The sequence below is a fragment of the Onychostruthus taczanowskii genome, unplaced genomic scaffold, assembly GCF_017590055.1.
Source record: "Onychostruthus taczanowskii isolate IOZ18803 unplaced genomic scaffold, ASM1759005v1 scaffold114, whole genome shotgun sequence".
Lineage (NCBI taxonomy): Eukaryota > Metazoa > Chordata > Aves > Passeriformes > Passeridae > Onychostruthus > Onychostruthus taczanowskii.
Genome location: NW_024498074.1, coordinates 233,837 through 355,732, shown reverse-complemented (window position 1 = coordinate 355,732; position 121,896 = coordinate 233,837). Strand labels below are relative to the sequence as shown.

The 121,896-nt window shown below is 50.0% G+C and overlaps 4 protein-coding genes across 8 annotated transcripts in view; 2 read left to right on the top strand and 2 right to left on the bottom strand.

Moving 5' to 3' along the window:
- Positions 1 to 9,466: 9,466 nt before the first annotated feature.
- SHROOM3 (shroom family member 3) lies at positions 9,467 to 86,447 on the top strand. 2 transcript variants are annotated; one of them, XM_041427453.1, is made up of 10 exons: positions 9,467 to 9,574; positions 60,829 to 60,957; positions 68,336 to 68,467; positions 70,533 to 73,737; positions 75,891 to 75,967; positions 78,732 to 79,604; positions 80,555 to 81,043; positions 81,797 to 81,947; positions 84,955 to 85,227; positions 85,753 to 86,447. In XM_041427453.1, exons 3-10 carry the CDS (start codon positions 68,409 to 68,411, stop codon positions 86,110 to 86,112), a joined length of 5,487 nt encoding a protein of 1,828 aa, XP_041283387.1. In that variant the 5' UTR covers positions 9,467 to 9,574; positions 60,829 to 60,957; positions 68,336 to 68,408; the 3' UTR covers positions 86,113 to 86,447. The 2 variants fall into 2 exon arrangements, with proteins under 2 accessions (XP_041283387.1, XP_041283386.1); XM_041427452.1 differs by having other exon boundaries at positions 80,552 to 81,043.
- Positions 86,448 to 93,690: 7,243 nt separating this feature from the next.
- LOC121348174 (16 kDa beta-galactoside-binding lectin) lies at positions 93,691 to 96,326 on the bottom strand. The gene is made up of 4 exons (XM_041427414.1): positions 96,273 to 96,326; positions 94,646 to 94,725; positions 94,353 to 94,524; positions 93,691 to 93,898 (listed from the first exon to the last, which is right to left on the bottom strand). The coding sequence occupies exons 1-4, from the start codon at positions 96,279 to 96,281 to the stop codon at positions 93,755 to 93,757; spliced, it is 405 nt and encodes a 134-aa protein (XP_041283348.1). The 5' UTR covers positions 96,282 to 96,326; the 3' UTR covers positions 93,691 to 93,754.
- Positions 96,327 to 108,831: 12,505 nt separating this feature from the next.
- SOWAHB (sosondowah ankyrin repeat domain family member B) lies at positions 108,832 to 110,687 on the bottom strand. The gene is made up of 2 exons (XM_041427328.1): positions 110,292 to 110,687; positions 108,832 to 110,142 (listed from the first exon to the last, which is right to left on the bottom strand). The coding sequence occupies exons 1-2, from the start codon at positions 110,685 to 110,687 to the stop codon at positions 108,832 to 108,834; spliced, it is 1,707 nt and encodes a 568-aa protein (XP_041283262.1).
- Positions 110,688 to 114,768: 4,081 nt separating this feature from the next.
- Positions 114,769 to 121,896, top strand: part of SEPTIN11 (septin 11) — a 43,971-nt gene continuing 36,843 nt past the window's right edge. For all 4 annotated transcript variants that reach the window (XM_041427439.1, XM_041427438.1, XM_041427437.1 and 1 more), the window contains exon 1: positions 114,769 to 114,882. In XM_041427439.1, coding sequence (XP_041283373.1) covers positions 114,856 to 114,882 — 27 coding nt within the window. In that variant the 5' untranslated portion in view covers positions 114,769 to 114,855. The remainder of the gene's footprint in view (positions 114,883 to 121,896) is intronic.

The following is a 121,896-nucleotide window of genomic DNA, read 5'->3' as shown; positions in this document are numbered from 1 at the left end:
GGAGAAGTGCATACCTAAATCCCTTCAGCAGCCATTGAATCCTGGCAAGAGCTCCAGTCGGTTCATCAAGCACAGCTCTGCTGCATGATCTGTTTTTATTTCCTCCCAGATACAGACTGTTTGGTGGTTAATGGTTTGTGTTACTGGGCTCAGAGAGGAAGAAGAACATGATAAAGAAGGGCAAAAGGTAAAAAGGCACATGATGGCATGATGAGGGAGAGGACAACCGCAGCAAACAGAGGAGAATTAAACCTGTGGAGACAATTGGGAAACCAGAAATAATGATGGAAGGACATCCAAGAGCACTTCCTCATGCTTGTAGGAGAGGGAACATTGCTGTGAGAGAGAATGCCCCAGTGCTGGGGATGTGGAATATTAAAGGTGAAGAGTCTGGATTGGCATCAGCACAGCATCACCTCAGTCAGAGCAGGGAGTGCAGCTCCAGAACTGCTGTGTGGTGCTTTCTGTGACCCTGGAAAAGTTACATAAACATGGCTCCTGTTTTTATTCCTCTCTCATTTAGGAACAATACTTCCTGCTGTCTCCCTGTGGTGTTGAAAGGCCAAATTAGCTAATGGAAGGAAAGTTCTTGAGGATGATTACTGCTGTTTTCATTGCTATCATTATTGCTATTTATAATAGGTATAATGGAAGTGTTAATATTGGGGAAGGGAAATAAGGGAAAGAGAAGTGGCAAACATCAAAAGCAGTAACTGGCCATGCTGGGACCAAGGATCTGTCTACAGGAGAGATAAGTACTACCTGTTCCAATAGCCAGAAAATCCCATAGCTTTAGATTCACCTAATTTATGGAATTACCTGATTGCAGGATTTTCTTGACGTTTCTGCTTTGAATCCATGTGAGCAATATGCCAAGGCAGGAAGTTCACTGCCTAATCATGTGATGAAAAAACCCTTTGGCAACTGCACTTTGAGAGCTGCTGATTGTCTCCTTTCTCCTCCACACTGATCCCAGGTGTGTACATCTCAGCCATGTTTTCTTACCTGGGAATATTTTCCAGTTACCCCAAAATGATACAATCCCAAACAAGTCTCCTGGCACTGGATCACCCTGTCAAGCCTCAGGGAGTTACAGCAATATAGGTCATAAAAGCAAATATAAAAGAAGTAATACAAAAGTCTGGGAAAACTAGTTAAGCATCCTGTAGAGAATATTGCCATTGGTGCCTTGATTCTACAACAGCCAGGAGATTAAAGCAGTGAATTTTTTTCCTTCTATGGCTGTTCCTGTGACGCTAGAGTTGGCTTTCCCAAACCTTGAACAGTTGTCCTTGGAGTAGGGAACAAATGCAATTTTGCAGACACATCTCCAACTGGTCAGCTTTCCTAGGTGATGAGGAGGGGACAGAAGGTACAGAATGTTGTGCAGTGACAGCAAATAATCTGCCAACAGCAAAAAGTAACAATGTGTTCCTAAACTGATCCCTTTGCACTCAGTGCCAAAGGAGGCATTTTTGAGGTGGGCCACTTGTTGCACCTTTAGCCTTTTTGTGAGTGAATGGTAGTCCGTGGCATCTCGCAGTTTTTGGGATACACTGCAACCACCAAGGGCTGTTTGGGGATGGTGTGTGTGCTCTGCACAAGTGCCTGTGGGAAGGATTAGGGAACAGCTAATGCCACTGACTGTATATTCTGAGATTCACAGGGCTCAGGCAGTCCCTGAACAGCACCATATCCCAGTTTTAATAATTACAGCTGTGTCCACAAGCCCATCTCCATTTTTGAGGGATACATACATGGTGCTGAGTGAGGAGCACTGAGTGCCACGGACTCCGATGTGAGGCAGTGTTGTCTCCCATGCTGGCTGGCCACAAGTTTGACAGCCTCTTGCCTAGGCTGTAATGGGCTCTCTGTCAAAATGTTGTAGGGACTGGGTTTTTAATTACGAAACCTTGTGAGAAATGTGAGGAAGGACTGTAACGCTGGGGGCAGGATGGCAAAGCAGGGTGAAAAAAAGGAATCCTTGGGTGTGTTTGGGGCAGAGCAGAAGACCTTTCCAGCAGACTCTTTGGCAAACAGCTATTTTTAACTCTCCCTTTGCAAAGCAAATATTAACTCTGAGCCATGTGCAGCCGCTGGCTTTGTGTGCTCTGGAGAGGGGCGAGCTGTATCAGCTACAACAGAGGAACAGAGAAGGAGTTCTTGCAGCCCCTTGAGCTGATATCGGCCGATAATCACCGCAGACCAAACAGGATCAAGTTAACGTGCTCCAGGCCCCAGTATTTGTGTCACCTGCTGCTGTACCCTCCGTGGCATGCTTGGAATGGATTGTTTGCAAAAACCAAGGCTCTCTGATTCCCAGGAGCGCGGGCAGGGTGTGTTCTGCGGGCTGGGATTGGAGCTGGAAGCGGGAAGCAGAGGAAGAACGGGACAAAGCGGTCCCTCAAAGGGCAAGCACTGCTCTGCCCCTGCACTGGCATCGCTGTTCTGCAGCTGACCCTGGTGTATCTCAGTCCTTCCTTGCCTTGCTGTGGGCTGTAAGCAACAGGAGGGAAAGGCATTGGTGATGGATTTATGCTGGCTGAGAGCCAGCTGGCTTTGCCCTGTCCTGCAGCTGCTCTTCTCCCTGCCCGGAGGTTCAGTCCATATGTCGCCCGTGTGTAGCTGAGAGCCGATTTTGGTGCTGCCTCTCTGCTTGATCATCACAGCATTTCCACGTCTGTTTTCCATCCCTCTGTTTGTCAAACGTGCCCGGTGATCCTGGAGGGCAGGAATTGTCCATGATGAGGTGTTTGTACCAAGGCTCTAAAAGCGGGACCTTACACGGCTCGAGGCGTTACCCACAGCAAACACAGATTAGTTCCTCCTCTGGTACATACAAAGAGGGGTGGAGAAAATGCATTGTTAGTTTTGCCTCTTGTTACAGAAAAGATCCTGGACGCTTCTTGAAGGCCTGAATCCAGGCTGCATCACAGGCCCATCTTTCTTTGTGCATTAGTTGAAAGAAGACTTGGTTTTCCCTGCCCCTTCCTCTTTTAAATGTAGAAATCTCTGTGGGAGCCTAACAGTTTTGTGCTTAAGAAGGTGGAAAATTATCTTAAGAGCTAAGCCTTCTTTCCTCCACTGGCTTAGGAATTTAGAGTCACCAAGAGGAGTCAGATGCAAACTCACCCAGGCATGTCTCCTTATCTCTTGGAGCCCAAGCCAGCAATCTGTTTTCCATTCACTTCTTGCCACTTTTTGTGAGGGGCTGGCTGCTGAGATTAACCTTGCTCCCAGGACAGGAAACAATCACAGGACAGGAAATGGAAAGGTGTGGAAGTGTTGGAGGCTGCAGGGCAGTCCTGGGAATGACCTTGAATCCTCACCACTTGTCAGTGGCTTGCATCCCTCCTGCAGGGATCCCACTGGCATATCTGCAGCTGGATTGCAGCTTTGGTGCCCACAGTCACCATCTGTACCATACCACTTGTGCTTTCATTCTGAAAATTTCAGTGTTCAGGCTGAGTGTGGGAGAAAACGCCTTCTTTTGCCTGTGCTAAAGAACAGATTTACTTCAAAGTATTGGAAAGCTTTCTGAGCACTGCTAGCCCTTCAAAACTGTGGGGTTTAACTTGCTCTTCCACTGAATCAAGTTCAGCCTCTCAAGGTGGAGTCATTCAATATGAACCTGGTATGATCACCTGGCATAAATTAGTCAGCACACCACTATGCTTTGTGCTTGGGAGCAGAAATGCGAGTGTAGAACAATGCAGAACACTATGAGAAAAAATGCTTTTCTTGCTTAGCATAAAACAATAACTAATTTGGAAACTTTCCTTAGCTTGGAGTAAATGGCAGTAGCTGAGTTCTCTCAAGATGCCTGTATGCACCAGGGATGGGGAAATCCAACAGAGACATGGCTCCAGGGGCAGACCTTTGACTTAACTATTTCTTGATTGAATTGTCTCAACTGCTCTGTCAGCTGACACAGAGTTTGGGCACAATGGGGAGGAATTTCTGTCTGCTGCATGTCACTGCCCCCCAGTTCTGACATGGCATCAAGGCTGAATGAGGGGAGCAGCACATCCTCCGGAGACATTCAGCTGCTCTGCAACTTTGTTTTTAGGTCTGAGAACCATCTCTGAACTCCACAGGGGATTAAAAATCCCCAACACAAAGCCCAAATCAATTCAACAATTCAGTGAGTTTTCTGAGCAAGCCAAAATATTTGTGCCCTGCTCTGCTCTGGGTGCAATGCACAAATGGTCTGGTGTGGCTCTGCTACCCCTCATAGTGGACAGGGAAATGAAACATCCCAGTTTTCCCAGTTTGAAGCTCCAGTCTGGGCTGTGAAAAGTGACTAAAACCTTGGCTGTTGAATTTGCAGTGAATAGAGTCAGATTTTCTGGTTTCCCCCTTTCCCTTGGATGACCTTGTGAAGAGATGAACCCCAGATTCAAAACAAACACATCTTACCACTGGAAAGAATGGAAATGGTTCCAGTAAAATACCTGAAAGCAAGAGGTCTAAAGCAGAGAACATTTTTCTGTAATGCTGATGGAATCCCTGGGAAAGTCAGGGACTCCTTGCATCAGAAGAAGCTTCCTCTCTCTCTGTTCCTTCATGGGGGAAAATTGCTTCCTCTTTCACCCTGTCAGCTCCTATAAAATCTTTTTCAGCAGCTCAGGAATTCTGAACAACCACCTCCAGCAGTTCATATGTGATGCTTCTCTTCCCATCATTATAATACCTGACATGAAAAGGGCAGTAGTTTGTCACTGCAATTGCTGCTGCTGCTGCTGTGCTAGCTTGCTGTTTTTTCCAGGGCATCTCCAGGTGTCCCCCAGGAACTGTCCTGACCTCCTGCATGGCTCTGCTCTCACCTGTGCAACTGCATACAGTGTGCACACACCTTTGCTGGATTGCTCCTCTTTTTTTTTTTTTTTTGTTGAGAAACTCAAGGAAGTAAGTTTGCAGCTTCAGAATCACACTTACCATTCATCATAGAAAGGACACAAAGATGGAATAATCCATCTTAAGAGCTGCAGAGAATTTGTTTTTACAAAAGCTCCTAGAAGAAAGGGAAGAGAGGGATAAATAAAGAAAACTTCTTTAAAATAACCAAGAAAGGCTCTCAGTCAGCCAGTGTTCTCTGAACCTACAGTAACCATAGTGAGCCAAACAAAAGGCAGCAGTAGTAAGTCTTATGTATCCTTGGTGATCCGCTTAAGCAACTTCTTGCTTTTACAGTAAGCCAAAAAAAAGGGGGAACACATGGGTTTGAAGTCTCCTGCAGGATCTATTGAGCGACAAGAAGCCTCCTCTAATGCAAGAAAATGGTCTGGAATGTTCATGCAAAGCAGGACCAGGGGTGGCCTTGGGGATTTTCAGCAAAGGGCAGTGGGCATGGAAGGCTTTACTGCAGAAAAGACAAGGGCAGGACTGGAGTTTGCTTCAGCCCAAGGAGACTATGGAGGCCTTTGGAAGTGGGTGCATTTTAGGAGAGACCAGCTTGGCAGGGAGCTCCTTGTCCTCCCCTTCCAAAAGAACCTGACAGAATTGGCTAAATGGGTTTGTGGTAAACAGGAGAAAGGAAGGGGTGTGTGGGACATGCTGGAATCACAGGAGTTTGGTGGGGTTTCACAAGAAGTAGGAACCATCCTGTCTGGAACACCCTCTGGAAAGGAATACTTTGCTGTTGCATGTTTCTAATCGTCATGGACTCTCCCCAGGGCCAGGGCCTGGGAGCTAGGGATTTGCAGAGACATCTGGAATAAGAGCCAAGATCATCATCACCACCCACAGAGCACTCACATGTTAATTAGACAGGACAGAGCAAGGCAGAACCATTGTGTCCATTCCCAGGTGGGAAACTGAGGCATGGAAAACAAGAGTCTATGCTATGACACGTTTTGCTATACAGATGCTCCTGCTGATTTCAAGGAGAAGGGGTTGTTCTTCCCTCCTGGCACTGCCTGGGCTCTGGTCACAGCACCTGTAGTAAGACCAGCCATTGAATCCAGCCCCAAAGGTTCAAAGCCACACTGATTTTTCAGGTATTCCTCCACCCCATACTTGCCAGAGTCACCTCTCATAACTTGACTTGGCAGAGCAGCTGACCTAATTCAGCCAAAAGGAAAAAAAAACTTCAGTCCCTGGCTGTCTCCCGCCAGCTCCTCCTGCTCCTGATGGATGAGTGACAATCACTGCACCCACAAGGTTGGCTGGCTGCATTTCACCTTGTTTTTCTCAGCTTAAATAAACCACAAGAGGCCTTGCTGGCTATTGATTGGCGCCTTGCACTAGATCCTGTAGCTTATGGCCATCACATTTTTGCCACAAGTGGTTACTGAGATCCACTGGGGATTTAGGGAACAGTGCAAAACTTGCCTCCCCATTTCCACTCCCTCTGGATCTGGTGCACAGGCTGGGCAGAGCAGGGAGCCACAGGCAGAAGTGGTCCCCCACCAGTGTTATTTGGCTGCTGTGGCCTGCATGGTGTGCACACATGTGGGCTCTGTGCACCCTCGTGCAGTGAAGCAGGTGTTCATTTAACCAGGTTTACCTGCATGCTGAGGTTTGTTTGCTTTGTTGATAATTGTTGCACTGTGATAGAGCTTTGTGTTTGTAGTGCAGCTCGTTTTGTTTGAATCGCTCGATCCTTCCCATGAAATATCACCACTCCTTAAACACAAATATTTTCAGAGGTGTGTGAAGATGAAGAATGGACATGGAGCATCTGAGCTTTGCTTTGGGAGACAAGGCCTTGTTTCTGGACTTGTGATGGAACCTTATGAGTCTTTTTGCCTTTTTTGCTTCTCTGAGCAGTAGTACTAAGTCACAGGCCCGTTGTGAATGTTTTCTTCCAGGAAATTTCAGGAATTTGTATCCAGGTAACCCCAGCTGGGTAGGTGAGAGATGAGAATGCTAACAGGCTAGTAACAGATGAGAGAACTGTGTCAACAATGAAATGGCAGTCCACATCTCCATTTATATTCTCTCTAAGTCAGTAATACAGGTTTGATGCTGCCATCAAAACCTTCCAAAGGCAGAATGTGGGTCTGGTTTTGGGTCTTGCTTGTGGACACTTTAAGTACATAGGAGGAAAACAATTCACTTTCAGCCTCTGGAGTAACATGCAGATGACTCTACTTGTACCAACAAGTGTTCTTTCAAGGCATCCTTTACTCTGGTACTGTGGCTGGCTGCTTGGCCTTGCAGGCTGCAGTTTAAGAGCTTTGCCCTTGGTGTAGGTATAAGCTGGAATGCACCAGGATTTGAAGAAAGATTTCTTTCAGAGCAGTTAATAACGTTATCAGCATTATCAGAAGTATTGCAGGGTTTAGTCTTCCCTGAAAGTGTTTGATTTCACATTCTTTAGAAAGGTGAATATGGAAGAATCCAAATGTCCATTTTCACTGCAAAAGGAGACAAAGGAAGGTCTAGCCCAGGTAGTTGCAAAGAGAACCTTAAAACAGTGCTCCTGTGAAGTGAAAAACCTCAAATATATAATTACAATTGGAATTGTTAGACGATAAAGCACAGATCATGATTCTGTTGATTTTTTTAGGTTAGGCACAAATTCATACAAATGCTTGTGATGAGTATCACAGCCTTTGAAGTAGCTGGTATTTGTTACAAAACATATTTTTCCAAGCAGGACTTTTCTCTGATGTATGTGCTGTAACATAAAGCACAAACATTAGCTCTGATGTATGTGCTGTAACATAAAGCACAAACAAACATTAAATCCCTTCTGTTCACTATATCACAAGTTAATCTAACCCCTAGTACCCCACTATTGTATTTCATTGAAATCATACCCACCTGTTCTGCTTTACAGCAGCAATAAACTGCAGCAATGCTGCATTTTTCGTTTGTTATTTATTTATACTGGCAGCAAGAGCTAATGTTTCATCTCTCACCCTTCCTGGTAATTGTGATACAAGGCTCTTTATGGGAAGGCTCATTCCTGTGGTTTTATCCATTCTTCAGAAGAAAAGAAAAAACTCATTCATCAGTGGAATGACTTCCTGGTAAAATGAATGACAATGATTTTTACCTCCCTTTGTAGGGGGCTTGGAGACTTTATTGGCTGATACTGGGGGAAGTCAGATTTTACATTTTAGAAGGTACCTGGGCTGGAATTCCTTGGTTAGGAGGAACAGACCAGCTTTGCCTGTGAGAAATCACCATTCAACACCAAAACTAATGCCCTGGTGAAAACCTGGGCAGTGTGTCTGCATGTGCTGAATTACATGTCTGGGGCATGGCTTAATTACACCCTGCTTGGCCTGACTTGAAATAAAAGCAACTTCCAGAAGTATACGTGCAATTCCACTGCTCTGAAAATCTCCCCCCTGCACAGAGCTGCCCTTCCTGCCTGGATCTGAGGCAGAACCACCCCAGCCTCATCTCTTTGTCTCAGCGGGATGTCTGGGGAGGTGAGTTCCTGAAGGAAGCGCTTCTACTCCTGCTGTGCCAGGAGATGTTCCACAGGAGTGTGGGTCCCGTGGCACCTGCTAACACAGGTCACAGCCTCTGTTGAGCAGGGACTGCTGGGTGCTTTGAATAGCAGATTTTGTGGTGGAAAGTTTCACAGTCAAAGTAATCATCAGTTGCACTTGGAGCTGGTGGCACTCCCGAGTCTCCTGGAACTCAGGATTTGCAGTGCCTAACCTGGCCCTCTGCTGTGCTAGTGTATGCCTTTGCAGAGAGAGTGCATTAGTGCACAAGGCTGCCATTCCAAGATCCTGGGCCAGATTTTCTTGTCCTCTGCTTTGTCACTGACTTCTTTCCAGGCTTGGTGGATTTCTGCTGGTGCACGGATGGGGAGTCACTACGCCGTGTACATGATGGACTGTACAAAGCAGAGGAAAGTGCCCTAGGACTCTGCTTCTAGCCTTGCCACTCCATAGCCTGGAGCAGACTGCTTACTTTGTATAAAATTCAAATAATCATCTGCTTTCTTTAAATCCCTAGCTGAAAAACCCTACAGAGATGCTGCACTTCATTAACTACCTACACCTGAGTGCTCCTGCTTTGCTGCTGGCCAGTAAGAAAGATGCTGTTGTTCATCAGGCATTTGGATCCAAAAGGGGAGCTTGAATTAAAATCACATCCAAGCTCTTCTAATCCTGGCTTTGCCCTTGGGCTGGTGCCTGGGTGCTCTTATCAAGAGGCATTCTGTGGCTGTTTTGCTGGAGTTCACTGCTTCCAAAATACCAAAGACTTTTCAGGCTTATTCTGAACGGTGCTTCTTGGCAGAGCTCATCTGGCTGCTGATTCCAAGCTCCCTTCTATATGAAATGTAGGTGTGGCAAGCACAGACCTTTGAGTGAGCTGGCTGGCAAAGGGTTTTTTTTAATCCAAGAGCAGAGTTTGGGGCTGGTAGATCAAGTCTTTGAACAGAAACACACGCTCAGCTCTGCGGGTGAAAGCCAAACATCTCACTGTCTCCCTTCTCTCCTGTGCAGATCGAAGAGGGAGGGAAGGCAGATTCCCTGCCTTCCAAGCTGCAGGCTGGTGATGAAGTGGTGAACATCAACGAGGTGGAGCTGAGCAGCTCCAGGAGAGAGGCCATCTCCCTGGTGAAAGGCTCCTACAAGAAGCTGAAGCTCGTCGTCCGCAGGTAGGCAAGAGCCACAATCATTCCCTGCCTTCCTCCTGCCCCTCAGGCCACCCAGCCATGCCCCTCACTTCTCTGAGCACAAGCCTTGTTTTGAGCACACAGGCATGAGCCCAAGGGCAAATGCTTGTTCTTTTCAGCCAATATTTCTAGGACTCCTTTGTCACTGATAAGTCCAAGCATGTGAAACGCCCATTTCTCTTGCACTGCTCCCCTGCCACATGACACTCCAGGATCTCTGTTCAGTGATGTACAGGCAGTCCCATCTTCCTGCCTTGTGCCTGGGGCTCCCTGCCAAAGGGTGACAGTTCTATACATAGCTCTGGCCTCATTTGCTGCGTGTTGTCACTGTTGCTGTGGCAGCAGAAAGATTTCCACTGGCCTCATCAAGATTTGGAGCTGTTTGGTGTTCTGCAGGTGAGTGATAGAGGATTTTGCATCAAAGATCAAAGAGTCTGGAATTTGTGGTTTTGGTTTTTTAAAACCTTAACAGAAATGCCACCTCTGTGTCTTTTGCTGTGGCCATGTCCAGTTTCTTTCTGTGCCAGTTAAGTGATAGCTGGTATCACTTTATGGAGTGCTCTGTCCTCAAGCTCCACACTTAGGCAAAAAGGAATCTGGGTAAAGATCAGCACAGTTGGGGAGCTGTCGTTACTCAAACAAAAGGTGTCACTAAATTTTGGGTCACTAAATTGGAACAACTGAGTAACAACTGAGTGGTGATGCCTGAGCTGGGCAGGTGTGACCAGCTCAGACACCCTCCTGCTCCCTGGGCTGCACTTTCTGCTTTTGCTGACTTTATTTGGTTGTTTAATTAAAACATCTTTAGGTAACCTCACAGCAAATTCTGAATATTCATATACAGAACTGTTACCTGGTTTGTGCACCCATTGGGAGAGGATTTGCAGAAGGAGTTTGTTGCAATTTGAGTGTTTTCCAAAAATACCCTTTGGATTTGGTTTTTACTTTAAGACATGTTGATTGTAATCCAAATGTACTGACTGAACAAAATGTTTAATTCAAGCTACCTTAACAAAACTGTGGAAACAGAACCCATTTGTTTTGCAATGCAATAATTTCTCTGCATTTTTTATATTCCCAAAACCTTTCCACCTTTTTTCCCCTCTTTAAAGAGTGTGCAAGGAGTTTTGATGTTTTTCTGGTTTGAATTACTATAGTGAACATGAAAAAAATTTGGTTGAGAGTCTTTCATGTCTTCATTCATCACCAATAGAAGGGTCAAGCACATTAACTTTTAGAGGTATTGCATTCACATACCACCCCCTTGCCAAGGTACTTTGAATCCTTTGTGCACATTTAAAGCTCAGTGATAATCCATAAATTTAGAACTGGAAAATTGCAATTAAGAGCTAGTAAGAGCCCAGCCTTCAGGTAATTTGACCCAGTCCCAGGTGACCCTGCAGTGCTGGGCATGAAGGCAGAGAGACTCAGGAAATGTGAGGTCCTGACTGGTCTGTGGGCAGTGGGTCACAAGTTTCTCTGAATTCACTCCATCACCAGAAGAGGCCAGGCTCAGCACACTGGCCAGGATAGAAGGAGAGATTTTGTCTCCAGTTCTAGAAGGCAAGAAGAGATAAAATAAGGATTCCAGAGGAGAATGGTGAGAAAAGAGGAAAGGGGTGCAGATTACCTTGAGCCCAGACAGAATGAGTTTAGCCATTAAGCCAGGTAAAGGCAGCACTAACCTTGCTTCCCACCTGGGGTCAGGTTTGGTTGGTTGGAGATTTGCAGTCTACATCACCTGAAAATGAAGTATTTTTGAAATGCTTGTGGTGCTGATTTTTGTAGATTTGCCATCATGATTGAATTGAAATGGATGAGGGTTGCTTGCTGCAAGTACCAGCAGTTTGAAAACTTCCTGACCTGTTTGTAACCTGAATTTTTCAGTGCTCTCAGTATTCACAGAAACTCTTCCTTATGGGGTGACACAAACTCCCACAGACATGGACTTTACTCCTTCCAAGTCATATACAAACAACAGCAAAATCTGCTCAGTGTATGTGGTTCTGGCTCTCTGCAGAGCATATTCCAGGTCAGCATGTTTTTGAAGGTTTAGCTGTTTGTTTTTCAGATGAAAACCTCACAAGTTCTCTGTAACTGTGTGGTGGTGACACCAACCATCACACCAGACAGAAAGCACACATTTTTTAAAATCAGATGTATTGTGCCATAGCCCACACAGCATACTCAGCCTGCTATTTAATCTTGGTTTTTATTTCAGGACAAAGGTAAGCTTTTAGTACTTAAAGGGTGACCTCTCTGTGTGTTACAAAAGTGGATGTTACAACACCTTGCAGCTCTGCAGACTGGCTGATGCAATGATGTGGTACTTCCCTCGGAATGTCACAACTGATGTGTCACCATCAGTCTTCATCAACTCGAGTTTGATTGATCAGTGTAATGGAGGTGGGAATAGTTTCAAAGAAGGGAATGTAAGTGCAAAACCAGGGAAAATTCAGGGCGAGAGAAAAGGCGAAAATAAATAGCGATAAGAAAATTATCTATCTCACATGACCAGCACCAGGGTATTTAGTAGGTGAGGACCACAGTCTGCCACATTCTCACTCCTGTGCAAATGTCCTGCTGTCCCCAGGGAGGAGCTTGCAGGAGGAGAGACACGAAGCTGTGAATTCCTACACTTTCTGCTTCCTTGCTCACAGCCTTGTAGTAGGGCAGAGGCAGAGAATGCCCTAATGAGCCCCAGCGTTCAGTAAATCCTGTGCCTATTCCCTAAGAGGATCTTTATTTGGGAGACAAAAGTTGAACAGTTTTCATGGATGCTCTCTAGCTGCGTTTTGTTTGTCTTGTCCGCAGCTCAGAAGCCCTCAGTGACAGCTTTCAAATGTTCAGTTTTCTCTGCTTCTTTAGCACAGCTACCCACACCTCCCTTGTTTCCAAGGCTATTCCCAAAGCCAGCTCCTGCCTCTCTGCCCTGTCCTCACTGGTTTTGCCCATTCATTTCCAGGACAATGGGCTCGGATATGTGTGTTTGCTCATTCCTGCACACCTCCATCGTGCTGAGGCCAGGACCAGCTGGAGCAGGAGCTGCTCTGCAGCCCAGGGAGTGACCCAGTGTGCCTGAATCACTGCTGGCGACAAACCTCTCTCCCCATGGGCATGAGAACAGCCAGTTTCATCAGGCCTGAGGAATGCACAGGCCGATGCTGGGGAGGTCCCTTTGCTCAGGGTTTTGCCCATTTGGAGCAGTCGGTGTGAATCACAGTGGGAAACTGGAGAGACCAGTTTGCTGGATTTTGAAGCGGGGAGGCTGGCCTACTATCCTCAGCAAACTGCCTTGAAGAGGTCTGGGTACTCAGTTGATCTTTAACCAGGTGCAGGAAAAGCTGTTTGAAAGCTACAGCTACAAAAGAATAAGACTTAGCTGGTTTTATTGTGAAATACATAATTTTTTCCAAACTTTTTTTTTTTCTGTTGCTCCCTCTCCAACTGCAATATCCAAGCAGAGCTGGATGCAATCACAAAAAGACCCTTTTCAGTGGTATCAGTCTGATCTAATTGTGTTGTGCATGCCTTCATCAGCTGAAGATAAGGCTCAAACCATGGGCAGAGCCTTGTGTGCTTCACAGCCCCTCCAGTGGCCTGGAGCACTTGCCAAAACCAGGCTTTTGCAGAGGTCAGCGGGCAGGAAGGGCATCACGCTGTTTACACGGCCGGACGTGCAGCGTGTCCCCAACTGCAGCAACGAGGGCAGCCAGGCGTGGTGGCACACGGGGCTGTGCCACCAAGGGGACCCTTGGGGACGAGTCCCACGTGGCCTTTCCAGCACAAACACCAGCCAAGCCTCCCACGGGCCACTCGGGCAGAGGGCACAGCAGGTGGCAGTCCTTCTTGTTGAGGGGACAGTGCGCTGAGGAGGGATCCAGCCTCAGGCTGGGTTAATTAATGCAAAGCTCTATTAATGTTTGCTGGTGGAACAGCAATGAAGAATGTTCTGCAGAGGTTTAACAGGGATTTAGGCCCTTGCTCTGCTCGTGCCAATGTGCAAGGGCCCTGCAGGTCTCTTCTAGGGTGTTTAGATTGGGATGTGATGGTGACACTTGTGTTTGCAGAGCCGGTGAGACTGGGCAAAGCAGGAATCTCAAACTAGCTGTGATTTACAGCAAAACTGCTTGCTCCAGGATGCACATGTGTGCTCTTAGCATGTGTCCAGTCATTCTGACACCAGCGACTGCAAGAAGCCTGTTCAAGTACTATTTATGTGGTATACACAATATTGTAGTGAAAATCACTATTCAAGGTGGTTGATTTTCTGTTTTCAGTGGTAGTGGTTTGTGTCTGCCTCAGGCTTAGCAGTGCCTGCAATTGTTTTCCTTCTCAAAGAGCCTCAGACTAAAAGTACAAGTCACACATCCTCCTTTTCCTGTTGTGCTAAAAAACTGTACAAAAAGGAAGGATTAAGCTTATCCTTGGCTATGACCACAATCTGCATGTTTGTTTTCACGCTTCCCTACAGATTCCCTGCATCACTTGGGTTATTTGGGTAATTCTCTTGGTGCATCCCTGGCCCTGGGCCCCCTTGCCTGAACGATGAGACTTGGGGGAGATGCTGGGAGTGAGAAGGTGCTGGGCTGCGTGGGCCTCCCGGGGCCAGGGCTGTGTTTTCAGACAGATCTGGTTCTAATCAACTCCTTTAAACACCTCAGTGGCAAGATCAGGAATGAAACCCAGACATCCTGAATGCTTGCACTTACTGTTCTGCTACGGAGCTGTTCCTGGTTTGGCAGCAAATTACTGTAGCTAAGGCTTCAGGAAAAACTACAGGAGAAAAGTGTTCCAGTCCACCTGATAAATGAGCCTATGGAGGTGTGGAAGGGCAGGAGGAAGATGTCAGCACAGCTGACATCTGCAGCTCAGAGCTGATTCAAGCCCATGGAAATTGGTGGAAAGATTCCCACAGACTCCAAAAGGCTTTGGCTTAGACCCTCACTGAGCAGTGATTTCCCTCATTGACCAGAAGAAAATGGGCTGTTCCTGGAGAGAGGGGAAGCTGCTGGCATTTTTACAAAAAGACAAGTGCCAACACAATTCTTCAAAGGAGTCTGTCCACTAATCCTTTCCTCTTATGACACTAATGTAATTTGGTGCCGTATTTGACAGCGTGCCAAAAAATTGCATCGAATAAATCCAAGTTTTGTGAATGAAATGAATGAGAATTGGAGCTGGCCCACACCCTGCAGGTGTGGCTGGGGTTTGTTCAGTGCTGATGACCGGGGGAATGGCAGAAAGGAAGGCTTCATGCACATGGAATGTTTAGGACTGACAGCTTGGAGGCCAAAGCTGGCATTCGAGGGCTGGCAGGGTGGTCTGTGCCTAGTGCTGGTGTCTGTTTGTTGTGAACTCCTCCTCGGCTTTCCAGAGTGCCCCTGCTCATGTCTCCTTGTGTCTCAGCTCTTTCAAAGTGCATCTTTTTATCATTAAAAAAAATGAGCCTTTGGTTGGGGTCTGCAGCTCCTCATGTAATGCCAGTGGGTGTGACCAGCCAAAGCCCACCAGCCTCACCCACTGTTTGGATGGCATTTCCAGGGCCTCTACACCTGTGCCCAGATAAGGAAAGGCCTTTAAATTTCCTTGTGTCTTGGATCAAACTGGTCAGTCTTTAGTATCTCAAGCATCAGTATTTTCATAGAGGAGTTTCCCATGCATTCCTCAAAATGTTTGCAGCTCCTGTCTCATTAGGAAGGGACAGGCAGCTGAGAGGTGAACAGAATTTAATTTTTAAATCACTGGCAAATCCTTACTGTCTAGGACTTAATTAGCTACAGCTCAGGAATGATAGGGTTTTAGTAAATGTAAGGGAGATCTAGATACAATTTTTCAATAAAAGATTTGAGGTCACTGATAGGAACAGTGGGCAAATGCCTTGGAAAGAAATAAATGCCAGCCACCAAGATGTGTTTTGGTCTCTGGGATGTTACAGACTGACCCAGGAACCCAGGAATTCCCAGCCACTGCTATTCCAATTAGCTGCTCCTCTCACCCTGTGCCTGTGGATTAGTTTGCCTTCTTCAGGCAATAGTCAGCCTGGGGCTGGATTTGTCAGCAAGTGACTCTGAAAAAGCTGGGAAATCTCTACAAAGCACTTTTTACAGCGGGAATCTCCTTTATTTGGAATTTCCCAAGGATTCAGTTGGAGCTGGATCAGATCACGACAGTATGAAAACTCAGACAAACAAGCATGTGTTCTCCCAGCACTCCCTGCATCCTTCACTGTCTGGGATGGTGTGGGGACGACCTTTATTCCACAGGGCAAATGCTTGGACTGAAAAGGGGTTCTGGTTACCTGTCCAGGTGCAGAGGGGTGCAGGGTGACACCTTCACTGGGCAGCTGCAGGGAAAGCTGAGAATAGCTGCATTTCATCATCCCCGTGCTGTAAAGGAGCTGCACTTGCATGGGAGCTGACTACAAATATAGATTTATAAGGGGTTTCTTGGTTGGGTGGCATCGATGTGGACAGATGTACATGTGTACACAGCCACAGCCAGGTTAAATATTTAGTTGCTCAGCTGCTGCTATAAAATCATTTCACAAAACCTTTTCCTTGCTTTTCCTGCTTGGTCCAAGGTTTCCTCTGAAAGGGAGGTGGGGTCAGGAGAGGTTAATGAACACTGATGTAATCCTACTGATATAAATTGTGTTTGGCTGGATTTACTTCAGCAAAACAGATGTTAGGGTGTAGTGATTACTGTAACTCCTTTACGTCTTTTATGAATGGGCTTGTACAGGTCATCCAAATCCCTTGGTATTGTTTCTCCCTTAGGGCTGCATCCATGGAATATCTCAGGCAAAAGAACAATGAAGAGCAGACACTGCACAGACAGTATCAAATGGTCTTTTATATGCACAACTCTTCCTGTGTGCAGCGCAGAGCAGCCTGACTAACTCACCCAAACACAGATGGACAAAGAATATAGAACGGTTTTTTTTTCCTAATCTCCCTTTCTTCAGCTTCCTGCCTGACTTTGGCATTAAAAGGGAGGCAGGGCTGATCTTCAGTGCATGTTTGTAAAACATTTTTAGGTGGGTTATACCTGCATAATAAACCATAACTTCTCCTTTTTTTCCTATTGAGAATGCATAAGGAAATGAAAATCAGAAATAGTTGTTAAAAAATACATGTTTCAGGAGCTGAAAAGAGACTGTTAGCTCAGAGTTGCCACTTAGGCTTTTGTGTTTACCCAGCTTTTAAAAATGATTACTATTGTCAGGTGAAATGTCAGGGGGTGAGTGGAGGCATTCAAGAAGGTGTGGAAGAGGATGATGTATTCCCTTTACCTGAAGTCAAGGGGACATTGGAGTAGAGAAAATGTGGTGAAAAATATGGGTGAGATAGTGAATATTTTGAATTTACAGCCGGCCTGGAAAAGAGAACTATTTAGGGTTAAATGGAAATGCAATTGTGTGTTCTGTTTGGCCTGAAATGAACCGTTTCGCTCCTGGTAGGAACAGCATGTCAATTTAATATATTTAATGTATATTTAATGTATGTTTCCAGCTTTCTCTTGGATGTTAAGGCAGCCTGGCTGGGTATAGAGCACCTGAACCTCCCTGTGCCAGTACTTCCTCAGTAGCAGGATGGGTCCAGTGGGTTGAGGGCCATGTGCTTTTCTGGGATTATTTCCATAAACTTCATCCTGTGCCCACAGCCTTCTCCTGTGGCATCTTTCTCAGCCCTGCAGCCGATTGCTGAGCCCCAACTTGGGGACCAGTGAGCAACAGGGAGCAACCTCCCTGCTGCACCTCTTCTCCGCCGTTTTCATCCCCCACCCTTGTCCTCAATTGCGATTTGAGGGGTGAACCTTGAGAGAAACAGCACATCGTTCCTGGCTGGCTGAAAACCCTTTTTTCTTGGATATAGTTCCTTTTCCCCTCTCTCCCCGCAAAGCCCAGCGTTAATCACAAGAAGGACCAAGCCCAAACCCGCGGGGAGCCGGGGCAGAGCTGACTGCCACTTTCACTCAGCACATTCCCCCTTTTCCTCACGCTCCCTGCTCCTGTCTGTCAGTCCTGCTGACGACTGCCGGGTAGGAGGGCAGTAACCCGAGCTGCCTGTGCCCTAGCGATCCTCCTGCGTGTTCCTGCGGGATTAGTGCCGAGGTGCCTGCGTGCACAGCACCTGGATCTGCAGCTCGCTGGCGCGGTTCCTCCGCGCCCATCGCGGCTCCGCTTCCCCGCTGCCGGCCCCGCGCTTCCCGAGGGCGGGATGCGCATCCCCGAGCCTGCCTCCAAAGGTAAGCGGCTTCACAACAGAGGGCGGGAGTATTATGGACCCGTTCTGGCCTAAACCTCACGGGCATCGTGGAGTTCAGAGCAAACGAGTGTGCATGCAGCGCCGGGGGGTATTTTTCCGCAGCAAACGGGGAGCCAGCGCTCAGGGTCTGCCGCTTTTGGGAGGCTGTTGGGCAATTTAAGCAAAGCTCTCAGGCTTCAGGCTAGAAAAGTGCTCACTTTTGGGTGAGGGGTGAACTTGGGAGAGCCTCCAGAGCTGTGCGGCATCCCCACCCTCGGTGTCCAAGGGGAATATCGGTGCCGTGCACTTGGGATGCTGAGTCTTCTGACTCACGTCCGTGCCACGATTTGTAGAGTGAAAATAGTTCCAGTTTTATAGTCTGGAAGAATCCACGCTCAAGTTCGTGGCGCTCTTCTTGGCCTTCACCTTTTATAAGCTGAGAGTTGTTTAAGGTGGGTGGCAAACCAGGCACATGTCGCTGGTGGACAGAGATGGACCAGCCCCACAATCTGGGATATGATCTTGTTCCATGAATATGTATGACAGCATTGCAGGGAGCAGAGAGAGAGTGGGAAAGAGGCTGGTTCATGAGAGATGGCAATTAGTACAGGTCCAGTGCTGGTAATCACTGTAGCTCCAGCTGGGCCAGCACAAATTTGCATTCTTTGGAGACCTGTATATTGTATACACACACATCCGCCCTTCCAGCTTGGTCATGAATCATAAAACTAAGTTCATTGAACTTGGATTTGATTTTGATTATTTTCTGACACATGAACTCCTTTAGTAAACCCATTAACTAATCTTTAAACTCATTAGCTGCTTCATTGCTATTAGGATATTTTTAGTTTGAAGTTTGTGTGGGGTTGTATTATCTTTGAGTATGGGCCAAAGCTTTAGCTGTGCACTTCAAGGGAAATTGTAACTGGTTTTTCATCTAAACTGTGGTGATCCAATGTGCTTAGGGAAAGTTGGCAGTGTTGGTTTAGTGCTGCTAGTGAAATACTGGGGCAAAACTAGTGGGCATGGGAGTATCCCTAAAGATTCCTGAGGCAGTGGAGATGACACGGATCCAGAGCATGAAGGAAGAGCTTGTTTTACAGCACAGATCCCACCACCCTGCTGCCTGGCCTGATGCCTACAGGGGTGAGCATGTTCCCAGGCTGCAGCAATGAGAGCAACCTCCCATCTGAAATTTGAAGAGATGCCTGAATTAAAGAGATTTGGTGGTCACCCCCTTCAAGCAAATTTAAAAAATTCATCTTGGGCTGATGCTACTCTGGTGTGCTACATTGTGTTAAAGTCTTTTGGATGCCTTCAAAGGGCTAAAGGCAATACCTCATAGAAACCCAAGGGGCTGAAGAATTACCAGATATTAGCATTTACCTCAGTTGCCAAAGCTTGGACGTTTCTTTCTGCCTTTCATAAATTACAGCCTGCAGGGACCATTTAGTAATAAATCGTAGCAACTTGGCTTTTAGAGGGCAACCCATGTACAGAGGCACTTCAGGTCTGTGCCAGCATCTCCTTTGTTCAATAAAAGTAACAGCAGGAATTTGATTAAAGACTGATAGAAAAGACAGGGAGGGAGAAACACAGCAAAGATTAAAGAAAGAAAGAGCCACCTGGAAACTTCATTCCTCCTTTATTTCTAACTTAAGCTCGTAAATACCAAATCTAAACCATTGTGTGTGTGAGAGGGAGGGAAAATTTCCTGCATGCCTGCACAGAACAGACTGCACATGCAGCCACCCGAACGACTTTTAGCAGGAGTCAGATTCTTTCCTCCAACTTAAGGCTTGCATTGGAAAGAAAATAAACTAGGAAATAACATTATCCCCCGGTGCTCTGGGAGGACGGCATTTGGGAGGGTCGGGCGAGTCCCATCCCTGGAGGAGAGTGGCGCTGGCTTTGGGCTGGGAGCAGGGAGAACATTTCCCAGGCTCGGAAATGGTGCCCTGCAGCTCGGCACAATGCGATGGCCAGCTGCACACGGCCAGCCCACAGCATCTGCCCCTTTGTCTCCATCATCCTCGCTGCGACACCCCCCCAGGAAAAGGAAAACCCGGTGACTCCAGCAGCCAAATGCAAATTAGCCCCGAAGGAGCCCCGTTCTGTGTGATCAGCAAGCGACGGGCAAATCGCATTCAAATTCCTCGCTGCAGAGCCAGCCCGGCTGTTGTTTGGGTGTAGGAGACCAGAACGCTGCCATGAAGTGTCCAAAGGGAGAGAGGGTGCATTTTCCTTAGCCCGGCTGTGCCCTGGGAGCTGGGAGAGCTTTGCTGGGAGTCGGAGGCGCGCTTTGGTTCCCAGGCGGGATTTGCAGAGCACAAAAGAGGAGGTCTGGGACCGTGAACTGTTCAGCCCTCAGCAAGGTTTTGCATGCTTTGGGCGCTCCTGCAGGTAATCTTGCCCTACTCCAGCCTAGGTGGAGCAGCAGGGCAGAGGTTCCTGTCCCTGAAGTCTTTGGCTGCTGCATTTGGAGTTGTCTGTACACTTGGACATCTCTGCTTCTTAAATCACGCTTTTCCCCACCTGCCGCTTCTCTTAGTCCATCTTTACATTGGTTTCTCTCTGCTCACTTCATCTGATGCTTCTCAGCTGTTTGTAACACCTGTTGGACCGTGAATCCTTTTTGGCCGTGGCCCTGGCTCTGATCTGTGTTCCCCTCAGGTGGTTGGGATGTGATGATGTCTTTGCAGCAAAGAGGATCTCTCTGCCTCGGTCCAGCCTTCCCCGCCTCAAACCCTTATCCTGAAGGCTGCTGCCTCCTCTCTCCCGGGAGCAGAAAAAAGCCCAGGTCTGGATCAGGTTCTTAGGTGCTGTTTTCTCCCTCCCAATCAGACCACTACAAGGACGCAGGAACACACAACGTCCACGACCGAACCTCCGGTCAGCAAACCACATTCCCCCAGTCAGTAAAACTCTCAAAGTACCGATATCCCGACAGGATTTGTCTTCCCGCTGCTTCTCCCATCCCGGCCCCGCACCTCGGGCAGAGCAGAGGGCGGCGCGGTGCGCCGGAATGCGGGGAATGCGAATGGCATGCTTGAGTGGACAGCTTCAGAGCCGGGCTCGGGGATGGCTCTCCTGCCATCTGTTGTGAACCCCGCGGGCCCATAGCAACAGCGGCTCAGGAATGGGGCTGCTGGTTTTTTTTTTTTGTTTCTGGGAAAGAAATTCTTCCCCAGCCTCTTCAGCGCTCCTGCGTGCGCGCACTCATGAATAAGCGGGAACGGGGATGGGATTCCTGCTCCAGAGTGATGCCTGCTGAAGGAGAAAGGGCCTTGTAGAGCTCAGCTTGTGTTTGGTTTGGGGAGGTGTTTCCCTTCCTGCGCTGGGACATGAGCCCATGTGTGTAATTTATTGTTAATTGCCAAAATTCCGTTCTATTCAAATCAAGTGTGAACGTGCGTTTGCCGTGAGGTCAGTAAAATCTCCAGTGGCTGTACAACCACTCGATCGTCCTCAATGAAACAGAGATCACTTCTGCCTTGTTATTACAAATACCGAGGTTATAACCGATGTAAATAATCCCAGTGGACTGATTTGTTGTGCCCATCATTTTCTTCTGACCCTGGAGCTTTTCTGTCCTGGCTGAGGGGTTTTGCTGCATCATGAAGTGGTGGGAGTGGATTCTCTGAGGCTACAGGTAGCTCAGCATCACTGCTGCTACTGAGACATGCCAACTTGTGCTCCAGGGAAGATTTTGCCACATAAGAACTCTGTCTCCTGTTCACCAGTGTGAGGTGGCATGCCATGGGGAAGGCTTAGTGCTGAAAGAGCCTTTATTCTGTCAGCAGGGGCAGGAACAGACTGTCTGTCAGTCTGTCTGAATGGTTTTACTCCTTCCTTTCCTCTGGAAATTCCCTTGTGAAATGCAGATTTCTCCCCATACCTTAACCTTTTTTTCCTGCTGTCAAGCAGCTGAGGCCTCATTCCTGCTGTTATTGTTCAACCTCTCGCTGTGACTCAGCAAAGTGGATTGTTTTTAAGTGTTTTAATTCCTTTAAGATGAGGACCTGTAAGTTGCGAATTTACATGAATGTTTCAAGAGGTTTGACGTGAGACATTCAGAAGTTAGGTGTATTTAACTCTCCCAAACCATGTATTGGTTTCTTTAGTATTCTTTTAGTATTTTATTTCTATGCCTAACGTAACCTTTTTTTCCTGCTGTCAAGCAGCTGAGGCCTCATTCCTGCTGTTATTGTTCAACCTCTCGCTGTGACTCAGCAAAGTGGATTGTTTTTAAGTGTTTTAATTCCTTTAAGATGAGGACCTGTAAGTTGCGAATTTACATGAATGTTTCAAGAGGTTTGACGTGAGACATTCAGAAGTTAGGTGTATTTAACTCTCCCAAACCATGTATTGGTTTCTTTAGTATTTTATTTCTATGCCTAACAGCATGCAACAAATACCAAAATTTGCAGAGAAGCCCCCGTGGACAAGAGGGAATCACAGAAGTGGCAGTTTTGTGGCCTTTGAAAGATGTCATGAAGAGGAGAGGGGAGGAAACCAAGGAGTTTTCCCCTCAGTGCTCAGGGCTGTGTTTGAAGCTGGGCACACAGCTACAGTGGCTTGATCACAGGGAGCAGGGTATAATTTCAGTGAAAGCTGATATGTACAAGGAGGAGGGATAAAACTCTCCCTATTACAGGTATTTATTATCACTTGACAGCTGTCAATTTGCAGGAGGGGATTTGCCTTCCTGTCAGCTCTCTGAGAACCAGGTATATTTGCCCAAGGTTGTGGGGAAGGATAGAAATCCTGCTTTCAAGCACGGGTATCATTTAACCATGATAAGAAGGCAGGTAAAGCATTTTTTCTGAAAGACGGCTGTGGAGAACAGGGGAGTCAAGTCTTTCTGGCCCTACCCAGATGGGAAAAAACAAGTCATTAAAATCTGATACCTACCTGCTTTTAATGAGAGAAATGTTGTTGGAAGAAATAATCTCAGTCCTATCACCACCGAACTATTTTCAGGAGCCATTAGCCTTTCACCTCCTCATATGTTTTATCTCTTACTTTTGATCTCATTCAGGGAAAACGGCAGTGCTGCTGCAACCAGAGATTTGGGCTTTAATCAGGAGCTTACTCAGTCATAGCCGTGCTCTTTGCAGCTGTCCTTCCCAGGAAATGATCCCCAAAAACCATGGGGAGTGGGGTGGGGAAAACAGCAATTAAAATCATGCACTTGGCATCTTTAGTCACGTTTAGTTCTTCACAGAGCCAGTACGGGTATTCTCACAGGTTCTGCAGTGCTCCCTTCCTCTTTAGCCTCTTCCCTCTCCCCAGGAACTCTTGCAGAGCTGCTGGGGACAGGTGCCTGTGTGCTGCCACCCTGAAAACTACAGGCACAAGGCAGTTTTGCTGGGTTTTTGCCTGGAAAAAGCAAAGAGCTAGAGCCAGCTGTGGAGGGATGCTCTGAGCTGCACCGAGCACTCACAAACTCTGGCTCCATTTAACTGTACCTCAGTGTCGCGTTGTGTCTTTGCTGTGCTCTCTACTTGAGAGCTGTTCTAATGTAGAATAAGATCCTTGATCCAGGCATGGATGCTCCCACAATCCCCCAGCTGGAAGGGAAAGAAGCCGAGTTGGTTTTGGTTTTGGTTTTGGACAGTGGGATCTGCAAAGGAAGGCTGTAGATGACCAAGGGCTGCTAAGGTTCAGTCTCATTCTCTCTCTCTTCAGTGTTTATCACGTTTTGTTCTTTGTACCATTCACAATAACATTTCAAAACAAAACCAGGAATGCAGGCTTGAGTCTGCTGAGACAAGTCTGTGTCTTCTTCCTCATCCTGCCCAGGAGCCCACTTCTCCCTATAAAACATTGCTGCTGTTATTGCTGTTCCTACACTGTAACACATCTCCAGAATCATCAATGTTCTTCAATATTTTCTGCCTCAGCTCCAGCATGTTGCACTGGATGATCTTTCATGTAGATTTTTTTTCCTTGCATCTGTTAAATTCATACTGGGATCCATTTTAATGCCAGCCCAATTTTATTTCAAAAGTTACCCATCATCAGTACATAAGGATAAACAGAAAAGAGTGAAATTATGAATGAGATATAACACATACACATTTATTTCCGTGCTGCTGGTCCATATTTATTTCTTCTCTTTATCTATGGATATCAAAAGCACCAAAAAAATGCCAGGAATGCCACGTCCCATTGAAGCTCTCCTGACAGGACATTCAGACCAACCCACAGCAACAGCTGTACTGCCTATTTATCCCGGAGCAGAAAATTGTACATGGCCCGGGACAATGGCCCACGTCACCGACCCACACGGGGGCCACGTCTCTGTCACGGTGGGAACAGTCCCTGCACTCCCCTGGGCTGTTTGTGTGCACAAGAATCATGCTTATCATATTGCTGTAACACAGCACTTTGCATCTGATTGAAGCAATGCTGGGGCTTTTGTTTGCCTCGAGAGGTCTAACCCGCAGACAAAGCCGCGGTCCAGCCCGAAGGTTATGAGACGTTACCAGACATTCATGTTCACACATACACGCTCCGTCAGAGGAATTTATGGCCATTACCATGTTCTCTAATGAGCACAAAATGAGACCATTACATATTCACATAATTAGTTTGACAGATTTTCATTTAAATATAAAAAGACTTCTAGTCTTCGGAGAACAAAAGGAGGGGTTTGTTTCCAGGGCGGTTTTTGACTGGAGCAGGAGGTTGGGAGTGACAACTGAGGGGGGACAATTTAGTGTGAATAATTCTCAGCTTTTGATTTCATGTTGCCATTTCTTTGCTGTTTCTCCAGTTCCCCTGGAGCACCTCAAGGAGAGTTTTGTGATGGGGCCTTTCAGGTACAGCCGGGAAAGCCCAAGTGTCATTTTTTGTTCTTGGATATTTGGGCATCAGAGAAAAAGATGTGGCTTTTTTTATTAATGTAGTTAGAGTGATTTTTCTTTGGAAAGGTTAGCAACAGCTCACCAGCTTGCTCTGCACTTTTTCCCATGCCTTTTTCACACCTCTTTTACCTGTGGTCACTTGTCCTTCAGGTTATTTATCTTTTTGTATTTCAAATGCACTGTTGGCATCCCTTCAGCTGTGGTTTTCCTGAATTGGTTGGGATATGCAGCGTCTTCAGGCATTCGTGGAGGAGCACTTGCTTAATTTCATGTCTGAGCTTTAGAGGCCACATGCTGGCCTGGTCATCTCAGCATGATGAACGCTACATGTGACACTTTCCAAGCAGGAACTCTTAAAAGTCAACATGAGGCGTCCTCCAAAGACCCATGCACATACCCAGTGTATCCAAACCCAAACTCCTCGGATTATGGTAGATTTGGATTGCTTTAGGCTTGGATGATACAGTAGTACAACTGAGCAGTGCCCTTAAACCATGTAAAGTTCCTTTGGTTCATAGCATGCTGTGACTGTGGGGCCACTCACCTTTGTGTAACCAGCCCGTGTCCTTATCGGAGCTGACAACGTTTGTTCCTACACAGGGCTTACATGCTGGGAGCCAGGACTAAGTGCACAGCTACTTTATTTACACATCCAAGTGCCTCTTGGATGATGCTGGTAAATTCCAGGACACTTGAGGCTCCCTGTGACATTTCAAAAAACAGCTTTTGTGAGAGAAGGTCTTGAGCAAAATCCACACGGGCTCGGTTGTGACACTTCCCAGCCCTCCCTTTAACCAGGGAAAGCTCAGGGCCCCCTTGTCCTTTGGTTTCCTGTGAATGTCCCACCCTGGGATGTGCCTGCCATACATTGTGCCCAGCTGAGAGTAGGGAAAATTATATTCACAGCTCACACACAGCCACACTGTGGAAATAGAGCTGTGAGCTTGTAGAAAGCACAAGGCATTTTGGCACTTCCACGTGCTAAATCCTCAGAAGGACCTTATGCTCATCACCTGAAACCCCCCCTGCCTTGTTCTTCCAGGACATTGCTGGGTAAAAAGTGACCTTTTAAAAAGTGACCAAGTGCAAATGTAGCACATATGTGTTTTGTTCAGGATCCAAGCACTTTTATTCCATGGTTTTTAGCTCTGTCTTCCTTGTCTGGCATAGACTTTTTAGAATGACGGCATGAAAAGGAGTTTGAGCTTAATGATGAATTAGTGCTATTGGAATTTGAACTGCTCTTGTTTTTCAAGTTATTCTTATCAGAGAGGCCTTGTTTCTGGAAGGGGAACAGCGGCGGCTCCGTTCAGTAAAGCTGACAAAGCAGGAAATGATCACCAGCCCTTCACAAAATCCTAACTGAACATTTACTTAGAGCCACAGTGGGAGAGACCCAGACCCATAAATCAACCCATTAAACCTTCAGACACGAGCTTTTCGAACCTCCCAGGCATTTCTTTTTTCCTGCTGCTCTTAAGAAGTCTTTTAAAGGCACAAGCTTCGTGATGTCATTAAGGACATGAGCAAGTGATGTTTCTCCAGGCCTGGAATCAAGGCAGTGGGCGACCTTACCCCTCCAGGAAGAAATCCCAGTGACTTCAGCCCTGGCTGTTTATACAAGCTGACACTGGGTTCCAGTTTATCAGGCAGGAGAGGTGGTCATGTCTGTGTAGAAAGGGTAAAATCTCCTGGATTGTTTTAAGAAGGTCTGTGCCGCCTTTTATGGCAGGGTGTGAAGGTTAAGCCTGGCCTGAGTGGGTGGCTGAGGGGAAGCAGCTATCCTGATCCATCCATCCAGAGCCAAGCTATCATCTTTTCACAGTCCAGCTCTGCACTGTGGAGGACAAGAGGCATTTTGGTGTGTCTGAAATTGAGTCTTTGAATAAGCCCTGTGTACAGTGTTAGTACGTGGGAGCACCACGTGCTCTGCAGAGACACAACAACCCTTCAGGGGAATGTTTAGGGGCAAAGAAAAATACAAACTCTCACCACTCAACATTTAAATTTGGGGGTAAGGCAGCTAGTATTATTCCTCACTGTTTAATCCCCATGAAGATTAAGGATAATTAATATCTGCTGTTAAAAAATCAACAGTATCCTTCTTTCCTCATAGACAACATTAAACTAAAGGCCTGTAGTTACATGTGTAAAGCCTGATTAGTAGGTGTGCAACTATTAGAGAGCCAGGATGCCTGGGTACCATTTGTGCCACATACTCATTGTGGGATGAGAGGCAAGATGTTTGCTGCTGTGAATTTCCATTTCTCTGTGCAGGAAGTACGTGTGACAGCCCTTCCTAAGGCCAGGGACATTGTGAGCCTTGATTGCCATGTGTGGTGCACTTCGCAAAATACCCTGCACCACTGAAGGTATGAAAAGGCAATTAAAAGAAAAACACAAGGTCTTTCTCTCTAATTTTCAGAGGAATGTCTTTGTACTTTTGGTTGCTGTAACCGCAGCCCGGATTTTCCTGCTGAGGAGATGGTGAGAACTGCTTCTTAGAAAAGAAAATATCACCTTCCTCAGCTGCAGTCACCCAAGAATGAGCCTTTGGTAGCTAAAAAGAGGAAAGATTCTTCACCATTCTCCCTCCCATCCAAGGCTTGGAAGATGGGGCTCTGCTCAGAGGCCCAGAGTATTCCTTCGTGTTCCTGCTTCACCTCTGCCTCAGTGACTGAGTGGTTATTCTCTCTCTGGGATGGGGCTGCCACCATGAGCACTACAAATGTGGCTCATCATTCCAGTGCCTCTGAAAGTATGGGTGATAGAGACCCCAGGTGCCTGCAGCTCTCCCTAAGTGGGAGAATATATAGGACACTCCTGTCATCCCAGTAGGTCCTAGGCTGAAAGTTTCCCTGCTTAACTTGAGCTGTCTGCTGGAAATCACTTTTAATTCCAGCATTTTGCTGTCTCTGAGGATTCTGCAGCGCTTCTGAGTGCAGTGCTCCCAGGGTTCCCCAGGAATAAAGAACACATGACAAAGAACCATAAAGGAGGTGCCATAAAGCAATTCTGCTGCAAAGGAGAGCCCAGGGAAACTCAGCGTTGTGCCGTGCTTCATATCTTTGCAGTTGAAGATAAATCATAAGCCAAGGGGCTGGAAGCTTTTACAGCTCCTGGTGTAGGAATGGGTGTGGATGGGTGTGGGCACATGTATGGCTTCAGAGTGGTACTGAGACAAAACCAGTGAGGAACAATGTGGAGTTGGGTTTTGCTCTGCAAATTGCCCATTTGTCTCTTGGGGTATTTTGTTCATTCTATAATTGACACACACAAGGCCAGCAAGTCACAAAAAGCAAGTTGCAGCTCAGTGGATGGAAGCAGGGAAGCAAGAGCCTCTTCCTCTCCCTGTGCTGTTTAGGAGGGCAGCAGGAAGTGCTGATTGACCCTGTGAGTGGTGGTGCAGCTTGAAGAGAGCTGAACAGCCAGAGCCTGGGCATCAGGAAGAATTTCTTCACTGGAAGGATTGTCAGGCATTGAAAAGGGCCACCCAGGGAAGTGGGGGCTCACCATCCCTGAAGTGTTCAAGGATGTGACACCCAGTGCTATGGATTAGTTGACAAGGAAGTGATCAGGCAAAGATTGCACTTGGTGGTCTTCCAGCCTAAATGATTCTGTGATGACATTGCTGCACAGCACATCCAGCCTGTGATGTGTGTGGGACATCAGGAAACCTTGCCAAGGGCTTCTGCCTCACTGGCAAGATCAAGCACTAGAGGAAAATAAAGGAAAAACAAAGGGACGGACTGGGAAATGCAGCAAAGTCCCAACAGAAGAAGTGGCTGATAAAGTCCCCCATGCATGTCTCAGCACAGTTTCCATGGCTAAGGGCTCTTGTCCTCCTTCTGCAGCACTGCATGGACACCTCCTCCCTCATGGCTGCAGTGGGACTGGTCAGACAGTGAGGATTGCTCGTGTGAGTAAAACCTGCAGGTCTGAGCTGCCTGCCGAGTGCTGCCCACACTCCTCTTTATTCTTCCCAGCACTGCTCTGAGGCATGGGCAGAGCACTGTTTTCCAGGGCCCTCAACCTTTTAGCAGCAAACAAAATGTTAATTTGAGCTGTGTCTTATGACCTTGTGACCCACGACATGCTCTGGGGTGAAAGGTGCTTTGTTCCTTGTCCCAGTTTTGTCAGAGCCTCTGAGGGACGGGCAGTCAGATAATGGACACTGGTCCAGCAGTGCCAGCTGGACTTGGCGCTAATGACCAGCCCCAAATTTCAGTTTTAGCAGGTGGCAGGCTGGAGCAACTCCTCTGAAATGTCCTAAATATGTTTTTACAAACGCCTTGGTCAACTTCATGAGCTGGTTCCTGCCCAGTGGGTGCTTTGGGTCAGGTCTAGTCCTGCAGTGCTGAAGTGAGGGGATTAAGACCAAACACTTTACTAAGTGATCAGTGCCCTGCAGGGAAGTGTGCTGGATGCAGGAAGCAGGACTCTGGCTTAGAATTATTGCTCATTGTTATCTGTGTGGTTGTATCTCATACAGACAGGGGGGTTACGAACCAGCAGTGCTTGCTGCCATAAAAGCAGAGCAAAATCCGAGGCAGGCCCTCAGTCAGCAGGAATCTCCAGGTATGGCATCAGGCATCAGCCCAGAGGGCATTAGGGGAATCTGCAGGAATGATTCAGCAAGTCACTGCTTCCTGCTGACAGAGTGCATTGCCTCTGAACATTTATTTCACTAGTGGCATTTCGTGCGACGCCGCTTCTGAAAAGTGACATTTTGCAAAGCGCGCTGCTGGGTGACAAACACCGGTAGCTCCGGTTCCGTGCTGGTCAGAGGTGGTGTCAATAACCCTTGCAGCCTTTCTCTGCAGTAGTCCAGATGTGGGAGATCCCATTGCACTCCCAGCTCTGCCCCTCACCTCCAGGGTGGCACCAGAGCTGTGCTTCACCTTTGCCTAAAGAAAAGGCCTAAGAGCTGAGCGTTGTTTTTTCATAGTTAAGGTGGATGTAAGAGAGTCTTGCTTTAATTTCAAAGTCATTCACATGTTTTCTGTCACGGAGCTTAACAGACAGACATCTTTCATCTGACTCACCCCTCTGTGGGGGGAGTGAATGAGAGTTTGTGACAAGTAGCTTTTTAAAAGAATGAATAAAGGGTTCCTAGTTACCATAAGCTGCCTAAGAATTCTGAAGGATCTTATCTTTTTAATGAAAATGACTCTGGTTTAAATCTGCCAGCTTGGAGTTCATGTTGTCACATTTCAGGTTCCTTACCAACCTTTGCTCTTAGGGGCTAGCATTCCAAGCTGGATTCGCTACAGATCAAATTTGCTTGTTGAGAAGATTTTTATTTTTCAGCATCACTGCCATTCCAGCTTCCCTCCAGGGAAATGCAGTGGAATAGCTGCTACTGGGATTGCTTGCTGGCAGTCACAGTTCATGCTCAAGGGAGGTGGTGTGTGGTGATGCTTCCATAAGGCAGGAATGAGTAAAGTTTACAACAGTTTTCCAGGAAAGGAATACACTGGTGGCCTTTAGGAAGATTTCACTGTGATCGTGCACAGCTGTGCTGCTCTTCCCAGTTCCTGAGCTCTGCCTCTGGTTCTTCTCCTTAGGCAGATACCCAACATTTTGCTAGTTCCTTCTTCTAGAGTAAGAGAAGTGAATGGGGCAGAGACTTGAAAGAGGATCTTTGAGAGCTGTCCCCACGTTACACCCCAGCATTAAAAAAAACTCAATAAAATGCCTTGTCTTGGCTGCTAGCCTGTATGTTTTAAGGTTAGGCCAAGCAGGATTCCTGATCAGGGCCTGATCTCTAAGAGTACTGATCACCTGCCTTTATCACCTGGCATGAGCACAGGACAGGAGGGTGGTGGGGACATCTCTTCCCTAAAAGAAGGGGCAGTATTTGTTCCCGAGGTCAAGGGACCAGCTTGCCTCTGCCAGATTGGAAGCACAACCTTTCCAACCAGTTTGTCAGCTCAATTGTTTAGCAACCTGCTTTGTTTATGCTATAAAACCTGGCTCCTCCGTTCAATGTGGAGTGCCAGAGGGCACAGGAACAACACAGTGAGCTGCTTTAAATCCTGTGCTTGAACTCCATCAGGCCATAGAGATGTAAAGAGATGGTTTCTCTCTAGCTGATAGATTTATTCTCAGTCACATTCCTGTGACCCCAGTGGAGGAAACAGCCTGAGCTAATGGGGCGGAATACAGCTCCTGGGATGTGGCTGGAATAGCCAGAGCTCCAGAGCCAAGACCCAAACACACCCTGCATCACTGGGGATTAAAGTCAGGCTGTCAGCAGGGCTTTAACTCCCTGCAGATCTTTCACCTGACATTGTCTCTAAACCCTTTTGGGCTCTAACAGAAACAAAGGTGAGTTAGAGGGAGATTTTCCTTGAAACCTGAGCTACAGGGTTTTGAAGTTTCGGCAGCGCTCACCTTGAAGCATCCTGTGGTGTGTCCCCAGCAGTTCAGTGAGCTGCTCCAGGCCTGGAGGTTGGGAGATTTCCTTTATTCACAAGTACTGATGTAGCCAAAGGCAAGCCAAAAATTCATGATTTAGGCTTCAGCCTAGCTCTGGCCCATCCCAAAGTCTGGCAATCGCTGCCCTTGTGGTTTCACCGCCTTTATGTCTTACTGGGGGTGTTTGCTGGGCTGCTCAAGCAAAAGGGCTCGTGGGAATATGACTCACCAAAAGAAGTGGTTCCCAAATTACCCAGTGCCAAATATTCTGGTTTGATCCAGCAAAGCTTTTCAGGTCATGATCAGCTTTAAGAGCGTGAGCAGTTGCACTGAAATGCTCTGGATTACCCTGGTGCTGGTGTGGGGACAGCGGGTGCAGCCTTGCAGGATCAAGCCCTTGGATATAGGGGCCAGAGGCCAAGTGCTGGAGGAAGGGAGAGGGGTCACTGCCAGCAGTCCTGTCACAGAGTAGCACCCTGGAATTTAGGGCAAAAGCACATTGGACTTTTTTGTTTAATGCCAATCTGGCCTGCAGTCCTCAAATTGTGTAAGCCAAGATCAACAAAGGAAGCTAAAACCTCTTAACACTGGTTTCTCTTCGTTGCTGACAGCGATGTCAGGCACAAAATCAAATTCTTTCTGGGTGTCAGGTAAGTCAAAGACTGCAGAGTGCCCCAGAAGGGGATTCTTGGGGATTTATGTTCCATCAGCAAGACAAATGATAATTAAAGCCTGAATATTTCTGCTAAGCTGGGAAACAAAAAAGAACCCTCTTAATTCCTTAAATTCCTCATGCCAGGCTGTAAAATATATTCCATTCATGCCCGTGTCTTGCTGCTTGTTCTCTCTGTGTGTCTTTCTTTCGCATTCAGCCACCTGTTTGTAAGCAGTGTCCTGCAGGTTCTCAGGGCGCTTTCCTGCCCGCTCTGCCTGCCCTTGGACGTGCTGCTTTGACACTGAGGCCTCCTTGTCTACGGGAGACAGTCCATCAGAGCTCCCTGGCCTGCCCCACTCCCATAACTTCATTCTTGGAAAGTTTCTGAGTTTCCCGGGCGATAAAACACGGGCAACGTTTGCTCCGACCTGAATCGCATTGAGCCCTGTTTTGTTAGGAAGGTTAGTCAGGGTGGGTGGTGGGGCATGAGAATTCCCAGTGATGGCAATTCCTGACAAGTGTCAGGAAGTCGCTGCCTGCACCTTTCACGCTGCAGGATTGTTTTGATTAGTTTTTTTTAGTGCGTGTGACAAGCTGAGGGGGAGAGACGCCAGCAGAACAAATCGGCGCGTTACAAGATTGTCTGCCACGGCTTGGCCACAGCTCTCACCAAAAAGGGGGAAAAAAAAGGGGGAAAGGAAAAAAAAAATCCAAGCCCCAGCTCTGTATATACAGCAGCTATCAAACTGTCACAGATCACCACTGCTACAGCTGGGGTTAAAATAATATAATAGCGGAGTGTTTGCTGGGCTTGTAAAAACCTCCTGGCATTCACTGGAGACCAAACTCATGAATCAAGAGGACAGTGTTTAAAACTGTTAAAAAAACTATCAAATGACAAAAAACCCCACACGGTAAATAGCTCTGGAATGTTGTGGGTTGACTGCGGGATTTTTTTTTTCTTTGCTCTGCATTATTTATCCCCTTAAAATTAATACCGTCTGCATGATGGGTGGCTTGGGGCTTAGAGAGACTTACAGAGCAAGTTCACTACCAGTTCTCAATTACTGTGGAGTCTGATTCTGTTCTCATTTACTCTGCAGTACGTGGGAAATGATTGTGTTCCCCTTGATACACTCTGTGCAGGGCATAATAAAACCTTGAGTGTCTGGCCTTTGCAAAGAGAGACCTAGGCCACGCTAAATACTCTCAGTCAGTTTATTTAGGTTTTACTGCATTTCTGGTGGTGATGACATGCTGCATCTCTGCTCCCAGCCCAGTTCACAAGACCAGCATCACTTCTGGCAGAAATGAAAAAGCTTCAGGTTTGAACTTTGGAAATATTCAGCCACATGTCCAAGCTTTAATAAAAAAGCCCAACACCATTTCCCCCCCGAGGGGTGTTGCCTGGCCAAGCCTGGTAACTGAGCAACCTGCACAGGACACTGTGCTGTCAATTCCCAGATCCATGGCAGAGGTTGGGTGGCGCTGGCTTTCCTCCTGAAAATAAATAATAGTTTTCTGCTCAAAACAAAGAATTTACTTTTTAGCTTGAAATTTCATTTCCTCTTAGGAGCATGAAGGATTAGGAACAGGATCATTTAGCAGTCAGACACCCATCATACACACTGACTTGTCTTTTCCTGAACCTTCCCAGCACATTGGCAGCTCCTGCCAGCATGGCTGAAGGTCATTCTGCAGCACCCGTGCCATGAGGAAACAGGAAGGTCATAGCTGATACTGTGCCAAATTAACAGACAGGGTTTTAATTCAACACCAGTTCTGGATGAACACTTGCATAAGGAATCCCAGGCCTGCTTTAAGCAAGGCCCCTGGGCATGCACTTCAGGCTAACCCAAGCACAAGTGCTGCCTTGTGTTGTGTCTTGGAAGTGATGAATGCCGAGGTGCATTAATGCCCCCTTCCCAGAAATCATGTTGCCTTCAAAGAATGGGAATTTTACTGTGCTGGAAGGAGCTGGAATGTTAGATGGGAACCTTTGTGCCCTTCCATAACATGAAGGGAAGGGAAAATGCAGTTTTTTATCTGAGTAAACTACTTTACTGTGCTGGAAGGAGCTGGAATGTTAGATGGGAACCTTTGTGCCCTTCCATAATGTGAAGGGAAAATGCAGTTTTTTTATCTGAGTAAACTACCTTGCATGTAGGTTCACTGAGTGAAGAGTTGTATTATAAGGATGTTGATTTCTCTTTAGCAATGGTGAGACCCTATCCAGCAAAGCATCTTGTGAAGTATTAACAAGGTCCTGGTTGGCATCCATGGGGATTTTATTCCAGGCTGTAGCTGCTTTTAGCATTAGCAGCTCTGGAGATGTATCTGGGGAGGAGGGAGAAACCATACCAGGCTAATTTGAGAGAGCAGCTGGCTACCTGGCAGTCTAGGGACCACATGTAATTAAAACCATTCCTGTCTCCAGCACAAAGCCTATAGATCTGTCCTGGCTGTCTGTAATTAGAGATGTGGAGTGAATATATTGGTTTGGGAGTGGGATTATCTGTACTTTCCTTGTTTCTGGTCCTCCTGTTTTATGGTGACACGTTCTCTGGGACATGTGGAGGAGTTCAGCATCCAGAGTGATCCTGGCGGGAGCAGGTTGAAGATCCAAGAGGGAGCACTGCCCTGCTGCATGTGTACCCTGTAAAGAAAGCATGCTGCATTTCAGCACATGGTTAACAAAGCTGGAGGTGCCCTGATCTCCTGCTACTGATAGAGTGAGGAAACACAGCCTCCTTGCATGGGGATGGCAAAATGACCATAAATTTAGCAGACACAAACTGTACCAGGGCAGTGGAGCTGAGCCTGTGATGTGCCTTCATTTTGCTTAACCCTGTTTGCCATCCCAGCCCTGACTCACAAGCTTTTCATCAAAAGCTATCCTTATCTTTTTTCCTGCTTTTCCAAAACTGTGTGAATGGCCAAGAAGGACTCTTTGAAGTCAGTGGGGGCTGCAAACTGCTCTGTGCTTTGGTAACTCAGAACCTGAATTTAGGCACCTGCTTTTAAAAGATCTTTATCTATAAATTCAGCAGTGCTTCAGCCTCAGTGTCCGTATGGCAGGTCAAGTAATTCCTGCTTCCTCCAGGATCAGAAATGCCTTTGTTAACTTAATGTGGATGGGCACAAACTGAGGCATTTCCTTCAGAATATAATAAGGTATGAAATCCTTTTAATCAATGTTTTAATGTAGTCTCTATGAGACAAATAGTGGTTAATTTGATAGGATGGCAATAAATGTGCACAGAAAGCTTATCCTGTGTGATTCTGTTAGGTGACCTTTTCTCTAAGGATTCCCTTGTCTGCCTTTCTTTGTGGTTTCTCTCATTTCTTTTGGCATTTCCTTACTAATTTCATCCTACTGCTCCTTTTTCATCCCTTTCTCCCTGGGGCAGAGGAGAAGCAGCAGCAGAGGAGGAGAGGGATGCGTGTGACAGCAGCTTTTCCCCAGCCAGCCCTGCAGTACCACTCCACACCAGGGAGCACAGGGCTTTCCCAGGACTGGTTCTGGTTGCTGGAGGAGGGAAGGCAGTGTCTGAAGAAGCAGTGTCTGAGCCAGGAGACATCAGGCTGTTACCCAACCACGGGTAACCTCATGGAAGGGCTGGGCTGAGAGCATGCCTAGGTGTGGCTGTGAAACTGGCAGTAAAATCTGTTTCTGAGCTCTCCTCTTGGGTGTTGGGGATCACACAGGGAGCTGATCGAAACCAGCAGTGAAGGGACAGCCACTGGCATTGCCTTGGCTTCCTTTTGTTGCCATTTCCCAAGGAGCTGTGACTCCACTGTGACACTGGAATGGGAGCTTTTACAGTTCTAAGATCATTTCAGGCTCTGGACAAAGTGTCAGATGAGGTTTGGCTAAGCCATCAATCCTTTGTGCAAGCTGGTGTGTTTGAGCTTGGACGACTCAGGATCACTAAAACACAGGGTCCTGCCTTAACCTCAGAGCGGTGGCAGTGCTTTTTTGGGGGGTAACACGAAGGCACCATCTCCTTCCTGCATCCCTTCTGCTGTTGCTGCCCTGCTTTAGTCACCTGGCTCTGCTCTGCTCCTCTCATCAGCTCGGTGCCTGCAGCGAGGGCAATCCCAAAGCCGTGGCTGGCTGGCTGCTGGCGAGCTCCTCTCTGTCATTAAAGCAGGCAGCCTGTTAAAAGGGTGAGCGGGGCTGGCTGCTCTGCTTCCCTCCGTGCCCCTGGCCTGGCTCCCCGTGCCCGGCACCGGCAGCAGCTGCCCATGCAGCCCCACCTGCACGCCCTCAGGAAGCTCCTGGCCCTCTGGAGCGCATCCCAACGGTGCGTACCCGGCTCCGCGGCGTCGGGGACGTGGCTGTGGCACTGCACGCCCCACCTGGGCACCGGCAAGCCTTCTGCTTCCTCACCTGCTGGAAAACTTCAGCTCCCTTGGGTGGCAGCGCTGCTTGCTTTGTCTGCCTGCTTTGGTGAGGGATGGGACGCTCGGAGACTCGGTGAGCTGGGACGCTGCACTTGGCTGTCACCTCTGGTTCTCTTTGGTGCTGTTTCCTTGTTTTTTTAGATGTGAATGGTGGGCACAGCTGGATCTGTAGTGCTGACACAACCAGCTGGGCACAGGAGGTGGCATTCAGTGCCAGCCTGCCCCAGCCTGGGCGTGTTGCTCTGTGTTGTGCTCTGTGTGCACTCCATACTGTGGGAATGTGTCTTTCTGATGTCCAGATGATGACAAGCTGATCAGAACAGCATCATATCACCTGGGAGGTTAATCACAGGTGGCACTGTGTTGCTCCTGCCTTTGTGTGCTCGCTCACCATCCCAATCAAGTGTGTGGTATTTGCTCCTTTTCTGCTGGTGTGTTTGTCCAGAGGTGGGGGTGAGATTCAGGAGTTAGCTGAAGTACAAAACACTGCAGGGAGATCTGTTTTCCAGACCTAACTCTGAGTTTTCAATCCTTTCGATCCAATTCTAGAAAACAACTTCTTAGCCTTCGCATGGGTGCATAATTATCTGTGGTGGTGCTGAGGATTTTCACCCACCAGGAGTTAGGGCCTAATGATACCAGGTGTGCAGCAGCCTTGTTTTAGAGCAACAGAGTATGTTATAATTTAAACTTGACCTTATGAAATTACAGGACGCCTTCCTTTTCTGCCAGGGCACTGTGCCTGCCAGTGGCACCATACTTAGTGCAAATTGCTCTGGGGTTTTGGCAGGGTGGCCTCTCTCCTTTAGAGCAGAGTGAGGGCACAGGCTTGTTTTCAGCCATTAAATGATGCCTCTTTCAGAGCTCTGTTGTCACGTAGTCTTGAGTTACCGTGCAATTCCTGAAAGCACCACTGTTGAAGTGATTACTTTCCTTGCAAACCAAATATCTGGGAATTAAGATATAGCTGGCTTGGCTTTTCAAAAGTACTTCCTATCCATGACAATCCCAAGGAAATTATTGTGAGCTTTAGTTTAGACATACTTGTACCAAGGCATTTTTACTTAGATGTCTAAGATGTTAGTTTTTACCTGTTTTACCCAGCTCTGGGTTATGTCATTCTGTACCACTCAGAAAGTCAAGTGTTTTTCTTTTGCTGTTTACTCGATAAGGTTTAAGTGCAAATTCCTCGACTTGGCCTCTTCCAATGTAAATAAACCAGAATTTGTTTTAGTGATGGAAGTTAACAAGGGTTTAATTGACGTCAGCACAGGGTGAGCAACATCATGGTACCACAGCATCAGATCAATGTAAATAAACCAGAATTTGTTTTAGTGATGGAAGTTAACAAGGGTTTAATTGACGTCAGCACAGGGTGAGGTACCACAGCATCAGAGTTAGGATGTGGAGTGGCTCCCTGGGCTTTTCCCTGTGCCACAGCTGAGGATACCAGGTGGGAAATGGCCAGTTCCAAAAGTGCCATTGCAAAACCTCTGGAAAACACAGATGGAACTGCTGCATGGAAGCAGGCAGAAAGGTTTTTTTGAGACCAGTTGACTTGCAGATAGTGACTTCATTCCTACAGGGGAAGCAAAACTTTATCCAGCCGTACAAGGGAGTTCAGGCACCTGAACATTTAGTCGGCAGGTTTTGAAAGTTAAAAAAAAGCAAAGGTTAGTGTGAATGTGCCTTTACACACGTGGTATAGGTGCAGCTGTCACTGCAGGAAGGGGTTGGTGAGGTGTCTCTTTGAGGACTAATGACAGGGCAGAGCAGAGCTTTACCACAGGCTCCTTCCTGCCTGCTGCAAATTCGGCAGCTCACAGGCTGCTGGGTCTTGGGAGAGACTTCAGCAAGCTCAGCCTGTTCTGAGATAGGGCTCGGAGATCTTCCTGAGGGATCTGATAGGATAGCAAGTGAATTTCTCTCATCGGCCCCTTGACAATGTCTCAGACCGAGTTCCTCGCTTGGTGGGAGCGGTCTGGTGCAGTGGTTCTGTTCCGGTGCTAAACACTTGGCATTTGAGGTTCCTGGTTTGGCTTTATTGCTTTGCATGGTTCCTGCTTGCTAAACAGCATGTGCAGGAAATGGAATTACTCTTCTTACCAACACTTTGGAATAAGTGCACTTATCCCAAGCGTATTTTACATCCAAATACATGAAATTTAGACCAGCCTCAGGCATTTTCTTTCCCAGTTGATCAAATAATATTCTTCCTTCCAGGAAACAAATTCCAGTTGCCTTGAGTTCTTGTCACAGAGGCAGCGTCCATGTACATGAGGGACAGTTCTGACTGAGGACAGTTTGACAGAACTAGACCAGGATCAGAAACTTCAGACTCCTCATACTTTTGAATAGTTTTTCTTCATTTTCCCTCACAGCATTCAAAACTTCTATCTCTACTTTTGAGCCTGGTTTTCTGTGCTCTGGTGACCCTGCCTGTCTCTCCTGGTTTCCCTGAGCTCTGTCAGTAATTCAGTGTAAACAGCAATTCTCAAGTGACAGCAGCTCTCATGAGCTGTTGAGCTGCTGCCTGGCACACGGGAATGCAACCAAAACCTCCACTTGTTTCTCAAACCTTTATCAACCCATTAAAGCAGGAGCGAGCACTGACCTAGAAATGCGGCAGCTGCAGCTCTGGCCGTGGCTGAAGAGCCTCTTGGTGACCTACTTTGTCCCAGCCTGGAGCATCCTGCTGCTCAAGGGTGGGTCCTTCCCAGGAAAATCATCAACAAATGCCTCTCGCTGCTGAGGTTTCAGGGCAGGCTGCGGCTGAAGGGGTTAAACAGCTTAGGAACCTTCCTGAAGCCCTCCTCTTTTCCACCCAGCTGTTAGCCTGACCTTATCTCTGTAGTTACAGTGGGATACCTTGGACATGCACTTAGGAAGCCCCTGAGGGAATTGCCTAGTGTAACCAGCACAGTCCAGGTCAGAGAACAGCTCTCCTGGAACTTTATTTTGGTTTAATCATCTTTCTTCGCTTTCCCATTTTGGTTTGTGCAGAGCAACAGTGACATCCATTGGCTTATTAGGTGAATCCAAAGTCCTTTACACACACCATGTGTTTACTCAAGGTGGAGGGCTGGACCAGAGTGTGTCTGAGAGATTATAAAATACTGAATTCTCTGAATGATTGTTAGCACTGCAGAACCAACCCAGGTAGGGAAAAGTTAGAGCAAATTTGTTTCAGCTCGTTCACTCATGATAATATCTAAAATGTAAATTGCTACAATAAAAGACTGTTCTGTTTTAAAACTTCATCCTTTATTGAAGACAAGAGAGCTTAGAAAAAGAAGAAAATCAGTAGAAGTTGTGGGGGAGGAACTGACAGGCAAAGGGTTGTAAAAAAGCCCAGTGAATGTCCACAGCACCTCAGAGGGATTTTCCCTTTATTTAGAGTTTAATTTCGAATGGGAGAGCCCATGAAACATTCCCAGCTGGTGCTCAGTGTACTGGGGAATTTCAGACTGCCCTTTGTGGATATGTGCACAGCAGAGAGGAGGGGAAATTCATGAGGAAGCTTTGCCTCCTATCCCTCCAGACTCCAACATGCTGGAGATGCTTTCATCCAGTTTATGTGATTTTAGCCCTTAGAGTCTCTCTGCTTCATCTTCATATCCCATTGCTAGCCTTTGGCTGGCTCACAGCTTGAAAATGTTTCTTCTTGGTATTTCAGACACTGACACCTCAGTCTAGCCAGAAGTGTCCCTTTGGAGACCCTCTCTTCTCCCTGCCTGTCTTTGGGGACTTTCTTGGTACATTCCTTACTTTCCCTCCTCCCCGTGAAGTGCTCCCATGCCTTTCCATGGCTGCAGCTAATTCCTGGGCACTGTTGCTGAGAAAGGAGCACATAATTTATTTATTTTTTTATCTCTCCTAGTCATTCTCTGGCTGATCTCTCTCTCACAGCTGCTTTGCAGGTTAGCTCCACACAGCACTTGGGTTTGCAGGGCCCGACCTTCCCAAGCCATTACCAAACGCTGGAATTCCCCTGGCTGTTGACTTTTTGGTGCCTGTTGAGCTCCTTTTGTCATTCCTGCAGTATGTGGTTTCACGGGGAGTGGCTGGCCGCCGGCTCGGGTTCCTTTGGCTATCCCGTGTATACATTTTCCACGATCAGAGAGCGAGGCCGGCGGATAAAATCCCGCTGTTTGCGGATAACAACGGATAACGTTGCTGTGCTAACGGACATCTGCGTGGCAGATATGAAAACAGCCCCATTCATACCCTCCTGTCGTGGTGCTGGGTCTTGCAGCTGCTTTGAAATTTGAGGTGAGCTGGTGCTCCATCGCATAAGGCACCGGCTTTCCCACAGCAACACTGGATTTACCCAGCCCTGGTCAGCCTAGCAGGAGGGTCAGCACTGCCTTCCTGCAAAGCTCCCAGCATCCTGGGTGAAGTTACAGGGAAGGAGGTTGCTCGTGTCTGCCTTGTCTGCAGGTTTCCAAAGATGGAAGGGAAAACACTGTATTTGCACTCCAGAGCAGACTGTTCTTACCCATACACTAGGGATAATTCGGCAAAACACCACAAACATCCAAATTCCTTTTGGTGAGGAGTAAGCCAAAAAGGTGGGCTTTTTTTTCCAGAGAAAATACTGACATTTCAGTGAAACCCAGAATGCCCCCAAAGTGCAGTTGCGTGTCCAGAGGTGTTGGGGGGATAGAATATATGAAAATAAAGATAGTGCAGAAAGTAATCTTACTCCTAAGGAGTTGCGGCTGGGTCAATTACCAAAGATTAGGAACAGGCCTGACTTTAACAGGCCACAGCTGTGGCCAGTGAGAAGCAGAGTGCTGTAAAAGAGTGGCTTGGCTGGTTGGGAAAGGAAATGGAGTCAGTTGGCTACTGTGAAGAAGAAAGAGTGCTCTGAGGAGCTGCCCATGAAACCACACCAAGGCACCTGGCAGCTACTCTGAGACTTGCCCAGGTGTCTGAGGTGGCACAATGTGGCCCATTTCTCTGCCCTGCCTGGGTTACGGTGGGGCCGAGTCCCTGCCTGGGGCTTTCTTTGCTTTCCTATGGCAAAGGAGAACAGCTCCCAGTGTTTCCTTCCTCTCACACGCTGGAACTGTTTGCACATTTAGGGCAAGTAATGCTTTATTACTGTTTACATGAAAGGAGGAAGGCAAAATAAATTAAAAAAAAAGGAGAGTGAGAACATCTTGTGAACCTGCTGTTCTCAGATCTCTCCGATAAGGACAGTTCCAAGTGCGTGAGAAGTTTCCTACTCCAAGATTTATTTACTTCTGAAAGAAAAGCCACCTTCATCTCATTATTTTATTTTCAATACAGGTTTTAATTTGGTGAGAAAATATCTTCCCCTTAAAGAACCTATTCTGCCTCATTAACTCCTATAAAAAGCACCCCCCCCAAGCTTGAAATGTTTAAAGAAGCATAAATTAAGGCTAAGTTTGTTGTTTGCCGCTTTAATCAACAAACAACCTTAAAAAGGACTCACAAAAAGTTCTGTACACCAAATTTATTAGTGAGCAGGAAAACAGGCCCTCAGCTGCAGCCTCCTCCCCTTCCCAGCCCCCTGGGTTTGAATTGGGGTGGGTTTTTGGAGTGACTGGTTTTGTTTACAGTGTCTTATTCTCTTGGGCAGGTTGTTGCGGTCCCATGGATCTCTGTTAGACTTTTGTGATGCAGCTGAACTGAAGTGACTTGAGACAGTCTGTTAATTAGGTCTTCAAAGCCTTCTCCCTTTTTTCTTCACTGTACAAATGTCTTTTTTTCCCTAAATCTTTTTGTCGGTAGCTCAGAAGGAAAAGAGAATTTTTTCACTGCCAGAGAAAACTGCCGTTCTCTCTGCCTTTCTTTCACCTCTCCGGGATGTTGGAGGAAAAGTGGGTTCACATCTATTTTCTGCACTTTTCCTCTCCTTGGAATGTTTAAGAAGCCTTCTACTATTTCCTCTTTATGCTATCACCATGATGTGTTTCTCCTTTAGGGTTATCTCCACACACAGAGAGGTGCTCACAGTGACTGCAGTACCAAGAACTGAGGGAAAACTTAGGGGCAGAGTCTAGACAGTTTCAGTGCAGAGGACAGGATATTAGGAATTATCTTCCCTGAGTTGGCACATGTGAATATGTGATTTCTTTCCAAATTCCCTTTAGAATTTCCTCATAACAGTGAGCTTCCATAGAAACCTCTTGCATCCAGACTCAGTTCAATCTTAAACTGATTTTTCATTGCGTTTATTTGGGTGAAGCCTTCATGAGGAAATTTAATAATGGATTTTATTCATTGCTGCAGGATTTGGACTTCCTCATTTCTTAATTTTTTTTCACAGCTATCTTAAGTTCAGTCTGAGATATGCAGTGTAAGAGAGATCCAATAAAAATCCTTTTTGTTCACTGGAAAAAATGGCCTTGACCCACTAGAGAGCGATTTGATATTTATCTGAAAACCTCCTCACCTTCCAGGAGTTAATTTGACTTGGAGATGAGCCAAGACAGGGACTTTCTCTAAACTTCTCCCAGCTTTAAAGGCATGGATTCAAAGAGTCCTGGCTCTGAACAACTCACGGTTCAAGTTTTCCAAACCAAAAGGCGACTGGGCACGTTTTGGAAAACCGGAGCCTCCCTGGGAGTTCTGTTCCCCCATGATTGATGGCCCTGGCTCCAGCCCCTCTGTGCTCTCACTCTTCATGGTCTGTGGGTAGGTCAGCTCTGCAAACACTCCTCAGAGGAAACCATCCTTCTTTCAATGCAGCCCATGGTTGATGTCAAAACCCAATTTCCTCTGTGCATCCCACGCCTTCCCTTCCTCCCCCAGCAGATGTGACAAGGGTCTCGCATTTCACACCAGCTGCCTGAGAAAATGCAGGAATGGCCCTACTGAGCTGCAGCCTGGCATCTGCAGTGCTCAGCAAGCCAGGGGCACGAGGAGCAGCCACAGGACAGGCTCCTTTGGGGCTGTTTCACGCCGTCTTTCCATCCTTCAAATAAGAGCTTTTCCCCATCTCTGTGACCCAGCCATATCCCAGCTCATGTTGCCAGAAACAAGAGGCTGGGAAAACAGGCAAGTGTGGGATGAGGGGGAGCACAGGGATCCAGGGCCACTCTCCCAGAGCCAGCACTGTGGGCATGTGGTGCTCCTCCCCCTCATGGCTTTATTTCACCAGGAAGAAGGAACCTTCCTTGGTTATCCCATGCCCCCAGGAGCACACTGTTCACTGGGCATGGCAGTGCCAGGGAACTGGGCAGCTGGAGAGCAGGAACACTGCAGGAGTTCTTGTGGTGACTAGAAAAAAGCAAAAGCAAAAGGACTCCTGGATGAACGCCTGGTTCCCCAGAGCAGAGCTGTTCCTGTCATCTCTGGGAAGGGATGGGATGTGGATGTGCAAATCCTAGGGCGTCTTCACCTACTCCCAAAGGCAAACAAAGGCAGTGCCATCACGGTGGTGTGTGCACAGAGTTTTTAGGCTCTCTGTCCTCGTTGCAGCCCAGCTGGCAGGCTCTGGACCTGATGGCAGCAGTGTGTGTGCTGCCTGTTGGCTGTGACGTGGGAGCTGAAGTGAAACTACCTGCATGCTTTTCATCCAGGTGGGAAAGGGCAGGGAGATGGGCAAGGACCTTCCTGACACCAACTCATATTTGTCTGTGCTATAATTCACTCTGCTTCCTGCAACTGGGAAACACAGGTCAGGAATGCATCTGGGCACTGCAGGGTCCAGCTCTGATTTCTTCAGGTGTTCTGTAAGTCCAGCCATTTTCAAAGCAGTGAGAACAGCAGCAGGACAGAGGAAAATTTACAAAGACCCATGATTGTTGAGGGAGATTATATGGCCTCTGCTCTTGAGCTTAGGTAGAATTAAACTGCCATCGGAAGCAAACACCAAGTAAGGAACCAAAATCCTGGAAAAAAAAAATAATAAAAGGAAACAGCCCTCTGAGTCCTCCCCCTGGTTCTTACCCCTTGCAGGATATGATATTTGATACTGGTGTCACAAGAGTCACCCGGTGGAGAAATCCTGCTTAGTTACAGACATTCTTTCATTTTTTTGTATGGAAGGGCTTTTCTTTCCAGAATAAGCACTGAAGGGCACGCAGGCTGGTCCAGGTGGAAAGAGTTCTGGAGGTAGTTCAGTGAGAGCTGAGCTGTGCTGTCCCATACAGGACATGCCATCTGGGGCTGCTCCACCTGAACAGGGAACAAACGCTTTTCTCTTGAAGCAGGATCAGGAGGGAATTGCACAAAGGCCAAGGTGTGACCGGGATGGGTTTGGCTGTGTAGGGCCAGTGAGGCATTCCAGCCAGGACACTGGCAGGAGGTGAGCTGTGGACACTGAGCACCTCTGCCATCAGCCAGAGCTGCCTGCAGCAGCTCAGCTCCGCCGTGTGGGTGTTTGACCCACGCCCCATCAGTCTGGAAGGGAGGCCGTGCTCGCTGCTCCGGGGCAGCACGGATTGTGCGGAAGGTTTCGTTCTGTCAGCAGTATGAGCTTGTTGTGATCCCTCCCAGTGAATTCCCACTTGGATTAGCTGCCTGTCATCCGCCTCAAGGCGAGTCCCTGTGCTATCCTAAGTGCTGTCATGCTTCAGTAAATAGTCCAAGGTTATGGGGAGCCTCAGGTTTATGCTACGGTGGTAATGTTTTTGTTGTTGTTTTTATCGCAGAAGGACGAGCGTTCATGGGTTTTTATGATTGCGTCCCAAAGCTGGACTTTGTTTCATTGCCTGGTAACTTCTGTGACCCTGTTTGCCACTCGGTATCTTGCCAAATGGCAGCCCAAGATGCAAAGTACACTTCAAGTGTTTAAAATATCAATAAAACCATCTGGAGTCATGTCACGGAGCAAATTATCGTGGGTCCTAATGGAATGATCCCGAGCAGGTGACATAGACTGCACATGCTGCTGTGGGAATATACAGTGTTCCGTGTAGCTTTCCAGCCAGGGAGGGCAGAAATCATTCCTTTGGGAGAGGTGATAGCAAAAGCCATGCCTCCAGTGGGTGACATCTGCACAGAGGGGCTCTGCTGGCAGCAGGGTCACCCTGGCTGGTGGCTACAGATGTCAGCTCTTGAGCTGGGTGATGGGTGTGCTCGGCTTGGATCAGAAAGGGCCTCTTGCTGTGAAAGGGGACAGGAAGGCAGGCACCACCACCTGAGTCATCCTTATTCCCAGGCTGTTTAATCCTGCTTCCCAAACCTGCCCTTTTGTGTCACGAGGCAGTGATCTGGAGCTGTTGAAGTGATTAACCCATCCTGATGACGCATCCCCTTAGACACGTGCACGGGAGGGGTCTGCTGTTGTCCCCGGTGGAAATCCAGGTGTGAGAACTCAAAGCCACGGCAGGACAGGTGTGTGACAGCACCCAGATTTTATACAGACAAAATATCCTCCCTAGGAAGCACAAGTGAAAAAAAAAACAGGAAACAGCCCTTAATCTGCTGAGAGAGGTGCTGCCTCATGATGGGTTTCATCATGGACTCAGAAGTAATACTCACTGCCTTTGTAACCTCACCTCTGGGTTTTTTTCTGCATCTCCCGAGCTGGTTTATCACCATGATTTCTGCAGCTGATGAAGTATTAAACATTTCAGGCTGCTGATTATGAGTGTGCAGGTAGGGAGAGAGACATCAACATGAAAAGTAAGAGTGACTGAGCAGAATTTCACCTGACACAGATGCACCTGTTCAATATTTTACTTCAAATTAGACCAAGAGGAACCATCTTAATCCAGGTCGTAATTGAGTTACATATAAACAGAAGTAAAATTATCTATGGAACATGTTGTGATAGCTTAACAGTGGGTGAACAAATGGCTTCAGGGAGGCCAGTGCCTCTTGTGAAGAGCATGTTGGGAGTGGGATTCTTTGCTGCTCACAATAAGATCACATCCTTTTCCCTCACTCTATAAAATATCAGTCTCTTTCTAGTTAAAACAGGGATATCTTTGGGTGACGTTTGGCTATTCCTGGATAAAAGATCCATTATGGGCCAGATACATTGTGAAGAGCAACTTTTCCAGCACCTCCTTCAGTCACCTCTCTGGGTTCCAAAGGTATTTATTTTCCCACTTGCCATCTTCATTCTGCACCGCTCTCTGATGCTACCAGCAGCTTGCAGAGGAGTTTGAGTTCAGGGGTTGTTACAGGGGCAGGTGCTGTATTTGCATCCCTGTGCAAATCCAGGGTCAACATGGAGCCAGCCCTTGGGAGGAAACAGCTCCCAGATAAAAAACCAGGAGGGTGCAGAGCAGAAAGGGAGAGGCAGGTGTTTGGCATCAAAAGGGCAGGAAGGAGGATGGCAAGTGGCAGGGTGGGAAAGCAGAAACTGATTCCATTTCGCCTGCAAAATCTGTCACCACTGGGAACGGGAAAATGAAATCCTGCAGTCCTCAGCCAGGATGGCTTCCACACCACCTGGCCACTTCAATTCCTAGGCACAAACCAGCTTGGCTCCGTAAGAGCACCGTGCTTGTTTCGTGCCAGCCAAAAGCAGGGCATTACAAGTACAAATTCTCACTTGAAACTTGAACTCCTTCCGTGTGTAACACAAGTCATTGTGTGACACAAATCATTGTGCAGCAGGAAGGGCTTTCTTTAGTCTTTCACAACAATACTAGAAATTGAAAGGCTTTATTTATCTTGTCAGCTTCCTCTGGGAGACAGTTCAGCTGCGTGTAGGTTTAAAATTAATTTAGTACAGCTCATTCGCTGGTTAAATCTCCTGTATGAAACGAACCTAGCAGGTGACAGAGGCGCTGTTAAAGCCACCACAGCAGTAACACGGCTTTCCTGTGGCCCGTGACAGCGGGCAGTCGGAAGCACCCGCAAAGGCCTCCGATTAATGGCAAGTTGCCACTGGACTTTTGCGGGGAGCGGGGAAGAAGAGCGGCAGGGCTTCGGCGGCAGCTCGGGCGGAGTTCGCGCAGGTGCCGCGGGGATGGAGCCGCGGCGGGATGCGGGAGCTTGCGGGGGGCTCCGGGCTGCAGCCGCCGTGCCCGGGGGGGCTCCGGCGGTGCGGGGCGGTGCCGGGGGCGGGCTGCCCGCCGCGGCACCTGCCGGGGGCGGCCGGAGGCGCCCTCGCCCGGCGCCAGGGTGAGCGCGGAGCCCAGGGGCACGGTGAGTGCGGCGGCTGCGGGAGCGCGGAGAGGGATGCGCGGGGAGCGGGGGTGCTGGACAGGGGGGATGGACGAGAGCCGGCGTCAAGGGGCTGCGGGGCAGGGGCGCTCCTTCTCCGAAGGCCGGGCAGGACGGGATAACAAAAGGCGGCAGTCCCGGCGGAGTCTCCCGGGGAAGGGCGCTCGCCTCCTCGCCTTCCAGCTGCTGTTTGTTCCTTCGGGCTTCTCGGCGCCTCTGGATGATGGGAAGAAGCGGTCGGGGAGGAAAATGTAGGGTGAGAGCCCGCCGTGCCGCGCTCCCCGCTGTCCGCTTGTGACACTCGTTACTCGAGGGGGTTTCCAGGTGGGATTTAAATGCCGTCCGGGACTGCATCATCCCCTGTCCTGCAGCTGGGCAAGAGCTGAGGGGTTTGAGGGTCCCTTTACTGCTCCTTCTCTGGGGACAGCTGCCGGGCATCACAGCAGCGGGAGGTTTCGTGTGCGCCCTCACTGTGATACGTGTTTTAGTAGGCAGTGTAGTGTTCCTGTAGCGAGTTCTGCTGGCAGGCACCTTGCAACGAGATACTGGGAAAGAAGCTGAGAAGTCTGGTTGGAGTGACCCACAGACTCCTTAAAATGGCTAGGGAGAGAATTGTATTCAAATGGAACACTATTAGCCAGCATTTTTCTTTGTAAATTTGGGAGGAATGTGTCCCACAGACCTCATCTGCCTTCATTCCAGCTTCTCCCCTACTTCTTCTGCTCACAAGGTCCAAAGGTCTGCTTTTCTCATTCCCTGCTTTTAAACGCTGATCTCTGTATGTTCTTCTGCCCAAAAAACCCAGCCTTAAATTTAGTTGGGTGGCACCAGCAGCACCCATTGGAACACGTTCATTTCTCCTCCCAGCATGAGCCCCCTTCAGCTCATTCAGCAGAGGGGTGAGGCTCAGCAGCTATCTGTGTTTGCTCAGCCGTGGGGGCCTGGCTCTGCTCCTCCTCAAGCAAGGTGCTTGACCAGATTTTCCTCGACACCAGCAGAAACAGCAGTAGGGAAAAATCAAGGCCTCAAAACTCCTTTGAGTAAGAGAGGTGAAGTCCAGGCCAGCCTACAGCTGGGAGAGGGAGGGCTGCTCTGCATGCCCATAATGTGGGGATTTAGAGGATTGAGAGCTTGTTGGCCCACATTAAATGGTGCTTGGCACCTCTGGCTCTTTAATCGAAGAGGGAAGTTCAGTTCGGCTGAAATCAGGATTACTGTAAATTTTAAGGAAAGTTCATTTAATAATCACAGAGGCTTATCTTCCAGAGGTCAGCAGGCCAGAGGTTTAACTGTACAGCATTGCTCAAAAGGCAATAAAGACATACAAGGCCAGCTGCAACCTATTTGGCATTGCTCTGCACAGAGGGCTGCTGCTGTGGCACGTGGGAGCCCTGCCTCTGGGAGATGGTTCTGCAGCAGCCAGAGGCCTCCACTAGTGCCCCTGTCTCCAGTAGGCCTGAACAGATTTTTTAATGAGAATAAAAGCAGGGTGATGTAGAGCCCTTCTCCGTGTACAGAGTATCCCAGGTCTTGGCAGCAATGGGTGAAAAGCTGGGCTCTAGCAGGAGGATGCAGCTGGCATCGGTGAGCAGATGGACTTGGGGAGGCTGCTGAGGGAAGAGCAGTGATGGGGAAAACATCCTTCCTGCCTTTGTTTAGTTAGGGTGGACCCTGCTTTAATGGTCAGCTCTCTGGGTGAGCAACCATCCTTCACTTGGTGTTTGCAGAGCAGCTGGCATGGCAGAGCCTGGTCCATCCCATCCCTGGGCTTCTTCACCCCAGCAGCAGTGTAAGTAAATAAATCAGGAGGATATGACATCAAACAGGGTGTTTTATAATGCCCTGTGTGATTCCCACTTGGCTAACATTTGTTCAGGCCCAGAATGACTGTGGCTGGCGCTGGCAAGCTGCTGGACTTCAGTGGGTGTGGGAGCAGGGCATGGCTCGTGGTCAGCAGGATCAGGCTGTAGCCACACTCAGGATCTCAAGTGCATCCTACTCAGGTGCTCCAGTCAGTAGAAACCATGTTTTAGGAGGTTGTTCCCAAGTTTAACTGGAATGGAAAGCTTGGCTACCCTTGATGGGCTGCATTGCTGCATGCTTGCCTCCGTTCAGATGAGAGCCACTTGCCTAATCCTTTACATTTGAGTTGCACCAGGGCTGGAATTAGTGGCAATGTCCTTGGGTTTAAAGAAGCGTGAGGAATGTCAGTCAGCAGTTGTTCGGAGGGAAGGGGATTGGGTGGGTTTTTCATGTAGCTGTAGCTGCTGTGTTGGCTCAGTTCTAGAGGTTGGGATCAGAAGGGTAAATTTATGCCTTTGAAAGAGGAATTTGATGGAAATGAAACCAGCCCACTTCACCCTGATTAGATTTCATCGTGTTGTGCCTTCAAAATGCCTTCAGCAGCCTGGCAACAAGGGCAGAGATTTGAGAAACATCCAAAAGTTAAAAGGACATGGTTCCTATGGATTATCAGCCCATCTGTAATTTTTAAAAAAATCTCATCTTTGCTATTCTTTCAGCAACTCAGAAAGTATTGAAGAAATGTATTCAGGGGGACAATAAAAATAGGCAGGCCAAGTGCTCTCCTGATCCCGTCTCGTGTGCTGCGGAGGGCACAGATTCCTCTGCAGTTCCAGGCAGGCTCCGGGCTGCAGACAGACTCCATTTCAGCCTAATTTAGGCAAAGTACGTGATGGTAACTGGTGGCCAGTACACTTATAGTGGGGACAGGGCCCCCGTGCACGATGGCTGCATCCTTGTCGTGTTACAGCAGCTTAAATTTCCCTGGGTAGATGGGAGCAAATATGTGCTATAGTAAGGCATAGCTCTGAAAACTCAGCTGCAGCCCTGATGGAAATATCAAGCCTGGAGTGGGTTTGTCAATACTGTGTTTTCCCATCCAGCCTAGGCAGAAGTAAGTGGCATATACATTCCTGTCCCCAGGGGCAGGAATGATCCGCAGGGACAAGGAGAAGCTGGGATATTTGAAGTGACTCTTGCAGCCGAGGAGTTTGCCTTGTGAAATCGTGGTTTGATTTGTTTGTCTTCCTGTGCAGACATTGTTTGCCTGGGAGCCCACTCACTCGGTGCTGGCTAGAGTGCTTAATTCCCTGCAGACCAGACCTCGGGATGGATGTGCTCTGTGTTGGGCAGGGAGTGGTTAAGCCAGGCCAGAGAGAGGTGTGTGTTGAGAGGTGGATTGAAAGGGAAAGGTTTTATGGGGCCCAGTGGCTCTGTTGTGAAGGATGCCAAACCTCCAGGCTGGGAACTGGGGGCTATCACTGTTGCAGCAAAAAGCAGCTTAGTTTCTAAATGACTACTGGGTTTTACTACCTTGTTTCTGTCAAAGGTTTGCAGGGGTGATGCTGATTAATGTCGTGTCCTTTCCCCAAGTCTGTCTATTCCCTTCCTCTTCCATCTCACCAGGCTCAGCCTGACACTGTTTATTAGGCCACTTGTCCCTGGTTTGTGAGGAACAAATATTGACACTGATGGCTGCTTAATAGGATTTGGGTTTGCTGCTTTCTCTCTGAATGAATTTGGCACTTGTGACTTGATTTGTGCTTGGGGGTGGCTCTGCCAAGGCTCCATTTTGGGAGATGATGGTGTCACCGTGTGTGCTGCATACCAGGAGAGGCTGGGAGTGGGGATAAGTATTGCTCCCCTTTTCCTGCTGCTATGCAGAGATCTCCAGGCTGGGACTCCAAATCACTGCATGTCCCCAGTGAAGGTGTGGCTTCCTTTGAGAGGGTGCTGCTCTTGCCACTGGGGAAGAAGAGTTTTTGATGTTTTGTTACCCTGTAACTGCTGTGAAGGCCTCAGATTCACATGGCAGGGATGTGGGTGCTCCTCTCCTGCTTCCTTAATGTGCTTGGGGGCGTCCATTCCAAGGAAATGCAACCCATGCTGTTTCACAGTGGTTTGGGTAGATTTTTGAGATGTGTCTGAAGTGAGGAAAGTCCCATTAATGATAGGCATTTAGGCTAAGTGGGTTTTTTTTGGGTTTCCCAAGAGCTGTGAAAGGTTTTGCATCTACAGAGCAGCACCTTCATGGTTCTGGAAACCCAGGAGGATCTGAGACTTTTCTCTGGAAGTCAAAGCCATGTGCTAAGCTGTAGTGGAATTTCTCTTGACTCTTGCTGGGAGTGGTTCACCTCAGTGGTACTGGAGAAGCCCCAGCCACATGTAGAGATTCCCACAGCCTCTGCAGGTCCTAATCCAGCCCTGCAGCTCTTGCAGAGAGCATCCCAACACCTAGCCTCAAATCTTGCTCTGAGACAAGGAATGATTCAGGATCAGCAGACTTGGGATCACCAGACCAAAACACAGTAGACAAGGGTGATGGGGAAGAGTTTTCCTGCTGGCAGGGCACATGGAAGAGGTCCCACACCCAGGGCTGTGTACAGGAAAGATGCTTGTGGTATCTTCTCAGCAGAAGGATGGCAGATGACCCCTAATGTTGCTAAAATAGCTCCCTGCTGGGGGGAGTGGAGTCAGGAAGGCAAGTTTCCCCTTTTGAGGGGTTTGTGTGAGAACAATGGGGATGCACAGAGGCATAGGACCAAGTGAGAGGGGCCAAGGATTCCTCCTTCATCCCATGTTCCTTGTCATGGTTGCAGCCCTCATCCTTTCCCAAGCTCATCTCTGCCAGACTGGCAGATGATCAAAATATTTGGAGTGACAAACAGATATTTATTAGCTTAGCAGCCAGCATTTCTGTCACTTGCCTTGGTCTCTCTCACTGAGCTGGCCAAGTCTTCATCTTCTTACTCAATCTATCATCACTTCTTACTTGGGCAAATCTCCTGCTGAAATCCCCAGGAAGTAAATGGAATGCTGTGTTGAGTAAGGTGCTCAGGAATTTGTCCAGGAAGAGGTTGGCGTGTGGGATGGAGGAGCAGCTCATAAGGAGTAGCTCATATTCTGGGGATTAGGTATTGCTACACTTTCAAAGGTGATTTAGACCTGTACACTCCACCCATCCAGTAACTGCAATTAAAATCTGGAATACCAGGAAGCACTGCAGATAATCAGGTTAGAGAGGGCTGAGAGACAGCTCAGCTGCTGCAGAACTGAGTCCTTGGTGCTGAATGTCCTCTGTGCCTGTGGCAAATGTGAGTACGAGGCTTTCTTCTGCCCCCTCTGAGGAGATGCTCAGATTGTCACTCCCATTAGTACAAATCACTGAGGACAGTTTTCAAAAAGCAGCTGAGCCACTGCTGCAGCACTTTGGCAACATCTGTATTTCCCCGGGAGAGCTGCTGGGCTAAAATTTCGGGGTGTGTTCCTTAAAGTGCAAAGTGTCACCAGTGCAGGCGAGGAAGAGAGATCCAGCTGTGCTGGCAGAAGAGATTAATGCCCCACTTGCTCATATTGCCAGAGACCTCATCCATCTGCCACTGGAACAGTTCCTGTAAGCACTCCCTTATAATCTTTAGCTTTAAACCATTTAAATTGTTGGGCTGAACTGACCTCATTTGGTTTGCATGGAACATATTAGGAGCTGCACCAGCAGATGCAGGCTGGTCCCAGCTCCAAGCTGCTGGCAGAAGAGTGTCCCAGAGAAGGCTGGGCTTGCCTTTCAGGTCTCAGGTCTGCAGCCTATGGCCAGGTCCCAGGTGGGACACATCTTCCTGACATTCAGATCCCCCTAGGATGGCCCTTTTATAGGTGGAAAACATCACTGTTCTGAAGGGTGAGTGTGAAAAGAGTAATTGTGGGGAAATACCTTCTGCTGATTGCATGTCTTGCTGTGAACAGAACTATTCTTTCAGCATGGACAACTTGTGGGCTTTTCCTATGGAATTATTTTAATTCCCAAATCCTAAAATGGAAACTAATGCTTATATTACATTACATGAGCATGGCTTTTCCTTCCACCTTTTGGCTGCTTGTCTTTGTAGGAGCTGCAGTTACATTTTTTGTTTCACTTACACTTGTCCTTTAGAGCCAGCTTGTGCTTGGTGTGTGTAATGTCAGAGAAGTCAAATGTTATAATTTATCAGAGGGACTTTAGATCCACACGGTTCAGTGTGGGGATACCCCAGAAGGTGTCAGGATGCTGATTTACCTGTGTGTGGTGGCCATGGCCCTTACAGGGACAGGTGTTTCAAAGACTCTCCAGCTTGCCTGAGCCCTGCTGTGCATCATCTTCCTCTCAGGCACCTCTGCCTGACAGATCTGATGCACAGAGAGGTAATCCCACTGTTTTATGGCCATCTCTGAAGGCTTGTTCCTCACAGCCTCCTGGTCCTGAACAGCCTGTGAGAAGTGGGGTGTTCTTATTCCCCAAACTGGTCCTGCAATGTCCCCAAAGGCATCTCTGAAAAACCTCACGAGATGCTCGGTAATGGTCAAGAGCAAGTTTATAGGACAGTCCTGTTAGTTGTGGGGTAGAAAAGAATGAAACTGTCATTTCTCTGTGGTTTTACTCCTGTCTTGACACAGTCAGTAGGTCGATGTGTTTTTGAGAGGGTTAAAGCTCTCTGAGCACGAGGTGCAGGTAGAGGTGGGGTGCAGGATGGATCACACACCACTTTTTTGACAGACCGGGACATTTCTCACCTCTCAAATGTCTCCTCCCGAGAAGGTGAGATCTCCCCTGAGCAGGCAGAGTGCTGCTCAAGTCAGTACTGCTTTGGAGTAATTTGCTTCCATTGAACTTGATCCCAGATTAGAACTTCAGGGAATGAAGCCCCAGCCCTAGGAAGACGTGGGCCAGAGCTGCACAGAGCACAGTTTTGGGAACAGGCTGTGTGGGTGGTACTGGGGCACAAAGAGCAAGCTGTGACAGAGTCTAACCATACACCACTAATACAAAAAGCCAGGAATTCACTAGGGATACAAGCTAAACCCTGAGCCTACAGGTTCTTCCTTCCAGCGGGGATCCAGGTGCTTTTGGCAGGGCAGCACAAGAAAGGACTCCGTGGGCTTCGGGGCTCCGTGCCCAGCTGCTCCAGGGCCAAGTGCTCATGCAAAGCAGGGAAGGCCCCCAGTTGAGAAAGCGTGGATTTAGGGTGCCTCTAAAAGGGTGGCAGTCTCTGGGTCGAGCTCTAGGCACAGTGGAATGCTTATTGTCAAAGCTAAAGACCAAAGGGAACTCTGCATATTGTGGGTCTAAATGCAGCTGGCACGAACCAAAAATGTGCATGTGAGTGCCTTTCTAAGTACCCAGTAATCCTCCAGGGCAAAACGGGGATTAGGGCTCTCTCCCAGACAAAGGAGGAGTTCATTTTCTCAAAGATCCCTTGGCCAGTGAAGTGAGGAACCCAAATGAATGCCAGGGCTCCTTTCAGCTCTCTGCTTGCAAACAGGTACGGCGATGGAGCAGCTGGTTTGTGTGGGGCTGTGCAAACACAGCAGGGCCAGACTGTGGGATTGAGGGCAGGTCAACTAAAACCCATCCAGTCCCAGAGGAAAGGGGAAGCCAGAAAAATGCTGGACAAGTAGGACTAGACAGTGTTGCACAGGGAAAAGAGGGTCTCCTTTCTCCAGACTTTTTTTCTCGGTGGACCTGAAGGTCAGCACTCATTGAGTTTGTTTAAGTTGGAGTTGGCTGAGTGAAGAGCCCTCTGAGAAGGAAAGCTGTGAGTCTGGATTAATTCCAGGTGACTTCTCAGCCTCTGTTTCTTTGCCCTGAAATTCTGCGTGCTCAGAATCTCCACGTAGGAGCCATAAGACTGAAAGTGATGTGTGCCTGAATGGTGGGATGTATCCATCTAAAATTCACCATCCTGTGATTTCTTTAATTTGCCTTCAAGCAATGGCCTGTGCAGGTAGAAAAACACAAACCCCTCTGCACTGTTCCTGGGAAAATTCTTCTTTTCCCTTTTGGGGATTGGTTTATGGCACAAAGATCAGCTCTAGTAATCCTGTTTTAGCAGGTATCAGGATGGATGTGCTTGTGATGTGTACAGAAAATGTGCATTAAGTAGTCCTGTTTCTTAGGAGCAGCAGCACTGTGAATGGGTATGGGTTTTGTGGTTGGATATTATTGTTTCTACTTGAGAACTTGGACCTTGCTGCAGATCTCAGGGAAGAATGCCTAATTTAGTCCCAAGATTCATGTGCTCAGTGAGCCTTACTGGGGTTTCAAACTCTGTCTTGCTCTGCTTATGATGAAAATGTGCTTCCAGGAGTTACATGGGTGGAGCCTGTTGTGTTTTGGATTCATGAACCAGCCTTGAATTCCTCATGTGCCTAATTAAGACTGCGGAGTTAAACCTGGTGGTTTCCCATCTCAGGTGACTCTCCTAAGTCACGAGGTGGAGGTTTTACCCAAGCACTGAGACTTTTTCTGCAAAGGTTTTACAGGTTATCAGTGTGAGAGGTTTCGGTGCAATTCATAAATATTTTGACTCTCCTAAGTCACGAGGTGGAGGTTTTACCCAAGCACTGAGACTTTTTCTGGCAAAGGTTTTACAGGTTATCAGTGTGAGAGGTTTTGGTGCAATTCATGATAAGTTTTGTCCACATCTTTCCTTCTGGTCTTGGTGTGGCTCGGGGGTCCTGTGAGCAGAATAACAAACACGTGCAAGTCTTGCTGCTACCAGGAGAGCACCTGGTATTGCTCTGACACAGGGGCACTTCCAGTGCAGCTCAAGGAGATTCTGGCAGCCTGACAGAGCTGTGGATTACAGGCTATTTCTGGGCCAGCCGCAGGAGGTAACAAAATAAGAAATACGTCAGCAATCCAGTCTTTTCACTTCAGGCAGAGCGGGAGGATCCTCCAAGCAGGACAGCCACAGCCAAGGTGGGTGCTTGGGATGGGTGTGGTGTCTCCCTGCTCTGCATCCCTCTCCTGACAGCACTGGGGAGACAGGAGGGCTTGTTCTTTGCCAGGAGATAGATGGGGACTGCCGTGGAGGTGCCGTTTGCATTCCCAGTTTGCATTCCCAAGGAGACGTCATTCCGGCTCGGCAGCTGCTGAGAGCTTGCCCGTGGGATGGGGATAGCCAGAGGTGAAGCTGCCCAGCTCTCCTTATGTCACTGGGCTGAGCTGGGGATCTCAGGCTGCCCTGTGACATTGTGTAACGTGGGGTGCTGTGAGGATAAACCAGCAGCATTAACCCTTCTGGCTCCTTGCTGCCTCTCAGAGCCCGCTTCACCTTTGTTGCTGCTTCTCTGTGGTTTTTGTGCCTGTGATGTGCTGTTGGCTGGGTCTGTAATGGATAGGGGTTTCCTCTCAGGTTCTGATTTAAAACAAAGGGAAGAATATCAGGAAATGCCTACAAATAGCTGTAAAAGTTGGAAGAAGAGTTCCTTCTCAGTTCCTATCTCAGTTTTAGAAGAATCATTGTGTGAGCAACTATGTTTCTAGGATGGCTTTTAATTCTGTCACTGGTTACAAATACTCCTGTTCATCCACATGATTTAAAAATGAGAATTTAATCTCCATCCTCTCTTCTAGAACAACACTGGATTTAGAGGTAACAAAATACTGAAAATTACTAAACCTGTTAACTTTTGGGGATTGGATCCTCTGGGACTCAGCTCATCTATTACTGTGGCAGCAAATCAGGTGTTGGTTTAAACTCAGCAATCATGGCTCCAAGAGGCTGAACCATTAAGAAATACCTATTCTGAAAAATTTAAAAGAAATTAAATAATTTTTATACATACTCCAGGTGCTGTTTATGGCTCATCTCAGGCATTTCCTAGACTCTTCCCTGGAACTACAGGCAGCTAAGCTAAGAGTACAGGATGGTATTGCAGCCAGAAGAACTATAACACTGTTGTCCTGGAGAAGAAATGCTATGAGCAGACAAAACTTCCAAAGTTGGTTTGTGCCCCCTCCCTGTGCAAAGTCTGTATCCTTTCTGGAAATTACAGCCAGGCTTGCACTGCATCATTTCCTCAGTGAGAGCAGTGATTTAGGCTGCTGCCATTACTCAGGGAGCTGTTGTTATGAAACGTGGAGTTTAATTAATTAAGAATATGATCTCTGCAGAGCCAGATAATTGCCGGGAGAGCTGCTGGGCAGAGGCACCCACCCACACTTTCTGCCCAGGCTGGCTTTAGAAAACCGATCTGTGTTGGAATGTGAAGGTTGTAAATAAGGATAAGGAAGACTGAAGGAAGTGAGGAGGAAGAGCCAGGAGCCCCAAAGGTTAAGATAAGTGCTGTGAAACGTTCCAAGCACGCAGGTAGCAGGAGGTCAGCATGGGAGGCAGATAAGGGAGCAGAGGAGCTCAGAGTCAGCCCTGCTCAGAGGCAAAGCATCTCCCTAAAACAGCAACCGAGTTCTGCAAGGACTGTGGCAGCTCAGGAGGCATCCAATGGCAGCAACTGGCAAACCAGTCTTATGGGGGGTTGATTAATATAAAATAAGGCCACCCATGTGTTCTTGAAGAGCTCTGAGGAAGGTGGTGAAAAGGAGGGAGAGTTTCACAGATGCCTGCTGTGGAAAGGCTGTGTGGGGAGAGATGGATGTGGGGTCAGGAGGTGCTGCCTTTCTTCTGGAGGGCACTGGAAACTGCTGAAGGAGGTTTTCCTTGAAAAAAGCCCTTAATTTCTAGCACTGTATTCTTTCACTGTCAAGCAAGCAGCAAGGAAAAAAATCCAAGCAGGCCGTATTTTTAGATGAGGGAAAAGCTGAGCAGAGTGTTCTCATGGACATGTGTGGTATTAAATACCAAAGGCACCATGGAAGCAGCAAGTATAAATAACAATTCATAATTAAACACGAACTTTGCAGAAAAGGAAAGATTTCAGAGGCAGCTGCCAGCCTCAGGTGGGAGGTAAAGGAGTTTTAAATAAACTGTGTGCTGGGTTTCCTGTCTCCCACTTGAGAGCTTTAGAAACAACACGATAACAAAAGGAACAACTGCAGGCCCCTCCTTGCCAGGCATACTTTTTAGCTATGGAATTGTGAGGCCCTTTTTGCAGCATCCCAAAATAAAATGCAGCCCCAGGCTTTAAGAGCATCCCATCGGGCTGGGTGCTGCCACAGGGAGCTGGAGCTTTCAGAGAAGGGCCACTCTAAGGAGAAGGTGTGAGGACAGCCAAGAGGAAAGGTAGGCCCTCAACAGCTTTGCACAAGAGTGGCTGTCTCCACGTTATGGTGGAAGAAGTGTTTTCACAGGGATTAACACCCTCCTGGTTGTTAGACTGAGCTGCCTTACTTAGGAATGCTATAGAAAAAGCAGCCAGGTGATAAGGCAGAAGGCTGCAAGGGCAGGACAGGTGCTGGCCTTGGGGTCCTTTTTGGGGGGGACAAAACAGCCCTGCAGCCCTGGCTGGCCTCAGCTCTTCCCCCTGCCCTGCTCTCACAGGGACCCCTGTGTGGGGGCTGTGCTTTGGCCCTGAGCTGGGTGTGCTTCCCATGTGGAAGGATCCTCATCTCTTGTGTTCCCCACTGGGCCTGATTAATGTTATTTCTGGAGCAGCTGATTAGTTTCCAGTGTCTTACTGAGCCTGCCATGCACCCCAGAGCTCTGCAATTACAGTTTTCTAAGAGGCTGGGGGAAAAACTCTGTTGCATTTCCTTGCTGCCCCCAACAGCACCTCCGGAGCCCATGGAGACACTAATTAAGGTGTCTTTGTCTCTGTGAGGTAAAGCCCAAAGTTATGCATGCTGGAAGCTCCTGGGAGGGGGAACACCCAAGCTGCTTATCCTCCCTTCCTCTGCTTGGGGCTGCCTCTGGAGGGTCAGGCTGTGCAGGTCCATGTGGAAGGGACTTCCTTGGAAAGCTCTGCTCACAGCAGAGTTCAGGGTCTGTGGTGTCTCTTGCTTTCTTAGCATCCTTCAAAAGCTGCTTTATCTTAAAAAAAAAAAGAGTCCAAGTGCTGAAAGATGACTAGGCTGTGGTGCCCGTGGAGCCGTAGGCACTTACTACTCCTTTATATCAGTTCCTCAGGCTCTTGGTGACTCTTTTCTTGGCCCAGGGGCCATTTCCCAGCCCTACATATTGTCACTGGCTCCCTCAGAAACAGCTGGCCAGATGGAAGGCGTGAGCAGCTTTGTCCACTGCAGATACCACTGTGGTGTGGTGTGGCCTGGCACGGCCAAACTCTGCTCACCAGGAAACAACAGGGAAGCACAGGGCTCTGTCCTCCAAACACTGAAGCTGTGAACATATTTTACTCACAGAATTGTAGATCTGTTTCTATGGATAAATTGTTTGCATGCAATCTTTTAGATCCTCAGCTGTCGCGGGCTTTCTGTCCTTTGCGTGTCTTGCAGTGAAATCTCCTCTGGAAATTGGTAATTTTTCGTGGTAAGCTTGGTGAGCTAAGAGAACTAAAGCATTTAAGGATATTGCCACTTCCAGGGCTGCAGGAAAGGAGATTGTGCTCCTGGTGTGCAGTCAGGCTGGAATGGGAGCAGGGAAGGGAAACCTTGAAGTTCAGTCAGAGACTTGACATCATCTCAGAGGACAGGGGCGGCGGAGACAATGCAGGATGGGATTTGGCACATGAAAAGAAAAGGAAGCCAAGGCTTCCTTTTTTGGGGTAAAAACTGGATGAAGATGAGCAGGGTGAGCAAAAAAAGGCCGTTCTGGAGCAGTCGCTTTCCCTGATCTAGGTGAAAGTGCTGCTGCGCTTCCCTGCTGCATCTCATCCGCAATGGGAGGCTTAACATTCCTGCCTGGCACGTGGGGGCGAGGGCAGGGAGTGGGGGAGGACCCAGCCGGACACAAAGACGGCCGGTCTCTCAGCGGAATGGCATCCGAGCCATCCCAGCCATCCAAAGCCCCGGCTGCCGGCATGTGGGCTCAGCGCACAATTGCAATTGCAGCTTATCCCGGGCCAGGCCTGCTTTTATTCAGCGTGGGGGTTCCTTGAGCGAGCCGAAATTTTAAATCCCTTCTGCGCTTCAGGGCTAAAAATTGGAGCGAGTGGGAATAGCGGAGCGGTCCAGCGGGAAGGAAGGAGCTGAAGTGATGGTTACGTTGTGGTTTTGTGACTTGGAGCCGGGTGAATATGTGTTTGCTGGCTTGGTGGGAATATCAGTAGAGGGGTAGGACAGGTTTCTCTTTCTCCCTCTCACAGTGTGGAGGTTCCTCTTGGCTTTTCTCTTGTGTGTTCAGAGCATTCCCTGAGCTCTCATAAGGTGGTTACGTGTGGAAAAAGCGTATCTCACAGCGGAACCCGTCAACTCCGCGCTTGGGGATTTAGTGTCCCCAAATGCAGCTGCAGGATGATGAGTTCTGTGAAATACAGAGCTGTGTTTCGTGTCAGGTACATGGAGACAATGTATCTGTGATTGTGATATGTGTAGAAATCGACCATGGGACAGTTACGGATTGCTGCTTGAATATTGGCCTAGTCAAGCTTCTCATTTATAACAGTACTGAGCTAATCTCACTCCTGTGTGCTGTGGGGTTGGGCATCTCCTCCAAAACACTCCTGAGGGACACTCACAGAGCCAAGCACTGCCCAGAGTGGAGAAAAACAAGGATACACATGACCCAATGCCCCTGCCTTGCCCTCTGGGTGTGTGCATTGCCCTCTTTCCTAAAATCCTGTTGGCTGAAAGGACTGAGGTATTTTGCCTGCTGGTGTTTACCTGTCCTTGCTCTCCTTTGGCAGGGACACCCATGCAGCACAGGGATGCGCAGAGCTGTCCCCCAGCCCGCTCAGCCAGGACTGTGTGACCACTGACTTCCAGCCCGGCAAAGCCACCTGGGCAGCAGGAGTCAAGTTACGGCTGAAGACCAGGTGAGAATGTGTTCGTGTGTGTCCCTGAAGCCTCTGCAAAGCCAGGGTGGAAAACACTTACTGCTTTGGCTGCCAGTGTGCCTGAGGGGCACTCACAGGCAAGGAGTGCTGAAATGTCTCCTCAGAGGCTTTTGTCAGTGCTGGTAAAGGTCACCAGAAATGCTGAACTCAAATATCCCCACAGAAGTGGTGTAAGTCTTCTCTGACTTCCCAGCTTCAGGTGCCTGGCATTCCAAAATCACCTGGCTTCTTCAGAGTCTGGGTGGTTTAGTGGGAGTTTGGCATTCATGACTCCTGAGTATCTGTCTGCATTGTAGAATGATTAAATGTCTTCAGAAGTCACTTTCCTGAGCTGCTCTGGGTTGGCTGATATTGTGGCTGAGCCTGACTCCTCTCCTTTGGCCATGCAGTTTAGGACTGAGTCCTACAGCATCTACTCAGGCAGAGCTTTTGCTGGCGTCAGGAGAGCCTCTTACACCAGTCAGCTGTAATCTGGGTGACCTCACAGATTTTTGTGTCTCAGTCTTCTGAGATTTGTACTGTGAAGTGGAAGCAGTGGCTTTTATTTGCAATATTGCATTTGGGTCAGACCTTGACTTATTAGAAGTCAGGAAGCTGTGCTGATTTCCTGGAGCTGTTGGAAATGTGGCCAGTGCCTGTGAGTGAGCAGTTGAGGAGAGAATTCCACACTGTGATCTTATCAGCAAGGATGCACCTCTGGAGCAACCTCCCTGACCTTAGTGGAGGTGCACCAGCTTCTGGCCACTGTAGGCAGTCATGGATGCTGCCCAGCCTTGGATAGAGCAGATTTTAGAGGCTGAAATATCTCCTCAGGCTGATTTTGTTGAGGAGAAGTTGATCTCTGACTGAGGAGTGGTACTCTGCATTTCCCCAGGTATGAGACCCACAGGGAATTTGGGAGAGGAGCTTCCCTACATCCACCACCTCCCTGTAACAATGAGTCATTCACCATATGCCCTCTGTAAATCCTTCTTGCCCAACAGTTTAGTAGCAGATCTTCACAGAAGCTCCAAATGTTAGCATTTCAGTTGGATAAATTTGCCTTTGGGTGCAGAGACAATGTTTAGCTTAACTTTTCTGGCGGCATTGGAAGCTGTGCCTGCACATCTCAGTTTGACCCGGGCTGGAACTTTAGTTACAGACAGGAAGCTTCTCTAATGTACAAGAATGTGCCTGTGGGAGAGTGTTTCAGACTCAGCAGCCTTTGCTTTGGCCCAGGCAGCGGGTGCAGTTCCCTGGCAGATTTAACTCACCCTATTACCCCCCAGCTGTGTGCAAGTACCTCCACACATCCTCCTGAAGGCCCTGCTGCTTCTGTCCCATTTATGGCTCTTCCACGAGCACTTGGATGTGGAGCCCACACTTGGATGTGGAGCCCACGAGGGTTGCCTGTGATTTGTAGCTCAGAGGAGAGCCCAGCTGCTGCCTGGAGCCTTGCCCTGCAGATCCCCTTGGTTACCTGCCGTGCCCGACTGTCCACGTTCCGTTTGGATAATGGGGCTCACGGGGCAGCGTTCCTGCTGCCAGCCACCCAGTTCCTCCTCAGCACTGAGCAAGGAGAGGAAAACACATTCCTTCCATTGTTTCCGAGTCTCTCCTGTTGCAAGTTGCTGTGTGTTGGGTATCGGGTGGTGAAAGAATCTAAGCTATGCTTGGGTTTCTGTCTTTTTAACTAATTTACTGACTGGAGAAGAATGAGAAAAAATTAATTGAATTGAGCCCGTGGGGCCGGTTCATCAGTCTGGATAAATCAGTGCAGCTCAGAAGAGCTGCAGGCAGGGAAGCCAGTGCAGGCTCTGGCTGCTAGGATTTTCCACCCTTGCTCTGGGAGAGATGATGTGAATCCCTGCAGAAGACAGGGAATAATAGGGTCCTCCTCAAAGGCTGTAAGTCAGTCAGCTGCTTCTTTTCCATGTCAGTTCTTTCCTCCTCTTTTTCCAGCAAAAGAAAAAATTACAGAAAGAAGAAAGTTGCAGAGAGTCTTTAACCCAGTGTTCCCCTGCTCTTCATTGTATGCATGGTCTAGGTACCAGGCTGAAGGCTCTCCTGGCTCCTCCATTTCTAAGATGCAGTCCTGTGGGAGCAGCAGAGATGAACTGTCTTGGTGGCAAGCACTACTTGAAATGGAGATCTGAAATTCTCCTCGTTTTGAAACTTAAATCAAACTTAGTCTGTTGCTTGATAATGCTATCTTCAAAACAGAAAGCTGTCAGAAGATCCCAGTAGGACAAAGTCCTTGAACCCAGTAATCAGGAAGAGGGAGGTTTGTATACATCACCTCTGTTCCTGTTGAAGCTTGTGTCTGGTTAGTGTCAGGGAATGCCAGTGGGACCCTTTCTTTGTGCAGGGAAAAGTCCTCAATCTAAATATTGCCTGTCAACCCCGTGCTGGGGTGAAGGGGAGGTGGAGCCGCAGCGCGCGGCCCGGCTGCGAGCCCCTCACTCTTTGTTTCCTTTGCTGGGCACTGGATAAACGCCTCTTCCTTGGATAAGACAGCGTGGGGGTTCCCAGAGATATGTGATAACACAGAGGTGTGACTTGCAGGACCAGTGATCATTAATTACAATGTTTGACTGTTCCTAAGTTCAGCGAAGGAGCGCCCGTTGCTCACAGCTGCCATCACCTCTGAGCGATCCCAGCACTTCCATCTGCACCCTGTGGCTGAGGGCACTTCAGCCAGTAGAAGAAAAATCTGTCTCTAGATCCATATACATGGTTGTCATCTCTGCTTCCACACAGGGATTCTCTTCCCAGTGGTATGGTGGGGAGTTTTTTTTCCAAAGAGTTCGTGATGGTAATGGTAGGAATTCTGAGCAGAAACTTCTGATTCCCTTCTTCCACATCCCAAAGAGACTTCAGGGAGATTGGTACCTGTCTCCCAGTTCCCAGATGGCACTCAGGCCATGGTCTGATGCAGCCCAGACATCTTCAGTGATGCTTATCAAAGGGGAAAAACAAATGGTGTCTGACGTGTCAGCTGGAAACACCACACAGGCACAGGAGCTGCAAAATGAACATTTTGTGGAAAAGCAGGTTGTGCTCTGGTGTGAAAATATTGGAAATATTGACACATTTCACCCAGGTGTTCTCAAGTGAAGGGTTTTTTGTGTGTTTTTTACTTAGGGAAAGTTTTCAGCTGAGCATTAAGGGGCGGGGGGTGTGGGCATGATTCTCCCTTTCCCCTGTAGATGAGGAGACTCTGTTGGCCAAGATCCATGGTGTGAAATAACATTTCATAGACTTCAGGTCTTTCTAATGAGTCTTCCTTCTTTTTAGTCAAAGCTGTGAAGGGACAGAGCTCACCCCAGAATTTACCAGAAGGGCTCAGTGAGGCTAAAAAGAGATTTAGTGAAAGACACACCAAGCTGATGCCATTCTGGTCCGACTCCTTTCTAATTAGCCTCGTCTGTTCTGCTTATTTTTAGAACCATGACTGAACCTTAATTAAGAGCGACGTTGCTTTGAGTAGATTGTGGCCTCGCTCTGTGGAAATCCTAATAGGCTTCTGAGTGCTTTACTTTTTCCTCCATCTCCTGCCTAATAGATGGGCAGACAGGCTGCAGCCACACGTTTGGATGTCTGGAAAAGATCTCCTCGTCATGCTCCCACTCCTTTAGCAGTGTCCATCTTGGAGACAGGTCTGTCCCGGTGAGAATTCAGATGGTTGTTCTGCTTTCTGTCGGTGCAGGTGCACACTCACCCTGGAAGGAGGGTACAGGTGAATTGCTGGAATCAGGATCTCTCCATGTACAAAGATCCTGCTGCTGCTTGCACAGGATATGGCTCATAGTGCCCCTGCCACGTGGGTTTTGTTAGGTTAGAATTATCACCAGCCTGAAATCTTGACTGCTGTGAGGATGACGTGGTAAGGATGGGCAGCTGCCCTCTTGGCTTTCTCTCTTGTGACTCAGTGCCTGGGATCAGATCCAGGAGGTACCAGCTTTGCACTTACATCCAAATCTTTCATTTCTCCTGCAGGAGGAGGGTCTGTGCTGCAGGGCCTCCATCCCTTCCCACCTCCCCACATGATGGGCTAGGCCATGGCTATTCCCTTCCAGCCATGCCTGTCCCTTCCAGCTCCAGCAGCCTCCCACACAGCCACCTGGCTGCAGGGCTGCTGGGGGAAGCACATCCACAGGGGCTGTGGTTGTGAGTGATGGCAGTGACCCTCTGGCCTTAGTTCTCTCCTCTCCTCTCCTCTCCTCTCCCCTCAGGTCATGGAGATGTGTCCTGGTGACCACTGCTCCTGCCTGCATCTGCAGGTGGATTCTGCTTTCCTTGAAAGGTTTTGCTGCCTTTATCTTCAGCATTCCTTGTGTTTGCTGAGGAAGGGTTTGGAGCTCGTGGGGACAGAGAGAAAATGACCACAAGGTCAGTGGTACTAGAAGCATTGTTCACAGTTCTCTCTTTTCAGCCACTTGGATGATGTTTCTGATGGGTGTGAGAGAATGGTGAAAACAACTCCCCAGGAGCGGTGTGGGAGTAGAAAAAGATCAATTTATTGGGGCACTGATGACCCTGAGTGGCTGGTTAATCAGCCACAACATCCCTCTCTGGCTTTCACTTATTAGCTTTCTAAGGATGTGGAAAAAATGCAAATGGCAATTTGAAGAAGCTGGCTTGTTTGCTCTGGTTGAAGATGGACCTTTTCACACTGAAGGACTGCACTCCTGAAGGATGCTGGGCTTGAGGTACTTCAGAACTTGCAGAGCACTCAGGTTGTGTGTGTACTCCAGAACTGGCAAGGAACAGTACGTGAAGAACAGCAATCAGGCTGACTACACTTGCCTGGATGTTTTTAGTTTGTAACCTTGAGAAGAGGATGACCTTTCAGTTACACTGTGAAGAAAGCCTCAGATGCTGATTCATCTGTCGAGTTAGTGCCAAAGTGTCTTTGTAAAGTTCCATTCCTGTTTTGCATGCAATATAATCTCCAGAGATTACAGAGAAGAGCACACTCAGCTCCTGCTAATAAGAGCAAGCTGCAGAGTGGCTCCTGGTGAGAGGCCTCGGAGATGTGGATGTGCTCCCTGCAGCCCAGACTGCTCCCAGAGTGTGCCAGGCTGCCACTGAGGAGCCTCTGCTGGGCTGGGTGTGTTTCCATCTGCAAACACTGGGGCCAGCGTAGCAACAGCGAGCACCCAGGTGGCAGCAGCTGGATGAGATGAAAAACTATCCCTTTCCCTTCAGTTCCCAGTGTGCAGTGTGAGCTGGCAGTACCTGCTCTGTAGCTTGGCTTACAGCTGCCATGCAGATGCCAGCCTTGCATCCGTCCCGCTGACTTCCCCAGGTATCTTCACTCCCAGGCATTTGTCATGACGCCAGCCTGACCTGGATGCCCAGGTTATCTGATCACTGGAAGCGTCCATGAGGAACCAGGAATCTCCTTTTCCAGCCTTGGCATTTACAACACAGGGATCACTTAGTCTGTTATTTGAAGTGGATACGTTTTCAGTAGTAAGGTTGTCCAGGCACCTTCACAAGTACATTGCAGAAGATGTAAAAGATGAGGTGATGAGGTTGCTTTGTTATTGTTGTTATTACAATTCTGCAGTTTTAGATCCTACAGCCTCCTGTGCCAAAGTGTCACCTGTTGCTCCTGGTTTCATTGCAGGCAACTTAGCTGCACCAAAGTAACACCAGTTAAAGATCTCATGATTTATTTGTCTTCACTCAAGTCCAGCTTAGCTGCTGCCTTTGCAGGTTTTATCACTCAGCCAGTTTGTCTGGGATCAATCAGGATCTGTCACATTTCCAGGACAGGGTAGGTGTGGAAACAGGGTGAGGTTATTCCACACAGAGCTGCTAAGCTGGTACCATGTGTCTTGTGACTAAAATTCACAGCTGTGCACTTGTTGTATTCTTACAAGGGTATCAAACAAAAGAATTAAAATACATGTGGCTCAGATGATTGGCTACACAGCTCCCTCACTGTTCATACTAATCAAACCAAGGGACAACATGCCTTGCAAAGGATCATTCGTTTTCCCAAGCAAAAAATGGGTGTTGATGGCTTGTACTCCACTAAAGTATTTGCAGTCTTTACATGTCTGCAGCAGAAAAGGTAAGAACATGGGTTATTCTTAATAAACAGTTTTGTCAACTTCCCATCTGGCAGTATCCAGGTTCCTTGTTTTCTGGGCAAGGAGCTTAACAGAAGAGCTCTGTCTTAAACACACCTACACACGTAAAGGTGAAAGGGTGTTGGGTTCAGCTTGTCCTTTGCAGACCTCCAGTCCAGTTTCCCTTAAGGCAATCCTGCCACAACAGACGTTAAAGGGAAAAGCATGTCCCTTTTTCTTCCTTCTTTTAGCAGACAATGAGAAAAAAACCAGCACTTCTGAAATCTGTATGGAAGAAATGCTGGAGAAATGGCTCTCACTCTCTGCCTATGCTTTTCCATGCTGTCAAACATCAGTGGGTGCTGATGTTACCTCGTACTAGGTCAGGAAAGGACCTGACCCTGAAATGCATTTTTAACCTTTTGCACTTTCCTGTACCATTCCTTTTCCCAATCTTAGGCAGTGCTCTCAGTGTCTGTGTGCCAAGGGCATTTTAATCTATGTACTGATGTCTTCAGGACGTGCTGTACTGCGGATTTTTCAGTGAGACTAAGACTAAAGATGTGTCATATCCTCCTCTTGCATTTATTGAGTCAGAAACTTCCTGCAAGCTGTCACATTTCAGCAGGACACAGGTCCAGGGCTGCTCCTCGCTCTCCCAGGGAGAGAGTGAGAAACTGGAAATGAGTGCTAGAGCAGGGGAGAGATCCCTCATGGAAAGCAGCAGGAGGATTAAGGACAAGCCCAAAGGCTGGGGCAAAGGAGACTCTGTGTGGCCTCTTCAGGGGACTCATCACTAATCCCCTGCTTTGACTTTCCATTGCACCACTCTGTGCTTTAAATAAGGTGTCAGTGGGGCTTTTTTTTCCCTCAGGGCTGACAGACACAGCCTGGCTCTGGTGGCTGAAGGCACCAAAGGGCAGCTGTGCCGTGCCACGCCTGGGGACACACCCTGGGGACAGCTGTCTGCCCGGGCTGGGATGCCAGGGACGCACATTGCCGGCGCTTGGTTGTCACGTCTCCTCCTGCATTTTTAGCAGCCCCGAGGAGACATCAAAAGTCCCTTTGCAGGCTTCCACACCCTCATGGCATCTTGTGCAAATCCCAGAGGAAGCGTGCTGTGGGAATGTAGGGACATTCATGGTTACTGTGGGACTTGTTGGAATGGACAGAAACACAGCAGCGAAGCACAAATGAGCACGAGCAGTTTTAAATGTTGGTGTAAAGTTCACAGCCATCTTCCTGGGGAGAGCTGGCCTCTTGCTGATGTGCAAACCCCTTCTGCTTTCACCTAGGCGGAGTGAAACTCCAGGCCGACCTCACTCCTGGCATTCAAGCAAATTCGTGGAGAACCAGCCCGATCCCAGCATGATGCAAATATCTCAGGGTACGCTTGGCACCCCTTGGCATCAGTCCTACCACTCCAGGTAAGTACTGCACAGCTGGGGAGGGAAGGGAGGGGGCAAAGGTGTAGTGGGAACATGGTACCAGTCGTCTCCATACAGCTGGACAGGTTTGCACACAGCCAGGGTTCAGATTAGAGTTAGGAAGGCTTCAGTTTTCCTGTTTGGTTTCCCAGATAAAGTGGCTTTGTTTTCCTCCTGTAAGTGCTCTGTGGGGTGATTAGCAGCTAGAAAATCCCCCTTCCTGCAAAGATGGGAGCCCACTGCCAGGATGCTGGTAGAGCTTTTTGTGTATGCCCCCATACAGAAATACAGTGTGGTTGTTTCCCCAGCAAAGGAAAAGAAATCCAAAGTCTAAATTGGCCTATTGAACAAAAAGGGAGAAAAGGGTGTAGGCAGCAGAGGCTCTCAGTGTAACAGAGCAGCCAACAGTGCATCAGTGACAGTGCTCCCAGGGTGAGGAGTTCAGGGAGGGATTTCCTGGCTTGGCAGTGGCTTTCTGCAGGAGTCAGCTCCATCACAGCTGAACGTGCAGGGCAGCTTGAGGAAGGACAAGTTTAAATTCCGCCCTTGAAAGATTTTCCCTGGAGAGGCAGAAGGGTTTGAAGCTCTCCATTATAGCCTCTTGGATTGAAACATCACTTTCTTCTACTGGCTAGACTGATCCTTGGCAGAGGAGAGGAAAGAGAAAAAAGAGCATTAAAGAAAGTGAGGAGATGGTTGCAGAAAATAAAGTGTGTTGGTCTGTGGCCTCGGCACAGCTCATGCTGGAGCGTACTCCTTTCCCACCAAGGGGCTTTGCTTCCCAGGCAGTTCCTGGCAGAGCCTTTGGCAGCATGGCTCTGTCTCCCGGGTGCTTGAGAAGGAGCACGGGGAACATCTAGTGGCCAGCTGGCTAGGGCTGTGCTGGGCATTGCCAGGGAGATGGTTATTTGAATCCAAAACAGAGTGGTGCATTTAAATGAGTAAACCAGCTTCATCCTGAGATCTGCCATATCTCTTCCTGCCTGTGTTCCCCTGCATCTCTCTGCAGAGCTTCTGTGAGCAGGCTTCCTTCTGCCTTTCCTTATCCTTAGCAGCCTTCTCCCCTGGGTCTGTCACTTGTTTGGGGTGTGATCTGGAGCCAGCTTCCAGCTCTGTGCCTTGCCCTGCCACAGCCCGTCCCTTCCAGCTGCCTCCCTGTGGCTCTGCCGGGACAGCACGTGTCGTTGCACAGGGAACTAGAGAAAGTGATACCTGAGGAAGGGAAGCTGGGAAGAGAGGGAAGAAATGTGAAATCCTCAGGCTACGCTCTCCAGTCCTCAGTGTATTTGCTTGAATCTGGAAGGGGAGACTAGCCAGGGCAGAAGTTTGTGACATTCCCTTGTGACTGGCACAAAGAGCTCCCTTCCCATGGATGGAAAGATCTCTGAATAGCCTTCTTTTTTGGTCACTTTTCTGGTGGCCATGAGTCCTCTTTGGACACCTCAGAGAAAGTGCCAAGGTGTGCTTGCACCTGCTAAGCCACAAGAAGAAGTGGCAGTGCAGACTTCCTGGGAATTCTCAGACTGTTTCTATGGTTGCACCCCATTTTCCTCCAGGCACAGGCACATGCATCTCCTCTTTTTGTCAGCTTAGTTTTCTCGCAGCAAACAAGCTATCCTTGGGACAGCTGAATTTCCAGGAAGCCTGCCAGGGCATAGCCTTCATCTCCATAAAAAGAAATGAAATGGGGAAAAAAGAAAGAGATTAGATTCCCCCCAGAACGCCCCTCGTGCTCCTCTCCTCCTCCTCCTCAGCGGTGTTGGTGCTCATTCAGCTTTCCAAGGGCTTTGGATGGGATTGCTGGGTGGGGTCGATCCTCCCTGGCTCCAGAGATGCACCATCTTTCTGTCTGTATTTCCCTCCCACCCTTCTGTGGTAAATAAGAGCCATGTGTTGCAATATCAAGCAGTTCCTCTTTGTGAACTGGGATGACTCCAGACAGGGGATGGAGCAAGGCCCAAATATGGGTTTTCATCTCAAAACTAAACATCTTGCTTCTGAGCTCACTTATAAGTTGTTGTGCCTCTCCCCTGCCGGTTTTCACTCTTCTCTCGCTGTCCCCCAGCTCCTCCACCAGCGATCTCTCAGCGTACGAGCATGGCTATCTGAGGAGGAGCCCCGATCAGTACAGCTCCCGGGGCAGCATGGAGAGCTTGGACCACTCCTCCCCCGCCTACCACCCTTGCCACCTGTCCCCGGCCAAATCCACCAACAGCATCGACCAGCTCTCCCACCTGCACAGCAAGAGAGACTCTGCCTACAGCTCCTTCTCCACCAACTCCAGCATCCCCGAGTACCCCGCGGCCCCGCTGGGCAAGGAGCGCTCGTGCTCCCCGGACAGCGCGCAGTCCCGCGGGGGGCTGCCGGAGGGCATGAGGCAGGCGGACATCCACTACGTCCGGACGGTCTACGACGCCCAGCAGCGCGTCTCCCAGGAGTACGAGGTGAAGCCCTCGGCCCTGCTCCCCGGCCACGGCAGGCCGCACGCCTTCAGCCGCCACAACGCCGCTTCCTCCTGGGCGCAGCCGGCGCACGGCCCCTCGGACGGCAAGAGCCCGCCGCCCAAGGGGCCGCCCCTGCCTCCCGCTCGCAGCGACAGCTACGCGGCCATCAGGCACCACGAGAGGCCCGGCTCGGGCGCCGGCCTGGAGCCCAACAAGCCCGGCCGAAGCCAGCCGAAAGGGGCCTGGGCACCGCTCATCAGCTCCCTGTCTCAGGGGCCGCTGCTGAAAGCGCCCTTCGGAGAAGGGCACCTGCACACCGTGGTGGAGAAGAGCCCGGAGAGCAGCCCCACCATGAAGGCCAAGCAGAGCTATTCCCAGGCGGCCCAGCCAGGGCAGCCCCTGCTGCCCACCGGTGTCTACGCCGTTCCCTCCCCGGAGCCGCACTACGCCCAGGTGCCCCGGCCTTCTGCCGGCAGCACCGGGATGCTTTACCCAGCTCTGGCCAAAGAAAGTGGCTACTCCCCAGCCCTCCCGGCCTCCTACGACAAGGCCGTGGCCGGCGGCACGCTGGGCTTGGATGAGAATGGAAACCAAAGCACTACGAACAGGTCCGCCATCTTCTACCAGCCCCCTGCCACCGAGAGGAAGCACGAAGCCAAACTCATCCAGCAGAAACCTCCCAGCGCAGCAGGCCCAGAGCCCGGCCTGGCCGTGTCGCGAAAGGAGGAGCTGCTACCCCTTTACAAGGCAGCACACAGCCACCGAGAGACCACGGGTACCACACAGGTCTCCAAGCCCCTTTTCCAGGGTCCACAACCCCAGCTGAGGGATGCTAGTGAGAAGAAAACCCATTACCAGCTCAAAGAGGACTGGACACCTGGATCCCAGGAGGACAAAAATGGCAACGCACAGGTAAACGAGAGAGATGCTGGTGCTGCCTACCCATGGGGTCACAGCAAGGCCAAGCAATATGGCTTCTCTTCCTTGCAGAACATCCCAGAGAGCTCCAGGAGGCAAAGCAGCTCTGACCTAAGGGAGATACAACCAGGCGAGGGTTATTCCAGCACCAGACTGTCCTTCCTGAACAGCAGCAGCAGAGAGGAGAAGGATCACAGGGAGCAGGGGCACAGACAGCGGAGCGATGTGGACCCCCAGGCCTTCACGAGACAGGAAGAGGAGGGCACGAGCCTGGCTCTGTTCCACGCTGCTGAGCCAAAGTGCAAAGAGCCCCCTTCTCCTCAGCTCCCAAAGACCTCGGATTTCGGGAGGAGCCGGCTCAGCTCTAGCAGCACCCAAAGCTTTCCCTACAGCAAACCAGAGGCTGGCAAGCCCCGCTGCTCGGTGCTGGAGAAAGTCAACAAGTTTGAGCAGCGGGAGCAGAGCGCTCCACGGCCCCAGAGCGCCGGCGTTCCCAGCTTCGGCCAGCACTATGGGCCGAGCAGGACGAGCCAGCCCACTGGCACAAGGTGCTCCGTGCACAGCCCCGAGGACATGAGGAACAAGCTGCCCAGTGAGCCGGGCAGGGGCTCCAGCCCGTCCATCAGGAACGGGAAGCTGGAAGAGGCTGACTGGCGCCCCGTCGAGCTGCAGATGGTGGCTTCGGTGAAGCAGGCAAGACCCAGTGAGTACTACAGCCTGTGCCCCGAAAACGAGGTGCAAATAAGGGCGGCTCAGCTTCCTCGGAGTAGGAGCACATTCCAGCTGGGAGGCGAGCCTGACAAGGAGATCCTCTGGAAGGATAACATCCAGGATGTGCATGGGTCACAGCTAGACACGTCGTTTAACAGGGCCTACAGGAACAGCATCAAAGATGCCCAGTCCAGGGTGCTGAGGGCCACCTCCTTCCGGCGGATCAGCCCCCCCTTCGGGAACACGCCCAAGAGGGTGCCCCAGAGGCCTGCCTCGGCCCACGTGGGCATGAGGAGCACGGCAGCATCCCCACACACCCCCAAGGAGAGGCACAGCATCACGCCCACGGAAGGAGGCTTCTCCAGCCTGGACTACGCCAGGACGCAGCACGTGCTGCGCATCGGGGGCCGGAAGCGGCTGACGGCGGAGCAGAAGAAGCGCTCCTACTCGGAGCCCGAGAAGATGAATGAGGTGGGCATCTCGGACGGGGAGCCGTCGCCTTTCTCCTTCCAGAAGAAAAGCACCCATTTCATCTTCCCAGAGAACACGGTGGCCGACCGGCGCAAGATCTTCGAGAGGGACGGCAAAGCTTCCTCCACAGCCAGCCTGTCCAAGCCGGAGCTCAAGCAGCTCCAGCAGAACGCCCTGGCCGACTACATCGAGCGCAAAACGGGGCGACGGCCGTCCTCGCAGGACATCGGGCTCCTCCGGGAGCGCTCCCACAGCTCCTACCTGCAGCTGGGCGGCCCCGACAGCCAGAGCCTTTCCTCCGCCTCCAGCATGAATTCCCTCCAGGACCAGAACCTTTACCGCCGCAGGGAGTCCATAGAGCGGATATCCAGGACGGGACGGATGTCTTCCACCCTTCCCCCTGGGCTGGTGGACTACTTGGACACGAGCGGAGATGAGAAGGTGCCGGGGCGCCAGGACAGCCTGGTCACCAGCCGGCCCAAACCAGAGAGGTGCCGGGATCACAGACCCAGGTCGGATCTCACCAAAGGCACGCAGACAGACCTGCTGGGCATGCAGGGCCAGCCTCGCTACAGGAAGCAGGAGCAGGTCTTTGAAACCCCCTCCACCGCCAGGAAATCCGGGAAATCGGTGTCTGTGGAAGACTTGCTCGACAGGTACGACAATCAGCCGGTCCCTGTGCACATGCGGTCCAGGTCGTCTCCCACAGCGGATAAGAAACACCAGGTATGTGGGAACGGGGTCATGTGCAGCCCCAAGCTGGGATCTCAGAACCAGGGAATGGGGGGGAATGTCGGAGAACAGGCTGATGTAGTCATGGCCAGGACTCCATTGATTAGAGACAGACACAGCACGTGCTGAGGCAGTTTGGTGCACCTTAATTAAAAGAACACTGATGGCGTTCAGCTCTCTCCCTGCTGGGCTATATTCAGGGGTGTCAGGGATGCTGGGATTGCAGTGCATATGCAGCTATGTTCTTGCTGCTCTGCACATCCCATCTGAGGTGTCCTGTCCTTACCTGCCAGCAGCACAGGAGAAGCACTGAGCACTTTTCTGGTGGAGTGTGCCACTAAGATGGTGATTTGCCTCAGCCCATTTTCCTGGTGCAAAGTAGAGAGGATTAGAGGCTGCTTGGAACTGCCTTGGCTCCTACTGTGCCTGACAGTGCTGGGAAGTGCTGGGCAGAGGCACTGCCAAATAACCATTATGTTTAGCCTCCAGCCCTGGAGGGAAACATCACAGAGAAAACTGAACAGGGACCCTGGCCCTTCCATGTCCCCTGCTTGGTAGTTGGGAACATCACGCTGATGTCACGAATGGGGAATTCGACTGACTCTGATGATGGTAAACAGTAGAACCAGGCTAAATTCTTAAAGAACAACTGCCCAGGCCAGCTCTTCAGCTGGCTGAAATCTGTTCAGACCTATTTAGGAAACTGCAACTGGTCGAGCCACATGGATTTACAGCAGTGCTGGGTCTGCTGCCCATCCCTATTTCCATGCCAGGCTCTGTTCATCGTGGAGAGAGGCAGCAAACAACCAAAATGTGTGGACAGGCTCCTAGCCCCAAATAGGCTGAGTGTTTGGAGAGGCTCACATACTTACAGGGCAGCTGAGATCCAGGACATCTCCTTCTACTCCTGCACTCACTCCTGGCCCAGAGCAGATTATCCAGGAGCAACAAAGTGGTTCTGAGTCAAGTGACAAGAGTGGAGGCTCTGGGCAGCATCTCACAAATGGACCAAACTGGGGTGGGGGGAAGAAGCTGCCCTCCCAAACTCATTGTGTGCTTCATTCTACACATCCTCCCTCAGCAGCCCTCAGCTCCCACGCCACATCTTTAAATAGAGGGAATTAAAAATGCAGCTTGTGAATATCAAGTGACCGGAATGCACTTCCAGAACCACCCCTGTCTCATCCCACCATCAGTATTTTTCCACCCCAGCCAGGCACCAGGCCCATCTGTGCCATTTTGTCACACTTGACAATCAGAGCAGCAGCAAAACCAGACATCCAGAGAGAGAAAAATCACCAAAGTGTACTTTGCAGTGACAGATTAGATGACAAGCAGCCCCAATTCGTTTTGCCTTGCCCAACTCTTTTCAGGCAGGAGGTACAGTTCTTGAGATCTTCCTTTTCCACTCCTGGTTCGTTTTTAATTGTTCATACACTCAGCAGCCAAATCAGAGGTTTGCCTTTTGGAAACCAAGTTGTGGAAGAGGATGAAGAGCACTGCAGACCTGTTCACAGGGTCTCAATTCAGGCACTGAAGAGGGGAGAGCCCTTAGGGCTGTTTCCCAGAGGGATTTAGCTGTAACCACCTGTGGAACAAGGATTAGTCCCATAGGCAGCAAGGCACTTGTGAAAATCCTGGTATTAAATCCAATTAAATTAAATTACTTCCACTGTATATATTCCAGTGTATACACCAATCCACAGGATCTGTTTTAAAGGGAAGTTTATGTTGAAGTGCCTTCTTCTTTAGGTTTGTTTCTGATCCATCTCCAATGCAAACCCACAGCTGTAAACATGGGGGACAAAGCCAAACCAACAGAGTGAGGGGTTTTTTTTTTTTATTTATTAGATTTCTTTTGCCATTTTCAGATATTTTTGTGGGAAATGTTTATTTCCAGTTTAGCAGCAGACTTCTCTGCCTCACTCACTGTTGGTTTTTCAGGGCCTTGTGTACAGTGCTTCATGTTCCTTTCAGGCTGCATACAAATCACATTGCACTGTCACTGCAGGAATTTGTTTGGAGACAGGCAGGAGTGGATAGCCATGGGGAATGACTCGCTCTCAGGCTTTGGAAGGCATTCTCATCCATGTTTTGGTATTTTGTTTTGCTTTCTGCTCGCTGCTGACGCTGTCTTGGTACCCCAGGAGCTGCTGAGAAGGGAGAGCAGCGAGTTCGGCCCCATGGTGAGGGATCCCTTCTACGTGGTCAGCGCAGGAGCCAGGTGGGTGTGTGTCCCTGTCCCCTGTGTCCCTGCAGGACATCCCCCTGCCAGCAGCAGTTGTCATGGGCTGTCCAGAGCTAAGACCTGCACAAACACCGTTCCAGGTGTGCATGTAACTTGAGAATGTGTTTGGTCTGCTGTTGAAACTCACATTGGATGATAGCATTAACTGAAGGATCCTAAAGGAAGAAGTACCTCTGTGTCCCACCCTGGCTGGTTTTATCCACCCAGGATGCTGCCTTCCCAAAGGCAAGGAACTAAACCCAGGATATTTCCTTAACCATGCTCAACTGGGAGCTGGCCTTTGGGCTGCTCATCCAGGCAGGATGTTTTGCTCAGCAACAGAGGAGAGAGAAACGTTTTTAAAAATAGAAAAGCGTTAAGCACAAAATTCAATGTCTTAGGACTTATGTAAGTCTCCACTTAGCCCCTGATTGTTTTGAAGTTAATGAGAACTGAAGTTGGTCGTGCTGTATTTACATTTAAATAATAAATAGATGTTTGCCCTAAGCCCCGAGTGCCCAAACAGCTAACTCCCATTACAGTAAAAGCCATCAAGAGGGACTAAAAGCATTGTTCACAAAGGAGCTCTGTTCCTCACAAACTTGCAGTAAATGCCAGCCCTCTCTGTGGTCACAGTGGGAGTTAACACTGCTGTGTCCAAAGGTTTCTTCATGCAGCTCTGGGTCAGGGAGTGACAGCTGGAAGCAGAGGAAGGCTCCTACTCTGGCTGATCTTACTTCTGGCCATTTTTGCCCCTAAGAACACATAAATGTTGTTTTAAAGGGACTCAATCTGCCTTCAGGCACATCCTTGTAGGATTATTTAAAACACACTTGTTTACTTTGATTTGGAATAACTTTTTCCATGTTTTTTTCCAAAGAGAACAATGCAGCTGTTTCAGTTCCTCCTGCCTCCCCTTCTCTCCTAGAGATGGCATTTCATCCTGCTGCTCAATCACTGCTTGTGCCTTCCTTTTGTTTTTTTTTTTTTTTCTTCTCCCAACCTATTTTCCAAGTAATGGGATTGAATGCCCTGACTGAAAACAAGTTTACTGGGGCACGAAATGTAGGTTTCTCATTTTCATGCTTCACTGCACAAAGATTATTTGTTATGAACAGTTTCATGATGTTTGTGCAGCATAGGCATCCCGCGTGCTCCGCAAGCACCTTTCTTCTGGGACATGGGAGGTTGCTTTCCCTTCTTGCTCAGAACTGGATTTCCCAAAAGCTAAAACAAAAGGATAGGAGAAGCGTTTTCCATGTGTGGGCCCTTCAGGGAGGCAAGGCAGGCAGCAGGAATTATGTTTCTAGGTTTCCTTGGGACACAGCTGCCTCATGTGCTGGAGAGGAGATGGGACCATGCCTACTGCCTCTCCTGCTGGAGGAGGAAAACAGTCAGATGGTTAAGTGAGGAAAACCTTGGTCAGCAATCACTTGGCCCAGCCACACGTGCTGTTCCTCTGCTCCCCAGGTGTCACACGACATTGGGAACTGCTCCACCAGTTTTAGAATCCACAGTTGCTTCCACAGTGGGAGAGATCTCTGAATTAGAGACTCACCATCTGGTGTTCCTGACAAACACTGAGCATCTGAACAGAATCCACACTGCTACTGTCCAGGAACCACAGACAATACCAAGAGCAGCCTGTCTGGGAAGTTTCCCCACCCCCAGGCACAGGCTGCCAAATTCTATTCTCAGTCACACCAGAACAAAGCCAGAACGACCCATGTCTTTGACAGAGTTATTCTTAATTTGTACCAGTATAACTGAGAACAAATTTGGGGCCCAAGTCTCCAGCATCACAGATTGGCAGCATGGGGGATATTTGACAATGCACCTCAAGAACAGAAAATGCACTGGCAGTAGAGCTTTGTTGTGTTTTACTGCTTTATGATATGGCCTTGTGGTTCCAGGCTGCCTCCTCTTGCATCTGCCAGTGCCATTATTACTGCTCAGTTTGTTTTCCAGCTAAACAGCCAGACAGGCAAATAGGTTTGGCTCTAGTTTTCAAGCAGCATCCTCACTCCAAAGGCCAGACACTGTTTCTCAGGCTCACACACTAAAAGACCTGGAAGGAATAATTCAATCTGCTGGCTTTGCAGCCTTAACATCCACTTGCAGTTGGAATGTGTTGGCTTTGGTGTTTGTCACACCTGCCTGTCTGAGGGAGCTCTTTCTTCTAACAGGATTCCAAGGCTGCAAGAGCTTTTTTCAATTTTCTTCATAGTCAAAATAGTGCATTTTTTGGCCTTGCTTCGTTCTTGGAGACAGTTGAATCATTTTAATGGGCAGCTTTCCAAAAGGAGCAGATAACATTATGGGAATATTTGGCTCACAGAGCTGAAATTCTTAAAATTACAAGCAATTGAGAATGGAGTTTGATGGTAGATAATGTCAAATAGTCTGTCTTACAACAATCGCTGCTCACTCCATCTGTAACAAACAAAATGGAAAGCAGAGCAGGAAAGGAAGCCAGCCATTAGGTTCTCCTAATATTTTTTCCATTGAGTTACTGCTGTGGTGCATGCTACGTGTGTGATGTAGCACACACTGAAAATGATGTGAGATGGTGAGAGGGAGTGGATCTGGCTCAGGATTTCACTTCCAGTTTCAAAGCTCAGCTGTACCTCACCTAGACCAGCAGGCAGCGATGCTGGCCTCTGATAGTGTTGATAACTTGCCCATTAAGGAAGTGCACAGTAAATTTTCCTGCTCATTGACGAGTTATTAATCTTACCATGGTCTGTCTCTTGGTATTCAGGTCTTTCAGCAAGAAAGAAAGAAGCCACTCAGAGAAAATGGCATTCACGAGTTACTATCCCCATCCCCTCCGCAGCACAGAGGCTGTCGCTGGGCTTGCCTCGCTGGCTGAGAATCACAAGCTCTCAGAACTTTCCAGGCCAGACAGCAGGACTTCTGCATTTTTCCCAGCCCCAACAGAAGCAAGGAGTCACTATCCTGAGCAAAAGCAAGGCTTTAAACCCTTGTTCCTTAACCTTACTCCTCCTGGGCCTGGCCACTCTTCCCCTAATGCACCCGGCCAGGCTCCCTCAGACTTGCAGAGCACAGCTGACAGCCAGGCTCCGAGACAGCACCACGCCAAACGAGAGGAGGGCAGCGGGAGCACTCAGGCACAGCCTCTGGATGCTGTCCAGGACAGATCCCCCGAGACTCCCACGGAAGAGGTGATGTGGAGGAGGAAAGCGGGGCTGCCGCACAGGTGCCTCCCGCCCAAAGCGGCGTGGGCTCATCCGGCCAAAGACAGCGGCTACGCCAGGGCCATGGCGTCTCCTCCGGCGGCCGGGCCGAAGCCCTCCCAGAGGTGGCAGTCCCTGCCCACGCAGAGCAGCACTTCCTCCGACCCAGAGACTCCTTCTCCCCAGGCCGTGACCCAGCTGCGGATCTCGGAGTCGGGGCTGCAGCTCACGCCTCCGCCGTCGCTGCAGGACGAGGAGGACGACGAGGTGTTCGTCGCGCCCTTCTCCCCGCCACCGCCATCCCGTCCTCTTCCCGAGCTCAGCTCTTGCACTTCTGCCAACGGCACGGAGGAGTTCCCACCTCCTTCCCCTCCCGCTGAGGGGAGCGGGGCAGCTGGAGACAAATCCCCCCGGCTCCCAGAGGAGGCCGGTGTGAGGTAAGGGCGGGCTGGAGCGCGGCGGCTCGGGCCATATACAGTAAGATATGCAGGGCTGGGACAGATGGGCTCATCCCTTGGGCCGTGGGACCCCCAGCTGCCGGCCGGGCTGGGAGCTTACACGTGTTCAGGGGATGGGGACTGACAGACTCACTGCTGCTCCACCAGCAGGTGCACTGACAGGTGCTCCCCAAAACCCCCAGGACAGGAGACTGCAGGAGAACACTCCTGCGCTGCACATTTCAGTGTGGTTGCTTCTGACTCTCTCCAGCACAGAGCTGGAATGGTTGCTGGCTCCTTCCAGTTGCTGGGTTTTGAAAGACAGCTGTGAAAATCTATGATGGGTTTCTCCAAACAGTTAGTATTTCCCAGAATATATTTTGGACCTGGCACAAAATAATGCTGTTATGAAGCGGTGACCATCTGCCAAGAAATGACAATGCAAATATGTCACAGTCAGGCTGTATAGGGAAATTCTCCCGAAGGATAGGACTTTGGGCGAGGTGCCCAGGAGGTTTAACTCAGTACAGTTTCCCTCACTCCCAGGGAGCTGCTCTGATATCCATCTGGGAAGATTCTGGCCAGGGCTGTAGTAGTGATTGCCCTTCCAACAGAGCAAGGACAGATGGGGTAGAGGCTGCTCAGGATGGCACTCCTGGGTGTGGAGGTGCAATGTGCCCTGCCTGCCAGCGGAAAATAAAGTGACTTGGCATTCACTAGTTCTTTCTGTGTTGGAAGGACAATCCAGCAGTGCCCACGCTGAAGGGACAAAACAATTCTGGTGCCAGTGGCTTCACACTGTGAACCCTCCATATCAGAATGAGAAGCAAGACACAAAAACAAGTGAGAGAGAAGGAAAACTCGCTCCTTGTAGGCCTTTAGCATGTGTTCACAATGCTCCTGGGTGGTAGGTTTCTCTTCATCTCACACAGTGTTTCTGTCCATAGCAGCTTCAAAAGCTTTCCCAAAGCTGAGAGGGAGATAACAGGGTTGGGCACCAGCACCGGTGAAAATGACTGGCCAACCCCATTAAAGAGGATTGGCTCTCCATCTGCTGTGGATCAGCAGCACCAGTTCCCTGCTTCTCCTGAAGGGCCTCAGAGCACTGACAGAGAGCCCATAACTCAGCCTGAAGGTAACCCCAGAGAGCCAGCACTGGAAAATGCCAACCTGGACGACTCTGGGATAACCAGCACAGCACCCCCAGTGAAGGCAAAGAACAAGACCCCAGAGGATATTAAGTCAGAGGCTCTAGCAAAAGAAATTGTCCATAAAGACAAGTCTCTGGCTGATATCCTGGATCCAGATTCCAAAATGAAGACGACCATGGACTTGATGGAAGGGATTTTCCCCGGTGGAAGCAGCGTGCTGAAGGAGAACAACATGAAGAGGAAGATGTCGCAGACACAAGCCAGCAGGACGGCGATGGCGGGTGACACGTAAGCACTGCTGGGCAGAGCTCCCTGCTCCCTTGCTTCTAGTACAGCCTGTGCCAAATTTTTCTGCATGTCTGTAGGTGAGAGTGAGTTTTGCAGTTCAGTGAGGCCTGGCAGGGCATTTCCAAGCAGCCTTTCCCATGAGGTGGGCTCTGTGCTTGGGCTCTGAGCTCACCTCTCTGGGCTGTGTAGGGAATGATGCTGAGCTTGGGAACAGAGCAGGAAATGAAACATCCCTGGAGGTATAACTGGATTTTGCTGTCTGAACTTTGCTATCTGAACCTTAGTAATCCGAAGTAGTTCAGTCCAAAGCAAAGGAACAGAGATAGTGAAGTAAAATCAGGATGAAAATAACGGCAGGCACAGAGATAGCAAGAGGCCAAATTCTGGAAGGAAGGTTGAGGGGACCTACTTATTACAAGACCAGCCCAAGTCCTCCAGTGTGGTTTTTTTAAGACAGGGACTTCCAGGTGGCAGCTGGAGCACTGTCCAGAAGTCAGGTGTACTGCATGATGCCAGGTAAGGTCAGTCTGGCCACCTCCAGCCGAGCTGTGCTGGCTGACCTTCAGCAAGGTAGATCCTGTGCAGAGCTGTGTCCCCTCACCTTTAAAGCCAGTGGCTGTGCTGTGCTGGGACAGCAGCTGGCACGCACCCCCTGATGGCAGGAATCTAAGGGAGTCCTGGAAAACCATGGATCTAAACACTGGGAAAAGTCAGGCTCAGACTGAACTCTTCCCTTTTCTTCACCTGGTGTAGGAGAGAGGAAAAGGAAGCTCCTGTCACCCTGGTCACCTGTCCTGCTTACTACAGTGTTTCAGCACCCAAAGCAGAACTGCTGAATAAAATCAAGGACTTGCCAGAAGAAGTAGGTGAGGAAGAAGAGCTGCTGGACATCAATGAGAAAAAGGTAAATTCAGCACACAGCACTGTTTGCTGCTCACATTCCTGAAATTATAATAAGCCCTGAAGTGCATTTCTATTTGATGTCAGCTTTTGGCAGCACCCAAAATTGCGTGAGAGCTATTAGGCCACCCGTGAAGCTTCGTTAGAGTGACCCAAATTGTCTAAGAGAGTTAATCTGAATTACTCACTGCAGATTGAGTACCAATCTTGCACCACCCTGAGGCGGGCCTGATCATACCAAATGCTGAGTGTACAGACTGTCAGGAGCACTCCCTGTTCTGCAGCAAGGAAGGAAAAGGGAGAGGTGAAGCAAGCTGTGCAAGGCCAGCATGAGTTGGAAACAAAAACAGAGACCAGCAAGTGACTGCACTGAGTGCAGGAGATTTTTTCCCAGGACTTTCCTCTTCAGTGAAGTCAGTTTACCCATTTCACCTGCTGTCTGCACTCACTGCACCCAAAGAAACATGGGTTACCCTTTTTCCCCTCACACTTTATTGTTTCTGTGCCCCACTGAAAGCCAGGTGCACCTCAGCATCTCAGTCAGCACAACATCTGTGTGATGGCTTGGAAGGGCAGAGAGCAGGCAGGAGGGGAGGACACATTTTGCTCTCTTACTGAGGCTGCTTTTCACTGTGGAATGGCTCTCTGCTGCTCTTGCTGGAGGCTTCCATGCTCTGCTTCCAGGGCTTTTGCAGGGCCTTCTGATTTGCCCTGTGGTTGTCTCACATTAGTTACCTGGTAATTATGCTGCTCAGCTCCCACATCCCAGGGGGCCACAGGCAGGGGTTTGTGGCCTGCCTGTGCCTCTCCTACACACCTCCTACCTTCCTGTCAAAAGCAGCCGTGCCTGCCTCTGAGTCTAAACCATCCCACACTGCCGTGGACAGAGTAGCACAGCCCAGATTTCATTTGCTGTTCACCACCTCCTCTTTCTGTGGCCCTACACAGATTCTGGGTCACAAATACCCAGGTGGGTCACTAACCAAAAGCATTTGCCCAGGGCTTTTGCCTGCTGCTTTCATCATGTGGCCCAAGGCACTGGTTGTAGCACACCCAGCTCCAAAGGCAGCCCCTGCCACGTCCATTGCATTCCTTGGACTCCCTTCCAAATCTGCCTGCTCATACCAAGGTGAGAGGTGCAGAACAACACAAGGGTGCTGCACCATGAGCCTGCCGTGGAGGGCAAGTCCCAGGCCTCAAAGGTTACGTTTGCATGGAAAGCCAGAAGGAGATGGGAGTGCTTAGGCCCAGGCAGCGCAGTCTGGCCCCTTTGCTCGTGGTCTGTGTGCAGGAACACTTGCACAGCCTTGCCTGAGATGAGGCTCCTGAGGGCAGCTCCTGTGGGAGACCATTTGGATAAACCAAGCAGGTTTCCACCGTAGGTATGGAAAGGAGCTCTGTTGGCTGGTATTTGGGATTGCAGGAGAGTCACTGATTAATGAACACAAACCTAAGTCACAGGCCCCTCCAGCTCCCAGGCCTTCAGAACAAAGGTACCTCACTCTCAGGAGCCCCGTAGCCTCCTGCTACAGCTGGAGGACAAATCTCCTGGAGCAGGGAGGAACAGCTGCCAGTTCCCAGCAGCTCCATCCTCCTGAAAACTTGCTGAGGTTCATGCCAGACTTTGAGACCACCCCATGGAGTCCTGCTGTAGAGATTTCCTCACCTAATGTAACCCTGAACATGGATCCTTCCTGTTGCTCCTTGGGATTTGGTCCAGCAACCAACTGCTGAGGATCTTTCTTTGGAAGGGGGCTTTAGAATCGTAGCCCCAGAGAAGGGTAAGAGCTGGGTTGTGTCTCAGGGTACTTCTGAGGGAAGAATGCCCATAAAGGACTTTTGGTTGACCCTTGGGAGGTGGGATTTAGTACCACCTTTGCTCCCTCTCCCCTGAGCTACCCTGCTAGCCAGTGGAGGTCATTCCAGAGAGTGGATGTTTGTTTTCAGGGAATATCAGTGGCCTTTCCTCAGCCTTTGCATGCTTGTGGCAGCAGAGAGCAGGCTGTAGTGCAGCCACAGAGCAGTGCACGCCCAAGTGTTCCATCTAGTGGTGCCTGGCCATACAAAACCATGTGCTCCCTGCTGCCAAAGCAGCTGGGAACCCACTGCCAGCCCAGCCTGGGCACCAGGGCCAGCTCAGTGACCCCTGCCTCCTGCCTGGAATGACACTTGTGATGGAAAGAGGACTTGGAGAGAATATTTTCAGGCCACCTTGTGGCTGACTTGTTCCATCCTGCAGTGTTTGTGTGCAGAGTAGATGAACACACAGGTGTTTGTGCCTCAGCAGTGCATGAACTGGACACTGAGAATCCCCACCCCTTGTATGGAGAGCTGCTCCTGCTTGCTGTGCTCTCAGTTCCAAGTAAAGAGAAGCAGGAATTGCAAGCCCTAGGCCAGAAACTTGCTTCTGCATATGTCTTTCCATGAAATCCTACCAGAAATGAGGATCTCTGGCACATGTGCAGCACTGCTGTTCCTGGAGTAACCGAACCCCGGGGGCCTCCTTTTCTTTGGCAGGGAATAGGTGTCAGTGTTTCTGCAAAATGGGTGTGTTCTCTGTGTTCAGACACTGAGTCAATCCACAGCACCTTTGGTGGGAATGCTTCCTTGATGCCTCTGTGTGTCAGGCACTTGTTTGGTGCAGTTCAAGGCGTTTCAGGCTGGGCCTGAGGAGCACATCAGAGACATGGCTGCAGCTCTTTTCACCCGGAGGTTTTTCAGAACATTCATCTGTAGGTAGCTGGGTATCAGAATACAGTACACCAAATCAGAGATCTCTTTGATAAAATGTTCATTGAACAAATACATCACATGCAACCTGATGGGCTGCTTGGCTTATCTCCGAGGTGGGGAATTTCAGTATTTTCTCCATTTCCTCCCTTCTTTGTCAGCTCTTGCTGACCTGATCCTGCTCCTCAGGACCTGCAGCCATATCCCCTTGTTGTCTTCACCCACACATGAGCAGGGTGATGCCGGTAACAACCAATGTGGCACTGCTTCCCCTCCAACAGGCTGAGCTCATCGGGAGCTTGACCCACAAACTGGAAATCCTGAAGGAAGCCAAGGAGGGCTTGCTGGCAGACATTAAGATGAATAATGCTCTCGGGGAGGAGGTGGAGCTGTTGATCAGCACGCTGTGCAAACCCAACGAGTTTGACAAGTACAAGATGTTCATTGGTGATCTGGATAAGGTGGTGAACCTCCTGCTCTCCCTCTCGGGACGCCTGGCCCGCGTGGAGAACGTCCTGAGCAGCCTGGGGGACAACGCCAACAGCGAGGAGCGGGTACGTATGGGCACAGCCCTGGCCTGCTTGGGGTGTGGGGCAGCAGCCACCACCACCACGGCATTACAGCGACCTCCAGGGGCTGCCAGGAGGGCAGCACAGGGCTCTCAATGCTCACGGACCAGCAGTAGCTCAGGCGTTGTCCCTGAGAGTCTTAATTCCCATTTGTATCAATGGCTGGGATCCTGCAGCCTTTGTCTGGACACAGAGCAGCTGTGTTGGGCACAGCCACATTTTAACATTTTTGGGGTGGTTTTGAAACCAGATTTTCCTGGTAGTTGTTGCTTTCAGGCGAGGCTTCCTGACTTTATTGCAGCACTTTCTGCCTCCCACTGGCAGGGACGTTCAGAGTCCAGTTCAGCGGGGTTCACAGTCACTCCGTGATGAGGAATTCATCCTCCTCTCCCAGGCTTTTGACTGTGCCTCGGGGAGCTTAGCAGCCATGTCCAGAGGTGGTGCTGGGAGAAGGAAAGGGGCTCAGGGAGTGGGTGCTGCTGGTACTGAAGGGCTCTCTCTGGTGTGCAGAGTTCCCTGAACGAGAAGCGGAAGCTGCTGGCTGGCCAGCACGAAGACGCCCGGGAGCTAAAGGAAAACCTGGACCGTCGGGAGCGGGTGGTCTTGGACATCCTGGGCAACTACCTCTCTGAGGAGCAGCTCCAGGACTACCAGCACTTTGTCAAGATGAAGTCTGCGCTCCTCATAGAGCAGCGGGAGCTCGACGACAAAATCAAACTGGGCCAGGAGCAGCTCAAGTGCCTGATGGAAAGCCTCCCCACGGACTTCACGCCCAGGGATGCAACAGCAGCAGCTGCCCTGGCTGCAGCACTTGCTACCTCCTCCGGGGTCGGTGGTAAAACACCTCCAGCAGCCTCTTCCTCACTCTAACCTGGCCCAGGTGGAGCTGGGATGCAGCCCTGCCCGAGTCCCTTTAGCTTGGCAGATGGTCCTCTTCAAAGACCGTGGACAGAGACAGGTCTAAACCAAGATTTTAATGAAGGAAAAAAAAAAAATAGCAATAATAAAGGTTTTATTTTCCTTTCCTTCCACCTCTGCTTCCTGAAAACTTAAATCAATGTGGAGGGAAATCTCCTCCTGCCCGTGATGAGGAATCACACATGACCTTTAATAAAAAACATGACCTCCTCTCTTTTCTCCCTTTTCTGCCTGCCTGACACCTCATTAAATAATGAAGGATCTAAGAATGAAGCCTTAAAAATAAAACCAACCCATTTTACTGAACATTATTGATATTTATATTTTTTAAAGAACAAGACAGAATGTGTAAGTTTTTGTACATACTCTAATCAGTTACCTGATTCTACTTTGTTGTGTATGTAGAAAAGACATTTAATTTTGTATTTTGTGAAGACCTTAACAAAAAGAGGGAACCCCAAAGATAGTCATGCAGTAGCTTGAAACATCTCATCGTGGTTTTGTTGCTATTGTTGTGGTTGTTTTTTAATATAATAAAGGGCTACCAGAAGCAGCTTCACCCTGTTTCAACACATGCTAAAGATACCATTAAGTGGCCTTAGAAAGGAGATTTTGGCCATGAAAATAACAAATTTTTCCTCTTCTGGATCCTGTGACCCTCTGAGTCTGGAGTTCAAACTTCTTTTATGGCAAGCTACATGTCAGGAGTCCAAGCTAGCATGAAGCAAGGAATTCACTGCAGGAATGTGAGGGAAATTCTGTCTTTATTTTGGTTAGTCAGAGCTGTGGTCTGTGTTTCTGTTGCAGCCTGAAAGAATTCCCTGAGGTGTGACAGGGATCTCTACTGACATGATTTATAGGCCCTGCTTTGAGTAGAGTTTCAGGAAACAGTGGGGGGAGCTGTTTCAATCCAATCAACACACTTCATTTGCCCTAAAAAAAAAAAAAAAAAAAAAAAAATCCTACCACTGCTGCTAAATCTAATTTATTTGATTTAAAAACACTTTTAATCCAGATTTTTTTTTTTTTTGCAGCCACCCTTGCATCTTACGCTTACCAAAACAACTCACAAAGACACGGTAGATCTGGGAGGTGTTTGTGTACTTTCCATTTAGTGAGTTCTTTCCTGAAAAATACAAGTCCTGCACTTTATCCCCAGGTCAGGAAGAGGCTCCATCCAAACAGGATCTGCCTGTTTGTTCCAGGAACCCACATGGCTTCAGGGGGAGCACCTCCAGCAAGTTTGGGGTGGACAAGGCAAGTCCTGTGTGTGTTCCCACAGTACAGAGAAGCATCAGCTAATGAGGCAAGTGATAGTCACTGATATTTTTATAACAGCTTATATTTTCAAGTGAGACATGAGTTAAAGCCACAATTTTTGTGGTAAATGCATAAGAACCCTCTTTGCACAGTTTTGTTCAAAAACCACCCTCCTAACTGCAAAGTTTACTGAGTTTGGTAGAAGTACACCTTGATATGTATTTGAAGGTAATTAAACATCAGGCAAGCCTGAAGATTTACTTCTCAGGCAAAATGATTTACTTCTTTTACCTCTGGCAAAAATGGGAGTGTGTTCATTGCTCTTTATCCCACCTTGTTTTTCTCTTGTGGCTATGAAACTAGAGGATAATGGAAACCCAGAATTTTCTAGACTGATTTCATGGGACAGGAATACCAGGGATAGCATTTTACACTTACTATCCAATCCTTGTAAACTTACTGACACAAATCTGCATTTTGGGTCTGGCTGCATGAGGTTTTTAATACTGAACTTGTATTGCAGTGGAGAAAGGCAGTACACCAGATATAGTGAGCACCATCTGCTGTGCTACCAGACATCTCAGGAAGGGGTTTTGAGCAATATTTGCTAGAAATGAACTTTGTAACAGAAACATCTGGTTTGGATATTGCTGTGGAATGCCCTACATCCCATCCTGGCCTCTTAGCCAACCTGGGGGGGCTCTGTTTGTAGGTAACAATGGGTGGGACTCCTTCCCAAGGCACTTTGTGTCACCTGGATCAAGCTCCTTCTCCAGAGCTGTCTCCAGGTAAGTCATGGACTGCTCAAGGATGGTGTGACAGCCACCTTCAGCTGGCTACAGGCCCAGTGGGAAAGCACAGATCTCCCTTAGGTGACTTGAGAAAAAGCCTGGTAAGGACAAAGCAGTTACACTTCTGACACATGGTGCCAGTTCCAAGTAAAATCTCCTTGTATAAAACCAATACTGTTATGTTATTTGCACATGAGTTAGGAACAGAGGAACAGCCTTTTTCCTGGGTCAGCATCCATTAAATTATCTCCACTCAAAGCAGGCCAGCTCTCTGTGAGGTCTCACGTGCTTTCAGCAACATGCATGTGATGGAAGTGCCAGAAAATCTACTCATCCAACTTAAAATTGGCCTTTTTTTATCAGAGCCCTCAGGCCACTGACGGTCACAAGGAATTCACATCAGATGCTTTCCTCAAGACTAAATCTAGTAAAGAGTGTTTACATACCAGGGTCTGTTGGTTGTAAGTTTGCACACAAGATCTTTTGTGAAGGTTACCTATAAAATTGGTCCAACCCAGAGCACAACAACAGTTTATGTGTCAGTTTATCCGTCATCTTTACAACTCAGCTGCTGTCCTGATTGTTTAGGCTGGTAATTAAGAGAAGCGAGTAAAGCAGAGTGGATAGCACTCCATACCCACTCCACATAAATCCTGTCCTTTGCAGAACAGGGAACAGAGCAAGCTTTTCATGGAAGAGCCCCTGCTTTAAATCACTGTGAGCAAATTGAGGCACACCTAGAGACCCCATCCCAGGCTTCATGCCTCATTCATTCACCCTGCAAGCCAGTGTTTCCATAAGAGCTGTTTATCCCTTTACACCCCTCAGAGGGGACGTGTCCTGACTGTGGCACAGTGTTAGAGCTTGGCTGCGTTCCCACAGGGGTGTTGCTCGTGCCTTTGCACACCAACCAAATGTCCTGCAGCTCTGCCTCGTGAGAGGGTTTTTCTATCTGTGTGTGACTGAACAATCAGCCTTTGTGTTGTGCAACTGGATGTGTGTCTGTGGCCAGCCTTTGTGCAGCCCGGTGCGCATCGGTGCCAAAAACCATTGCAAAAAATCCGCTTTCTTCTTGCCCGTTTCAAGATGTCAGGGAGATGGAGCCAGCCAGGCTCAGCACCCTCAGACGAGCTCGAGAGGGGGGTCAGTGTGGCTCTGCCTGCTTTGAGATGAGGAAAAAGGGCTTGTTTTCCCCTACTCCAGAGAGGAAACAGGGTACATGTGGGCTAGGCAGTTTTTTGCTCCGTGGTTTGGAGCCAGAGGCTGTAGCCTTCTGCTAGGGCTGCACTGAGAAGCAAGGGGAGTTCAAATGAGAAAATCCAGCCATGCTCGTTAAATTCTTCATTTTAACGCTAAATGAACTTAGAGAACTGAAATGCAAAAGGAAAAAAATACAAACACAAGGACATAATTCAGCTGGGGAGGGTTAGAGCTGCTGAAAGCGTGATGGAGTATGGGGGAAACCGCTCATGAGGTGCTTGTGCTTTTACTGAGGGAAAATAAAACTTTGATTAAACAAAACAAAAAATAGATATATCTACACAAAAAACACCAGCTTAGAAAGGATGAAATTGGAATATGAGAAGCCGTGATGGGAAGTTTTGGGAGAGAAAGGGAGCCCTGAGCAGAAGCTGCTCGTGGCTTTTCCCGCCAATTTTACCTCAGGGACCCCCGGCGCCATCTTGGGGGGGCCGCTGAGGGGAGGGCGCCCTGTCCGTGAGGGGCTCTGGACACCCAACCCTCACCAACCTCACCTCCAAAAACGTCCAGAAACTTCCAAAAATGACAGCAGTGCTCGCTGTGTTTTTATTGCCAACACCTGTGTGGCAGTCAGGGCTAACGAGGGACAGCTGGGCTGGGGCCAGCCAGACAGGAGTCCGGCCTGAGGCAGTGCTGGAGGACGCCCATCTCAGCCTGAAGCCTGCTGAGAAAAGGTGAGTAAAACTGTATTTTTTATGGGTTTTTTTTTTATGCTTCATGGGGCAGATTGGCATCATGGAGGTTTAACAGGAAAAAAAAAGCAGGAGTATCAGGTGTTTGGTTTTTGAAGCGGGGGAGCGTGCTGGCCTGTGGGGATGGGAAGGTGCCCACACCATGGGGGTCTCAGCTCCTGCCCATAGCCTGGACAGCACAGGTACAGGGTCTGTACCCATCTGACCCCAAGGATATCCCCCCAGCACCACCCAGGTGTGTGCCCAGACCTCCATCACACACTGAGCAAGGGGAATGGTGGGGTTATGGTTCCCTGTGTGCTGCCCAGAACGGTTGTGAGGCAACGCAGCACAGGGTTTGGGGCTGACTTTCTGAAATGAGTGCTAAAGTGCCCTTTGGTTTGTACCTGTTGGAACTGGGGCTGAGGGAGTGGGAGGTGAGGGCAAAGAGAGGAACAAGAGCTGGCTGGTGTTTGCCTCCTCATTTTGTACACGGGTTGTTGGTTCATTTCGTACGTGTATTGTTTGGAAGAAATTGTCGGGTGACGTTTTGGTTGTAAATTCCGTGGGAAGCGACCCTGCTGGCTTCTGCTGCCTCACCTAGGGCTGTCCCTCAGCTTCTCTAGCACCCAGCTGTTGGGTGCACAGTGTCCTCAGATTGTCTTTTGAGGCTGTGACAATCAGTGCCACACACAGGCTCGTGCAGCCAGTCACTTGGATGGCCTATTTCTGTCGAGTGAAGTTAATGTGAACTGCTCAGGGAGAGGTTATTTTCTGAGGAGACAAAGCTGCTGGTCTGTCTTAGCCCTCACTGCTCTTCTAAGCTGTGCATGAGATTTCAATTCCTGTCCCATCTATTGCTTCCAAGCTCATCTTTTTTTACAATTGGTTATTTGTTCTCATCTTCCAAGGTGTGAGGTGAGAGAGCCCTCACTGCTCTTCTAAGCTGTGCATGAGATTTCAATTCCTGTCCCATCTATTGCTTCCAAGCTCATCTTTTTTTTTACAATTGTTCTCATCTTCCAAAGTGTGAGGTGAGAGCACCTCTCACTTGATCTGTATTGGTACAATCATTTAGGTTAGAAAAGACCCTTACAGTCAAGTGCAGCTGTGAACCTAACACCACTAAATCCACCACTGCGCCCCAAGTGCCACATCTCCACCTTTCCTAAGTACCTGCAGGCATGGTGACTCCACCACTTCCCTGGGCAGCCTTTTCCACTGAAAAAAATTCTTCTCACACCCAACTGAATGTCCGTCTTACAAGACACAGACTCACAGCTGTTTTGTAGGGGGTTCTGAGGTCCCATTTTCCCTGGCCACGATGCTGTAAGGAAAATGGTGCCTGCCCACTGTGCAGGATTTATAATTCCAAAAAGAAAGAAAACCCGCACCCTTTGGCCACGATGTGGTGATTTCTGCTCCTCCCCACAGCAAGCAGGGCTCAGGGTTCTCCCAGGAATCTTGACATGAGCTCCCTGTGGTTCAGGAGAGCACACTTGGCAGGGACAAGTGTCACTTTCCCCATTCATGGTGACCCTCTCCTCTGCAGCAGGCCATGGAATTCTGGCTTTCCTTATGGCTCTAGCAGGAGACAAAGCCTGGTCACACTGCAGGAGCCAGCCAGGGCACTCTGCATTTACTGGTGTCACTTAAAGGAACAGGATTATTTATAGCTCTGGACATGGGAGCAAAGACTCAAAGCAGCAGGAAATGCTGGCAAAGGGATGCTTCCTTCCTCCCCTTTCTCCTGTTTTATGGTCTCCTCAGTGGTAACTGCCAGCGCTCAAAAGCAGGATAAAGCTAATTAATTCTTGTGGGAAGTCCAGGAGTGGGGTTGTCTCCGGGAAGGCACTGTTTGTGCCCTGAGCACCGCAGTCAGGAACACTTGTGGCTAACCTACCTGGCAATCAGGACTGCCAGCTTAAGGGCAAAAAATGGGATTAGCTTTATTCTTGTCAGTTCTGAGACACGCAGACCTCACCTGACCAGGGCAGCCAGGAACAGAGACAATCACAGAGCTGTAAGCTCTCCTGTGCCCCTGCTACATCAGGGCCACTGTGCCTTTTCAGTGTCACACACCTGGTTGAACTTACCTTCAGCCAGGTTATGTGACAGAGGGAGAAACAAAAAGTGCTCTCTCTTCCCCAACTCCCCACAAAACACAAAAATCCCCAGCCTTACTTGACAAGGCAAAGCACCAGCAAGACTTGTCTTCATTCTTCCCTCATAAACACACCCAAGCCTCTAAACACTTAGCTTCCTGTGCCATAAATGATGCAGGAGATGCAGGGCAGGAATGAATCCCTCCATTATCTGTGCCCTCTCCCCTGGGGGTGCCCAGCTCCGAGCAGCTGCTGCAGAGGGGACAGTGCTGGTGGCATGAAGGCAGCCCTTCAGCCTCCTCACCAAGAGCCTGGGATGGCTGAAATACTCCACAGAGGGCTGTGGCCCTACCCAGGCTGGCTCAGCTGTTCCAGGAGCAGCTGTGCCTAGATCAACCAGCAGGGATCACATTCCAACACCGGAGCAGCCTTTGGCTGAGGAGGCCTCACCTGCACAGGCTGCTGCTGACTGAGCCACACTGGCAGCACAGTCACACAGCCACAGAGCCCACCTGTCCAGGCTCCCAGTTCCACACAGCATGCAGGATTTCCTTACTTTCCATGGGTTCTCCAATGCCACAGCAGTCCCAGCTCCAGCCCTGGCTTGGGTCAGCAGGCTGTGGGGAAAGAGCAGCAGCAGACACACTCCAACGCATTGCATGAGCACAGAGGTTGTAAGCAGAAGAGACTCTTTAGCAAGCTTTTCTCCTTCTTTGCCTAACTGCAGTTAGTTGTGTTCAGTGCACTCCGGATTAAATGGCCCAGGTGACTCTGTTGGATACAGCCCTGTAGCAGGGAAATGTTCCAGACACTGACCCACAGGCTGCCACAGGGTTTGTCACCCATACCTGACGTGTTGCTCAGCCCCTGACTGTGCCTGATCCTCTGCTCTGGCAGTGTCCACACCTCAAGTCATGAGCAACAGGGACAGCCTGGATTCTCTCAAGTCAGTCCTAAGCTTTCTGTCAGGCTTCACCTTTCAATCCTTGTTCCCAGCCTGCCTACTCTCCATTGCTCCTCAGGTACACCAGTGCCAGCCTGCAACACACACAACTGCTGAGCACATTCTGGGAAAGCAAAGCTCTTGGCAAGAGCACAAGCCATGCCCCGAGTTCCCTGTCAGTCCCCCATCCCCAGCAGGGAGCAGCATTTCGTGGTCAGGGATGGCACCATGAACAGCCAGCACTCACTCGTTCCTGGCTGGGACTAGTCCTGCCCTTGAGGAACCAGACAGGGACCACGCAGTGAATGGAGCAACTACTGCTAAGGCAGCCTCGCTCACAGTCAGTCAGGCTTTGCCAGGCTCGTGTCTAGCTCAGTACCAGCTGCAAGGCTGCAGTGTAAGGAGCAAAACGCTGGATACACATCCCCTCCCTGCCCACCCCCCCGCAGCACACACAGGAGCAAGCAGATTAGAGCAGGAAACAGCAGAGGAAGCAGCCATTGCAAGTTTTGGTTTATTTCACTACACAGGGAGCAGAAAACAAAACAAACCAAGCCATAGCTGTTAGCTGAACTTAATGGCTTTGACTTTGAAGTCACCCTCCACAGCCAGGTACTCAATTTTCTCCATGCCCAGCCGATTTGGGAACTTGAACTCTGCCTCGGGCAGCTTCACCGTGGCCTCAGTTTCATCGAAGGAGATGCATATCTGTAGAGAGCCATGAGAGGGAAGGAAGGGAGGAAGGAATGAAGCTGACACATCACCGCTGCCAGGCTTTGCTCACTCCCACTACCTCCAGTCTGGGTGCAGGTGGCTGCTGCTGCCAAGGCCAGGCTCAGCAGCTCAGCCTCCTCCCTGCCAGCAGAGGCATAGGAGGGAGGAAGCTTCTGCAGCTGTGGGATGAGCCAGACCCAGGTTGAGTCCAACCTCAGTGCTGTGACTGCTCTGAGGTGCACAGCTTAGCCCAGAGTGGGGCACACATGCCAGCTGCTGGGCATTGACTTGGGCAGTGCAGCTCTAGACACTTGCTTGGCTCTTCCCCTGGGGCTCATTCCCCTTTCCATGCTTGCTCCTTCTGTGACGTAGAGGCACAGGGCAGCATTAAAAAGCTGTGCCCTCAGCGCTCAGTGCCTGGGCCTTGTGCACGCCCCTGGGGCCTCACCTCAATCTTGTCACCATGCTGGAAGGGGAAGTCAGCCTTCCTGTCCTCCTCCCCCCACACGCCATCCTCCTTGGAATTGCACACGATGGTGTTGACGTCCCCGTGACAGTCAAAGCGAGGGTTGAAATGCAGCATGAGGGTGTTGCTGTCCTTGCCCACATTCACAGCAAACCTGGGCAAACACAGCCAGTGCAGAGGGGTGCCAGTGCAGCAGCTCCAGCTGCCACTGCTGACAAGCTGAACACAGCAAGAGCTCTGGCTTCCCCCATCAATCCACTTACCACCTCACTCACCCTTTGGCATCAGACTGGATCTTCCCTTTGACCTTGATGCACTCACCAGGCTCAACATCCAGCTGAGTAACAACCAGTCCCTGCAGGGCCAAACCACAGGAGTTAGTCTATCCCAAGGCAAGGCTTCCGATCCTGCTTGGGCCAAGGCACACAGCAGCTCTGGCACACCCAAACACGAGTTTTGTGCTAGAGGAAGGGCTGGGTCAGGCCCCCTGCCTGAACCAGCAGCCAACGGGGGTCTCCCACTGCCCTCAGCAGCAAAAAGTGACAAGGAGGTGTGGTGGGTTTGGTACCTGGATGCCAGGTACCCACCAGAGCCACTGTGTCACAACTGGATGTGGGGAGAAAACGCAACAAAAAGCTCCTGAGTTGAAACCAAGACAGGGAGAGGTCACTCACTGATTACTGTCACAAAGTCAACTTGGGGAAGTTAATTTAACTTATTGTCAATTAAAATCAGAGCAGGATAATGAGAAGTAAAATAGGCCTTTAAAATGCCTTGCCGGGCTCTACCTCTTCCCGGTCAGCGGCACAGGGAGGCAGGGAAGGGGGAGGGTGTTTCTGCCACTGCTCGAGGAGAAAGAGGAGTGTTCCCCTGCTCAGTGTGGGTCCCTCCCTGCAGTGAGAGTCCTCCAAGTGGGCTACAGCTCTTCACCTGCTGCTCCAACACGGGTCCCTTTCCACGGGGTCACAGCCTTCCTCAGGCATCCCCCTGCCCCAGCACAGAGTGCTCCCTGGGCTGAAGTGGATTTCTGCCTGCCTGTTGACATCCAGGGCTGCAGAGGGACAGCTGCCTCGCCGCTGCCTTCACCACAGGCTGCAGGCTGTTATCACAGAGCCACTCCTGCCGTCCCGATGGGCTCGGAGCCCGCTGGCCTTGGCTCTGCCCGACACGGGGGAGGCTCTGCCAGCTTCTCACAGAAGCCACCCCGGTAGCCCCCTCTGTTAGCTAAACCTGGCCACACAAGCCCGGTACTGAGCTGCTTAACCGTGTGCCGGGCCAGGTAGGGAGGCAAATTGCAAATTAGTTTGCTTGGACGCTGCCCCCCAGCCCCCTGACGCCGTCCTTGCCCTCATGCCTGCTCCCTGCTCTGCCCACACACAGCCTGCGGAGCTCAGGGTTCCTCGAGTCACCAAACTGCTTATTCCCACGGCGCTAACTCTGCCTCCTGGCTCTGGAATGCAGCCGCCGCGCCCGGGGGGTCTTTCGAGGAAAGGAAAGCTGCCGGGGAAGGGGTGGGTTAGAGTACACTGCCAGCCTGCTTTCCTCTCCTGTTGCATTAAGAGTTAACCCACTCCTGCACCCAAAAGGCATTTTTCCAGAAGAAAAATACGCAGATTAAGGGAAAAAAGTATAAAGAGTCTGGAAACTGTAGAGCTGCAAACAGACCCAAACCTTTAGATTACTTGAGAATATAAACATTCCCCAGCTTCCCCACTTAGATAAGATGCTAGAGAAGAGGAGAAGAAATACGGCTGGTCAGCCCTAACTATTCCTCCCAAAGCCATACATCAGCCTTGCATTTCCTCTCCGCCTACCTCTAGCACCACCCCAAAGCCCACAGGCAGCCCAGGCGAAATCCCATTCCCGCTTGGCGCAGCAGCCCGGCTCGCGGGCGGCACTCACTTTCTCCATGCTGCAGGCAGCGGCCCCGGCAGGCAGAGCAGCCCCGAGCCCCTCTCCCGGCACCGAGTGACGCAGCGCCAGGCTCCGGCAGCTGATCGCACCCGGGCAGGACCATCACATGCTCGGGGGGAACTGGAAGGGGATTGATAACCCCAGCTGCTGGGGCCCGAGCTTCCCAGCCGTTTACAGGGGGCGGCGGGAGACCTCTGTCGATACCGTTCTTTGCAGGCAGTCTGTGTGTGATTTTAAGAACTAGTGATTGCTTGCTTCTGCGTGGTCCTTGCTGCAGGCTCTCCTAGCTGCTGTGCGGCGTCTCTTGGCTCCGGTCCCGGGAGCCGGAGTGCTGCTCTGTGCTAGGAGCCAGGTAGCTGCTTTTTGTTCGGCGATCTGTGTCTAAACTCAGGAGTCCTCGTGTTCCTGCTGCCAAGTGCCTGCCTCTGTGGCTACGGGTGGATGTGCTCTCCCAGCCCAGCCTGGTGGGAGACGCCGGGTACAAAGCCCCGCTGCCTGCAGTTAGATGAAAGCCGAGGGCTTGGTGCAGCCCGTGTCAGCATTTCAACAGTTCCTAAAAGGTTAAGGTTGGTGGTGTGGGGCTCTAAGTAGATGTGAGAATTCAGGCTGCGGCTTTTGAAAAGCAGCACGATCTCGCTGGTTCCATTCCAGTTGCAAAAAGCTTCGGAGGGAAAAGAGAAATGCTTTGTTAGGGGAGGAGGAGGCCGGGCAGAGCCGTGTGCTGCCGGCTGGACGGGACAGGAGGCTGCTATCCCCAAGAATGCCCAGTGCCTGCCATTCCCCCTCCCTGTGCCCCCAGAAAGCACCGAGCGCGACTGCCCCGAGGGGCTGTGCAGGGCAGGCAGGTCAAGGGGCAGCGGCTGCGGTGCCTGGGGAGGCCGTGTCCCTGGATCGGCTTGTACCTTTGCACGGGCTTTAGCAAGGGCGTCAGGACTCTGTGCCTCAGTTTCCCTGAAGTGACGCTAATGACACGCAGCTTGCCCATCCTGCCTGTAACCCCGCAGTGAGAGCTGCTCTATAAGCACTGTGTGAGCCGTGACCACTCTTGGAAGGGCTGCACCAGGCACGTCACACCACAGAGCAGGAGTTTGTGGCTGGGTGGTGGTGGGAAACACGCTGCCCTGCAGGAGGCTGCAGGAACAGCATCCTGACTCCCGATGCCATCCTTTGCCCCAGATATCCCCCACACCCATTTCTGAACATTCCCGTGGCGTTTCAGCAAAGCTGAGCTGTGTTTGGACTAAAAAGTCACAAGCTCGGATTGCAGCCCTGTGACTGGGGTGCATAAAAGAGGACAAAATGCTGACTGCAAGTGCTGTAGGGAAAATCCTGCACATGCCTCACCTCCAGCTAACTCCCTGGCACACACAAGAGCCATCCAGAACTCAGGAGTTAACTGTGGGAGCAGAGTTCACGCAGATAGCAAATGTCACTGAGAGCAAGCCCCCTCCACGGAGAGTTTGGAGAAATCCCAACTAATTCCACCTTAAGTTAGCCCCATTCTCCAGCAATGTTAGCCAGGATCACGTGTTAGAGACAGGCTTTAGGTGCCTGCTCTCCAAGCCTGACTTACTGTGCAGTTGTTCCCCTGGTCGCTGGCACATGGGAGGGATTGAGCAAATTCTGTTTCGTCAGTTGGGTTTGTGTATTTGTTTTCCTTTCAGCCCTGTGAAATCCTTGGAGACTTCTCCTTTCAGTGCTGGGCCCTCTGTCTCCCAAAATGCACGTTTCATGTGAGCTGCTCTTCTGGCCTGAAGTTTCCTCCTCTGACCCTTCAGACAGTGAATTACCTTTCTAATCACACACGGAGACTTCTCTGTTTGTTTTCCTTGAGTGCTCTGCACTGGCAGCCTGGTTGGTTTAGCAGCAAAGCCTTTGTCTTTAAAGCACTCCTTGTCCTGAGCCCTGTGAAATCAGCAAGGTGTTTGTTCTGGGGCTACAATGCTGAGTTGCCTCACTGTCCTGCATCTTTCTTGGGATTAAGTGGGAGAAAAACAGGGGACACAGTGGCCCTTCAGAGGGCAGGCTGCAAAGCAAAGCCACACTGGCCAATCCCACCCATCAGGGATGAGCCCGGCCTCCCTGCACAACGGAGGGCAAAGCACATTTTGCACCTCAGTCCCCATGCACCCACAGCAGGCAGGCAGAGGTTTGGGGTGTGTTTCCAAGGCCTGGGGGAGGAAGGGAGAGGCACTGCCCTGTGCAAGCCCCTCTCACTCCCCAGGTCCAGTAGGGGATGTTCTGAGAAGAAACCCTGGGCAGAAGAGCCCGAGTGAGCCCCACCTGGGTTGTTACAAGGGCCTGCAGTCAGTACAGACCCTGAGAGAGTAGCAGGGCACACACAGTGCAGGTGTTCCCATTTCAGATGTCACAGCTCTCTGCCTGCTTTTGGAGAAGTGTTGTTAACCCACCTGGCAGCTCTGGTAGACGCTGGAGACAAGAGTTATCTCCTGCTCATCCAGAGGTGATGCACAGAGGAATTTTTGGCTCTGGAGAAAATTAAGGCTGGCCTCTCAGTGCTTGGCCTTGCAGGCTTGCTTGTGGTACAGGATCCTGCCCAGCACCAGGTCTCCAGCCCAAACTCTTCATTCACCTCTTGGTTTGCACAGGCTGAAGGCCCGTCTGACTTCCTTGTAACTCCCTAGAAATGTCCCAGATTTGCTTCGGAAGCAAAGGGTGCAGTATGCTGAGTGTTTGTCCTGTGAGAAAATATACACCCTAGCCATTGGCAAAGTCACATCCCTGGCTAATCAGTGCTGTCATTAGAGATGGCTTTCCCCTGGTTTGGGGAGTCTGAGGGCACACCCCGCTGCTGGCTACCTCAAGGAGCGGGGTGCGACCCTGCTGGCTCTCACTGCCCGAGCCTGGTTTGTGGTGCACGGAGCCCACACACGCTGGGGCTGCTGGTGCGGCACATCCTCAGTGGCTCGTGGCCGCAGCTGAGAAGGAGCCCCAGCTTGCTGCAGAAAGAGTGAGCAGAAGCTTTCTCCTCCTTCGGAGAAGGCATCCCGGGGCCAGCACGGCAGTTGTGTGCAAGCACCGCCCCGGGAGGGCACCACTGCTTCAGCCCTGCCCCTCAATCACTGACACTGACCAAGCAGGGAGCACTGCTCCAATCCAGGGATTGGGCTGCTAAAATAAGGACAGGAGAAACCCCTCGCCCTTTCCTAGTGTGAGAGAAAGCTTACACTTTGCTTTAGGTTAGGGTTTGGTTTTTTGCTTTCTTTGGGGAAGATTTGTTCTTCTCTCTGTGAGTTCATTCTCAGTGCATCAGGCAAGGGCTGCATCTTTTTCTCACGCCAGCTTTAGGGACTATTTGTGTCAATACTGTATGCATGGGATTCTGTTCTCAGCAATTGCCGCTGGTTACTCTTACAACCTAAATATTATTCTGTTGCAGCATAACAGATATATACATTGCGTTTCTATATACACTCACAGGCTGTTTTCTCTCTCTTGGAATATCTGGGGACTTGAACTTAAGCTAGCCTCTGCTTCTGCTGTTGAAGTGTCTGGTTCTCTCTGTTGCTACCACAGCCCATTAGTTTGTCTCATCTGAGAAGTTTCTGCCTTTTTGCTTGGGTAGCCATGGCTCCCTGAAGAGTTCAGTTGCAGAGTTTCCCTGGACCCTTCTGCAGAGCTGGCTAAAACAATGCTCTCACCACCACGGTATCTTCCAGCCCCGTGCTATCCTTGGGGGAAACTCTAGGGCTCAGCTGGATACCGCTGAGGAATGGAGCCAGACTTCCAGGAAGAGGCTTTAGCCAGAGTGACTCAAGGATTCACAGTCCAGTGTGGCAGGAGGGTGAGGAGCCCTCCCAGAGCCTGCACTGCCTCAGGGGGAGCTTTGTGCCAGGACGGTCCAGTCTGCACTGGATACCAGCTGGGGTTGCATGGCCACATGTCACTACAGCGTTCTTATCCCTGAGGGCTTCCTGATTTCAGCTTTCCCTACATTTAAAGGGAGGTATCTCTACTCCAGGTTAATTATAAATTAAGTTAATTATAAAGAACTTCTGGCACTGTCACAAAGTGATGAAAGGAGTTTGCTGATTGTGTCACTGGAATTTAAAGTATGTCTCCTCATTTTATTTCCCTCATTAACATTGACCCAAGCTGATAATCTTTGTGTTTCTCTCATCTCTCAGTGGATTAGATTTAACTAGAGCAGATTGTTAACTACCCAGGAGAACTGGGCCTTTGTTTTGCTGGACTCACTTCACTTTGGCACCTCCCTCCTTCACCTTTTAAGTTTGCGGGTGGCAAACGCCTCACCTCGGAGTTTACTGCCTCACCTGAAAGGAGCTGCTTGCATTTGCCCCTCCCTGGATGTCCCTGCTGCTCTAAAATCAAGGATCCACGTCCATCTTTCCCTCCTCCTTGGGGGTCACCAGAGCTCTCAGTCAGGCAGCTGTTGCAGTGGGAACTCCTAGCAGAGCCCACGGGTCAGTGACCCTTCAAGTGTTTTCCTCGAGGTCTCTCAACTCGGGCAGCCCTAAGTGCTCGTTTTTCTCAGCAGCACAGCTGTTTACTTTGCATCTATGACCGCACTGCAAACTTCTGCCACTGGGAGCAGATCCTGGAACACTTCTCACCACGATGTCGCAGCAGGATAGCAGCACTTCCCAAGCCTCAGATATTCCTGTGGTCTAGCCCCAGGCAGTCTGGGTTTGATTGGCACCTCATGATCAGCTGCAAGGGGACTTGTGTGGGGGCTGAAGATGGGATTTTCCTATCCCTAACTTGCTGAATAAAACCTGTACAGGCCTTGAAGGGGTCCACATGATGAAAAAAGGTAAAAGGGAGTGCAGCTGCCTTGCCCTCCACAGGGTAATTCCAGCAGTAGAGATGGGGTTTTCCCAAGTAACTTGGGATGCTCTTCTGAAAGATTTGCTGCATTCCAGGCCACAGGACTGGATCTGTGTTGTTGTAGTAGACACATCCAGGACACAGTAGACACATCTGTTGGTCCTTTTATATTATCTCCTTAGGATTGTAAGGCTTGATTTTCCTTCTGTCACTCTCATTCTGCAAAACCTGCAAGGCAGAGATTTTCCTTGGACTGAAAGACTGTGAAGCAGTTTCTTGTTTTGGGGCTCTAATTGATGGAGGAAAACTCCTCACAGTGACTTTGGACAGGGTGGGACCCGTGTCCACAAAAGCATTTCAGCAACCTTAGGTTAGAATGGTTTAGCAGAGCTCTTTTCTAGCCTGACATAGCACACAGAGCATTCCAGGATGGCTTAGAAACTCAAGCCATCTGGAGTTCTTTTCCACAAAAACATGTGTGTGCCAGAATTGGTCTCCTTTGAGCCACCCACAGTGAGAGGGGATTGTATTTAGGCTGGCTCAAGTTTCTTGAATTCAATTTTAGGCAAGAGAAAATGGTCGGCAAGTATTTGGAAAATGCCTTGGAAAGAACATGCTGATTAAAAATGTAACAGTCTTTGAAGGAACATTAACACTGTCCATTCTGAGTCACGAGACACTGAAGAGCCATCAAAATGATGATATGTGGGGAGAAGTTCCTTCCCCTTCCTGCCACCTTCCCCCCCAGTGATTTGTCAGCCAGATTTAGGGCTTACCCGAAACGAGTCATGAGGACTCCCTTAGTTCACAAAACAGCTCTGAACTTCTCTGGCTGTTGAGGTGCAGCAAACAAAGAGACACTCAGGTTTAAGAATGACGTGCTTTCATACAGTACAGCAGCTGTAAAACCTATCAAGTGCAGGCAGGTCATTTGGTCATCTCCCATTATTCATGATGGGCCATTTCCCAGGGTGGCATCTCATCTGGTAGACAAAAGGAGGAAGGACCCAGTTAGAAATACTCACATGCACACACAAATTTGGAAGTACATTTAGAAGTGGCTGATGAGTAAGTTCTGCTGGAAAGCAGGAGCATCATTCCCAAGCACCGTGGGCAGATCAGAAACCCTGCTCCTAACCCCACTGAAGGCTGTGGTGATCCTGGCTGGATTCATAAAAGGATTCTGGTGCAGCGTGGTGAAATGAGGCAGTGTTTCAGAGCCCTGCAAGGAAAAGGGAGGGCAGGCAGGATTTGTCACCCTGACAGGAAGGATTGGGAGAGCGTGAGGGATGCCCAGCCATGCCTCAGGCCCCGGGGAGAGCACAAACCCAACTGGCTGCCCCAGTGCAGCCACCAGCGGAGGTGGCGGGCTCCACTGGGACTCTGCCCTCCCACGGCAAGTGAGAGTGTGCCCGGGGTGTGCTAAGCCCCAGAGAGGAACAGCCTGGCAGCTGGGCTGCACGGAGCCCCACAGCGCCTGGGGACAGGCAAGGGGCATGGCGTGCAAAAATACCAAAATCCAAGGGAGGCACCAGTGCACTGCCCTCCCCTTCGGCCACAGGCAGGAGTAGGACTTTCCAGATGCCATGCCTGATTGCGTGGGCATACAGATCCGTGGCTGACTGCTCCAGCACAGACCATCCATGAAATCTGCAGCAGCCACTATGAGGAACAGCAACCTTGGGCTTCTTGTGAGGCAGCAACGAGAAGCCGTGGAGAGGGCAGGGTTGCAAGATCTTTGCTTAAATCATCTACTCAGTGCTTATAAAGCAAAGAGACAAAGAATCCAAATCACATGCAAATAACTCCAGAGCTCGAGCATCTGCATTCCCCCTGAGCATGCCACTCAGCATGACTAAACCAGTTCCAGTGTTTATGCAAAGAAAAATGTGCAACTTCCCTTGACTATGCCCATCTGTGCGTCTCAACCTGCAGGCGAGACTGCCAGGCTTAGTGACCTCCTGGGGATGCTGTTTATTAAAGCCACTTGCCTGGAAGCCTCTCTGCCTTGGCAAGAGCATTTTATTCCTTCTTTTTCCCTCTAAAATGCTCACACGCTGCCCTGCTACATCCCTGGTCCTTGCCTGTGGACTGTAGTGACCAGCACTCGGATGGGGAGAACCCATAACAGCCTTGTGGATTATAAACCTCCAGCAGGAGGTATGTTAAAACAAGAGTCAGGCTTTACATTGCTTGCCACTGATGATATGGCTCAAGCAGAGCTGGAAACTCAGGTTAAGTATCTGAACACAAGGAAGGAAAAGAACAGGATTATTCTTAATGCATTGGACTGTTCTACACACGTTTTCTTATGTAAGAGTTAATCCCCTTCCAGTGTTTGCATTTCACACTCTTCAGTAATATTCAGCACGTGCCCAGCAGAGGTCTTCCTGCCTTCAGGGTGACTTGCTGCCACCTGGCACGAGCACAGAGGCTGGTAAGGGACCCAGCCTGGCTCAGACACAGGAGGCAGTGTGACTTTGGGGGTCAAACCAGGGTGCCAGCACAGAGTCCCACCTTGGTTCCCCAGCCTGCCTGCGTGGGCTGACCAGGGGCACTGGCATGGCCGGGCAGGGATATGAAACAATCCAGAGTGACAAGCAGGCTTTCCCTTGGGTGAAGTCACAGGGAGAGCAGAGCTGCAGGAGTGGAAGCCAGCAGTGGTGCAGGGGAGGGGCTGCTGCTGTCCCCAAGCTCGGCACAGTCCTGCAGGATGCAAGTGAGCAGCAGCATCTGCTTCTCCCTTGGCCCCAGTGCCTTCCCAGGCCACTAGCAGGCTTGCAAACAGCCTGGCTCTGAGGACGAACCCTGGCCTCATCCTTATCAGCTGCCCTCCCTATCAGCTGCCTGTTTCGTTCTAGGGTCACTTTAGATGCCATCAGCAGGCAGTGTGAGAAGCACTGGGGAGATAAGGAGGGTGCAGTGTTTGTGGATGGAGGAGCACAGCTCTGCACCCCTGTAGCAACAACACTCCCCACTAAGGCCTGGCAAGTAGCTCTTGTCCTCTCTCCAAGTGAAACTCAAGCCCTTCCCATTTCCCTGACACATTCTCTGCTATTTACCAGTGGCATGCACCTCCCACGTGGACTTTGGACAACCTGCAGTAACACCTGTCCCGTGCCTGGCTGTGCAAAGCTATTTGTCCCCTGTGGAATTACCATGGGGCTCCAGGTCTGCCACACGCACCAATTCAAATTCTTCTGATTCCCACTTCCACTGAAACATCCTGGCCTTCATTAAAGTCTATAAAATGCCTCTTCTGGTATCAGATTCTTCAGAACATTCCTTCACTCTCAAGCTGTGACTCAGGAAGGCGAAAAGAAAATATTTAAACCAAGAGCTCTCTTTACAGAGGCCCCACAGCTAGAGGCAAGCTGCTGGGACACATCCTGAAGGATTTTGGTCCTTCCTTGCCATGCCAGCATTAGAAATGCAAACTGAGGGCAGACCTGCTTTTGTGGAGGACCTTGCCAATAGTTTTTATGGGTCTTTCCTTCACAGCAGAAACTAGGACTTGTTAAACAATTAATTTTAAATAGCTTGTGGCTTTTGAGCACATGGCTGCCTATGAAACACTATCACATAGTAACAAAAGCACCCAGAATCTTTATCAGACCCATCTGCCATGAACAGTTTTGTGCTTTCTTCCAAAAAAAAAATGTAAAGAGCAGTGTAAGGATATATTTCACAAACAGATTTTGGGTTGCTTTTATTTTATGACAGCCTGTACTGTAAGGAAGTCCTGACAGGTATGAGGAGCTTAAGTGCCTCAGCTGAAATCCTGTCCAGATTTAAAATAACATGAGCCTTAGGTTTATTTAAACCATCCAAAAAGTAGTTTGCTCCACCAGATCAAATTAACAGCTCTAAGGAGAAAAGCAACCTCCACAAGATCACCCATCTGTGTCTTCACAGACAAGTGTTGCACTATGTGCTCAGTTAGGTATTTAACACAATAGTGCCTCTGTACCAAACTTTTCTTGGTATCCTAAAATATATTTCTTTTAATTAATGGTAAAACACATTTTCTGTGCTTAAATAGACTCATGATGGGGATGAGGGGTATTAATTTAACTAAACTAAGAATTCTCCTTTTAGAGCTTTCCAGTGTGTCTGAGTTTCCAAAGACAATATTTGTTTTTCCCTGAAAGGCTAACAGTTCTCGTTTACTGGGGAAATTTAGGCTGTACTGTTAATTGGGAAGAGTTCTTGTTCTAAACCCCACTCTGCTAACCTACATCTGGTGCTACTTGTAGTAAATGTAGTGATGAGAAATTCAAGCTTTAACAGGATTTAGTAGCATTTGCAATTGTTTCATCACTTGCTGAAAGTGTGCAAGACTTTCTTCTCACTGTGGAGTTGTACACAAACTCTTTAATTCAAAATGACATTTTTCATAGTAGGAAAAAAAGTGTATTTTGTGCGATGGACTGTCCAATTGTTTTTTGGGTTTTTTTTAATTCTTCAAGTTGTATTTGTCTCTGCTTCATAAAGTGCTGTGATATAAAGGGTGCTGTGGCCACTAGTTTCAGTTTGCAATGTTCTGTGCTCTTGCTCACCCGCCTTGCCCAGGAACACTTTTCTAACTGCACAAAAGCCTCTTGGGCTGTTTGAGCTGGACTCCCACCATTGCTCCAGCCTTCGGTGCTGGTCCAGAGGCGTGGATCCGGCTGAACATCCCGCTGTGCTGTGCTGTGCTTTCAGCCATCGGACGGGCGGCTGTGAAGGGGTGTGCCTTTGCCAGGCCCTCGTAAGGCTCAGGTTTGACAGCCCGTGCTGGGCAAAGGCCGGCGCACGGAAACACCCTCCCCCTCTGCAGGACGTGGGCTTTGGAGTACAAAGCAGCTGATCGGAGATAAGCGTGACAGAGACGAGGGGTGGATTTACCAGCAGCAGGCGCCGAGTGGGAGGTGTGTTTTAGATGCAATGAGAGGAGAGGGCAGAGTCCTGCTGTGCACTAATCCTGTGTTTCGGGGCGGTGCAAAGTCAGATGCCTGGGCTGGGTGTGAGGCGAGGAGCCACGTCCAGCTGCAATGAGGAAACAGCAGCGTGCACAGGTGTGGAAGGGGCCAGGCAGGCTGCCAAGCAGCAAGGAGATCTTGGGAATGGAGATGCTCAGGCTGCGTGTGTGTGTATCCAGCTTGCTCCTGGCTGACTGGATCTGTGACGCACCAAGGCAGCAGTGTGATTCCCCCACGCGTGGCTGAGGGAGCCCTGCCTCCCACCATGGGCTGGAGATGGGTTTCACCCTGTCCACTTGGGAGGATGAGGCTTTCTGGGAGTTAAAAGAGTGGTTATTCCCCCAAATAACTGTGTGGTGTAGGAGCTGTGCAGTATTAGCAGTGTAAATACCACTGAGGTGATAAATCAGAGTGAATGCACACTGAATCCAGAATGGAAAGTTTTGAGCTTCCTAACAGTTGCTCTGTAATTTAAAAATTGGATACAGCTTATCTGTGTCATCTCAATAGGCAAGCAAACAGTGATCACAAAATTAGGTCACAACTTATTTAGTTCAGCAGTCTGACAACACTGCTGGGGAGAGAAAAGGACTCTGAAAAAGGTGACAGGCGAGGGCTGAAACAGTGTGCAGGGACAAAAAGCACCACTTTGGTTTGCGTCACGGAGAAAGGTCAGGGAAAGGCTGTAAGCTGAGAATCCCAAGGTGACAGCAGGGAAGATACAAAAGGGAAAACCTTGTTCTTTGGAAGCTGTATTTGGAGAAAAAAATATGCCCCCCACCCCAGATTTAGTCAACTCACAAACTTCTTTCATTTGGGGTTCCTGTACAGGGAGGCTCTGGTGGCATCCCTGACATCCCCTCTCCAACAGGGTTGCTTTTATGAGCTCGTAGCCAAGGCTTGTGGAAAGCTTTAAGGATTCCCCTTTGCCAAGGGAGCCTGGTGCATGATGTCAGTAGTGACAAAGGCTCTGAATGTGGTGGAAAAGGTTTCATTGCTTCACCAGGCAGCAGCCACTTTGTGTGCTGGTGTGCCCTGGAGTACAAACCCCAGCTGGATTGAAGAGGAAGGGGAATACCCAGGATTCCTCCTGCTCTGTGGGGGTCCTGCAGGGCCCTCCATGTTCTCATGTTGGTGGCTCAGAGGCCACTTCACACCTGAATTTCTTATGAGTTCAAGACTGTGTTGTCATCTCAGAGAGAAATGATCATTGACAGGACACTTCTTTGGTCTACTGAACTCTTTCCCTGTAAAAGGAGAAAAACAGGCTGGGAAAAGGCCTCAACCTTCCGTGGCCTGAGAATCAGGCAGAGTAACTTCCCTTGTGCAGGAAAAAGTTCCTCCCTCAAATAAACCCCAAGCAAAGCGGAGACCTCAATTAGTGCTTGAGCAAGGACTCGAGGCATTCCCTGGCACGCGCGTTATGCAAGGGTCAGGTTCTGCTGCCCTCGTTGCTGTTCCTCCCCGAAACTGCAGCCATTCACACACATGCCTCAAATGCATGAGCGCTCCCACCTACTGCTCTGCTGTGCCCCAAAGCCTCCCACTGAGGCTGAGACAGCAGTCCCAGTTTCACTGGTCCTGCACCCGGGGTCACCCGGCACAGCAGCATCAACCTGGCAGCACTGGATCCCTGTCTCGTGTATCTCAGCTCTCTTCCCACCTCCACAGAGGATCTATAGGAGAGACAGATTTGGTGCAAGATGAACTTGTTGCAATTTTTGGCACTTCAGAAGCTCATTTGTGCTAAAGCAGAGAGCAGAGTACGTTGTAGGACTCGCACAATCCAGTGAGACTCCTTTGTTTTTTTGTAAACTCTGAGGAATTACTCCACTGGACATCTCTTGACTGCACTTGGCCCCCCAGTCCCACCTGCTCCCATCACATAAACACCTAACAGGCAATTTAGGGCTGGTGTCTCTGGGAAGATGCAGCTCTGGTTATGAAACTGCCTTCCCTCTGCAAGGCTGGGACCCGTGCTACAGCACAGCTCCTTTTCTTCCCAACACACAATCCTACCGGAATGCTTTCCGTCCCGGGGCGTGGGAACAGGGCTCTAGCCACAACCTGGGTACCACTTCCTAATCCTGTGCTGTGAGGAGAGCAACTGGAGGTGCAGGAATGAGGGAGCAGCAGGGATACTGCTGGGCAGCCCCAGGCAGCTGTGCAGGGGAGCAGGGCTGTGGTGCTGCCCTGCGTTCCTTTCAGCATGGAATGGTGGGCAAGGTGGCCTGGGAACGCCCTTCCCTACTCACTGGAAGGCTGGATCTTGATCAGCTGCATTTTTAAAAGAGGGACTCATCCTTAATCTGCTGGGATTAAAAAGGGATGTGTTTTACTGCTCTCCAGAATTTAGGTGGTGTAAACAAGTGTTTTGCAAACCCCAGGACCAACAACAACCTGTCACTGTCAGCAAAAGCAAGTGCTCTACCCTGACTGGGCCAGATTTGAGCCTCACCCCAAAGCCACGGTCCCACTAATGCTGGTGGTGCTGGCTGCACCCAGCAGCTGGTCCTGGCCCTGTGGGCTGCGGAGGACTTGCCACCCGAGGGTTCTTCCTGCTTCCAGCAGAGTTACTGCATCCCTTTGCTGATAAAAAAGCAAGAAGTGGGAGGGAGGGCAGAGAGGCTCAGACAACAGTTGATTGGAATAATTTAAAAGTACATTCTTCAATAGGTTCAGTCTGTTTCACAGCTTTTGTTCTGCCTGCGTGGCTTCCTCTCTCAGGGTGGCCACCAAGGTCCCATCTCCACTGGCGGGGGACGGCGGGAGCTGCCTCAGTCGCTGTCGCTGCCGGATTGGTGTGACACTGCCCCGCGGCCGAGCTGCACCCTGAGGCAGGCAGGCAGCGCTGCCCTGCCGGTGGACGGCGAGACCTTGCTGACCGAGGACCCGCTGCGGGCCAGGGGCTGCGTGGGGAACATGATTGTACCGCGGGGTGCCTCCAGGAGCTGCCAGATCTCCCCCGAGGTGGAGCTGCCCAGGTATTCCCACGGCCGGCGCCCGCTGCCGTCCCGCACCTGCACCTGGCACCCCAGCTGCAGCACCAGCACCTTGATGACAAGCTGGTGGCCGTGTATGGCAGCCAGGTGCAGCGGCGTGTACCCGCAGCCCGAGCGGGCGTCCACGTCCAGGGCCAGCCCGAGCCGCCGCGCCGCCGCTGCCAGCTCCTGCAGGCCCGGCCCGTCGCCGTGCTTGGCCAGCCAGTGAAGGACCGTGAAGCCTGATATGAAGTCCCTCTGCAGGGCCAGCTCAGGCTCTTCCAGAAAGAGCCCCCGCACCTGAGCCCAGCAGCCCGCTGACATTGCCACCAGCCAGGCGTGCTCCCGCTGTCCCAGCGGCACCAAGGGCCCCCGGCTTGCGGCGTTCCTGGGGGAGCTCTTGGCGAGCACGGAGCGGGGCTGCCGCCCACAGTCGTCGTGTGCTGAGGGGGGGATGCCCTGCGCCTCCGACAAAGCGAGCTGGCACCTGATGCTCCGGAAAACAGGCAGTGGTGCTGGGGGCTGGCTCTCTGCGGCTTGGGGCACTGCGGGGCCCTGTGCTGGCAGCAAGGACTGGGATGGGGGCGACCTGGCAAGGGGTGGCTGCAGGGGGCGGGATGGGGACGGGAGAGTGGCGGACTGTGGCAGGGATTGGGGTGGAGGGGACCTGGTGGGGGGCAGGATCCCAGGGCCTGACGGCAGTGTCAGGCTTTGAGACGGCTGCAGTCGCAGGACTTGAGGTTGGGTTGGTCCCTTGGGGGTCAGCCCCCTGGGCCCCCTCGGCAGGTCTGGGGATGGCCTGGTGGGGAGCTGCTGCAGGGACCTGGACTGCGATGGGGGCAGCCTGGTGGAAGCGAGCACCTCGGGGCTTGACAAAAGCAGTGGCGATGAGGAGGGGCTGGCAGGGAGTGCCTGCAGGGACCGGGACAGGGGCAGCACCTCCGGGGCGGACAGCAACGGCAAGGATCGGGAAGGGGGCAGGTCGCGCGGGGACAGCGCTCTGGGGCCCGGTGACAGCAGCGGGGACGGGATGGGTCCGGCGGGGGGTCGCCTCTCCGGGCTTGCTGAGGGTCGTGGGGCCTTCAGCAAGGGCATCTCGGTCACGGGCTGCGGCGGAGATCGGGGCTGAGGCAACCTGTAGGGAGGCGGCATCTCCGGGCCCGGTGGCAGCGGCGGCGATAGGGACCGGGGCGGCACCGCGGGGGACAGCGCCCCAGGACCCGACGGCAGCGCGGGCGGCCGGGGGAGCACTGTACCGCCGGGACGAAGCGCCCAGGGGCCCGAGGACAGGGCGATGCCCCCTCCGCTCCGTCGGGGTCGCGTCGGGGCGGCGGCGGCGGCTGCGGCTCGTTCTTTTCCTCCTCCTGCTCCCGCTGCTCCTCCGGCGGCGGCAGCTCCTCATCGAGGAGGTCGCGGTACCTGCGGCGGAGGACGATGTCCTTGGAGGCGCCGGGGGCGGCGGCGGGGTGGACGGTGGCCAGGGAGTTGACGAGGCTCTTGAAGTACTCGCGGCGCTCCCGCCGCTGCTGCTCCGTCAGCGCCGGGTCGCGGAGGAATCGCTGGAAGTGGCGGAGCAGCGCCGTGTTGGGGGCTCGCCCCCCTGCCGCCCAGAGAAAGTCCAGCACGGCCTCCTGGCTCAGCTCCCGCGCCATGCTCCGGGCCGGCCGGCTTGCGGTGCTCGGTGCTGTGCCTCGGTGCTCGGCGCTACACCCAGGTGCGGCGGGGAACCCGCCTCCTGCCGCGCCGGGCCTCTCCGCCTCCTCCTCCTCCTCCTCCGCGGCCGGGCCGCCACCCCACGGTCGCCTTTGCCCGGGGTGGCGGCCCGTAGGGGTGCGAGCTGGGGTGACAGCGCTGAGGGGAGGTGACACGGAAGGAGAGAAGCAGGCTAAGGGGCGGGTGGAGCTGAGAAGTGCGAGGGTCCTTTGCTGGCGGGCAGTGGGACCAAAGAGCTGCTTATCAGTCATTGTGTCAGTGAACGGACAGGAGATGATAGGCACAAATTGAAATGCAGGAATTTCCATTCGTGTGTGAGGAGTGAGGATGGTCAGCTATGGGAAGTTAGGCACAAATTGAAATGCAGGAATTTCCATTTGTGTGTGAGGAAAAACTATTTTACAGGGAAGATGGTCAGCTATGGGAAGAGGTTGGCTGGAAAGGGTCAGTCTCCATCCTCAGGCACATTCAGTGTTCCGTGAAATCTCTAAACACCAGAGGTGCCTCCCAACCTGAACTGCTCTGTGGTGGAGAACTTAGGAAAACTGGCAATAAAGATTCGCAAATGTGCTGTGGGGTAGCTGTTATTACAAGTGTGTGTGATCGTACCCATGTACAACAACCAAACACAAATACCACGAGTGTCTGCAGTCAAATCCTATCTCACCACATCTCATCTCTGTAGTTGCTGCATGGCTGAGAGAGGTTGGACACACGTTGTACTGTTGTGGGGATCTCACTTTGTTCTGTACTGCCCATGCTGATACCACAAGTGTGTACATGACAGCTGAGAGGGATGGGTAAGATCAGTGCCCTGTGCACAAATGACAGCCCCTGCCCCAAGCAGTCTGGGGACTGAACAGTGGATAAAAGTGAGAGAGAAGGTGTGCTGGATTTTCTGTCTCACAGTCAGAGAATGGAGAGACTGAGCTCAGTGTAGGCTCCCTGGCTTTAAAGAGGTCTGGATCAGGCCCTAAGTCACAATTCACAAGCCATCTCTTCTGCAGGCTCCCGGCTATCCATAAATATTTTTAGCTGCCTGTCATGTAAGCAGCTGGAATATCCTGCAGCCTGCTGCAAAGCCAAGTGTGTGCAGCCCCAACAAACCATGGACACAGATTGCAATAGATGCTGTGTACAAGCTGCATCCCATCAGCCGTGTTCATCTGGATAGGGTGCAGGTGCTGTGGAGAGGGTAAGGCTCATGTTAGTATTTTACTTTTTATTTTATTTATATCCTTTGGTGCTGTTCTCCACACCATGAATACATTTCTCCCTCCTCTTCTGATGAGCCCTGGATGGCAGTCACAACAGCATTTGTTAGCAGCGTGCTCTCAGCAGAAATGACTGAGAGAAAATGAATGGAGTGTAATGGTTGTAACTGTGATCACAAATAAGAACTGAGGGTAGATTGCTAAGATAAAAAGTCCAAATAAAAAACAGTGGCAAGCTGTGTGGTAATTGGGAGCAAAGCCTCATCCCCCATGGGCCACAACTGTGCAGCACAGGTGAACGTTGTTGAAGGTGACAAGCCATGGAGTGCCCAGGGGCACTGACCAATCTAGAGGGAACAGAGGGTACACAGGTGCAGTGCATCAACCATGAGGGTGTAAAAGTTTGGGCTAAAGAACAAGGCAGACCTATGCTTGAAGCCTTTGGATGTGGTGTGTTGTTACTTTGTATGGGTTGAAGCCTGCTGAAATGCAGTGGTGATAGTCTGTGTCTTTTGGCTTTGCAAAATCATGTGTAACGTCTTTGGGAACATTGAAACAGTTCCTGTGGGGTCTCTGGAATGAGGGGCTGGCAATTCCCTTTGCTTGGGTGTTAATTTGTTAGCAATAGGTGTGAAATTTGGAGGAACAGGGTGCTCAATGCTAGTGATTGCAGAGCTGCACTAGCTGAGCTCTGGGAAGATGGCAAAACGTGTTTTTGTGCTGATGTTTTTGTCTCCCTGCTCTTTTAGCACGGATGGCCGTACCCATGAAGATGTGTGTGCGTGAGTATCGTGGAGGAAATGCGGCCACAGCTCTCCCAGCTCCAGGCCAAGGAAGGACAGGGTGAGTCACATCAAGGTTTTATGAGCACAGGAGATTTTCACGTTGGTTGAATTATGCTGATGTAGGAGTATCATGCCTCTCTAATCCAGACGAGGGGAAGCTCTGTCTGCCTCACCCACAGGTGCCACAAGGGCAGCTCTTGAGATAGGATCACCAGGTTTCCACTAGAGGCTGCACTGGTCCGGGCGCGTTTCCCGGCGCAGGCTGGCTCAGCGCCTCCTCACCTGGAGCTGTGCGTGCAGGAGGAATTTGCTACAAGAGCAATAATGAGTCTAATGCTGAAGCCTCCCTCGGATCTTGGCATTAACACCTAACATGTTAGAGTGATGGAAGCGCTGCATCAGCTATGCTTGCCAAATGTTCCTGATAGACAGCCTTGCATGTCTGTTGGTGTTGCTGCTTTGCTGGTGGGGGCTGCACCTGTGCCCAGCTGAGGCTCTGGCCAGGTGCAGATCCTCAGCTGCTGGCTGGGGAGCAGGGTCAGGTAGTGCACTTCCTTTGGTTCTGGGTCAGGCTGGGGGTGCAGGAGATGGTGTGGGTGACCACTCTCCATAATCAGCTCCTGAGTTCTTCAAAGCACGATCATAAAAGCTGCAGGAAGGAGAAACTTGGACTCCGTAGCCTTCTTCAAACAGTGATGTGCTATTATGTAGCCATACAGAAATGGCTTCTGGAGGGAAAAAGTACAAGCTTTGACATCGAAGGGACTAGAAATGGTGAGTGTACTGTGAAGCTCTATTTGCTTACTGCTACCTTGGGTCATTTATTTGTGCTCTCAGTTTTTATTCTGGCTGGCTTTTTCCTTGTGATTCTGTGGATTTTCTTACTTGGTGGTAGAGCTCTGGTGTGTGTCCATAATTCAGTGTATCTATCCTTCATGTGTGCAGCAAATAGGCTCTCTTGTCTTCTGCAGTCCTTTGGGGGTTTATGTCTCACAAAGCAGTGTAGGGCCCGTTCTTTATCACTGCCTTGGTCCAAGATTGGCAAACAGACACGTTTAGCTTAGCCCTAAGAGTACCTCCTTTTAGATAAAGGGATCTCATGCTCAACACCAGGGTGTTAAGTGTTTGTCAGCTGGAGTGGCAAGGAGCCAGCTATGCTTGTCTTTAGCCCTGGAAGTCGTTTAGTGGAGTGGGAGTGTAGGCACACAGTTTGTGGAATTGGGAGTGGGGCTGCAGCCCAGCCTCATCCCCAATGGGCCGCAGCTGTGCAGCACAGCTGAACGTTGTTGAAGGTGACGAGCCATGGAGTGCTCAGGGGCACTGACCAGCCACCAGAGGGAACAGAGGGCACACAGGTACAATGCATGAACCGTGAGGGGTGTACAAGGCTGGGCTAAAGAACAAGAAGGGCAGATGCTTGAAGCCCTCTCAAGTGGTGTGGGGACACTCTGAGTATTGTGGCTGTCTCAACTGTGACAATATGCTGCAGCATGGGAGAGCAACTGGCCACCGTGGCTGCTGTTTGGTATACCAAGTTTGCTAACAGCAGTGTCTATGCGTTTGACAGAAGAGAAGTGCTCGGAGAAACAAGAGGAATGAGGTGCCAGGTTTTATCCTCTGTTATACAAGGGAGTTAAGGGCTCCTGTGTGCCTCCTTGTTAGAAAGACCTCTTTGCTGAATCCCTGCGCTCCTTCTTCGCCTAACTGCTGGTATGAGGATGATGCTGGCCGCTTCCTTGGCCATCTCTGCAAGGATCTCTGGAGCAGATGGATCTCTACGTTCAGCTGTGGGGCTGCCAGGGCGGGCGAGAGAGACCCTTCGGGGTGAAGGGGCCGGGTACCGCGGCCCGGCGTGGGGGGCGTGAGCAGGGAGAGGGATTAGTGGGGGGTTACCGCTGGGCACCGACTGCAGCCCCCGGGGCTCCCGCCGACTTTCGGGGCTCCGCCCGCGCTGCCCGGCGGCCCCGGGGGAGGGCCGGGGGGGTCCCGCCTCGCCGCCCGGCCCCTTTGCATTGCGCATGGGCCCTCCCCGCCGGGTGGCCATGTTGCAGCGCTAGCAGGCAGCGCAGAGGCGGCGGGCGGCAGCGCAGCGCAGACACCGCACCGCGATGGCCGTGGCCGTGGGCAGACCGGCGGTGCGCGGGGCCGGGGGGCGGCGCGGGGCCGGGGCCGGATCGCCCGAGCGCGGCGGCGGGGCTGCCGGGGGCTGCAGGGGCGCAGCGCCGGGGATGCCTTGCCGGGGGTTGTAGGGGTGCGGGGGGCTGCGGGAGCGCGATGCCGGAGGGCACGGTGGGCTCGCCGCGGCGCGCCGCCTCTGCCCCTTTCCGGGGCCGGGGGAGCCCGCGCAAAACTTTTTTTGGCCCCGTTTTGGGGCCGCGGCTCGTGATTGCGGCGGAGCCGTGGCGGCGGCGGCGGGCAGCTGCTCCCGGAGCCCCGCGGGCACGGGGAGACGGCGGGGGTGCTCCTGGGCTGCGCCCGCCGCCGCTGAGGTGTTGGTGCCTTTGCCGCGGGTGTTTGTGCCCCGCCGCCGGCCGTGGATGGGAAGGGCTGTGCCCCGTGCGGGTGGGCAGCCGGCGGGCGGGACGGGCCCGCGCTGCCCGGGACGCCGCGGCAGTCCCGGCATGGCAGTGTTCCTGGGACACGCGTGTCCTGCGTTTTCCAGCGTGACCGTTTTTTCTGGGGATGTGGTGGACGAGAGGGTTTTTAGGTTCGTTGTGAGAAAGACAAAAGGTTTCCCCCTGACGGGGAGAAAGTGGAAAAAAAAAAACCCCAAACCCACAAAAACTAAGTATGCCGAAAAAGAAAAGGAAATCTCTCTTGCGTCCAGCTTGCAGAAACGCGAATGAAACTCCACCGTGACCAGACTGAATGCGCTTTTGTGCATTGTCGGCCAGGGGAGGGAGAGACTTGACCGACTTCCCGGTAACTTTTTCAGTGCTTGGGAGTAACGTACAAGTTGCCCATGAGTGGAGGACTTGCATGTGACTCCCTCTCAAAATAAGAAAATGGTCTGCTTTCAGGATGAGACCAGTTTCTTTTAACGTTTATTATGTGCTTGTGGATCTGCGGGGCTGTATGGTTCCTCTGATGTGGCAAAGCAAATGTATGGAGATGGGGTTAATGGTGTTACTGGAGGTGAGGAAGTTATGCTACTAAGCAAAATAAGAGCTGGTGTTTCCTAACAGAATACCTGTAAATTATACCAGCCATTTGTAAAGCTTCTTCTGAAATGTTTCCTTATCTTGGGGTCTAAAGCATGCTTAGAAATTGAAGTTTGTCTTTCGGGGTAAGAATGTGCATTGAAAACATGCCTTCAGATGGTTTTTACGGCAAGCTGAAGGGAATTGCCAAGCAGAGCCTTTTGGCTTTGTGTGGAGCAGTAACTTTGCAGCGTAAATAGGCTCAGGAACGTGGCTTATTGCAAGACGTGATTGCTGTTTGTTCTTGTGAATGTGTTTGGCGCTTTTTTCTTTTTTTTTTTTTTTTTTTTTTTTTTTTTTTTTTTTTTTTGGTTGTTGCTATGTTGAGCTGGTGCTGCTACTGAGCCTCCTGGGTTATTTTGGGGAATCCAAGTCCAGGGCCATCCCGGAACCACATCCACAGAGGGTTTTGTACCAGTTAAACCAAATTCTTGTCTGTGGACTGCTGAGTCCAGCCCAGTGGGACTGACTGGGGGATGAAGCATCCATCAGCATGGGAGAAGCGTGTAGGAGAGGGAAGGAGGAGGGCACTCAGCTTCCTCGCAAGCAGCTGCTGGGCAGACCCTCCATCCTCCGGAATCCGTGCTTTTTGGACAAGGGAGTTGTTTTATCTCGGGGTGATAAGAGAAGAAAGGACGGTGGCCTGGCGCTCAGGAGGTGTTGGGCATGCTCTCTCTTATGTACCTCCTTATCTAATCCTCCCTGCTCCCACTTTGCATGCTGCTGTTGTGTTGCTGGGAGGGCGGCAGGCAGTTGGAAGGAATAGTTAATTATATGTTAGGGCAAGGCAAGACTGGTGAACGTTTGCCTTTCCAACTTTGTTACAAAACATGATGAAGTGGAGCTGTGAGTGGCGTGCAGCTTGTTGGAGGGAAAATTAAAGGAAGGGAGAAAAGAAAAAGGAAAGGAATGAAACCAAAAGCAAGTCAGTTGGAGCTAAAATGATGATAACATTCCTGAGTCACAACCTTTTACGTCCTGGCAGGATATGACATTATGTTAATTGCAAAAGTATGCATAGAAAAATAACTTGAGCAAACAGCTCTGAAGTGTCTGTGTTTAATTGTAGCCGAGCAGGGCGTGTTTTGGTAGGATGGGAGGCTTTCTTTTTAAGGCCCTGATCCCACAGATGTGAAGGCACATGTGTAATGTGCTGCCTGTAATTTGGTTTGACTTAATGGAGTCTGATCTCGGCATGCAAATGTAGAGGCATGCATAAGCAAAGTTTTGGCAGGATGGGTGCCGGGAGCTGCCGTGGGAGCTCTCAGCTGATGAAATCCATGCCTGTGCTTAAACATGCACCAGGCTGGGAGGATGCTGTGGTCATCTGGGCTCAGTGTGAGATAAGCCACTTCCAGTCTGGAAGCTGTTGAGATGTGCTGGATAGGGGACACTTTTCTTCCTCTTGGATTAATTCCCAGCATCTTGACCAGTGTTGGGTGGTTTGTTCGTAGATGTGAGTATGGAAGAGGGCCCTGGCCTACCTACCCTTCTCTTTGTGTTTATCCTAAATGTGTGCAGGACCAGAGCTTGGTTGTGTTACATGAGTGAGACTCGTGTTCATTTCAAAGTATGCTTTGGTGTACCCTCCTCTCCAAGTCTGACAAAAACTGAGGAGAAAATGAAGCTGGAGTACAGATTTTGCATGGGAACCATAGAACATGTTATCAGAGAGATTAAAACAGCACAATGTATTCTTACTCTTCAATCTGTTTTAAAAATACTTGATAATGAGAGACTGCTGGTTTCCATGGAGGGAAGGAAGGAGAGGGAGTTGGGAAGGTAGAGCGGGGCTGAAGCCTCTGTGCTTTGTCTTTGAGCAGCAGATTTGCTGACACCCACTGGGTTCAGCAAGAGCTGGGGGCAGCACCTTTGGAGAGAGCCTCACCTGTGTGTGCTGCTGCGTGCCAAGGGCCACCAGGACCGCTGCCTGGGGACAAGAGGTGGGCACCAGGGAAGGGAGTACCCCACGCTTCTGTGTTGTGGGGCTGCAGATTCCTCCTGGTGATGCTGTTGCTCCTGGTGGGTGGCACTGCTTGGGCTGCTGAGGTGGCCAGGGCACAGGGTTTGGCTTCCTTGCCTGCTGCTGCCAAGTGGGGCTTTTGGGCCTGGCCTGGCTAAGCTGTGTGCACCAAGGAAGCAGCCCTGGGTGGTGCACACAGGACTGTGTTTTAGTCTGTGACCTTTTTGTTTCCTTTATTCACCTCGCTGCCTTGTTTTCAGTAGGAAATTGTTTCAGACAATTCTTTCTGCTCCTGTTGATGTTAACAATGGTGGGAACCTGCCTCCTCCTTGCTTTTATTTCAGCACAGCCTGGGTCATGGGGCAGGTTGTGTGTGAGCCCACCACACGCTCAGGACCTCCAGCTTTTGCAGTGTGAATGAGCTGAGCTGGAGTCAGATTCTTGAGATACTTAGAAAAGCCTTGCTTTGTGTAGGTGAGATGATGGGGATGCAATTTTAGTGCATGAGTAAGGGCCCCTAAAATAATGATGAGGATTGACTAAGCATGAATCTGAGGAATAAAATATTTACGTGCAGCTGAGGCATGTTTTATATGTCCCCTTCCTACTCCTGCAGCAGCCCTGTGGCTCTTTGTGGCTCTTCGAGGTGATTCTGGGAGCACGGGCGTGAGGCTGCTCAGTGCTTGCTTGGCAGGAGAGATGCCAAGGGCACAGGGTCTTCTGTTAGCTTGGCAAATGCTGCAGCTTCATCCAGCCTTGCCCTTGGCGTGGTTTGGCTCTAGGCTTCAGTCCTGTGAGCTGCAGGGGCTCTTTCAGGGCAAGATACTGAAGCAGCTTCAGCGTAGAACAGTTGGATGCGACCAGGTGATGTAAAAATAAACAAAAAAAGCCTCCCAATAGTACTCGAAGCTTTTTTTAGGTACGCTGTGGAGCTGCCTTCACTTCCAGCTCTGTGAGCAGCTCTCCAGCCCGCTGGAGGAAGCGATGCGTAATAATGGTTCAGACAAACACCGCGGCACGGGGACAGTTCAGCACTGCTGCTGCTGGAGGAGGCTCTGGAGCAGAGACACAGAACCCACTTCGGGCTCTCACTCTCTTAGCTCACAGCGGCCTTAATGGAAATTTACCCCAAATGTTGTTCTTGCTCCATGGAGTGTAAGTCCTTGTTTGTGTCCACTACGCAGTGGGACCAAGAGATGCCCCTTCTTGGCTGCTCCCTCCAATCTGGATGCATTTCCCCATCCTCTGCACCCTATGTGGGCCAGGACTTTATTGTCAGAACTGTTGTCCACAGCTTGGGCAGGTGGGATGAACGGGGGTGTGGGCAAGGTCCACTTGGCCATGCACAACGTGCTGAAGGAAGAACAGCTCCCTATGGTTTTCCTTTAGCAGCCTTTCTGGAAACTTCCTCCCTCTTTGGAGCGCTCTGCTCATCCCATCTAAGTGGTGCTCTACTGGCACAAGCTGTAGTCCTAAGGCCATTACTGCCTTTCCCTGCTAGTACAGGTATTTTGCTGAGCTCGGTGATTTATGAGTCTAGAGCTATCTTTGGGACTCCTTACTTAAAAATACAGGCTGCACCCGTGTTGTTGGCAACAAGGGCTTAAGATCTGGGTTTGCAATTAGAGCTGTTGAAGTGTCTGCAAATAGGAAGAAGCTGCATCTTTTCTTGCAGGCTTAAGGTTTTTGTTTTCTGTGGTAGCATCCCACATAAGGTGCCATCAGAGAGCAGACTGGTGCTGTTTTGGGGAGTTGGTGATTTCTTCCATCTGAGCTTACAGCTTCTTTAGATCTTTCTATTGTCTAATTGGATTTTCTGTTTCTGGGTTTATTTTCAGATGGGATCTGGCTGCTGGAAATATGTTATCGAAGTACTGTAATTGTGGGTTATTTCTTTACCAGATCTGCTCATGAATACTTGGCACAAGCTAATAGAAAAAGACTTGGTTTAAAAACATTTTGGTTTTGCCACTCTTGCTGCCCCCGCTTTGCCAGCGGCTCCTGAGAGCTGATTCCTGTGCACAGCAGGAGTTCTAATATAGATTGTTCCTGGAAATCTGCGTGCCTCTCATGACTTTCATTCAGGAATTGCATTAACCTCTCTCACGTGATGGGTGTGGAAGTGAGGCACTGTTTTGGCTCTTGGGCGGGATATTTTTAATTATCTTTCTGGGCTGTTTTGGGCTGTCTGTGGATCTGAAGGTCTTCTGCCCAGTCTGGGTGTTTCACTGGTGGCTTCACTGGGTGCAAAGTCAATTACAAAGTCCTGTGTAAGCAGAAGGCTCAGCAGGACTTATTTGCCAGACGTGTTGAATGCACCAAGTGTGCAAAGTGCTTTGTGTAAGCGCATGAACTTGGCTCGAATTATGAATTCTGGCAGTCTGGTGGTGACAGCTCTGTTTTTGTCTGTAGAGAAAGGCTCAAGCTGGGGAGATGGCTTGTTTGGTGACCCTGTGGGCTTGTGGCTCTGCAGGGCAGCATGGAGAGGGGTTCCCGTAGAGAAAGGCTCAAGCTGGGGAGATGGCTTGTTTGGTGACCCTGTGGGCTTGTGGCTCTGCAGGGAGAGGGGTTCCCAAGGGAGTACAGTGCAGTAGAGGTGGAATTGCAGGGCTGCTTTCAGCCTCCCAGATAGACGTTCCCACCTGTAGCCACAGACACATCTTTGTGTTTTGACACTCACAAATCGTCTCCCTTCAGTCCCTGTGTAAACCCTTCTCCTCTGATCTGGGTCAGCTTGGGAGCTTTTGGCAGCTTTCAGATGAATGGCCAATGCCAGGCTGATGGTCCTGGCTTGATTTTTCTGGGACAAAATTTGGCAGGTAACAGACTAGCTTGGAAATGATAAACTTGCAGCCTGGAAGGTGGAGGTACCAGGTTATGGGTGACACTCATTCCTGCAGGAACATGGCTTTCCCCACATCCCCTGGATGTGTCTAGGAAATGTACAGGGTTGCCAGTAAAGGGGTTGTGCATACATGTGGTTGGGTTTTCCTTTTCTTGCTTCATCTGTGATTAAAGGTTTTTCTCTGTCTCCTTTAGTTTTAGTTGGTATGATTACATTTCTTGGGTATGAAGGTACACAGGAACAGCATGGCTCATGTTATTTCAATAGTCTTTGTTGTTGTTTTGTTCCTAGTTTGAGGTGTCAAGGCTGGTATTGTCAGCAAGTGCGGAATTAAATAATTGGGAGCAGTACTCATTTCTTCCGAGGTTCGCAGGGAAAAGATTAGGTTGTCATACTGCGAGCAGGTATTGCTCCCTGTGAGTGCTGGGAGTGATTATAAGGCTTAACACAGCCATCTGGGACTGAACATATGCACAGTCCTCAAATCTTCATGTCAAGGCCCCAAGAGGAGAAGGGATTTTGTGATATCGTCTGGTGACAAATCACACCACTTCATCACCGCATCCATTGGCTGCTGCTTTTTCCTCCTTCAAATCTGCTTCATGTCTGGGTTGGCCTGTGGCAGGCCTCGTTATACCTTTGCTTTTATGGACAGGGTTCTGAGCCCTGAGATTTTTTGCCTGAGTGTAAGCACAAGGGTATGGACACTGGAGGGGAGAGGTGGTGGGGAAGTAATTTATCAAGTCTTGTTTCAGCAGTTTAGCTAAAGCTCCCCATAATTCTGGCCAGGTAACTCAACTCCCTGCTACTGTAGCTATCTTGGCAGCAGAAACAACCAGTCAACCATTATGCCTTTGCTAACCTATAGAATCAGGAGATCAAGATTTTTAATTAAATTTGAAAAGCATTTTATTGTTTTCCTCCTGTGTCTTGTATGTAGTTTCCAAGCCAAGAGAAATCCCTAGTGCTTTTAAATGAATGCTTTTCCGCCACAAGCTGTCTTTTATCACAGAAAATGCCAGCCTGGTCTCATTCTGTTTCATCTGCCTCATTAATATTAAATACATGGCACTTTAATATGGCAGCCGGAGCAAAAGCAGGGAATTTCAGCTAATATCTGACAATAGCAAGCTGAGATTAA

Bases quoted from the DNA above. Each gene is read 5' to 3' on its own strand.
- SHROOM3 (XM_041427452.1), top strand. From the start codon at position 68,409: ATGATGCAAATATCTCAGGGTACGCTTGGCACCCCTTGGCATCAGTCC. The intron at 75,968-78,731 runs GTGGGTGTGTGT...CTTGGTATTCAG, and splicing joins GTGGTCAGCGCAGGAGCCAG to GTCTTTCAGCAAGAAAGAAA. The intron at 81,044-81,796 runs GTAAGCACTGCT...CACCTGGTGTAG, and splicing joins ACGGCGATGGCGGGTGACAC to GAGAGAGGAAAAGGAAGCTC.
- LOC121348174 (XM_041427414.1), bottom strand. The intron at 94,525-94,645 runs GTGAGTGAGGTG...GTGTTTGCCCAG, and splicing joins ATCCAGTCTGATGCCAAAGG to GTTTGCTGTGAATGTGGGCA. The intron at 93,899-94,352 runs GTGAGGCCCCAG...GGCTCTCTACAG, and splicing joins AGCATGGTGACAAGATTGAG to ATATGCATCTCCTTCGATGA.
- SOWAHB (XM_041427328.1), bottom strand. From the start codon at position 110,687: ATGGCGCGGGAGCTGAGCCAGGAGGCCGTGCTGGACTTTCTCTGGGCG. The intron at 110,143-110,291 runs GTACAGTGCTCC...TCTCCGCCGCAG, and splicing joins CTGGGCGCTTCGTCCCGGCG to CCCGTGACCGAGATGCCCTT.